The 144,179-nt window shown below is 40.0% G+C and overlaps 2 protein-coding genes across 5 annotated transcripts; one reads left to right on the top strand and one right to left on the bottom strand.

Annotated features, from left to right (window-relative positions):
- The first annotated feature begins 39,859 nt into the window (after positions 1-39,859).
- OPRM1 (opioid receptor mu 1) lies at positions 39,860-63,552 on the top strand. The gene is made up of 4 exons (XM_039707603.1): positions 39,860-40,295; positions 54,254-54,606; positions 55,564-56,084; positions 61,175-63,552. The coding sequence occupies exons 1-4, from the start codon at positions 39,976-39,978 to the stop codon at positions 61,211-61,213; spliced, it is 1,233 nt and encodes a 410-aa protein (XP_039563537.1). The 5' UTR covers positions 39,860-39,975; the 3' UTR covers positions 61,214-63,552.
- An 8,610-nt stretch (positions 63,553-72,162) lies between these two features.
- Positions 72,163-117,773, bottom strand: IPCEF1 (interaction protein for cytohesin exchange factors 1). Of its 4 annotated transcripts, none has more exons than XM_039707147.1 (10): positions 117,722-117,773; positions 112,057-112,093; positions 111,220-111,389; positions 103,329-103,402; positions 102,108-102,179; positions 99,144-99,205; positions 95,436-95,524; positions 89,147-89,516; positions 81,264-81,457; positions 72,163-77,716 (listed from the first exon to the last, which is right to left on the bottom strand). In XM_039707147.1, the coding sequence occupies exons 1-10, from the start codon at positions 117,743-117,745 to the stop codon at positions 77,516-77,518; spliced, it is 1,293 nt and encodes a 430-aa protein (XP_039563081.1). In that variant the 5' UTR covers positions 117,746-117,773; the 3' UTR covers positions 72,163-77,515. The 4 variants fall into 4 exon arrangements, with proteins under 4 accessions (XP_039563081.1, XP_039563082.1, XP_039563084.1 ...); XM_039707148.1 differs by having other exon boundaries at positions 89,147-89,513; XM_039707150.1 differs by lacking the exon at positions 117,722-117,773 and having other exon boundaries at positions 112,057-112,161.
- Positions 117,774-144,179: the final 26,406 nt, after the last annotated feature.

Raw genomic sequence — 144,179 nt, 5'->3', positions numbered from 1 at the left:
GGATCCCTCTAGATGAATGTGAGGTATTAAAATAGGGAAATTCTGAGGTGTTAAAGAGGGCCTTGAATTAAGATTATGCTGGGATGCAACATTGCATCTCTCATAACTTAATCTAGAAAATTTATAGCAACAGTTTTTCTCAGTTCTTCTTAACTTTTTCTGCATCAACAAAAAAGCACAACTTTTGTCCCTACAGACATAATACATATAATTTGACAGTCAGCATGTCCATTTACAATTGACAATTAAAGTACCTCTTCTGTACTCCTTTTTAATAAAGGGCCATTTCAAACCTTCTGATTAGTCATATCTTTTTCATTCCTTTCTTGTTTACTCTGAAAGGCCTTTAATCTGATTCCATGTTCAAGAATTTGTGAAAGGAAAGTTTTAAAAGTGATTTCAGGATGCTACACTGCAGAGTGATATTGCAGCTAAAGACATAATTAGTAGTGGAGTAGTGGGGCTAATGTTTGCCTGTGTCTGTAAACTGGATAAATGAATTATTGAGTTTGCCTGGCTGAACAGTAACTTTGGTAACTTGGTAACTTTACAGATAAACATTTGTTAGCAAAATCAGTGATTTTCCAGTTAATGACTATGAAGGAAACCTTACAGACTACTAAAGGAAAACAAGCTCTAAGATGTCTACATGTTAGGTTTGTCTTTCAACAAGCCAAGTAATTAAAATAAATGGTTTATTTTAATGTTACTTTATGAGTCTAACTAATAATAACAAGTAGCACAGCTTAGATGGTGAATATCAAGGATCAAAATATGTTATTTGGGAATGATCTACTAAGAAAAATTTATACATATATATTTTTAAGTAGTCTGCAGAGACTATACTTAATTTGGGGAATAATTCACCTAACAAAATTTCTGAAAATGTTTTGGCCATTCAAGTCCATCAAAGTGTTAATTGAAGTAAGCAGCCTAGCTTGAGAACCATGCTTTTAGTTCTGTGGTTCTATTTTTTATATACATTAGTGTTTTATTTTACTCAAGCTTTATGTACAGAGAACAGCTGTGATGGTCCAACATTTACATACTGCCTCTTGGCCCAACAGATCCATAAATAATTTACATCCTAAATTCTACACCTGTCCTGTGAGCACAGCTTCCAGTGAAGTCCATAAAAAAAGTAGCCAATGAATCAAACTCCAAGCAGTCCCAAGCTCTCTTCATCAATCAGAGAAAGACTGCAAGCACAACCTGTATACCCATACAGCTTACTGATGTTATTCAGTCGATAAACCATGCAAGTGAGAGCACAGAACTTCAGCCAAAACTTTGAAATTTGGTCTTTCCAGCAAAAAATACAAGTGCTTCTGCAACTGCAAGTGGTTATGGCCTTCCTTTTAATAGCCATAGTGAGACCACAAATATCCTCTATAACAAGCAAATCCACTTGGCATGAATAGAGATTCATGCAGTGCTATCGCCTACTTTTATATAGCCTTGCTGTTCTATCCCAATAACTGGGAAGCAGGGATGAAAGCTCACCACTCCCTTCTGCTGAGGAGTATATGCTGCAGTGTTTAATGGTGTTTGCAGAAAGCTTTCACCAGCAGATGTTCAATGTATGCTTATCATGTTCTGCAAATTTCATCTTATAACTTGCATCAAGCTGTCCACCTCAGAATCACCTCTTTGCAAACCCAAAGAGTTTGAAATAATAAAAATTTAAAGCTTAATAAAACCAGGATTGCCACACTTTGGAAAGACTTTTTCACTCATCTAATAGGCTCTCTAGGGAGAGACATGCTGTTTGAGACCTATTTTCTTTAACAAAAATTATTGATTTGCTGAGAGATATTTGAGGGACCAATCTGCAGAAAATCTCAAAGAAAGTGTTAGTCTGAGTCCTAGTGTGTTCTTCTGAAATAAGATAGTCTATCACCACTAGGAACTTTTGCTGAATTTTACTATTACGCTCATATAATGTTCATTTTTAAGACAAGACAACTTAAAATTGCCAAAACTGAGTGCTTGTAGAAAGCTCATATCAAAGTAGATAGAGCAATTATAGCCACTTGAGATTCAGAGTCCCTCTTCTACTCCTTTCAGGGCACTCATGCATAAGTGATGATGTCGAGTTGTTCCTAATAATTATTTCCTAACCCAAGTGATATATTTCGATTTCCATGTTAATTAAATTCCGGTAACAAGACTTACTTATCTGAGTGAAGCTGAAGACCTGAAGAAAAAAACATTTCAGGAATTATGAGAGTTCATTCGTCTTCCCAGTAATGTAAATTGTGATTAACTCGTATGTGCAATTTCCTTCTCCCTACAGCGATCCCTGCTACGTGCTACATAAACACTCCTGGAAACTGGGCTTATACGGGCAAACTGCACCAGGATAATCTTTATATCTGATGTGTGGGTAATTCCACTTCTCCTCCTTCAGCTCTAAGCACAGGCTTACTGTAGGACAGGTTACTCAATCAAATCATTAGGATTTCTCCTTTCATCGTGCCAAAGAAATCCACGCCATGCACACAGACAAGCCAGAAGTCCAGCAAAAAATCCATGGCGATTTAAGAGCCTCATATTCTTCCCCACTTTCAGGACATAAGAGATTTTGTAACATTTATCCAAGAGCTTCAACATAGCCCTGAGGTCCCCGCTTTGCTGTCTTTCACCTCAAATTACCTGGTACAGATAATAGAAATACATTTGTTCTGGGAGGCATTTGGCATGATGCTACTTCCTCTTCTACTATACCTTCTATCTAAACTTTTAATTTCATTTATTCCCATAAATTATAACTAGCTGTATTTTTTGAAAATGGGAATGAAAAGTAGACAAGGAAGAAAAATACAGGTGTATGTCCTTCCATAAAAAGTGCAGCTAGATATCCTGCACTCTCACCCAGAGGGAGAGGAACCCGTGCAGCTTAATTCACATAGGTGAGTGTGATGTGTGAATAAGCTCCAAGCAATGGGGTCCATGGAATGTATTTGTGCTTGCAAATTCAGGCCTTGCTGGCAGGACGGTAAGGGAAGTACTTTCCTGCTAGGAGATTTTATATGAGACACTGCTCATAAGTCAGACATCACATCCTCAGGGGTGGCACCACAACTTGCATGGGGTGCCAGTGGTGTCAAGCTCAGGTGATGCTAGAAGGGCCCCAGACAGCTAAAAAAAAAAAAATAGCACAAACATGACCCAGATAAGAAATTGGTTTTGAGAAACGAAAGTCAGCTGGGTATAATTGCACTGCCAAGATATGAGGCTTGAAGTTTTCCATAGAACAGACAGTGTGTATCCTTGCTTATCTTGCCCTCTTTATTCTAAAAATCATATTGGGTCCATCACAAATGCAATCTTTCTTTCTCAAGATTCCAGTCTCAAAAAGTTGGGTATGCTGATAAACAAATTTATTCCTCCAAGACAGAAAAGGAAAGGGCTCAGATTAGTTTTGGGTATTCAACCAGGAAAGTGCTAGGTTTATTATACAGAGCATCAAAGAAAGACAGAAATAATTTCCAAAACATTTTAAATATTAGAAGCATGACAAATTCTGTGAAAAGAAATAACATCCCTTTTTCTACCAACTGTCATTGTTGAAAAAGAAAACAATTGTGGAAGGTAGAAGCTCTATTTCAGAAATGAATGAGAAGCAGAGAACTTTAAATATAAATACAAGAGCAAAGTTCTGTATTTAACATGATAATTTTTAAATTATGTACAATCTTGCACAAAACATGGTTTATATTTTAAGGGTAGAAGAGGGTGCTGAGAAGGGAGAGGTAATAAAGCCACCCTCTCTAATGGAAAATAGAGGAACAGACACTTATCTAGTTCATCTGTAAAGACAGCCTTTCCTTGCATTTCTTGTTTTAATCTCTTTGCTTCACAATATAATATAAGAGAGAGTTCAGTGGGTTTTTTGGGAACTGGCTCATGGGCGAAAAGATAATAAATAGTATGTTTTTTTCTGTTTTATTTTTTTATTTTTCAGCTAATTGGATTTTAATTCCACTCAGAAATTATTTTTTTTAAAATATATAAATGCAAAACATACTTTTCCTTTCAGCTTCTGTGTGGCTAATACAGTTTTTAAAGCATCATACTGCTTTGCACAACATGTTATTATTTCTCCTCCAGATTGAAACACTGTTTTTCAAACACTTTTGTTCAAAAGGTCAGCTTATGCAAAAGCTGTTAAAGCAAATCTTACTGACACAAATACTCTTCAAGCCACATGAGGAATTATTACTGTTTTGTTTGGGAGGCACAATATCCATCCACAGCTGTGGAGGCCAATATTGCTTTGACTTCAGGTTATCATATTGCATAACAAAGGAGTTTAATAATAGTTTTATTACATATGGCTACCTAAATAGGTTTAACCAAACAAAATTTAAAACAGAAGCAGCAATTTAAATGGAATATACATTTAAATTTAATTTAAATGCCTAAACCATCTTGCATTAAAAAATAAGAACACTTAATTTCGTTGCATATGACACTGAATGATTCTGCTTTCTCTGGAAATGACCAAATTTAGATGTCTTAGAGGTGCTCTCAGGCGCACACACACACAGTCCTTTGGTAAACAAGGGTGTGAAATGGCAGCACAGCTGCTGGAGCTTGCCTGCCCTTGTGCAGTGGCATGGGGCAGCTGTGTGCTGGCCCTGCCCTTGGTCGCAGCAGGTCAGCAAAAGCCGCGAGCGCGGACAGGGGCAGTCACTCGTCACACCCGAGAACGCCGGGCACTGGCAGCCTGAGCTGCTTCTTTCAACATCTTCCCATGTACTTGCTCTTCCTTAATGGAATGCAGGCCTTAACCACCCCCTAATAACGTGAATTGGAACTCTATTGGTTTTCTAGCATATAAAGGAAAAGCCACACAACTCCCCCAAAACAATTTGTCCTACGCACCTGAGCTCTGATCATTTTTCCCAGTAATATAAAACTGTGTAGTGTTGTGTATCTGTATTTCATCTGTAGTCAACATGACAATATAATTTTATCCTCCAACATGCCTTTCACAGCTTTTTGGAAAAATCTGTGTTAACAAGACGACTCCTGTAGTTATGTAATGAGCTCTTACAAGTAAGGGCACGTCAGGGTTCTGTCAGCTCTCCTCAGACCACATGGAGGAAAAGGAAGACATTGGTCCACCAAGAGTCCTTGCTGGTGCCTTCCAAACAATTTACCTTGCACTGAAATGGGCTAGAGGTGGGTGTGTAAGAAAATGCACAGCCAAAATACACCTTGGGCATGAAGGAGGGCAGTGGTGCCAGCTGAGCTCAAGATTCTACGTAGGAATCTAATCCATGTTCTTTCCTACACAAATTTAGTCAAAGGAAAAGGATATATTTTCAGATTTAGAAAAGCAGGCAAGTTAGTAAGGCTGATGACAGCTACATTAGAAAGAGTCCCAAGTGTGAGAGCTGATATTCTGCACTGACAAAAGGTCAGAGACACAATCAACAGGATAAGCAGTGGAGAAAACACTCATCAGGGAAGATTTGACAAGTGACATAGATGTCAACAAACAACTCAAAGGTTTGCCCACCAGCGCAGTACAAAATTTCTGCAAAGTAATGAAATTTTTAAAAAACAGAGAGACAGGTGACACCGTCCATTATTACTTTGTCTGTGGCATATTCCAACTTCTGTTGGACATTGAAAATAGTGGATTTATGGAGGTCACGTACTTCAGAAATTCTCAGAATAGGCTTTTAATTCATACTCTAAGATAGCTGGAAGGTCTTTCTAACTATTACTTAGATGCAATGGATCACCAAATATATTAATTCATATAAATTTTTCCTCCATAATAACGTGAGTGAATCATGAACTATTTATCTGTTGCCAAGTACTATGCCTGTCAAGGAATGCAAACTTGGATTTAAAAGGTGTCTAAATTTATCTGGCAAAGTAGGAAATTATTTGGATTACTCATTAGCATCAAAGAGCTTTCTACATTGTGCCCACAAAACACAACCCTCCAGGCCACAATTACCCCCTCCTAACTTGCTATTTGTGTGTACATGGTGTGCAGGACAAAATACACAACAGAAAGAGTGTGATCAAATCAGGCACTTCATTATCATGTTTTCCACTCATCTGTCCAATTATGATTCATTTTGCTAGGTGAAGTAAATGGTTCGGCACTGACATGCATACTGATCTCTGCTCTTCTAGACACTGTGAGTAGATCCAATATTTCCCAATTTAAGGTTCCCCTGATGCAGATCTTTGCGTTAGAATGGGTCTTATTTTAATTCCGTTTCTGTATTTTTAACAAGTAATGTGCATGGACAAGGGGTTGGTGGAAGAAGATTTTAAGGCTCCTCAAAGCTTTTCAATCCTTTTTAATGCTCCACAGAGCTTTAATAATGCTGTTTTCTCAAAAGCAACATGGATGTGGAATAGGCTTTCCCTCAGTCAAAATATTCATGGATAGAAAGTGTAGGAAGCAGATTCATTTCCATTATATGAACCCTGCCATATTAATTAGGAAAATTATTCTCAAAGACTTTCATTGACAAAGGCCACTTTAAGTAAAACAAACAGCACTCTTCATTAACTAAAAGGTTAAAAACTATTTTCTGCTTTTGTGTTACTTATTTTTACTAACCTGTTTATGAATACTGGTCAATTCTTCACCAGTAATTAAGAACAGATACATAATCTGGCGGGGGAGGGGTCCCCAATTTCTGTCTTTTTGCTTGCCCCTTCACTAAACTCAAGATCATGTATTAATGACAGCACTATCTGCCCACTGAGTTCATAAAGAGTATATCGTAGCACTCAAGATTTACTGAATCAATGTTTCTGTCTTCTATTCCCAAGAACATGTACAAACACCAGCATTGGAATATCAGCAGCACCAAACCAAAGAGTGCTCAGTAGGAACAATCCACAAAAAATCTTTGTTAGAATGGGAGAGAAGCCCCTGTTTGTTGCTGTATCAGCTGTTGACATCTGAGGTCATTACATTTTGTGCTGATAGGTCCACCACTCCTAAGAAATCCTAATCCCACATACCCATCCCATTGTTGAATGGCTTCCATAAATAGCAGGAAACTGCCCACATTTTTCAAATTAAATATCCTGGAGGTGAGAGTGAGAAAAAACTTCCTTTACTTCTGACTGCAGTGATACTCAACATTTCCTGATAGTCCTGTTTGACTCTATGACTCAATAGCAGTCCAGATCCTTTGGTCAGGGAAAACTGCCCTCGTGGTCCAAAAGTCAAAGCGTCTGAGCACTTGATATAGGAGCATGCTTCCACAAGACCAACATCCCAAGCCAAAGGATGGCAGGAGATGGAAAAGGAAAAAAATTTGATGTTGTACTGAAGGAAAGAAAAAGAACCCCACAAACCTGGAAACTCTGCTCATAGGGAGGTCCTCTCCACAGGAAAAGGAAGGTAAACTGAAGAAGAAAGCATGACTCCAAACTTTGAGATTTAAATCTAATAAATCTTTTTAATTTAACAAAAGTATTACTCCTGTAGTCTGGTAAAAAGGTCAAAAGGAATTGATGCTTTAGTAAGACATGGAAAAAAAAAAAAGTGAATTTGTGGAAAGAAATTGGGATGCACCAGCCTTGTACATTGTGCTTAGGTAATATCTACACCATGGGACTGAGCAGCAAGCCAAGGCTCTGTCAGGACTAAACTTAGATACAAACATTCTCCCTGTGCACTGCTTTCCATGGCAAGTTGGCTATCACACAGGCCAAGGCATCCTGGCCCACTCAGGATAATCCCTTATCTGGACAGACAGGGAACCATTTCTCCAGGTTTTTATGCCTGTCCCTGCAGGATGGACATCCTGGAGCCAATCAGAGCCACCAATGAAGAGCTCAGTGGGGACAAGAACTTTCTGATCTATTGGAACACTCTCCAGCTGCACCCAGCATGTCCATGTTTCTGGTGAACAAGATGAACATCCTAGGTCCAGCATCAGAAGGGCTTGACCCAGCTGCTGGCAGCAGTAAACACAGAATAAAAACTGAAAAAAACCAGAGTGTGAACAGGACTTTTCAACTGGTTTTGTTTGTTCCTTGTATTGACATGCTGGTTATACTTCAATAAATCAGAAAAATTATTATAGATAAAAAACATCATGGAAGAGCTGGAAAAGACTAGTATACATGACAAAGCAGGCTAATTCTCCAGCATCATCTCAGAAACTCTTAGAGATCCTTACCCCAGTGAACCCTGGCACTGACTACAATAGGATTGGTTTTGGATAAGAACCCACCACAAAGGACAGGGTTCCAGTGTTTGACTTTCACTTACAGTGCAACTCATCATGTGGTGTAAGTGCCTCACTACTGCATACACTTTCATACTGGAATAAAGGACAGAGATTAAATAAGAGAGCAATTATGAGAAGACAGCCAGAAATTAGCTGCAACTCATAGGTGCTACTAGTAAATTGAGTTTATTTCTATTTCTACTACCTATCTGATAAAGCTAGACGAATTCACTTCCAGAAGATTACCTTTATTTAACTGAATAATAAAATATCACCAAATACAAAAAACAGAAAAATCTTCTTCCCTGTGTTACATCTTCCCAACCATTTTCTCATTTTCTTAAATAATTATATTTGCTGCTGTTTTCCTAACTATTAAAAGCAGGGTGCTTTTCTCTAATTTCAAATTCACTCAAAGTCATAACTCATGGCAGCTGAGTATAGCTATGATTAATGTCCCAAATCACTTCTGTTCAACTTGCCACTGCATTTCACTCTGCAATATCCGAGCACTCAGCACCATCTCTGGCCAACTGTGCTAAGTACAAGCTAAAACTCAAAAAACCAGAAATCTCCAGTACCAAATTCACAGGACTCAGGACAGATGAGGCTGACATGAAGATTTTGTAGACAAAAAGACCTTTGCTCATCTGGAACATAAGGTGCCCCCACAAGTGAAAAATGTGAAATTTTATTCAGATCTTTCTATAAAACTCTATAACATTTCTATAAATTTCTGTATTATGATTTACAATTTGTTGTTTTGTTTCCCCTTTATCTAAGAAGCATTAAACTCCTGTTTCCTTTTGCAGGATGGCAATGTTTTCTACCTTGAGTTAATCTCACTATTTAATAGCTGCAGAACGATATGGAGAAGCTGTGAGGATGAAATCCCTGTGAGGATGGGAATCCATATTTCACACTTTTGTCCCTTACCACAAAGGGACACAAATGAACCAAACCTAAATATCAAATCAAAAGACTCATTATTGTTATTACAGAGGAAAATACTGAATTTGAGTTTACATATCTGAACTAAGAAAAATGCTCTCCCCAACCTTCATACCATATATTGAAGCCTGCATTTTTCCTTCATATTTAAACTGTATATATACCTAAAGGACAAAGATAATCTAATTCGCACATCACTTTTCCTTTCAAATCTTGCAAAAAAAATCAGCTTTAACTTATTTGGTTGCATTAATCCTTTTTCAGGGTTGCAGGTTGAACAATATATGAAAAATATGAAATTACTGTAGTTGAAAAATTATTTCCTCAAGCTACATAAGCTGTAACAGGAATACACTCTCCCTTCCCCAAACATCCATAAATACATGTATGGAAAAACTACAGTTTTGAGGCTGTGTGGGTTAGATCAAGGCTTAGTCTCTGCAAGTGGTTTCACTAACGTTTGTTTTTCTTCCCCTGGTCTCACATGCATACTTAGCAATGTCCAAGAGGAGAACAAGATCTTCAACTGCATTTGCATTGTACATAGAACAAAGACAGTGATCTCTTGCTTTATGAGTCTGTGTAAAGTGCAAGAGTATATTTCAATTACACATTAAATTCTGATCCATGACCCAAAATAACTCAGAAATTCACATTGAAGTAAATATAACATAAGTCTTCCTTTCTATTTTCATTCTGTGGTCTCACATTCTACAGCATGTGAATTCCTTCTTCATTCTAAAAACTGATAATCACCTCATTTATTTAAATTATTTATCAGAATGAGGGTTGACTCATAGGAGAAATCTCAGACTTCAATTCTACAAAAGCCTAAATGACAACTTAAAATAGAAGTACTACGATAACCTATCATAGAAAAGGCTGCATCTATTTCTCATCTACTTAAGTTTAAACATATATCATTGGTATTGTAAGTAGCGAGGCATGAAATAGCAATGAATCATCCCACTGCACTTTCTCAGATATCCCAAAGACATTAAAAAATAAGTCTAAGTTTTCTTCCCATTTTTTTCACTAGTCATGACAAGTATGAAAAAGCTTTACCCAAGAACCACAAGCAGAATGTCTGCTCACCAAGCATAAAAATGTCTGCTCACTGAGCATTTGCTCAGACTTTCATGCTGATTGACTTCCTGTGTTTTCTCATTTCTTGCATGTTCTCTTCCTGTTTAGGTGAAAAGCAGCTGACTTTTAACAGCATAATGTGGTTGTGGAAAAGACACTTAGGTACACTCTTTTGAATACTTCATGGATTTAAAACACAGTGTTCAAAGGAACTACTTGGAAACTTGATTATAATCAGTTAGCCTCCTTCATGCCATCTGGAACCTCAGTAGTCAGATGTCACTTGTGTCCCAGTCCTAGAAAATCACACCCATTGCAGCTTCTAAAAGTTGTGCTAGTGTTGCATAAGCAGGGCTCACTACTTTCCTTCATTTTATTCCTTCAGCTCCCTGTGTGCCATCTGACCCCTGTCCTCTGCCTCTTCTCATCCAAGGGCTTCCCTCTTCACCCTCTTCTCAAAGAGCTCATCTTCAGCTCTGTCACACCACATTTCCATTTGCCATATTGCCATGCAAAAGGTCCCCCCTACCCTATTTAATTCTGACCTCTTTTCTGATGCCAGGATTTCTGTGTAGCCAGTTCTTCACATGCCACACTTTTTTTTATATCTTCTTGCTAGGTATAAGTTTTCTCCATGTATTTGTGCCTTCCTATTGCCTCTTCCTCTTACAACTCCTTTGAAGCTGCCCACAGACATAATGCACCTCCCCTGAAACAGTAGGGAACAGTGGGGATGGTGAAAACAACTTTTGGACAACACTTGAGCCTTGCTTCACTGAGAAAATAATACCAGGGGAAAGAGAGAAAACAGGAAAAATGAAGCTTAAGAAAATCTGTAATGGGTGTCATTAAATGCTAGTTAGGTTTCTCCTATAAAACAAACAGTAAGGGGAAAAAAAAAAGGAGGGAAAACTGTCTTCAGTTTCTCTCCATACCCCTTTTTAATCATGCTTTCCTCTCAGTTCAGTAGGGTTCTCTCTGCCACTGCCAAGAACCTCACCTGGAATTTTCATTCATGAGATGCAATTTTCAAAAGTACATGTTGCAGAGAAACGGTCTAATACACCATGAAGTAAATGCACAATCTTGACTGAGCCGCATGAACTCCACAGAGCTGATTTCAGTGGTGGGCCCCAGATTAAAACTAAATGTTCAGCAGTTAGTACAGCTAAGAAAATGGCCATTTTTGAAAGTATACTGTAAAGAGCAAAAGAGCTTTATTAAAATAGCCAGTTATTACAGCTAGTTTTCCAGCTCAAGGAGAAAGAGCCTAAGAAAATGTGAAATAATTCAATTTGAGGGGCAAAGAAACTGTTAATAGAGTGTATGGCATGTTTTCATTCAGCTGGGGTTCTGTAAAATTTTTCATTTATTGCAGGTATCATGGTCTCAAGCCCTATATGACTGGGATTGATAGGCTACCTACAGTACTTTTCTGAAGTGTTGTTCCAAATTGCATAGAAATTTGCTAGAAAGAAAATAAGTTAGAAAATAATTCAGTGGTCAGCCTGAATTGCAAGCCTATATTAGGGGGGAAGGGCATGGCTATGCATGCAGAAATCTCAGAAGAATGTCTGTTTCCTTTTAAAAGGGACAGCAGCACCTATAAGGACAACAAACAAGCTGGATCCTGAGGTTTGTGCCTTGTATGACAATTCTTCAAAGCAATATACTGTCTCCTAAGATCCCAACAGGGCTATGGTTCAGTTATAACTTTATGGGAAATGTGACATCCAAAGCATCAGCATCACTTAGGGATGGTATGTCATTCCCTCAGAGTATCCTCAATTACAAGCAACGTAACACCTCAAGGAAATGGCACGGTACATGGAGTTCTCATCAGCTTCTCAGAACAGCTTAGATGAAACAGTGCCACACATGACTTAATTCTTACAACTGGGATTCACTGACAGCTATTTAGATGTTGTTTACTGTCATAAGTCCAGTGACAGTTTGTCCTACATCCCCTTACAACTGGGTTCTTTTAATGAGCTTGGGATGTTTTGTAACAGGAAGCTTTTCTAAGCTTTCCTCTTAGAAACACATCTTTGAATATGGAAATGATTGCTGATGATGGGACAAACTTTTCCTTAATTAAAAAATTGGTACAAGCCCAGACTAAATTTTGCTTTGTATCTCAGCCATTTGCAAATGCTTGCAGATGAGACTGGTCCTCGGCTGTTGCACAAAACTGTAAGCCAAATAAACAGAAATATTGCCTCTTATATTGCAAAAATTCAGAATTACTTTTTGGCATTCCCAGTTTTTATCTTCTCTTCGCAGTTGTTGGATAAATATCAGAGTAAATACCAGAAAAACAGACTTAAAATACTTACACTAATCCTGAAGTCATGTGTAGCATTTACTAATGCCTTTTACTTCTGTCACACAGGATAGAGACAGACACCACTGGTGTCTGACTAAAGTAAATGTGTGCCAGGGCTGCAGTCTTAGAGAGATTGACCAGCTTTGCACTTGCTATAAATCATTAAAGCTCCAGTGGGTTTCATGCCTTGCAACTGAACAAAGATGGCTTACAGCTTCAGAGAAGACAATCTGCAGCTGTTCTTCATAACATCTTTGTATAAAACCTTGCCACCAAATCATAAAACAGTGGCAAGACACTAACTACAAGGCAGCAAAAGGAAGATTTGAAAGGATAGTGTGACAAAGAAGAGACAAATATGTACAACAGATGTAAATGCCTCAGAGCTAAAAAGCAAGTGCTACTCCCTTGACATTTCTTTTCTGTCAAAATATAATGAAAGAACAGCAAAAAAGTGTCTCAGTAATGCACATAATTATGACTCTAGCTGTAGACATATTTGCTTGAAGTGATAATAATAAAGGCATTCCCAGGTGCTAATGGTGACTAATCAATCTTCTCCTAACAGGTAACACACCTTTAACTGAAAGAAACAAAAAGCACATTTTCCCAAATCAGTCCCAAGAAGTCAATCAAGAAAGAAGAAGTACTAGTTATGTACCACAGGCCCTGAATTAATGTGAATTATCAGAATTCAAAAATTGCTTCTATCCAAAAAGTTAATATTCCCCCAGTCCCTGCAAAGAAGTTAATATTGTTGATCACATTTCTTGAAAATTGAATTTCAATTCAAATTTCTTGAATTGAACTTCGTCATATTATTCTTCAGTAAAGAGGGAGAAATCACAAACCTCGACATGTAGAACTGTTTCCTCATTCTTCTCTGGAGAAAGAAAAGTAAAATTTGCAGGTGTTCCCTGCCTGCCTGCTCCTTTCCAAAACTCATATTTTTTCAAATCTGTAAAAACTCCAGAGAGTTCAGTGGAGGGAAAATGTGTTTTCATCTAAGCTTCCTGATGATGTGCTGTTACATAGATTCACACAAACCTATGCACACCTGCCCTTAACCTTGACAGGCCTTTAGCATGGCCTTCCTCACCTCTAACTCTAAGAACTCATTAAAGAACAGGGAATGGGAAAAAGAATTTCAAATACAAGAATGAGTAAGTAAAAATCATGGCAGAGCCTAGTCCACCATTCATAGTGGTGACTTGCTCAGATGTTGCTTAGTCCTTGCTTTGCAAGAACTGAGGAAATGCAGAAGGCTCCACTATAGCCCTTTAGAGCAATTCCCACTTCTATGTCTTCCACCTTTTTCAAACCTGGATCTGAAACAATATCTAGGGCCCTCAGAGAGACCATGCAAAAACCAGTGCCAATTGAGAAGAGCCTGGCAAGCCTACTTCCTGCTCTCAGGATCATTTCTGATTTATGGCTTACCATTGGGAAGCAAGTAAGGAGCTGATCAGAGTCCTCCACCTTGTAATTCCCATCAACCCTGCTCTGGAAATGCTGCAACACAGTCAGCACTGACGAACTCCAGGTGAGAAGAGGAGTTAGCTCAAGTTAGCTCAAGTTTTGTTTGCATTAGGGTGAAAACTATGACCACAGTACAGGGTCCGTCTACACCCTGCTTTAATTATCATCATTCTTTTCTAGATGCTGCTTCTTTCTTTCTCTCTCTTTAGAAATCCTGCACCTAGGCAGCAGGCATGAAAATCCCCAGTTATATTGCTGGCATTATTGCATTCTTCCTCTGCCTCACATGTTTCTGTCTGCTTCCACAATGGCTCCATGGCAGCAGTTTCCTCATTTATTGTAAACCTAATGCAATGGTACTATCAAAACATCAGTCTGGCTTGTGGATCACCCAAGCAGTCCTCGACAATTTTCCAAGGAGAAAATATTGATGAAGGAACAAAAAGTGCACAAAAGTCTATTTCTTTTTTAAATAATGAAAAGTAGGTAAATTAGCAGGGTTTAAAAACTCAGGGTTTGTAAACATCACTAATTTCTCTTGAGGTATTTCATTAGCTCCATTTTTAATTCATGTACAGGTAAAGGGTCACATTTGTGAAACATTGTTTTTATTAGCTGTGAAAATATTATGATTCACTGTTATTCTCAAAATAAATGTAATGTTCAGGGAGTCCTTTATATAGATCCAGTTCAGGAAAGCTCTTAAACAAATGTTTACACTTCAGTAATGCAGTATGTACAAAACAACATCATACATTTCTTGATTTTCCAAGATGGTTATTGGAATGCCTACTTTGACAGAAACATTTCCTACAAACATACGCCCACCACACACACACACATAAAATTAATAAAGGAATTGTTGGGTTTTCTTTTTAACAATAAATAACTTAGCAATGAACAATCACATCGGCAAGCAAACTAATTGTAAGTTCCTAGGTAAAAACACCTCCCGCGTCTGTGTGGAAGAAGTCACATTTAAATCCTGCTTACAGCTGGGACTCCACAATGCTATTGTACTTAATAGCAATAATAATAATAATAGTGCTAACAGCAGTCTGGTCCTTGCTCTCAAAGATATCTCCTTCCACACACAGTGACTGCTGTGGTACTCTGCCTTCACCAGGGTGATGCTTCTTGTACCACAGTGGATCAGGAAAATAAAGGAAATGCATTTACTCAGCAATGCACCTGAGTCCTGCTCTGCCCACCCAAACCCACAGGCACATAAAGACTTCCAGTACCCCCCAGCACATTCATTCCCTGGGCTTCACGAGGAATGCACTCTGCATCCTGCAAATGACATCTTAATGATTTTAGCCATAGCAAATGTTCTGGAAAATGCAGAAATGGACAGAAAGCATTGAATTGACCTTCTACATGTTTTCAGTTAATTGAAAAACATCTTGCTACATTTTTAAAGGAAAAAAATTAATGCCTTTGTGTTTCTTTGCTGTATTTAATTTTTAAAAAAATTTGTTTTGGTCAGATAGCCAACTAAAGTAATTCAACTGTATGAACTTTTCTTAGCAAGTAAGAAAAGCACAAACAATTATGAAAAGAAATGTCCATTAGGGATTTTTATGTTAAGCCACTGTACACTCTTGGAAAATAAAAGAAGGTAGAGAAGTAGAAATGCAGGGTAGCTTGTTTTCCCATGAGTCAAAGGCATCAGCTCTTGTCTTTCCATGTCATTTTGCTATCAATAAACTGTTGCTAGGAGGTGAATGTTTCCATGGCAATGCATGAACTCTTAGTTTCACTAACAGCACTGTTATCCACACACACTCTCTTTCATTTTCTGAGATTATTTATTTTTTCATACCTCGGGAACAAATATGGAAATGAAAACAGAACAAGACGGGCAAACCCCGCATCAGACTAAAACCTAGAAAGGTCTGAGGACTTCAGCGTGACTCCAGGTAAATGTCTCTGAGACAGCATCATGGCTTTCGCCATGGTTTACAGCTGCTGACTTCCACTTCAGGTTTCTGGCATGGAGCAGGAAATTTTCTGAGACCTGAAAGGCGGCAGCTTGTGCAGAGGAAGCTGCACGTTCAGCTGGATGTGCAGCGTTTCAGCGGGCAGAGCCCTCCGTGCGTGTGCTCGGTGGAGGCGGGGAGCGCAGCCGGGCGGCGATTGCCACCTGTTGGGTCTGGAATGGCAACTGCAGGGCCGGAATGGCACCCGGGGGCCGGAATGGAGCCCCCGGCCCGTCCGGCTCCTGCCGCGCTCCGTGGGGAGGCAGCGGCGGCTCCTCCGCCCCGCAGCGCCCGGAGTCACTCGCGCCTCAGCCCCGCTCTCAGACACCGACTTCTTCTCGACAAACTGTTCAAGTAAGCAAACATTAAACAGGTATTTACAAGTCGGGTGAGAAAATCAAGCAGTGCGGCTGCTTTTCCTCTCCTCCTCTCTGGCTTTTACAGGAGGAGAAACACCTTGGAACGAAATTTGTTGTCTGCATCTGTTGTCTCCCTCTTTAGGCAAAGGAGACAACAGTGATAAGGCCATAGCACCTCTGTCGCTCCTTTTGTGATTTCTTTTACAACCGAAACAGAGACAAGGAGTTAAATGGCAGAGGGAGAAACAGAAGTGGCCCTTCTCACCTTGCTGCTCCACGTCCAAAACATGCCGGGAGCTGCTGGCATCACCGTGAGATGGGTTTAAATACTGACATCACGCTCCTGCTGCTAAGAAACTCTTGACTGGCTCACCCAGCTGCTCCTTTCAGAAGACTTGGCAGCTCATCCTACTGCTCAGTCATTACCATGAGCCTGACTAGACACCTCAGGCTCAAGTCAGATATTTCTGAAGCTAGAGGGCAAAGCCACAAGGAAGAAGAAGGTAGTAAGTTAAAGAAAAGTCATACACAAACAGGGAGGAATCTCGGGAGAGATTCTGATTCAGCACACAGAAAGTTGTAGATAAGGCAATAAAAGAAATCCTAACCTGTAATTTCTTCTTTGCCTCCATTTATTAGATGGCTTTCTAGGAAAAAAAAAATGTGTGACAGTAAATCCCAACAAGTATAGCCCATGAGGAGGTGAAGTTTGAGGGCAATGGAGATGATTTGCCATGCTAGAAATAAGACCCAGAAACTCATAAAATTCTTTAAAAGAACTTTGTTTTAGAGTGGACCTCATCAACCAAAAATGAGAGGCACATTTATTCTGTTCTTAATTACAGGGAAATACAAGTTCAGAGCCCAATTTATATTTTGTAAATGCTCTTTACATTCCACCCCTTCTGCCTCACAAAACTTATGTGGCAACTTGTGTTAGACTCTCAAGTATACACAGCATGACTTTTTTTTCTCCTTAGCAATAACACATAAATATCTCTGGCATTAATTATTTTGTGTTGTTTTTTGCCAAGTGATTTTGACAGGGCTCCTTGATCACGGGACAACAATTTTCTTTAAAGTACTCAATTTTCTAGACAGCCACCTTAAGCAGACAGTTTTCTACAGCCAAAATGAAGAATATTTATGGAACTCCATTGTTACATATTGATCTGTTACTGCTTTTCATCATTTGGGTGGTCCCCTGCTCTCCACAGTCTAAAACCCCATACAGTTAGAATCTCACCAGAGTCACATATTCAGAGGGGTAGTCAGGCTCTTCAGAAACAATTAATTTAGCTCTCAGCAACCATTGCCTTCCCTTACTTTGACATATCCACCCTTTCACTGAGCGTATTTTCCAGTGCCACATTGAAAGTTTAAGCGTTTTTCAGTGCTTCCTTCTGAGAGGCCAATGAATCAAAAATAGATCAGCCTCTGACCATTATACCTGTTTGAAGCATTTTTAACCCTAAAAGTATTGTTCCTTACATTCCAAAATTAATGTAGGGCCTGTGACCTGTAACTAGCAACAGTGATCTTACTGATTCACATGACATTGGTTGATTTCTCCTCACTACTACCTTAACAGCTGTCATAAAACTGTCCTTTTAACCAATATTACCTGAACATGCTAAGCTGTGACAGCTGGGGATCAAACATTACAAACTCTGCGGCTCACAATGAACCAGTCATTGCAGAGTTAAGTAATAAGATGCACGTTTGGCTTAATCATGTTACTCAAAAGCTGGAATGGGGGACTGTCACCAGCTCAAACAACTCATGAAGGTGCAAGATAAAAAGTACAACACTGTCATGATTGCCATTAGCTGTGCTAAATTCATTGAGAATGTCAAATGCATCCAGATACTTTTTTATTTTAATGTTGTCATTTATCCATTTTCAAAACACTTTATTTGAATGAATAGTGTGTCAGCTTGAAACATGGCATAACTTATGCTCATCTTTGACTATATCTAATGCAGTTGAAGATAAATTTTATGCTGGAATATGGTCCCAAACCCACATTGACCAGTGGAATTTTGCAGTGGAATTCAGTGGGCTTTGGGATTACAACAAAATGAGACATCCTGAAGGTAAGAAGCAGCATTGACAGAAGATAACATTTCAAAATGCCTGCATTAAGTTCCTAAGCACCATCTCCACAGGAAACCCAAAGGAAAAATACCAGCCTGTCTCTCAGCATTCTTTTCTGCCATGTAAATTATTTTCAAGGGGTACCAGCTATCTTCCCACTACAAGACAATAATGTGAAAGCCCCTCTGGATTCTCAGGAAACTTCAGGTGCTGCTGTGGGAATAGTGCTGGGAAGATCACTGGCAGGACCCAAGACTGTCCTCCCAGGCCAGAGGTAAGAAGGAAACAGCACAGTAATTGTCCTGCACTGCTCCCATGGCTGCAGCACTCTTGCACCCAAGCAAACTTGTTTAAAGGAAGCATGATGCAGCCCTTTCCTCTGGCACCCCACAGGTATAAACACACTTCTGCTTTCCATCATTACTGACAGTTCTCATCCTTCCTGCTTTGAATACAGAGCTAAAACTCTTCTTTGCAAACTGGGAGAATGAGTTCACAAAATTAGTTGGGGCTATAAACCCCAACTTCTCCAATCATCTTCCCCAGAACCCTACCAACATTTCTTGCCTTCTCTTATAGCAAGACCTTCAAGGAGTGGAAGATAAAACAGTATGAGATTTAAAAATTAGTACAGTGCAAATTGATTTAGACCAACAGATTTTAAAGTTACCCAAATGCAGTCTTGTAGGTTTTGCACATTGTCACTATGAGGAAAGTGAAGGTTTCTTCCAAAGAAGGTAATTTCATCAGTAATGAATGAAGAAAAATTGAAGGCAACCTCTGAAGTACTTAGTGAACAGGATTGCAGCCTTTAAACCAGGTAAGAATTTGGAAAGGTTCTAAAACAGAATATTACAATTCCTAGCTCATCCAAAGACATTTTTTATACATTATAATTTCTAGATTAATTTATCTAATAATACATTCTCTCAAATTTTTATTTCTGGTTTCAGATTAGTTAATTACAATAGCCTGCAAATATATTTAAACATATTACAACTAAAACTATTTAGCTATGTTTCCAACCTGAGCTCTACTTAAATTAAATTTTTGCCTGTGTATGAATCAAAAGAGCGTGAACCTGTTCCAAGTACTCTTATTTGGTGATAGAGTTTGATGCAAACTGAGGTACGACTTTGTAAAGAGAAATTGAATATTACAAAGTAAATCTACACTAAATACATTATATTACATGATTTTCAGCATTTACCAGTCTTTCTTTAACATTTTACTTTCTTCAGTTCTGCTTGTTTATGCAAGATAAAATTAATGTTTTCTTAATACCAAGGAACCTGATGTTTTCTGTCTGTTTATCATTCATCTGTTTCAGTTTCTTGATCTAAGGTTGTCATTGCATAAAAACTGTCCTTTTATCTGCATTCATCAAGTTTTACATCTTGCATACTCTCAAGACAGCATGCTTTTCATTCTTGTTAGTGCTAATAAAACTAACATTCTTTGACAGTTTTATTCTGAAAACATCTTTATTTCACCCCTGAGAAATGTAAGACAATGTCTAATTTGGAGATGTGGCATATCAGGACATCTGTATTGCAGTTTAAGTTGAACTAGCATCTAGAATGATTAGACATCTGCTAAAAACCCTCAGATTTCAGCCCTAACAGAGCTATGCTGATTTTCCTCACATTTTGAAAGTCATGGGATGGAGGGGAGAAATGTGGGGGCATAATTTCTAGAGGAATCAATCTAACATTATTTTGGCAGCACTTGAGAGGCAGCCATATGCTATCAGGACTTGGTATGGCCCATGGAGAAAAAAAAAAGGTATGGGGACTTTCTGGTGGCACCAAGCCGTCAGGACAGGTGGGTCAGCAAGGTGGGGACACTCTTCCTGCTCTGATGGTGATTGCTTACAAGCAGGAAGCAATGGCTCAGCAGACGTGATGTCAGGACTTCCCTAAAGCAGCAGGGTAGCAAGCAATGCTCATAAGCTGGATTCCTCCTTTGCCCATGCCAGGCTCCTGGAATGTCAGCTTGGCTACTGCAGTGAGGGAGTGGGACAGTTTTTGGGGATTGAGGAAGCTGGAGTCACACTCATGCTTTTGTTCAATCCCACATGCAAGAAGCCTTTCTGCCCTAGACAATGGCTCCATCCCCTCCCTGTCTCTCTTCTAGTCTGTGTTTCTCCCTGTATTCCTGTATTCTCCCAGTCTGTTTTCCTCCCTGTACTCCTGTCAAAGGGCAGGAGGAGCTAAGACTGAGCCCAGGTGTGTTGCCCGATGATTTGCATTGCAACATCTTACTTAAACCTACTCTGCAAACAAATTTACAGTTAGCTAGAGTTTTGGCCTTTGTGAACCAGAATAAAGTGAAATATTCTTCCTGGCAGAATACCTAACTTCTTCTATGAATATAGAGCAGATACAGACTTTTTTCCAGATATCAGGTCATCTTCTCCTAGTACCGGCTGTTATACCACAGATCCCTTTTACAGACCTGGCCAAGTTTGGTCAGGCTCTAATCCTGACACTATTTATCATTTCAATCCTTTTACTGCTCTAAGAAAATGTTTCCAGAAATGGGTTGTTTGGAGCAGAAACCTCCTCCCAGTATTGAGGGAACATACAAACATTTGCCATAAGTGTACTTTGCATATTTAGTTCTGTCTTAGGACTGGGGAAAAACTAAGTATGTTCCCAAGGCTCCTTCCAGCCTTAAAACTCTGTGATATAAATTTATTTCCCATCTCTCACTCTTCTTTTTTTTCTTGTTTTGGTTTTTTTCTTCATCTCTCACTCTTTATAGACCCTAATTAGTCTCTTTGCCTTTGGCTTTCAATAGCCAGCCACTATTGCTAGCTTTATGTTGGCACAGTGTCTTAAACACAGACCTTTGTGAGGCATTTAGACCAAAGTATAAGAGAAAGCACTTCATCATCCCAACAGTATTAACATATTTTCTACAGTTAACATATAGTTAAGCAAACGTAAGGTTAGCAAAAAAAAATTTTTCCATAGACTACAGTACAATACTGTATGTAATAATACAGCATTTCAGCAAGGCTGCAGTTTTGATTCTCTTTGATGTATCACAGGTATGAGCTTGTCTACAGTTACTTGTGTGGTAATTGTGTTCCTCTCAGAACACCTCAATAAAAGAACTCATTGTATGGTGGAAATTCTCACTTTGAAAGTGATCTTATCTAGATAGTATTCACGAGTCTGGGTCTTTTTTATTGTTTGCTGTTATTACTCTGGAAGGCAGCTTTTGCCTTTTTATCTGATTTGCGGTTGTTTACGAATTGCTTAGTGAGTGTAACCTCTGAGAAAAGAATATTAACGATGAATTGGCAGCCAAAATAGAATATTAGCAAACATGGCTTCACAGTTTAGTTGTGTGAGCACTCAGATTAAAGTGAGGAGACTCCGGTTCCCATCCTGGTTTACAGACCATTTGTGTGCTCTAGTCAAACACTGCTTGATATAAGTGATTGTTTAAACAGGGGTCCCATGGTATTTATCTCCCAAGTGAACAGCCAAAACATATAGCTAGAGACGAGACATTTTTTTTTACACCTTTTTTCACAGCTACTCTGAACTCCTATGAGCAATGCCACAATTGTAACAACAACAACAAAGGTAAAATCTTTCGAGAAGGAAAATACTGATCCTTTTTTCAGAGGGAAATGGAAAGTGATGTCAGGAGAGGCAGAACTTTACATATGTGTTGTAACCAGGGAGCTCTTGCTTAGCAAGAAGGCACCTACCTGGAAAGAAAGCAGTGTCACCTGCAATCTGGGCATCATGCTCTGAAATTGCTCACAAGATCAAACTCCTCAATCTAGACAGGTGGAGGAGCACCTTCAGTGATATCTCATATGGTTTCCTTTATTTTACCAGAAAAATGGGAATGCCACACTGTCAGATAGAGTGCCTCGGATGTGAGAAAAGCTGCTAGCAGCTCATAGATGACAACTGGATAGAAATTGTTTTATTTAATAGTCTCAGGCAGGTGTCTATAGCTGTCTGTAGCATTTCTGTAACACATATACCTCCATACTGTATTATCTCTCAGTCATGCACAACAGCTAGCTATAGTGGAGTGCAAGTCTCCTTTTCCCATTTTCAATATTTCACAACCATCAATAAAACTGTGCAGAAATCAAGCATAAGATGAACTTATTTTGCTCTTCAATTTATGGTATATTAAGCACAATGTAAATGTTGAATTTACAACACTCTGCTTGTCACAAACTTCAGGTTTCTTTGCACCTGTTTGGGATTTAGCATTTCATTCTCCTTTTAGAATTATTTTGCCAAAACATGGCAAAAAATTATATCCACAGAAAGCCTAATAGCCCTTGAATAATCTATTAGTGGTCACTACCCACATACAATTAGTCTGCAGAGAGCTTTTTATCTCCAAGGGACTTACTTGCACATAAGTAAAACATTGATTCATTTCTTATGTTTGTTTAAACACTGTCAGATGTATGACATATATAGTTAGCTCATTGTTTAAAATTTCATAAGGGATGGGGGCATACTATGAGCACTTTTCTGTCCTGCACCAGTGAGGAGGTTGCAGGTGTCACCATGTTCAGTTGAACTGAAATTCAGATTTCGTCCCATGTGGCAATTCCTTCCTCAGGTATTAGAACCAGGTCCATCTTGTTCTCAAAAAAACCTTGGCCTGAAATCTTTGGAAGGACTGAACTGTCAGCAGCAAAAGTCTGCCTATTGAGTCTTCTTTTTCTTTTCCTTCTCATGGTGTGACTCTTGGGGTAGTTCTGTCCAGGAGTTGGACTTTGGGGATCCTTGTGGGTCCCTTCCACCTTCAGATGTTCTATCACTCTGTGAAATTTTTTTCCTAAGATCAGAAAAAAGTTTGAAAGTTTCTGGGAAACTTTGTATTCTTTTATTATGTTCTTCACTAATATAAAATCATCTTCATGTACAATAGGCAATTGAATACCATTTTAGCAAAATAAGATAAAATATAAGTAGACTGCAGCCTTTGCAGTCAAGCCAATTCCACTGTCTTTCTTTCCAGAGGAAATCCCTAGCTCACCTCATTTTCTCATGTCAGTTTTCCAGTCATCTGATTTTCAACTTAACTAGAGCTGTGCTGACACAAACCACTTGAAACAGTTACTCATAAATGCTGCAGTGCTACTTACATCTTATTCTGTCCCCAGTGGTTATCATGTATTATTTCCTACATTATCTGACAGTAACTGCCACAGGCTTGCTGGAAGAGTTGGATTAAATGCATAAAGAATAAAGCTACATAAAGAACTGCGTATGTTGGGTGTTTATAGGTCTAGTCCTGATTTAATTAACCTAAAGCATGTAATTTAAATAGGAGGTGAACGCATGAATACTTCTGTGGCTGAATTGCAAATCAGGAATTCATAAACTAAGGTCACAGCTTGCTTAACATTCACAAAACATGCCCACAGATTCGATTTTTCCTCCAATCCAGGGAGCAATTCAAATAACACTAAAAATTAATCCATCACTGGGTTTTTGCTCATGCAGTAAACAGCACTCTCTTCCTGAGGAGAAACCAAACTAGGTAAGACCAGCAGTTCAAACACAGTTTTCCTTAACCTGTGAGACAGGGAAAAAAGAAAAAGAAAAAGAAAAAGAAAAAGAAAAAGAAAAAGAAAAAGAAAAAGAAAAAGAAAAAGAAAAAGAAAAAGAAAAAGAAAAAGAAAAAGAAAAAGAAAAAGAAAAAAAAAAGAGAAAGAAAGGAAGTGAAAGTCTTCTTTAAAAAAAAGAAAACAGAAAAGGAGAGCTTGCTTTTCTGTTTTTGCAGACTGTTTTCTTTGACAAAAATATTTTTACAACCCCAAATCTCTCTGGCTTTTCATGCCTTTTCCCAGGAGTTCTCCTAATGCAACAGTAGATGAGGACATGCTGAGCAAATTCACTCAGCTTTGACATGGTAAAGGACAATGCTGAGCAAAGAGTAGCTGCATCTTTAGCAAACCAATGTAACTACTTCCCTTACTGCAGAAATTATGAACAGGAAAAATGTATTTCCTTTGAAGAAACTATTCACACAGATAGTTTTAGATGTATGTGTAGTGTATGCTGAGGCAAACTAGATTATGGGTGTGCTTGTTTACATGCCAGCAGTCAGGAAACTTAGATTAATCAGAAAACAAATTAGAGATCAGCAAGTCACTGTTAGAAGTGCATATGTAGTGGATGGGAAACAGTGGCCAAAAACAGCAGACAATCATACAAGAAGGAATATGAATCATTGTAGAAAATATATGCATACTTTATATTATAGTGCCAAATCTTTGGAAAGAATTGAACTCTATCCTGAACTGCATTGCCTACTGGCAGTCAGGATGCATGGGTAGGGGAAGAGACACTGACATTTGAAAATATTACATTAAGTACAGATGGGTGTTAATGTTTTTCAGGCAAGACAGGGCTAAATGCAAAATGCCTTCAATTCAATTTTGTTGTTATTTACAGCTGACAGTGGATTTCTGATGAACATGTAAGGGTAAAGGTAGGTGTAGGTGGTTCTCAGACAGTAGAACATAGCATTAACATAGCATACTTGTCTATGAAAAAACCCAAGGTTACAAATAGATGCCAGGGAAGGCTCACTGACAGTTCCTCATGCATTATTATAGCTCATTATTGTGGTATTCATAACAAAAACCTCTTCCATGTAGGGGAAGGGAAGGGAAGGGAAGGGAAGGGAAGGGAAGGGAAGGGAAGGGAAGGGAAGGGAAAGTAATATCTTAGCAAATGCAAGGATATCCTCGGTCTTGAGAAGACCCTAAGTGAAAACTTATGGAAACCAGAAGAAAATCTACTACATGCTGGTCCTGCTACTATTGTGTTACACACAGCACCTGCTACTGATGACTAAGAAGTCAGGATTTAGGCTGACATCTTTGTATTCTTACTTGGCATGTGGTTCTGTGAATCATAAGTAGTATTCAGGCTTTTCCAAGTAGACACAGTCCTGCAGTGGTCTGAGTTCTGCAGAAACATGTCACTAGGTGGTATCTTAACTTCAGCATCTGCTTAACACTGAGTTCAGTGAAACTGCTGCTGTGATTCACTTTAAATACACCCAAAGGACAGAATTCTCGTACTGTCTAAGGACACCATGTGGCAGCAATGACACAAGACTGAAGACGCAACAGGAGACAAGATGAACACCTTAAAGGATATCTTTAATGGCAATGGAGTCTATGTTCAAGGAACTGAACTCCACCCTGTTTGAATTTTCCACTGAGAAAGCCCATATCAAGACTGATGCCTCTAATTCCAATTCACTGGCACACATTTTGCAAAGCTTTTTTCTTCTTGTTATGTTTTATTTTTTTTAGCTGTTAACGCACATTTAAATATTCTGCTGCTTTGGGACACAGAGAAGGTACTAATGTCTAAAAGCCAGAGGATAAGATATGCCCTGGGACTTGCACTGGAGAAGGTCAGAACTTGAATATTTATTTCATTTTGTTGATTAATGTCATTCCAACCCTTTGAATATAACAGCAAGTCCCAATACAATGACAGTGAGTTAGAAGATCATTCCATGCAGAGAAGAACACAGGGAATTTCATGGTAGGAAAGGACAGAAAGACACAAAAGGTCTTGGTATTGGAACTGGTGGTTCTGGATTACTAAAACATTTCACAGAGCACCATGACTGTGCTGAAAGCTAATTTTGATTCAACTTTTCATTTTAACATTTCCATTAGAGCAGATGAAACTAATAAAAATAAATCCTAGATGAAAAAAAAAAAGGCATTTTTAAAGTAAAACTTTGCTCCATGTGAAAGTATTTTTTTCTGGATATTCTTTCTTGGCAAATTTTAAAATATCAGGTTACATATATAGCTGAAATTAAAGTAATTTTTTAAAACTGTAAGCTTCTCTGAGAGAATGAATTTTACTCTGTGTGTCTCAGAGATTCTGTGTGGGCTTGAGAAATGTAGCCTGGAACAAGAAATTTTTGAGGGAGACAGAAAAAGATATGTGTAAAAGTAAATTATTGAAATTTTCGCTATTAAGCAATTTTAAAGTTACTTGCTCCTTAGCTGCTGGACTTCTAAACTACATCCAAACTTTGCTACAACATAAGGACAAGGTGTTCTAAATTAAAGTAGTGTTATGGCCAGACTGAGAAGGCAGAGAAGGCAACCTGTACTCTCCTTTTGTGGAGTTGTTAGAGACATAAGCTAGTTATATCAGGTTGGGTCACATATTTTTTGGTGCCCCCAAAGTTTCAATTTGGAATATAGACTTCTGACTGCATTTACAGTGTCCTTATAGAGAGACATTTCTGAGGAAATGTCTCTCTAGAGACATTCTTCTGAGGAAGGAAAGGGAGTTGGTCTTTTCTTGCATCTGGAGGACCATACAAAGGAACACACACGCTGTATACACACGTCTCTCCACAGGTAGTGTGTTTTCTCTTTTCCCCTCCCTTCTTTCCCCTTTCTTCCACTCTTAATGCTAGAAATAAGTCTCAAAGTTTGTGGTCTTTGTAAGAGGTGGTATTTAAGGCTGAAATAGAAATGGAGATCCATCTTTTTATTAAAGATCACATAAAGTGAACATTGATAATACCCATACCTGTACATCCTTAAACACCATTCTGGGATTACAAATGAGCCTCTTTTTAATAAAGGGGAAAAGCTTCCAGCCTTCAGGGCACAAATATGTTCATCAAGATGACTGGAAACATCTGGTAATCATCTCTCATTGCCTCTGACATGCAAATATTTATTAGATGGAAAAAGCAACACTTTAAATAGAAGATAGTGGGTATTTTTAAAAGCATGTTGGGACAAGATTAGCCATTCACTACATTAAAAATTAAAGTCTCTGCTGTTGCATAAAGCTACTCTACTCATATTTTTCTATACTACTAAAGAAAAGTTCAAATCAATAGCTAAAAATAGAAAAATATTTATGGTGAGAAGACACGTTATCCACTAATACCTGACAACAGATATGGTGATTGATACACCTTGGTTTATTTGCTAGCGTTGTTTACAGAACACCACAATGAAGTAGTCAGGAACATTTACAAGTAACAAGTAACATTTGTAACAAGTAAGGAGCACCTGGCACCTCTAAAGTGCCCCTGCCAGAACAGGCAGGTGCTTTTGTGGACACTTAATGCAGTAAGGGCATGGTTTGGGATCTGAATTCATGCTGACAGGCCCACGAGCAAGGAGCTGTCTGACAAGGCACCAGACAGGGAATGTGCCCAGCCCCAGTTCAGGATTCCTTACCTTTCTGCATGCAATGTAGTCTGAAAGCAACTTACATCAATTTACACCCAACAGAGAAAAGAAATATTCCTTACTGTTACAACACCATAAAAGGAAACAAAGAGATACAGATAAACTGATGGATAAACTCCATGGCTTTAGTCAACAAAAATGTCTGCTTATCCCAGGGCATAGGTCATTACATGTTCTCACAGGCAAGTTATTCCCTGGAAATTTATGAAATTGAAGACTAGACTCATTTTACTTGGACACTTAACAGAGGCACCTGTGTCAGGGATTTTCGAGGTCCAGCATAGACACAGGAAACAGAAAGATAGAGCCTTCCTCAGGAGGGAGAAATGCCTCTTACACGATTCCACGCACTTCCCACTCTACCACAAATTCTTCTCACTGTAGCTCTACAGTACATCCTACAGAACTGGAACTCTTTCTTCAGTTCCTGGAAGAAAGGGAATTTCAATATGGATGGGCTGGAATAACAGCAGCTGCCATAAGAAAATTGTTACTGGAAGTTGCTGCACTCTTACAATACTCATGAACAAAGGAAAGTTTTCCTAGGAGGACCTGGAAGGGAAGAAATAAACTCACCAGCTTGCTGAATTATTTGTTAGAGACAGACTCTCATCTGCAAATGCATCTTCTGTATTACAGCTGAAGGACCCTATGCATTTTCTTGCATTTTGTTTTGTGCTTGTGCCCTAACCCCATTCAGCATTTGATGGCCCAAAGCTCTCTCAATGCACTTGCGTTTAGGGAGCCTCATCCAAAGGGCTTCCTGACTGAGCAAGTGTGCTATTGGAAAGCATGAATCGTGGGGTGCTCTGAAACCAGTTTCACAATACCTGAATATGAAGAACATTTATTCATTCAAAGAGGGCAGTCTGACTTCAGCCTTTCTGCTGTGCAAATGATTCATTCCAGGACTAATGAAATGTCAAGGTTTTGGCAACCCATACTCCCACAGTCTGCCATATCCAGGCACAAACTTACAAGGACAATCTGAACTCTGAATTCATGTTCTAATTACACTGCATACTCGACACTCAACCTTAGAAGTTGTGAGAGGACTGCAAAGGTAATCATTGTCTGGCAGGTGAAACATTCACAATAGCATTGTGGATCCTGGTTCCTGCCTCCTAGACTTCCTTTCCTTTGTGCTTATTTTCACAATGACTTCATAGGTCCTTACAACATGTGGGACTGAGAATTGTTAAGATTTTTATATAAATGAAGTCTTGAACAACGATTTGTCACTCTCCCTTCAATTGTAAGTGATTTCAGTGAGCTGCAAAATCTCACACCCCTAATGCTATATTTGGCCAGTACTGCTGCACAAGTTCAAGTGGTCTTCTAACCAAGAAGAGAACACTTCTACCCAGGAGTAACTTGATGAAAGATAGATACACTGCAAAAATCATGCATTTAATGGATAATAATCATTTTGTATGCTTGCACTGTACATGTCATCTGAGGATTGCAGAACACTTCTCAAATGTTAATTGAACTTTGTAATACCCTTCTGAGACACATAAAAGATGTAATGAAGGCTTCAGCTCCTCAGTAAACTGTACTAGCTTCCAAGAGAGAATCAAGAAATTATCTGACAGTATATAAACACTTCAGCAGGAAGTGAGAAATGTCAGCATATTGCTTTGAAATAAAGCAAAGGGAATTCAGTAGCAGTTTATTCCAGAAGGCTAAAACTTCCTTTTGCTTCAGATTCACTGAAACATTAATGAAAATACAAGTCAGGAATTTACTATTCTCTCTTATTAGCACAGCTATTTAGTAATACTAGTGCCCCAAGCTCTTTTTGAAGTACTGCTGCAGTAAATTCTGCCAAAAAGCAACATCCATTGCTTCTCTTCTCCACTTCCTGCATCATTTGCTCTCTGTGTATGGCAGCTTTACCATCAACTGTGGCTATTGTACAGCCTCCTACTATGGGTCATGATATGGATGCAGCATGAAGTGGTGTGGCCCCGGGCAAAGCAATTCTGTGAGGCCAAGGCTCTGGAAACATAGAATCATAGAATCATGAGGGTTGGAAGGCACCTTAAAGATCATCTAGGTCCAGCCCCCTCACCATGGGCAGGGACGCCTTTCACTAGACCAGTTTATTCAATTTTCCCTCCAGCCTAGCCTTAAAAACTTGCAGGGATGAGGCATCCACAACTTCTCAGGACAACCTGTTCCAGTGCCTTTACCTTATGGTAAAGAATTTCTTCCTAGTATTTAGCCTAAACCAACTCTCCTTCAGCTACAGGCCATTGCCCCTTGTCCTGTCACAACATGCTCTTGTGCAATGTCCTTTCCATCTCTCTTATAGGTCCCCTTTAAGTACTGGAAGGTTGTTACAAGGTCTCATCAAAGCCTTTTTTTCTCTAAGTTGAACAACCTCTCGACCTTTCTTTATAGGAGAGCTACTCCAGCCCTCTGATCGTTTTCATGGTCCTCCTCCAAACTCATTCCAACAGGTCAAGGTCTTTCTTGTGTTGGGCACCTCAGAGCTGGATGCAGCACTCAGGTGGGCACTCTTTCACAAGGGCAGAGTAGAGGAGGAGAATCACCTCCCTCACCCTGCTGGCCATTCTGCTTTAGAAGCAGTGCAGGACGTGGCTGGCTTTCTGGGCTGCGAGTGCATGTTGAGTTTTTTGTTCATAAACCTCCTCAAGTCCTTGTCCCCAGTCTTGATCCTTTCTACACCCAGTCTATACTTTGCTTGGGATTGCTCTGACCCAGGTGCAGGACCTCACACTTCACCTTGTTGAACTTCATGAAGATTGCACAGACACACCTTTCAAACATGTCAAGGTCCCTCCATATGTCATCCCTTGCTTCCAGCATGATGACCACACCATGTAGTTCCATGTCATTGGCAAACCTGCCATGAGTGCATTCGATCCCACTGTCCATGTTACTGACAAAGACGTTAAAAAGTGCTGGTTCCAATACCAACCCCTGAGGAATGCCATGTGTCACTGCCTTCCACTTGGACATTGAGTCTTGGACTGCCACTCTCTGGCTGTGACCATCCAGCCAATTTCTTACCCACCAAATAGCTCATCTATCAAATCCATGTCTCTCCAGTTTAGAGACAAGGATATTAAGCATCAAATGCTTTGCACAAGTGCAGGTAGGTGAGTTCAGTTAAACCTTTCTCATCTACGCCTGCTGTACCTCCACAGTAGAAGGCCACCAAATTTTCCAGGCATGATTCACATTTAGAGAAGCCATGTTTGCTGTCACAAATTACCTCCTTATTTTTCATGTGACTCCTTTGCCATGGCTGTTTTCCCTGGCCCTCTACCACTCTACACATTTACAGCAAAAGGAAGATCTTTTCACCTCCTAGAACTTGCATTCTAAGTAAATCAAGAGAGCAGACAGTTCCCCTGGGTAACAAAACCAAGTCTTTCCTCAAGTTCCTGTTGCCCTGTGAAGCTCCACTGGTTTCATCAGAAGTATACCTTACTTACTCTAGTAATACCAGACAAATTAGTCCCATCATTTTCTTTGTGGCTAAATGATTTATGGTACAAAAAGATAATGGCATTCAGAAAGGAGAAGTTTTGAATGTGATGCTAAGGGTGGCATATCCAAACCAGAAAAGAATAAGGCTACCATGGATACTACTACTCTACCATTTCAAGCACTTCAAATACATAAAACATTGTAAGATAATTTTGCAACTACAATATCCATGTTTACAGTCATCCATCACACAACTTTCCACTACATGCCCCATATGTGCTCCCATTTACCTCAGGCAAAAAATGCACATGCCTCTTCACTTTGTTTATTCTTGCAGGCAAAGACAACAAAGCCACACATCCAAGGTTACAAGAGATCTTAACCTGAAAGACTACAGATGTTTCATAGAAGGGACAAATCAAAGAGAGAAAAGGTATTCTGAATTAGTTTGAAATCAAATAAATTCCAATAAACAATAATTTCCACAATCTAATGGGGTGGGTGTGCAAGGACTATTTTTTCCCATCACTTCAAATGTCATTGTACCCCAACAGGGCACCTTTCTATTGCCAGTGGCTGTAAGCATTCAGAATCTTAGTGGCAAATTAAAGGTCATTTTCCTATATGCCATATCCTACTGCAAATCAGTTTTTGCAATCACTAATTGATGAGAAACTGGAAGTGCTTATTATACAGATAAGTGTGAAATCTTCAAGTTGATTTCTTTCTCCTATTGTGGTTGTTTGGAAATGAATCATCTCCTGTGCTCTCTTTTTAGTAACTGCAGACTACTTGCAACTCAAAAGAAAATAGAAAAGGAAGAAAAAGAGAATGTAAATCAAAAAATCAGAAATAAAAGTTTACTTCAAATTTTAGATTTTATGTTTCTTAAAAATACATAGATAAATACGGGACATACTTGTGACCTTTCATCCTGTCATAAGTAGTACTATTATCCCTCCTATGCAAATGTGAAAACTATGACTCAGACATCTAATTTGTGTAGCTTGCTGATTCTGTTATGCATTTGATAAAGAGGCTTAATAACTCACTGAGCAGAGTCTCTGCATGCTTGCACATATTCACAATACAAATACTGCATTCGGAATACAACAACACATCACCATGTTGCAGTGAAATCCTATGCCATGTGACAGCAAGATTATTACCTGTTCTTATGTTGTCTCCTGTACTTGCTGCAAAGAAATAAGCTGGGCAGATATACTTCTCCAAGAAAAATTAACCAGGAAAACTCTTTGCCCTCCTTCAATGTCCCCCCTCACCAGGCCCATTGCTCAAAATGGACTTGTGTGGTAACAAGGCTACAGTACTTCATGAGCCTTTTCTTGGCTCATGAACTGGCAAGCCACATTGAAAAAAGCATTATACCAAGAGAGTTCTGCTTTCTGAGTGTCATGGTTTAACCCCAGCTGGCAACTAAGTACCACAGAGCCACCCACTCACTCCCTACCCCTGCTAGAATGGACAGATAACTGGAAAAAAGTATAAGTTTTTGGGTCAAGATAAGAACAGTTTGATAACTGAAATAAACTGAAAAATAGCAATAATAATAATAATAATAATAATAATAATAAAGGAGAAAGAGAGAGAGGAACACAACACAGGAAAATGAAGTGATGAACAATATAAGTGCTCACCACTCACTCATCAATGCTCAGCCCATCTCCAAGAAGTAATTATCCCCTCCCAACCAACTCCTCCCAGTTCATATACAAGAAATTATGTTCTATGTCCATTTAGACCATTTGGACTGTGCTCCCTCCCTGCTTCTTATGCACCCCCTCACTGTCAGAGCATGAGACACTGAGAAGTCTCTGATTTAGGGTAAGCACTACCTAGCAACAAACAAACAAAATGTCAGTGTATTGTCAACAGTATCCTTGTACTAAATCCAAAACACAAGACTGTGCCAGCTACTAAGAAGAAAATTAATTCTATCCCAGCTAAAACCAGGACACTTAGGAAAAAATAAGTGGAGAAGCGTAAGTGCCTTTCTTTTGTGTTTTATATAGATGCAATACTTTTAAGATGCAAACTCAAACATTTGTCAAACATATGACAAGGACAAATGCAAGTAAACAACCTGAGAAGGAGTAGTGCCATGCTTTCTGTCATAAATCTAAGCTGAGATTACACCAGCACTCTGCTTAAGACACTCTATTTAGACAGTGTCATTATCTCGCAACAGTCTTCTTGAGAGCACTGTGTGGGTTGAGTTCAAACCCCAAGGTTTCTTTAAAGCAGGCATTTGCAAGTGTTAAAGTGAATTTGAGCACAAAAATCAGAATTTATCCTTTGGACATAAGGTCCCTTACCCAGTACCTGAGGAAGATGCCTTCCTGAATTTGAAATCGCAGACACAAGTCCTTCCACTGCTGGGTGTCCACCTCCATGTCACTTCATCAGTCACTGATGTTGCCGCTCCTATGCCTTCTCTCTCATATGTCCTCATATGCACCCCAAGAACAAGACACCCTGCAAAGATGGAACACCTGAGCTCTCATCTCTCCTGAGATCAAAAGGACCTATGCACAATTTTTAGCAGAGTGCTTAAACAGCAGATGATGGTTCAGGGGAGACTGGGAGAAAAAAGGACGTGAAAGATCTTTCTTTTTGGAAGCTGCTCCATTTAGTTGTGGATAATTAACCATTTACTTGGCCAGAGCAAAGTGAAATTGAAATGAAAATTCCCAGTTCAGCAATGAAGAAGCTTTGCTTCCTGAGGTGAACTTTAACACCAATACCTATTCCAGTGAACATTGTAAATACAAAATATTTAGCATCTAGTGACACATGGCAGCCAAATAAAAGTATGCAACTTTAAACTTTGGAAAGAAGTGATTCTGTGACCAAATATATAAACCTTTTCGTCAAACTGGCCTTTTGTGGCTAAACTGATGACTTGAACTCGAAGAACTCATGTTACATCTCAAGGTGATTTCTCCTACTATTCAATAACACGAATTGAGGTTCAGCCTCCATCTCTATTTGCAGGGATTTTTCTATGACTGCACCTGGTGCTATGAGAAGCCAGATTAACATCAGACTATATGGAATTCAAGTTTTCCAGTGTGCTTTTTCCTTTCCTGTTGCTTGTCTTTGCTTAGCCTCTAGCCCTACTTATGTCTTACATCTGCTGTGTGCAAGGTTTAAAGTGTAGTGCTGTCTTTACAAAAACAGGCACCCTTCCATTCTGAAAGAAGCAAGGCATGCTGCACACAGCAAGAATGTGCACAAAGGCTTCAAGAGCATTTTGAGTATCAATTGTCAGAGCAGACAAATCAAGCAAGAAGCAACAATTATGAGCTGGAAGACAGAGGACCTTATTTTACACTAATTGATACTTACTGGGAAGACAAAAGAGAGATTAATTCACTTTGCAGTATCACTTACTGTGGAAAGGTTTGAAAAACCAAAGCCCATGGCACGCCTGTAGGTAATTGCTCTCAGTTGGGTGTGTTCCCGGTGCCTTTGCAAGCATTGTTTGTGAGGACACTGCTTCCACGATTTATATGAGCCTCTAAAATTATCTCCCTACAAATTACTGCAGATATGGTGGTAAAGTGGGCTTCCTCTGCATGTAGAAGAACAGAGAGATAAAGGCCAGGAGGAGGTGTGCTGAATTTTTATCTTGGCTCATTTCAGTGGTGCCTCAGCTCCGGCTTATGCTTTCATGAGGGGAAAAACAGGATATTTGAAGGGCACATCATTTTTAACATTTGCATGCAAGAATAATTAGAAGTAAAACCATCCATTTGTTCAAAAATCCCCATTATTTCACATTAAGAGTATTCATATGGGAACATTAATGATGGCAATTATATCAGCAGGGTTACACTGGACAGATTTCCCTATGATAGATCAAATCTATGTTTTATAATTTCTTTTTAGGGCTGCAAAGGAAATAATAAACAAGTAAGGATTTAAAAGGGAATAGGACATGAATTTGAAGGACAGAATAAATAACGCAGTCCTAAAAACAAATCCATGTAGGATGCCCACAAAAAAGTTTTGGAAATGTAAGCAGGTAGAGGCAATGAAATGTTTAATTTGATAAATATGTCAGGAAACAAAATCCTGCAGTTGGGTTTATGGAAAGAATCATAAGTTCACACTTCACGCAGGAGGAAATTGAGACTATTTCCTCATTTGAAAATAAGTAGAGCTTGTCAGATTTTAAATTCTGTAACTTTTAATCATTTCTTAAATTAACCAAAACGCACATTGGAAAATTCTCAAAATCAAAATCCCTCATTTTCCCTCTCCTTTTTGTTTTGAAAATAATTTATTTCTCAAAATAAAATCACATGGATAAATCAAAAAGCCAGATATCACAATGTCCATTCTGTAGAGATTTTGCTAGTGTCCTTCCCTTCCAAGAATCAAAGTCAGCTCTTTATTCTGCCACACTGTATTATTTAATTTCATTAATCACGTAATGGGTGGCAATTACTTAGTGTCACATAATGCTCTACTTTTAGTGCTACCAAAGTGGCATTACACTGTAGTTTAGAAGTTATATTTGTCAGAGGGCAATTTGTAATGCCTCAGAGTTTTCCAATTATTTCTGAATGCCTTGTGGAACCTGTGAGGCCAATAACAAATATTTTATTAGTGCATTCTGAGGATTTCCTAGAAGTATAGAACTGTATTTATTATCTATTTGAATCTCCTCCCTTCAGCAAAAGCCTATTTTATGGCCACATAAATATTTTTCCCTACATTACCATCTGTGAATGGGCAGAGCAGTCAGTCTCTGTGGACAGCATTTCTCCAACAGGTGCATCCTTTATGTATGCCTAATGCTGCCTTTGGCATATTTGAAGAATTGGTATTTAGCAGTGAGATTGCCAGAGATCACTCTTAAGTTATGTGATCTGTATCTGCACACATGCAGGGAGAGACAGAGACACCAGCAGGTGGGGAAACCTAAATAATTCTCTGCCATGGCTACTCCAGGAGGCACCAGAGAAACCATCCCAAAAAAGATCCATCTCCTCACACAGGAAGGAGCCCCAGGACACAAGGGCAGGAACACCGATAATGCCATCAGGGAAATGAGATCTCTCCCTAGACTGTCCCCAGGCTGTCACAGGGGAGCCTCAGCCCCATGGGCCAAGCACTATAACCAACACCACAGGGGAGCAGCTGCCTGGAGCACCTCCCAGTCTGTAGGGTGTCACTGCTAGGCATATGGGACACAATATGGGATGCAGGAGAAGAGTATCTTGGGATTGCACAAAAATGTGTCACGAGGTGCTTAAGGGAGGAGGAGACACAGGCAGGAAAAGGGAGGGATACAGGCTGGGTACACTAAGTCTGAGGATGGCTCCTGGGGGGCCTTAGTGTCTCTCCCCCATGTGTGTGTTGGGTGTCTGAACGTGAGTCCATATCACAGCCTGAGTGGTGCTGCAGCCTCAGGGCTCCTGTGTCCATGTGCAAACAGCTGGGAGGCAGGGAGCAGCTACAGGGCAGACTGAGTGCCTGATCCAGGTGCTCACAGAGGAGAGCCATAGGTGTACAGGTACACACATATATTCCCACTAGCAGATTTTCACCCTGGACAGCCAGAGGGGAGCGGGGTGAGGCTGTTGGCACATTTGTGTTTCTGTTAGTGCTGCTTGTGTCTGTGCTGGCCTGTGGGGGCAGCTGTGTGTATATGTTTATGTGTGGGTTCTGTAAAGGTGTTTGCAGGCGTGACTATTGGGAATACAAGCCCAGTCTGGCTATTAGTTGGACCTAAGGGCACAGAGCTGCAGCAAGCTCCCCTCTGTTGAGCTGCTGGATTTGGAAAGCCTAACCAATGACCAAGAATTGAACTTGCAAAGTCAAAATACCTAAGAGCTAGAAAATCTAAGATTGTATGAACTGAACTATTGGATTAAATTATATCCCACACTAACTTCCTCCAGACCCTTATACCATTAACTACACTGGTAGTTTTTTGGAACATCTTTAACTCTTCTCATTCAATATGTAGCTCCAACTCAGCAAAAGGAAAACTATTAGTTTGTCAAGGATAGTTGAGAACATAGCTAACTATAAAGGACAGCTAATACAGTCCTTAACAAACTGTCATTAATCTGCTTTGTAGCCTTGCCAGAAAAGGAAATTGAAGACTATATCAGACTATATCACAGAATCACAAATTGGTCAAGGTTGGAAGAGACCTTAAAGATCATCTAGTCCAACCATCAATGTGGTCCAGCTGACACCCTTCAGAGTTGTTATGCAAACACAAAAGCTATCACTCATAGCTACATTTATTAAACTTTGAAGAGACATTTTATCTTCTACAAGGGCAGAACTCAGATATTATGAAAATTAAAGTACTTATTTTCAACTAATAGATATAATATTTGCCACTCTGCAGATTGTCCTTATCTGCAGAGTCACTGTCACAATCTAGAAAGGAGACACAGGTGATCTATGAACACAGAAATAATGCAAATGACTGAGACTGTTTCTGTCCTCCAAAGAAGGAAAAATCTGAACTACTACCAACAAGAAAGAATTATCGGTCTTCAACTTCACAAACACCCTTTCACCAGAATCTTGGCTACACAGTCCTATATTATCTGCAATTATTTGAAGAAAGGCTCTCACACATTATTACACCCAAAATGATCTTTAACCTCTGAAAGCATTATTCTAAACATTTATTTCACATTGCCTATGCCCTTGTGAAATAACACTTATAATAACTTTGCAAAGAGGTGCATTTAACTATCATTCCCCTACCCTGAAATTTTGTTTAATGAGGCCTGTCCTAAAAAGGCTCAACTCCCAGGGCTTTTTGCCAGCCCTCTCTGCATCCTAAGTTTTCATCTGCACCTGCCAAAGGGTTGATTTATTTGGGCATAATAATTTTTTTGTGTGTAATCACTTTTCTGTAAGCAGTCATAAAGGCTTGTATATAGCACTCAATTTACCTTGGCATCTGTTTTTAAGGGGTTTTTTTAAGACATTTTAATGTAATTTTTATGTCATTTTTATTGCACAAAAGGACCTTCTGATACATAGGATGGTACAAATCTGGCTATGACACAAGATATGGAGTGGATCTCCTGGCAGCCTTGATTTTTGCTCCCCATCTTCCCCATCCCTTCCACAGAAGGGCACAGTTGTGTTCAAAGGGCTAAATAGTAATTGTGTACTTGTGGCTTACCTTTAAACTCTTCTGATGGCTTTGGTGCAACAAAGGGCAAGCACAGAGAGAGGCTCCCACACTCTGTGCACATACCCAGAGATGAAAGTCTCTGAGAAAAGGCCAGTTTTAAAGCCTTGTTCCTCCTGCTCTGTGTATGACTATACTGCTACACTTCAGCAGGGGATAAAGAGGCAGTGTCTTTGACCACGTAAAATCTCTGAGTTCTTGCTTTCATTTCCCCTAGTCCACAGCTTTTTCCAGAGACAAAAATAACTCCTATTCTAAAGCTCATCTTACATGCAATGCTAAATGGGCTCTCTTCTATCCAATGAACAATGCTGAAAATACTCTCTCTGGCCATGAGAGTATCTACTGAAAGTGCCCATTAATAGCTTACTTGTTCTTCTCCTTCCACTTCACTTTAGAATGAAAAAAGGAATACAAATTCTCCATATCTGTATCCCTCTCAAAGTCCAGTGACACCCCTTTCCCATTCCCTCATCTTCCTCCCCACAAATTATCAGATATACTTCGAAAGAGTGTGTGTGAATTCTGCTACTGTTACCTGCCCTGAGCAGCACTGGTTCCCACTGCCTGTGGCACAAGAACATAGGTAAGCCTTATACTGAGATGCCCGGGACTCTGCATCTTTCTCTTAGGTTGCAACTTGTTTCCTCTCCTCTTTTGTCATTACCACTCCTGAAATAGCGGGAGGTGCTCTGCACAGGGTGAGCAGAATAAGTGTGCATCCATGATGAGGCAGCGGGAGCAATCACTGCTACTCTGTCACCTTCCTGTTCACCAGGAGGTTTTTTTTTTTCTCCCTTACCAGGGATCTCTTCTGATTTCATTAGTGAGACAGTAAATGAGCTCAGTCCTAATAATCAGCCATCAGGCAGTCCTGCACCTCTGTACTCATTTGGAACAACTGATCAGGGAAAGGTGCTGGTGAAAACAAGCAGTGTGCGAACTAAGCACCCAGTAACAATGAGTGTACGGCTCGAGAACGATTTTGATGTCGTTCTTATCTGTGTTATCACACCCGCTAACAATCACACCAACATCCAGGGGACAACATCCTTGGAGCTCTGAACAGAAGGTCCGCCGAAAATCCTGAGGACCCATGAGATCCGAGTCATTTCTAAAGGATAATTCTGTTCATAACCAACCCTCCCAAAATGTTGCCGTAAAGTTTGTTACATTTTATTACAATGCTCTATTATGTCTATAATCACTGAGGGCATCTTTTTGCCATGATCCCTGTCTCACTACGATAATCAGTCGCGCATTGATCTCCTCTCTGCACCGGCATTTATCTCGCCAAGCGAGCCTCCCCCGGTTCTCTCTTTCCGATGTTTGTCACCGATGCCTGTGGCGCTGGGGAAAGGAACATTTTAAGCGCTTTGCCTTCAAGTGCCACCCGCAGGGGAGGCGAGCACTGCCGGCGCTGCCCCCCGCAGGTGCGCCCCGCTCGCCGCTGGGGGCGGCCGCCGCCGCGTCCCGCCGGCCTGGGAGGAGCGGCGNNNNGGGCGTCCCTGGGCGCGGGGAGCGGGGGCCGCGCTGAGGCCGCTGCGCGCCATGGCTGTCGCCTACCTGCTGGGCAACGCGTCCGCGCCGCTCCTCGCCGGAGCGCTGGAGGTCCCGTTCGCCGCCAACGCCTCCGCCTGCCGCCCGCCCGGGCCGCCCTGCCCGGCCTGGGGCAACGCCTCGGCGGCGGCGGGCTGGAACCGCTCCGAGCCCTGCGGCGGCGGCAATGGCAGCGCGGGCGGCGGCGGGCCCTGCGCGCCCGCGGGCGGCGGCCCCTCCGTGGTCACCGCCATCGCCATCATGGCCCTCTACTCCGTGGTCTGCGTCGTGGGGCTCTTCGGCAACTTCTTGGTCATGTATGTCATCGTCAGGTGAGTGCCGCCCTGCCCCGCCCCGCAGCCCACGGCCGCTGCCGTCGGGGCGGAACGCCGCCGCCCGGAGCCGGGATGCGGGACGGGGTCCCGGCGGGGATGTGCGGTCCCCTCCGCCGGGCAGCGCGCAAAGGGGCGCACTGACGGGTGCGGACGGGCGCCGGCCCCCGCGGGAAAGGGAAGGAGGGTTTTGATAAAAAGCCGGAGCGGGTGACGGTGGAAGAGAAACTTGCGGTGGAGCAGTGAGGGGCGGCCGGTCCGTCAGAAACCGCTGCGCGTCCGAGCAGGACCCTCCGAGCTGCCCACCTCTGCGAGCGGCTCTGGCAAACGGGGCCTGAATCCCGGACTTGTTCCCTAAGGAGCGAGGGTTTAAAGGGACTGTAGCCACTGCCTGTGAGCGTGTACGGGTACGGGGTGGTACACGGACAGCCGGTAGGCATCCACCTGTCTCTCCAGCCACCTCTCCCAAATGCACGAACAAAATGTAGATGGCACCGCGGCTAAACGCTTCTCTGTGGCCGTGTTTGGAGATCCTCTGCCTCATCTAAATGTGTGTATTGAAATTCATTTATATATGGTTATAGACATACACGTGTATAAATAGGTATGCCGTGATCGCGACCGCTTTCTGTAATCCCGGTGTTCCGGGATTACCGCTTTCTGTAATCCCTGCTCCGGCACTTCGCAACTTTCTCGCTCGCAAGAGAAAAAGCCCCCAGTGGGGCTGTCAGAGATCAGATCACGCGCGATAAATCCATCGCCCGTAAATGAGCGGAAAACGTGCGAGGGGGAGATGAGAGAGGCTCCCTTGCCGGCCTGGCAGCGGAGCTGGGCAGGTGGCTTCCGTGGGGGAACACTGCCACCTCCCGGGAGCGACGGCCCGGCAGCGGGACGGCGGGGCGCGACAGGACGGGGCCGACAGGGCTCATCTCCCTTGGTGGCTGCTCGTCCATTGAGCCCTGGAGGGCCCAGCGGCCGCTTTTAAATGGGGAGATAGGGGTGGTCCAGGGGCGCGCTCCGTTCCTATTGAGGCAGCCCCAGCACTTCCATTCCCCTCCCATCTGGAGCGTCCGTTCTCCCTTTGAGCTCTGCGCTCCCCGAGGAGCCGGGGCTGCAAGAGCCGGGGCTGTCTCTTGGCACCGCTGGCGAACCCGCGGCCGCGGGCGGCTTTGCGGTGCGCGGGTTTGCGGTGCGCGGGTTTGCGGTGCGCAGTGGCAGCTGTGGAAAGCCGGGGGTGAGGGTCGCGGTCGCGGTGGGGTGTTGCAGCAGGAGGGAGGATGCGGCACGTGTTAGGGATGTCACTGCAAAGCCTGTGCATCTGGTAGACCTAGCGGGAACAGGAGTGATATCCGTCAGTGGTTCAGACTGGAGCAGTTCAGAAGCCTTGTGGGTTTAGCTGTGCTTTAGAGGCTCCATGTACAGAGCTGGGGAGATTGTCTTCTGTCTTGTGGTTTTGGTCAGTCTGAAACTCAAGCTGTCTGTGTGAGGATACATCTGCAGAAAGGCTGCTGAGTGGGGGCATGACTGCAATCACCATAGCAGTGTTGAATGCATTCCTCTGGGAGGAAAAGCAGATGCACAGTGTAACAGAGACGGGATAGCTGTCAGCAGAGAAATATGCCGCAGCTTGTCCCTGAAATTATGTATTTATTATCCTGGGCATAACCCTTACTAGGTTCATATTTCTTACAGTAATTAATTGAATTACACTTGCACCACAAAGCCAAATCTAATGAGGCACTTGTGTTTAGATTCCTATCTAAAGAAAGCATCTTTCCCTGAGATGGCAGCTTACAAACAAAAGCCAGAAGCAATCAGAGAAAGCAAAAATGTATTTTTGTTTTACAGAAGAAAACACAAATTAAGTGGCTTGTCCAAAAACATCAGGAATTTTATGGCAAACCCCACATCTCCTGTGCAAGAACAGCTTTTGGTGTGACAGAATTCCTTCCCAATTAACACCACAGCTGTTTAGCAATCGGTATGACAAGAAATTTACATGCTAATGGCTGACTCGGATCTGTGGCTTAAGCAACATAAAAACACATTCCCTTTCTGTGCTTCTCTGCACGTGTAGTGTATCTGTTCAGCAATAGGGAACTTAGTGATTTAGTTCCTGCTGGAAACTATACTAGCTTGAAGTGTTTCAAATCATACAATATGATGAAATGTGCTCACATTCATGCCTCCTTGCATCCAACTACACGTAAGAGGCCAAAGTTTCACTGGATTGAATTTGCCATCATATAAAACTCCCCTTCATTATTTGCCTTTCCCATCACGCCTGCTCAGGAAGAACAAAACATTGAACTTCAAATTAATTGTGAGAGGAATTGAGGCTACTAAAAATTAGGAATTTTGAGTAGTATTGGTACCTAGTTTGTCTTGAAAATACTAGGAGCTGGGAGGTAGGTGCATAGATGTATGAAAATGTCCTACTCACCTTCCAGAGTCCAGCCCCAGCGAAAGCAACAGTGACTTCAGATCGAATGTACTGCATGCTAACATCTCATGCTTGGTTTCTTTGGAAATAGTTTTAAAATAATTATATCATTCTTATAAACATTATTACTCTTAAAATTTTTTCACATGAGGCAAATCCAGGGGTTTGGAGCCAGAGCTGTGCAAGTGCTGGCCTGACAGGGAACTATCACTCAACAATGCCACCCTGCTATCTCTGCTGGGGCAAACAGAGGTCAGAAAGCAGATACGTGCAAGGAGGAGTTAGAAATGTATTGTGATTATCAATGTGAAAAGAAGGCTCCTTGTGCAAAGCATATTGACCATAGGCATTCCAAGATTTCCAATTTATACACATTACGTTATAATTAATGTATTCTCATCCCTCATTGTTCCAGATGGTTCCTTTTCAGCTGAATGCTTTCATCCTTGAATTAATATTTACATGTTTTATATGTAGTGTGCGAGGCTTAACCTCATGTTACTAACACTGAAGTGTTTCCCTTCTCAAGTACCAAAAAATGCCTTCAAGTGACAGCAGTAGTAGTTTAATAGGTTTTACTGCTAGCCATGAATTCCCTGTAACCTGAAAAAATCTATAGATAATTTTTCGTTATCTGTTTTCCTCATGTTCTTTGTGTAAGTGGAAATTACTAATATGAATACAATGTCATTATGGCTATATCAACAGCAAATGCTATTTCTGCCTCCTGTGGAGTACAAGAAGATGGTATAAAATTAGTACCATGTGGCATTGAATTAATTTACACAGTAATCCAGAGGCTTTTCCATCTTTCTCATCGAGTTGGTGGGATATTAGTCTCACAGTTAGAGTGGAAATAAGAATATGCCTTGTGATTAAGGCAATATGCTAGAAAGCTGCAATAGATCCTAGATGAACATTTTAAGCATCGCAGGTCTGGAAGAGAGGGAGCAGCTGAATAGCTCACAGAGGCTCCAGTCCTCCACAATCCAAATGCTTCAGGAGAGCTGTAATTCCACCAACAGCCGCTGCAGTCACTCAAGTTCAGAGTGATTTCTCATTTGTTTTGCTATAATTTTTCACATACCATAAACAAAGAGGTCTCAGGTTCTCTGCAATCCTTTGTAGAGGAAGGAAATGTCTTGTTTCACTGAGTAAATGATTACACTGCTTTAAAAAAAAAAAGACAAAGAGGGAAAGAAGTCAAAGAAATCTTCTCTCTGAAATCAAGAGAAATCATTCTGCTCAAAACAGCCTCTTAATAGTGTTTTGAAAAAAAAGGGCTGTGGCTGAAGCATCATCTAATCTGGAAAGGCTGTGCAACACTGAAAACTCTGGTTCAGCTGAGTTCACTCACAATTCAGAAAAACTGTTTTATCAAGTAGAACAGACTTAGAGTTGAAATTTCAGTTGTAGAAATAATTGATATCCCCAGAAGAATAAATATTCTCACACACGTGCACACAATTGTGGAGCCTTTTTAGAGAAAAAAGAAATCTGGAAATTATCTCAAGCTTGAAAGTGGGTGAAGCAAAACAAGTGTTTCTAAAAAACAGGTTCTTTGGAAGGTGACATGGTGTTATGGATGTTGTATGTAAGGTGACCTTCAGCATCTTTTGTAGCAGCACAGATCAGGGAGCTTAGAAACCAAGAAATGCATAAAATTCCTGCTTTTCTTTCCTGTCCACAGCCTCATGAACCTCTCTGCATTTGCACAGCATTGCTTGTGTGTGTGTCCTGCCTCTTCCACTGACTGCAAAGAATCCGCCCCCGTGCTAAGAGCTGAAAGCCTCAGCAGCCTTATCCAGTCATGTCAATTATGAATTAATACAGCTCACAGCACCAGCCAGAGAGGACCTGGGGACAGGACTGAGGGAGCACTCTTGGGCAGGAGCAGCAGAGGAGCTGAATTAAATCAGCAGCATAGCAAGGGGGTGACCCTCAGCATCCTGCCTTACAGAAAGGCAGGTGTCCCTGTTTGCATACTGTTTGTGACAGCGTTTACCAACCTTTGCTAGTGGGTAAATGTTTAACTAGCAAGCAGCTCCCCTCCCTCCGCCAAGATGAAGGAAAGAAGACAGATAAAATGGAATGTATACCTTTATATTCTTTTTTTTTTAATTATGTTTTTACAGACATGATGAAAATTTGACCAAAAATACATGAGGCTGCAACCTGGCGGTAGCACCCATCCCACTGAGGAAGCACCTGAGGGATGAGTGAGAGCTCTGCAGCCCCAGACTCATCTCCAGAGCCTGTGCCTGGCCCCAGTCCCAGTGAACTCCTGCACACAGGACAGCGTGCCAGGCCCAGGTGCACAGACCCTCTGGCTCTGCTAGTGCCTACCACCAGGCAGTTCTGGGCAGCAAACAACCCTTCTCACTCAATTTGCCTGTAAAAAGCTGTTTGATCCCACTGTAGTTTTCCTGGAGTGACATTATGGTAATGGCCCCCATGATAAAATAGTGTTAAACACTTTCTTGTTGTTTTTTATTTTTAATTTCTTTATAAAAATAATCAAAAGTTACCAACTTTTCAAGGCTTCAGTAAGGGTAGAAAATACTGTAGGCACATATTGCTTACATTACATAATTACTAATAAGCTAATGACTAATGAGCTATTTAGCTAACATAATCCTGAAGTACTGCTTTATTTCATTTTAATTTATAATGTTTTCACAAACCATTGAGCATAACTTTTGCTGAACATTGTGGATATCTTTTATAACTTTTCTAGATCAAAAGGTGACATATTTACAAAAATCTCAAACATTTGGTGACAGTCCAAATGTCACAGAATCATAATGTAGCTTATTAGTCTCTTTTCTAGCCATAGCCAGCAGCTGGTATTTAGTCACAGAGAGGAAAAAAATAGGGGCAAAACTGTGTGAGTATCCTTCTAATAGACTTTTAGACTGCAGAGAGTTTCTGAGCTGCAGTTTGCATCAGCATTTATTCAGTAGCTTTTTGTGGATGTTTCTAATATGCAGCACTCCCCCAAAAAATGAGGATCAAAAATAAGATTGGAAGAAGAAGGTCACAAAGATTGCCACTACTAAACAAAGTTGCTTCAAAACAAACGTGAAGCATTTTTATGGATTCCAATTTGGTTATTTTTAAGCTTAGGTATTTATAAGATGGTTGTTGTAGAGATCTTCATTAACTGACATTTTCAAAAAATGATTTATTTTCATTATGATTCCAAGTGAAAACAATATTTCAATGCTTGATAAGTCTCTTCAAAATACAAATCCACTCTTGTAACTATATTTTTAAAAAATACAAAAGCAACTATTTTCTGAATTGTTGTACTTAAGCTGATCTCAAAGAAAGCTCTTTTTATAACCATCTGTGTCTTCTTTGGTTTATATCACGAAGTTTGGGTTTATGGTATTGAAAGTGGGAATATTATAATTATCTTTCAAAGACCTCTAGTCCTTTTTGGAAGCGGGCTTTTAATGATGTTCACTATCAAGGAGTTCCACAGCTTAAACAAGTTGTGATAAGCATTCTCATTCATCCATTTAATGTTAAACACTTCTAAATTTTATTTATATTTCCCTTTGAATTTACGTGATGAAAAAAGGTAGGGATGACGCACCATAGCTAATCAAATAACTGTGAAGGACATGAAATAGATTTTTTCCACCTTCTTGCTGAGAAGTGTTCAATTATCAGCTATAAGATCTTGTATCTCAGATCAAGAATTAAACTTCAGAACAAAAATGTTTGTGTAAAATGGAACATCTCCTCGTCGTGTTGTGTGGACCAGTTCCAACTGAGTGAAGTCTCTTTTTTAAGGGGGAACAGGGAGCAGCAGTTGTCACAGTGCTAATCTTCAGCCCTGGGATGTGCTGCCCCTATAGAAAAATCATCTAAGGTGCCAATTACCCAAATCACTCTCATAAGATTGTGGTCTTAGTAACTCCCTCAGAGTCTCAGACACAATCTCATCCTTGTCATGTAGAGACTGAGTCCATGATTTCCAGTACTTTTGATTTGGTCTTCTCACATAGCACATAGCTGTGCTCCTTCTTTCTCTCCTGACAGCTTCCACCATTGCTTGCTTTCCCCTTATCCCCACATCATAGCAAGCCTTCATCCACATTTATTCTCTCTAGTTCCTTTGTCTCACCTCTGTCACTCCTTTTCAGGTCACACTCAACAGCTTCACCAGAAGATCCCAATCTCCTGCATGCTAGAGGCCAGACCTTGTACACCTGGTGTTACTTTGGTCTGTACAGTCTGTGTATGGCCTGGCCTCCAGCACCACAGCACCTCCCTGCTACCCTCTGACCAGGGACATTGATTACCTGCTGTTCCCTACCACACCTTTAGGGATCTCACATCTGCTGGCGTTAAAATTGTCTTCAAAGGCTTCCCTGCTGACCAGGGATATTTCATGTACGGTCCTTATCTCAGGTGATCAGTCTGCAGATCAGGAGGAGGGTACCAGCGCCTGGAAACCAGACAAACTAGCTGATAACTTGTCCCCTGTAGGAAAATGTCACCACATTATCTGTTATCAGAGGTGTAGTCAGCAGTTTTACTCTCAGTCACACTTCTCTGAAGGCAGAGGGGAAAAAGTCAAACTGAATATACTGACAGTTTTCCTTTATATGTCTTCCTAGCAAAGCAAAACCTTCAACAATAAGCACCTGCTGCTGGATAATGGAAATACATTGAAGTTAGCCTTTTAGCACCATTGATTTATTTCAGAGAGATATGTTACACAATAACCATGAAAGGAATGACCTTTATTGGAGACCCATGTATGCTTCAGCCCCAGGCAAACAGAGACTCAAATAAAAGTGGTTTGACAAACAGGCCAGATTAAGTTCTGAAATAATTGGCAGGTAATTTTCCCCCTGTTCAACTAGGCTGCAAAGGAAGGAACTGTACCAGCAGATGACTGTTTGGGCACTGAAGCACACTTATTACTGTCATTTGTTTTTTATCATTAAGTAGCTTTTTATGATGTCTGGGAAAAGCTTGTTTTATTTTCTCTGTGTGGGGACTAAACTAACTGGCTTAAACTAAATAGCACAAAGAAAACTTCTATATTATGCCTTTCAGTAGCCAAAAAAATAAAATCAGGAAGAGCCACAAAGACAGCAGCAAGTCATTTTTAGTCCAAAGTCCATCACAGGAAAACAGGATGAGTCAGATACCCTCACAAGGCCACATAATTTCCCAAAAGACTGGCACTGAAGACTAAAGGTGACTCTGCCTAAAAGGCTTTTGTTTAGCTCACTCTCTCCCAAAGCTGAGGTATGAGATAAATTCTTCATGGGTTCTGAGCACAAGAAAAATGGTCCTGACCTGGTGCTGCTTCCCAGGAGGTGATGTGCTCTGCTTGCTTCTCCTGCATCCTGTAAGCAAATACTGCTGGATGTGCATGTGCCTTGGCACTGTCCTGATGAGAGGAAGGGATAAGCTGGGAAGTCAAAGAAGCTAACAAGGTAACTCAAGGGAAGTAAACTTTGGTGACATTCTGGCCAAACCTCATTTGTACCGTGGAGGAGAATAAAGTGACAAAGCAGTGGGAAAACAAATTGTTAGGGAGAAAAGAGGTAGCAACTGAAGCAAGTACAGTCCAGCAGTTCCCTGCCCTGTGCTCAGGCCCACACTGACCACATACAGGCTCAGACTCCTGCAGAAAATGGACAGCCAGTGAGTGAAGAAAGGAGAGAAAGCTGCTCCAGAACAATGTATGTGAAGTATGACCGAGTTTATCAAATAACTGAGTTATTTGATCTTAGATCTAATGCACTCCCTCAATATGTCATGCCTTGACACCTAAGTGATGGCTAATATTTTTCATCTTCTCTAATTGAATCACAGCAGTGACTGGGTAGTGCTGGGAGTCAGGATGCAAGACTTTAACAGGAGGGAGCAGCAACTGCTTCTGTCTTTCTTGAAGTCATCAAAAGCTTCCTCACTCCCCCATTTCAGCTTTTACCCTCAAACTCGATGGGTGCAGGAAGTAAGTGAATGTGATGCAAATTGCACAATTTCATTGCAACCAAGTGTGAATGCTTTCAGCTTTATACCTGCTTAAGGTTTTGTATAGTTTTTCAATTTGTTGTTGGTTTGGTTCACTCAGGGCTTACTGTGTTTAAATTACAGCCTTGTATAAGATCTCTTTAGTAGAATATACATCAAGAGGATGCAGAAGTTGTTAACCATAAGATGGCACCTCTAATCTGGGTGGCCTTACTGCCTAATAACCTATCAGCGTTGTGCACAATTTTATGGTGCTAGTAGTCAGAGATGAAATTAAATGGCTTAAGGAAAAAGCATTCAGAAGTACCCATTAATAGAAAAATCAAAGGCTTACATTTTCAAGGTAATTAAATCATGTGTTCACAGACAGGAAGGTTAGACCTGTCTAGAATATATGACTTCAAAACTTTTAATAGGTTACAGCCTGCCACAGCACACGTCACAGCTGTGGCTGAGATGCACTATGGGTCTTTCACTCTATGGACACCTTGGGAAAAAAAGGATAATAAAATAGATGGATGTCAATAAAGTCCATCATTTGAGACCCTTTAGCTCAAAGGTACTTCCCAGGATGTGGCTTGAGAGACTTCATTTCAGTGTTAAATATTAAAACTGGATTGGCAGACAGAAAAATTTTTCAGGGTTTTACAGACCACCTTGAGTAGGTCATGACTTTGTTCAAAGCTTTAAGGGCTCAAGAAAAATTGGAAGTACCTGATATCTCAAGAAAACATGCCAAAAAATCCATTTTTCCTACTGTTTTTGAGTTATATATACAAGGTGCACCAGAACAGTCATGGGGAAAAAAAAATTAAATTGATTCAACTTGGCATACTTCACATGGTTTTAATCTTCCCACCCAAGGCAACCTCAACTAATCTAATGTATGCACATAATGATTCTTCATTTGTTTAACAAGTCATTTATGCAAGAAGAACATGAATTTGAAATGCTAACCTAATCTCCAGCATCAAGAAGAGTTATGTCAGGTTGTCTGCATGCAAGACCTAACTGTTGGCTGTTGTTTCTTTCAGCAGCCAAACCATTTTTGAGAGTGACTCTTTCTGCAGTGAATCTCCAGTGATTTTGTCCAGTTTTTCATGTATTTTGCACTGAACTTAAACACGAATCTTGAAGTAGTCTTCGTCTCCAAATTAGCATTCTGTAGACAAAACCTTGCATGCCTTTGTGTGCTGAAAGTAATTATTACCAGTCTGTCATCGACCAGCCCATTTCCTAAGTGCAAAAGACTTTCTGCTTTCCTCCTTATTGATGTTATTCAGTGAGGAAATTTTTCAAATTAGTTCGTAATGTTATGTATTATTCTGAGCTGCATCATTATCATTATTAATAATTACTATAATATAATAATATAGTGATTTATCATGATTATTATTGATTTTGTTGTTATTATTATTGTTGTTGTTGTTATTATTATTAGGGACATGACTACATGAATTGTATAGACTACAATAGCTGTATAAAAACTCTGTGAGTTTTTGTGATAAATAAGGTATGATGCAAACTTAAGATTTCATTAAATTTCAAGAACCTTAAAAGAAGAGACTCTTAAAAATATTTGAAGGTAGTAATTAAGCTGTTGGAGTGGACAGGCCAGAAACAGGCCCGTGGCAGATGTCTTTGCAGAGTCATGAACATGCTCACATGTCTCCTGTTGCATGAGAAGTGGAAGGGAAGGCGCTCCTGGCTCCCTTGGGAGCTGGAGTGTCTCTGAGGTTAATCTGGTGAAAGTTCTGTTTGGTTTACAAACTCTGAGTGGCCCGTGGGCAGACAGTTGAGGGGTCCATTTCAAGACTTTCTGTTAATCCTTGAATGCTAGCAATATGGTGAGTATGTGAGTCTTTTATTCGTGGGGTTTCCAGATAAAGGAAGAAATTATCAATCTGACTCCATGTTCTTATAAGGCTAATTTATTATTTTATTATCTGTATTATATTAAAGAATACTAAACTATACTAAAGAGTACAGAAAGGATACAGACAGAAGGCTAAAAGAATAATTAAGAAACACTTGTGACTCTCCAGAGCCCCGACACAGCTTGACCCTGATTGGCCATTAAGTCAAAACAATTCACATAAAACCAATGAAACAACCACCTGTTGGACAAACAATCGCCAGCCGCATTCCAAAGCAGCAAAACACAGGAGAAGCAAATGAGATAATACTGTTTTCCTTTTTCTCTGAGGCTTCTCAGCTTCCCAGGAGAAGAATCCTGGGCAAGGGGGTTTTTCCAGAAAATACGACTGCCACAATCTGAGCTGAATTCTCACTCTTTTGTCCATTTCTTTTTCTTATTCCAAGCAAATCTCAGTTTAGTGGACCTGTACAGCTCAGGTCTTCAAACTTGAAGTCTACTTTAGAGCTTTGTAGGATTGAAGATAAAGACAAGGCTGAACTTTCCCTAAAAAATTAGGCAGACATAAAGTGTATTCTTACTGTTGTAAACCTGATTTATCATCCACTATTACCAGCAAAACAACAGTTTGTGAGCAGATATTTTATGATATAAAACCTGCATTGAGGAATTAGCAGGGCTATACTAGTAGGTGCCAGTATTATAATGAGCATAATTAATTTGGATATATACTAAGAGCAGTATTGCACTAAATATTCAAAAAAGGCCCCTGATTCATCACATTTTAATAGTCTTTTCATTGCAGAGTTGTAGAATAAAAGTAAGGCCACCCAAAGCCAACTTCTGTCTTCACTTGCAACCTTGCTCTTTGTTGTGCAGAATTTAATACTCTTGATGTTTTAGACGCTGAAATTTCAATGTAAACTAAATACCAGTATTCAGATATTCATGAGTTTGCAATTAAGATTTTTTTCAAATATCTGTTAAGTTTTAGATTCTCTAGCAAGTTTGAATGAAAGTGTGAAAGCAGCACACTTAAATGACTGCATTTATAAATTTTGGTATTGCATTATAAATTTTGGTATTACTGAGTCCCTCTCAACTGTAGAAATTGCATCACTTATACATCTGTGTCTGGATAATGGAAATGTTTGTTCTGCTTATTCAAATAGGTAGACTTAGCAAAAAGTATAATAGCAGCTAAGATCAAGTCTTTGAAAAGCTTCATTATGATTGACTGTTACTTTCCATGCTGTTAAAATTATGTTTAATCAATTGCTTTGGTATTTATTTGTTCATGCTGAAAAATAATCCTGGGGACACTAATAATCTACTTATTTGGAAAAATACATGTTTTGCAAAATGTACCTTCCAGAAATAAACCCCTTATAAAATCTTTAAATATTTCGTACAGAGAAATGCCCATAGAATTCACTGAAAAGAATATTGTGAATTTCAATAGGCTTTTGTTGATTAGGCAGCAGGTGGAGGTAAATACTTTCTATCACCGTAAGAGTTCTGCTTCTATTCATTGTAAGAACAGCATGATTAGAAGTACAAAGATTACAGAGTACATCAAGCAAAACCCTTCACTAATGGTCTACAGAGGCCGTTACACAAAGCAAGTCCAAGAACTTTTAAACTTAAACTGGCAATGAAAATTAGATGGCAAAACTGAAAAAATATGCAGCATTTAAGTGGGATAAGGCCCATGGCCAGTGAAGAAACTTTATTCTTTTTATTCAGAGTATTTTTGTGTCCGTCCTTTGTCATGCTATCCTGAAAGTCATTTACGTATTGGTTGATGGTTTGGGCTTTATTGCTGCGTCAAGCATTCCTTTTAAATCATAATGCCTTTAATTACTGCTAACAAAGCATTGTCGTTATTATCAGACAGTGCAGTCTCCAGACAGACCTCTCCTAGAATCACATGTGATGGCACCAGCACTGAGCAGCATTCCCAAATGTGCTTGCTTGTCCATCTGTGAAGAAGGCAAGCAGTCATCTAAGGTCTGAGCAGGGATCAGCAGCCTGGGTGAGGGCACAGAATCCTTGTCACTCTTGAGAGCCACTGCCCCTCTGTCGCTGTCCTAGCCTGAGCAGATCAGGTGGGAGCAAGCTGGATATGTCTGCTCACAACACGATCAAACCTTCAGGTCAGCTCTGGAGAAACCTTCAGCTGCTCCTGCATATCTCAGGCCTTTGGAGAGATATTCATTTTGATAAACTACAGGGCTTAGTACCGGATAATACTAAAATCAGAATATAAATGTTGCTGCTTTTATTCTCATCTGGAAGATTGTCCAGCAAATTGTCCAAGAAATGTTTTCTTTTCCTTCCAAAGAGCTTTTAGAGCCGTAGCTTTTATTGTGTACCTCTCTCATACTGCAATCCTGTACATTTTCCCCAATTTCCAGAGGAGAGACTTGTAGATGTTTGCAGCATCTACCTCCTTCTGTGTTAGTTACAAACTTGTTATTTAAATGGAGTAAGGAAAGTTTTTACAGGACTTTCACAATATGGAGTTTATTTATTACTTGAAAGTATCATATTCAGATCATACTTTCTCAAGGTATCAATCAAGATAGTGTTTGAATCTACTTGAAAATCTGTTTTTAAAAACCACCCTAAACTGAAATTAGGATTGTTAGTGTCTTCTCATGCACAGTGCTAAAAATGAGAGAACAGATCCAGTACCAATGACTTAAAATGTTCATCATAAAAGCTTTCTAGGTCCATTCAACATAAAGTCTGCATTTCTGCACACCCTACCAAAGAAAAGTTCCAAATGTGCATTCCCTACACAATCCTTTCATTGGGATTTTTTTGCAACTGACTCATGTTTTAAAGAAATCTAACTCAGCGATAAAACCCACAAAATTATGTATTTTATGTTTTGTTTTCCCTAGCGGGTTGCCTGACAGGTCTTTTGAAATGAGCTATTCCTCTTGAAAAGCACTCCATAAATTGTAAAATATTTGATCAAACACTCTTCTTATTATTTTTGCAGAAATGGAAGGAAGTTTCATCAAAAGAGCAAGCCATCTGACCCCCCAAAATTCAAGCAGCCACAGGGCCCAGCAATCTCAGCAGCAATGAGGGCATGTCCAGGAACATTACTTAAATTGAAACTTCTTTTGTACCACTGAAAAAGTACAGCATCCACATAAAAAATGGGTCTCAAGTGCTGCTCATTTGGAATGACACCATTACTACTTCACAACTTAGTAACAAATTTTCTATTTCTACAAAACATAGTTATGATATTTGGCATGACATCAGCAGGTATAGAAAATCTCTCCATGTAGTACAGTATCTGATCTGTAAACGTACAATTTTTTTATCTTCTCAATTCATTAGCATCAATAATATTGTTTCTTCTATGTATATCTTTTTCTTCTGCACAAGTTAAATTAATCTTTTCTTCCTTACACCCTTTAGCTGATGTCTCACTGAACTGCTAACATGGAGGTGAATCATAGCATGGTCATTTCTTTAAAAGCAGGAAATGTGATCTTTGACAGTATCTGGCACATTATTTTACAGAAGCTTTTTATAGATGCACAAATTCAGTTTTATTTAACAATGTCAGTTGTGGTCATTCACATGCTCTGCCAATTTTTTTTTTTCTAGGTACACGAAAATGAAGACTGCCACCAACATCTATATTTTCAATCTTGCATTGGCAGATGCCCTAGCAACAAGTACTCTGCCATTCCAGAGTGTGAATTACTTGATGGGAACCTGGCCATTCGGTACCATCCTCTGTAAAATTGTTATATCCATAGATTATTACAATATGTTCACTAGTATCTTCACACTCTGCACCATGAGTGTGGATCGCTACGTGGCTGTTTGCCACCCAGTTAAGGCGCTTGATTTCCGAACCCCCCGGAATGCCAAAATTGTCAATGTCTGCAACTGGATTCTTTCCTCTGCCATTGGCCTGCCAGTCATGTTCATGGCAACTACTAAATACAGGCATGGTAAGTCTGGCTTTCATTCCTAAATTGAGTGCTCTACATTTAAACTCCCTTCTGCATTGTTTCACTGTAGTGTAGAGGCATTGAATTAACTTCTGACCTCTAACCTGTGTAAAGCAAGTATCAGTGCAAATGAGCCCCTTCAACAATTTTACATCTGGCTGTAGTTGACTGGACAAGCCGTGCATGTGATCTGTGTTTTACAACAAGCAGCTCCAGCTCCTTCAGTGGATCCATGCAAGTCTTGATGTCCCACTTGGTTGTCCCACTGTCCCACTGTAGTGTTTGAAAAAGCCAATCTCCGCCTGCCTGCCTTCTGCTGGGGGGTCAGTTCTGCTGAGCTTCAGCACAGGAGCCTGTGCTTTACCCAGGATACTCCCACTGGGAAGCTGGCAGTTATGTTACTCCCTGTCTGGCAGAACATGATACAGAGCAGATAGCGTGTTCTGGACCACTGGTGCTCCAAGACCTTCCATAAAGGGACAGTGGCAGCATGTCAGCATAAGTTCAGACCCTCCACAGTGCATAGTTACCAAGTGTCTTGTTCTTTTCCCTGTTGCCCTGAAATGCTCAAACTCTCAGCATATATGGTGGCTTAACAATCTTTCTTTTCACCATGTTTTATACTGAAAGTGAGTATCAGTCAGTTTAAGCATATATGACAATTCAACTCTTTTCCTTGTTTAGTATACATTAAATTCCAAGCCATAATATGCAAAAGAGAACATGTTAATTTGGTTTTGTTTTCCTAACTTAACGCTTCATGCATGTTTTGCAGCACTCTGTCCTACCAATGTTTGTGCAAATGACAGGTCACAGATTGCTTCATTTTCCATGTTTACTTAGGTGTAAAGTCTTCATATATTTGCTTCCTGTGATACTTAATTAAAGAAAGGATTAAAGAAAAGCAAATAAAAAACTGACCTGACTGTTCTTCTCTGCTGTTTTCCTTTTCCTCAGGCTCAATTGACTGCACCCTTACATTCTCCCATCCTGCTTGGTACTGGGAGAACCTCCTGAAAATCTGTGTGTTCATCTTTGCCTTCATCATGCCAGTCCTGATCATTACGGTGTGTTACGGGCTGATGATTTTACGCCTGAAGAGCGTTCGCATGTTATCCGGCTCCAAAGAGAAGGACAGGAACCTGCGGAGAATCACAAGGATGGTTCTTGTAGTGGTGGCAGTGTTTATTGTCTGCTGGACTCCCATCCACATTTATGTTATCATTAAAGCCCTGGTCAACATCCCAGAAACTACTTTCCAGACTGTCTCCTGGCACTTCTGTATTGCTCTAGGGTATACAAATAGCTGCCTTAATCCAGTCCTTTATGCATTTCTAGATGAGAATTTCAAAAGGTGTTTCAGAGAGTTCTGCATCCCCACTTCCTCAACCATTGAGCAGCAAAACTCCACCCGAGTCCGACAAAACACTCGTGACCATGCTTCCACTGCCAACACTGTGGATAGGACTAACCACCAGGTATGACTAGCAGTGGAGATGTCATCTCTGGATCCAGGCCACCCGCTTGGAGATGACATGTGCTCTGAAGTTACCACTTACACTGATTTGTAGCTTTTGCAAGGTCTGAACACTTTCAAGGTTATATTTGAAACTGGTGTATGCATACACAGAGACCCCAGTCCTGCATGGTGCTGAGTTGTTCTCTGCCTTGCTTGATGCTCAGAAGCCAAGGGTTCTAAAGAGAACCTTGAGTGACTGGGTCCAGCGTGCATGCATGTACAAAGCACATTAAAAAAACAGTGTTTCACTTGCAGGATGTTTGCAACAGGTTAAAAAACACAGATATCCCTGTTCATACTCCTTGTCTGCTGATGGAGACAGGAGTGGGACAGAATACAGATCTCTCATCTTCTCTTATTGCAACAGAGAATAAAAAGATAAAAAACTCTGCTTGTTCATTTTGATTGATGTACAAAGAAGGCCTACCTAGCCTTGTTTGTCCTGAAAGTCATGCAAGAGATAGACCAAGGCTTGTCTACATGCAGTTCTTGTGTCAGATAATTATGGGTGAATAAGGTGGGGTTAGATATGTATATATATGTATATATAGATATGAAAATATATACACACGTTGAATATTAATGTGCCATTTTGCCATTTCAGGTATACCAAGAAAATACCTTTTCCATGTAGAAAAGTCTTTAAGAAGTAGGGATTTTATGGCACATCAGATAACAAGGGTTCTTTGTGGTTTTTTTTATTTAGCCTATTTTTGCATCGTTTTTGCAAAGAAGCTGTTTTGTGCATGTTGAGCTTCATCTCTCAGCAAAACAGGAAAGCAAATCTTAACATTCATGAAAGTAATTCAAGCACATTGCAATTGCTAAAAGAAGTTTGAGTTGTCTCTGTAATTCCTTAGAAATAAGAACAAAAGGCATAAGTCTGGTTCATTCCTTGCCGTGTCACCTTTCAGCAATATACTCAGGTTGCTCATGCAACAGTTTCTCACTGCTGCCACTTCAGCCACAAGCTGGCTGCCTCCTCGAGGTGCAAACTCAGTGGCTTCTTGTGAAAGCAGCTACCTGACACTCAGCTGCTACCAGATAGCCCAAATAAGAGTATTCCTGTCTCCAAGGAGACTAAACAGTAATTGCACCACAAAAGGGGAGTGAGTCTAAAGTCTAAAGAGAGAAGGGCTAAAGCGAGAAGCTTTATTGAGCATCAACAGTTGGTGGTGTTCACCTGTGTCTGACTCATACATGCCAAACTGTGGCCTGTGAAATCAGCACCTGCTCAGTCTGGTGGGGAAGCAGGACTGCCAAACTTGGCATAGGTGCACATATATATGTATGTATGTATGTATTGTAGTATTTACTAGGTGTAGCAAATTACTACATTCATCTGTTAATAACACATTTGTAATCCTCAGTGGCGTCAATTTTGTGCATGTGTCTGACAGCAAGATTGTATTTCTGTCTAGTACAATTCCAGCTTTTTAGAGTGCAGTGTGTATGCACCCATTTTCTACATTTAGTTGTATCTCTTTATATTACTTCTAGGAGAGCTGTAGCCTTCTAAACTTCTACCTATAGAAAAGATTAATGTGTACTAGGTACTGCCTAGAGGCTGAGTGGAATAAAATCTGTTTCCCTGAGCACTGAGCAAGCACAGAATAGAAGATGATGTTTCCCAAAGAGATGTTTCACCCTATAGCAGCAGGAGAGACAGCCTGCTGGGGCAGGGATGGAGCAGGCAGGTGAAGTGATCTTGAGCAGGCAGGTGAAGTGATCTTGGCAATAAGGAGGAAGCTAGTCCTATAGTTGGGAGTGGCAATAAGGAGGAAGCTAGTCCTATAGTTGGGTTCTTTGCTGGTTAGAGTTTTTTTTTCCTTCAGGGAATAGTGATGAAATAAATTAGTTATGAAGAAATCATGCATATGTAAAGAGCAGGGAAGGGAAGGACACTGAAGGGAAGGGGAGGTGAGAGGAAGAATGCTGAGGAGAGAGGGAAACATAAGGAATGAGATTCAAGTGAGGCAGTAAGGATGGAAACTGAAGCAAAGAGCCAATCTGCATGAAACAAAAAAGGTGTATGCAGAGCTGGAACAAATTGTCTAACTGCTTTGGTAGCTCTTCCTAGCAAGTAGCCATCAGTTTTCCCCAGAGCCAGGGAGAAGAAGCCAGCACTTGGTAGCTCAGGTCCTCATAGGTGGGTGGGTAGGACTTTGCATGTTCAGGTGTTTGAAAGACCCTGGGGTGGCCTACTCCCTATCCCTCACCAACATCCCTGCAGTCCTGGCTTTGGCAGCTGCTGATGCCAGATGTGCCCCCTGAATGCTGACATGGGCCTTCTCCCTGGAGTTCAGCTCAGCAGCTATTTGGTACAATCTTTCTCACTCTCCACAATGTCTATGGAATACATTCACAGCAAGCCATGTTCACAGCTTAATATTAAAGTTAATTTATCTTTTTTCTCCTGCAAACATTGCTGTAAGAGACATTTTTTGATGTCTGCTTTTATCAGAATGAGACACAAGATTGTTGAACTAATCTACACTAAAAAGGTTCTCTGGGATAGTAACTAAAAATTTAATACCTAATATTTTTATATTATTATTTTAAACACAAAAGGCCCTAGAGTGAATGCAGCTTTAGCTTTCAGAAAATAAAAGAAGAAAATAAACCCCCAGACAAACCAATATTTGCTCAGACAGTGAGATTCTGTAAATTCTGTAGACGGGGTATTCTTTTTACAGGTAAGTGCTTTCTGTAAAAGAAAGTCTAGCTTGTGTATCTATTGATTGAGGTAGACTGACAAGCTCTTTCTTGTATAGACAAGGCCTTGGAGAGCATTTTGTATGAATTCTAATTGCAAGGCTGTGTAGTACTTGGCACACTTCTTACAATTTTCTAAGAAACAGGTGTTCTGCAAGTTGCTTTTTTGCCAAGTGAGAATTCTTTTCTTCTGCTAAATGAGAACTGCAAGTCTCAATCACATAAGGCCTAATACTTAAAGCATTTAAAAGCATTTAGAATTGACACTCTTAAGTATTTAAATTGTTGGAAGGAACAACAGTGTCTTCTACCAGTTTAAAAGCACCAACAGGAAACATCATAAATATTCATATTATTCTGAGTTAATATAGTGGCCTTGGGCCTACTCTGTGGCTCCTTAGCATTATCAAAAAGGTCTAGATTAAGTGCTTATAATTTTCAGGAGGGTTTATGCAATCTTACAAGTGCATTTGCATGGAGAAGGAGTGATGTAATCTTGGGGGAAAAAATGCTTGAAAAGCAAAACTGCTTTCTTTGAACTTTTCTCTATGACCAAGTGTTGGCAGGGGAGGGGGATGAAGGACCAAATAGTAGCTTTTGCAAATGGCTGGAGGTTTTTGACGTTGTTGACATTAACTGATTTGTATCAAAATCTTGGCAAGTATATTGAAATGGCTTTTACTTCAGATGCTCAGAGACTCTCTGTATCAATATATCTCTGAGATTAAAAGGTTTATTTTTTTTAATTTAAAATAAATTGATAGTTATTTTTCTGTGAAAAGTGAGTTTTTGCTAGTATCTATGTGTTAATAACTAAAAATCCTAAATAATTAGGGAACTGGATTATTAATAATTATAGAAATCTGAGAAATTTAATTTGTTTCAGTGGATTAGTTTCTTTTTGACCCATTTTTTATAGCTGCTTTTATAGCAGCTTCACCTGAATATATCCAAGCAACTAAGGAAATTATGTATAGGCACATCTTCGGGATGATTTAGTGTGTAACTCTTCTTTTCAATTTTAGCTTCTTATGCTTTTTTGTCAACTACTGAAATGTCTAAATGCCCTAATGGAAACTGTAAATCCTCCCCATATGCTGAAAATGAGACCTCAGATATGTTCAATAACAAAAGACTCAGCCCTGAAAGCTTTGCCTTTACAGCCTGTATTGGCAACCACATGTAGACATGATATTGGATTCAAGAGAAAGTTTTTTGAGTTAAAACAAGGAAAAATTGAAAGCTAGTTTCATTTTGATTAAATGAATGAAGAAAGTGTTTTCTTACTGCTTCATTTTCCTTGTGCTATACGACCCACTGTGAAAAAATGTGTGGAATGCTGGCGATTCCTGTTGCAGAAACATGAAAAAAAATTGGGCAGCTTCTTGGCAGATTCACATCTACCTGTATTAACAGAGAATGGCCTTCCTATGTATTTTTAGGAAATTAATATTTCTCCTTTGTGAATTATACTGTATTTCAATAATAATTTTAAAGTACTGATTTCTTAAAAAGCCCATTTCTGGCGAGATAGTGACATCTATAAAACATTTGTAATAGATCCTTAAAACTGGGCTTTCTTTTGTAGCTGATATGCGTTGACACGGGCTCTTTGAGAATCTCCAGGCTCCATCTGTGTCTGTGCCATTCCATAAACCTTTGATTTGCATTGTCTCCCACCCAGCTCTCAACAGGATCTGGTACAAAATTTGCCGAGCAAAAAGGGGTAGCAACCTCTCAGGATGTGCCATGCAGCAAGCAGGCTTCCTTGATGAAAACATCTCTAGTGCTGCCATGCCTGCTTGCAAGTAGGGCTCAGCCTGGAGACTGTGGACACGCAGGGATGAGGGACTGATGGGTTTGTTTGCTGATAGAAGTCCACCTCACACAGAATTTAAACTAGACTATAACAGAAAATCCAAAAGTTAGACACTGCTCTGATATGGAAACAGAATGTATTCAACTAAAGCACAATTCCCCTATAACTGCTACAGAAAGAATACAGAGAGGGAGTGAATTTTTTCCATGCTCATGAAATTCATAGAGAGATCCACCCTAGAAAGAGAACAACTGGCTTGATATGTAGTATATTCTAATTCTAATTCAAATTTCAGACCTACTAATGTTTCCTTGTGATCATTTCCTCTGTTGCTTCAGACAAAAGCTTAGTCTTGCCTTCTCTGGGCTATGTGCTCAGCGTTATACATCAGAACAGTAGCTGCAAATGAGAAATAAATTTCTCCTAAAAAAAACACACACACACACACACACTTACTAGTGGGTGGGACAATATGAAGCAATTGTTCATTGTATTTGCAATTTCTTTCCTTTCAGTTGGAACTTCAAGAAGCTGAAACTACTCCACTGCCGTGACAGGGTCTCCTGCTGCATGGCTCTCAGAGCAGTTGCCACTGCCACAGTGTGCTAGTGGGAACATGTAGGATATGCTTTCCCTCAAAAAAATACCACAGAGGGAAGTGCCTGCTTTTCCAGTCTGTCAAAAATTGCTTCTGCAGCACACCTGCATTGCACTTAACAGAAACATGAAATGTAACAGCGAGCAGAGCCAGGAGATATGGGGGCCTTCCAGGCTCCAGTGTTCAAAGCAGTCCTGTGTACCAGGAGAACATTCATTAGTCTAAAACAAAGCTACTGTGCCTGTAGCAACCTGACACGCTCTTGGTAAGTTACAGTGATGTTAAAACACATTGGCGACAAAAATTCAAAGGCTAGACAACTATAGTTGGAAAAATAAGGTGAGCTTTTGAGAATGGAAAATGATGGGATGTGAAGTTGTAATACTGTTGGGTACACTATTTACTCTTAAAATTTATTTGTAGGGGTGTTTTCTGTGCAGGTTATTTACATGCTGAAGTCTCATGAGGTCATGTAGAACAACACATTTGTAGTTCAAGAGGTCTTCTCTTGCAAGGGTTGCATGTTCTGCAGTTTCAAAGGAAAATTTTTTTTCAGTGATCCCTTAAAAAAAAATAAAAATAAAAAAAAGCAAAACAAAACACAACAAAACCCCTCCCAAAAAAGTCTCCAAGCTTCGTCTTCTGCTCCTATTTCACATAAATTTAAAAAATACTTTAAAATTAAAACAATGACCTATCGCTTTTTCTAAAAGAGATGAGTAAATGAAAGTATTCTACATTGTTATTGATTGCCAAATGATCCCCAAAATAGCATAGATTAACATAAATTTCTTTGTGAATAAAAATGTAGCTATAAGCCTGTCACAGCTTGCACAGGCTGATGATGTCTTCTCTTTCTAGTAGTTTCTCAAATTTCAGCTGCTATGTCAGCAGCATTTTCAATTTGTAAGTAAACAAAAGCCCTTATGTGAAGTACTTGGAGCAGTTAATGCATTAGATCTTTTTAAAAAGGAAATTTTAAAAAACAATTTGCTAGACATCTACTATTTCGTAACCAAACCCATAGTATGCTTGCTTTTCTAATTAATGTGATACAGTCTGCATCTGCATTTTGTATTAGCTGCTAGAACACATTAAGATTTCAGGAAGAAACAATGTGCTGCAGCAAATGCCTTCTTAGCTGTTTTCTAGTATGAAGATTAGAAATATCCATGTAGATAATTTGTGGTTCAGTGGTATTTTCTAGACATTGTTTGTTACTTGCTCTGTAAATAAATTATCAGTAGTTAACTGGAGGAAAATTGTACTTTGATGAATTTAAGTGTATTCTGAAATACAACTATATGGAACAGGGTTTTTTTTGTTTTGTTTTGTTTTGTTTTTCTTTCTGCAGTCAAAATATATTTCTTATTTTCATTGTTAAAGTCTGTGTAACAATAAGGTTATAATGTGAAATTGTTTGTTTCTGCCATAGACTGCATAATAAAGATTGAAGACCAAATCCTTTCAAGTTGTAAATTAAAGGATTATTTGAGTTTCACCACTGTGTTGCAGCTAAATATGTAGCCTCTATACAGCAGAATATGAAGCTAGATATAACAGAAGTGCCTTAATTTTTTTCTCTTTCTGTTGAAAATTCGACTGTGTGGTCATATGAATTTATGTTTAATTTTGTGCTAGTTTAGCTGTATCACTTCTTAGCCATCATTAAAGTTTAAACCAGAGTCATCACCATTCTAAGAGGTTTTTGCATCTAATTTTTAAATAGCATAAGATAGACACTCGGAAGAAGTTGATACCTTGTTTTGCACCACACAGTAGTATTATTTAAATAACAAAACCAACATAGAATACACTAGATTTAAATGGAATAACATCCTCTGACATGATTACTACCTGATGGATTCAGAGTAGTCTGACATGATCACAACCAAAAAATTTTAAAATATTGAATGAATATTTGGAAAGTCTTAACTGACAGACCAAAAACATTTTAAAGTAAACTTAAGATCATTGTTTTGTGAGTAGTCAAAAGTTCAGCTTTCACAAAATTTACGTAATTAATTGAAGCCATTATTTCTTCTTTACTTTGCAATGAAGCACACAGGCGAAATACTGTGACTTGCCAGCAGACAGCCAAATATTTTTAAGGACATTTTCTGTTTCTGCAGTCCAACAATTGAGAAACCTGACTGTAAATATGTTTAGCAGTAATAATATTGTAGCCTTTATGGCTTAAGGATATGAGGAAGTAAATTTTATTAGCAGAGCCCTAGGAAAAAGTAAGACAAATGTCTTTTTTTCCATAAGGCTTGAATGTTCATTGGTAGTGCTTTGCAGTAAGTAGCATATTATTACACAACTTCTGTATCTGCATTGTAAACTTTTAATAAAAATGTCTCTGTTTCTTGTGGATTTGCATTCAACCCCATTGTCCATGTTTGTGATGAAAACATTAAATAGCACTGATCCCAAACAGACCCCTGAGGGAGACCATATGTCCATCTGGCACTGAGCCTTAGACCACTACTCTTTGGGTGTAGCTGTCCAAGCAGTTTCTCATCTATTGAGAGAGAAGGACATTGTGGGAGATATGTCAAAAGTCTTACCTATTGTCCAGATCGATGACACCCAAGGCCCCTCTCTAATCCATACTGACGTAGTCACTCCATCATAGAAGGCCACAGGATTGGTCAGGCAGGATTTGCCCTTGGTGATGCCATACAGGCTGACCCAAATCACCTCCCTGTCCCCTGTGTGCCTTGACATAACTTCTAGGAGCTCCATGATGTTCCCAGACACAGAGATGAGGCTGATATGTTGGTTCTCAGAAGCCTCCTTTCTCCCAAATCACCTCCCTGTCCCCTCTGTGCCTTGATATAACTTCTAGGAGTTCCCAGACACAGAGATGAGGCTGATATGTTGGTTCTCAGGAGCCTCCTTTCTAGCCATTTTAAAGACACGTGCACTGTGTCCCTTTTTCCAGTCACCTATGACTACACCTGATTGCCATGACTTTTCAAATGTGATCAAGAACATCTTAGCAATTACATCAGCCAATTCCCTGTTTACTTGAAGGAGTGTCTATAGAAGGGAAGGGGAAAATTGAGTTGACATTTTCCACTGCAGAGATAGACTCCATGAACCCAAGTCTCTTTGTGTGGGTTTGTCTCTCTTGAGGCTGGAATGAAGCTGAGTGTAATTGCAGATGCTCTAGAAGAAATATGCAGCTGAGTTGGCTTTGAGCTGACTTCTGCTGGTTCACTCAGCTAAAAAAGGGAAGGGAGAGCTCAACAGCTGAACATCCCATCCTTTTGGCTTTATTGTTGATAAAGTGAAAGCAGCATGAGTAGGATTACCTGTGCTACAGGCATCTGGCTCTCATTTTGAATAATGGGAAGAAACCTTAGAAATCAACATCATGCCCTTCCATATCTCCCAATTAATAAAAAAATTAGGGCACTTAGATTGTGTCATGGGCAAAACAGTCTCAACTAATCCTTGCTAATTAACCATAAGGATTCAGATAATCAGGAAAAACTCTGGAAATCAACTGTGTGCCACTGCAGTGGTAAAAATACTACTTTGGTGGCCTCCACTGGGTCCCTGCCCCAGTGTGTGTTGCCAGCAGACACAGTCATCTGGGGGGCATCCCTGTCCTTGCTACTTACTTTTCACAGGTTTTGGTGTGTTTGGATCTTTTTGATCAAAGCAGTTTTCGATATTAGGTCAGTGTTTTGCCAAATTTATTTAAAAAAACAGTTTAGCTCTAATTTTCCAAAGACCACTCAATAATTTTATTTTTTTTTAAAGTGACCTACTTCAGTGTTACTTGATGTCCTCAGAACTATATTTTTAAGATCATGTTCTCTTGAAAGCTTTTTTGTACAAACAAACTGAAAGACGTTCTTTCAGTTTTTGCTTTGCATCAAACATTTTCTTCAAGGTGTAGGATCAAAGTGATGACTTTTGTGTCAGAACTGTTAACTGCCTGGAAAATAAATCATCTGGGAATTGCCAGTACTGAAATCTCCAAACCAGGTGATAAGATCAGCACTCTACTTTCTACTGGTATCCAGTTCCTAATTTGACCAGCTGCAGTTTCTCCTGAACTTTTAAAATTTTCTCTTGATTAGTGATTCCATGTACTACATTTTGTCAAATAACGTGAAAGTAAAAGTGTTTAACTTTGGCTGAACTTTTTACCTGACAGCTGATCATATTCTTCTCTTTTCTTTTCCCCCCACAGATTTCCAATAACAAGTTATTTTCTTTTGAACTTTTCAAAGAAGCCAGATATTTGTGAATAAGATGCAGTTTAGCTCAGGATCATCTGAATTCTCTCTCACTTCTTACCAATTCTGCAAATGTACATATTCAAACCTCTTACATTAAATGTTTGCTTGGTTTACTCAATAGTGCAGAGATGATACAGGCTGTTCAAATTTAATTGCTTTTTTTGTATTCCTTCACAGTGATATTTTATTGTATCTGATGTTCCAGAGAAGAGAAGACAAAAGAACAGGGAACAGGCAGGCTCCAGGCATACACTGTTCACATGTAAATGATGCATCACGTTGTTTCTGCACATCAATTTACTGTCTCAGTCTCTTTGTGTAAATATCTATTTTATTTTTCCCTTGTAATGCTGTCAGTAGGCAGCATCAGAAGAGCTCATTCTTCCCAAAAGTCCTGTACATTGAGTCAGAAGGATAAATACAACCTGTTAGATCCAAATGTGATAAGGAGTCTGATGATGAAGGCAGACAAAGCTTCCTGCTCTGAAAGATTTGCAAATCAAGATAATGCAATTAGATAAAAACAGAGAATGGCAGCATCATAACACTAACACAAAAGTTATTATACAATGTTTATGAGACTTTTATTTTCAAAAGAGGATCAGACCATATCATAGTATCCACTTACGATGGATCAAATTTTCATGCTTTGACATTAATTCTCGGTAATGGGGAAGATGAATATCATCCCCAGATGAACTCTGAACAGGGGGCCTTCCACTGGTGTTGCTAATAACTATAGCCTCCCTCTGTGCTGATGGTCTCTGGCTTAATGCAGTCCATTACAGAGTAATAGAAAATTAATTTTTTTTAAATGTTTGCTAGATCATGGCCTTTTATACTGCCATCATCATCTCCGTAATTTGGAAGTTGAATATGTGATAATTGGAAGAAAACCTTTCTTCTCTCCCATGAAAAGCATGCACTAGATGTGCAGGGAAACCCCACATTAATTGTGTGAAAGTAGAAGTAGCAGTGGAATTACACGTGCTTGGAACTGTACTACCTGTGCTTCTGCCTATTGGATGAACTGAAGTAGAATCACAGAATTATAGAATCACTTAGGTGGGAAAAGAGCTCTAAGATCATCAAGTCAAGCCATTAACACAGCACTGCCCACTAAACCACATCCCCAAGGGCTGTATTTACACATCTTTTAAATACCTGCAGGGATCAGAACTCAATCACTTCCTTGGGCAGCCTGTTCCAATGCTTGACAAGCCTTTGCATAAAGTTTTCCTAATATCCAATCTAAACCACAACTTGAGGCCATTTCCTCTCATCCCATCATTTGTTACTTGGGAGAAGAGACCAACCCTCACGTGGCTACAACCTCCTTTCAGGCAGTCACAGAGAGCAATAAGATCTCCTGTGAGCTTCCTTTTCTCCAGGCTAAACACCCACAAGCTCCTTCAGCAATTTCTCCTAAGACCTGTGCTCCAGACCCTTCACCAGCTGGAAGTTTTAGTCTCTTTAATAGCAGGGGGTCTTTAAACAGTCAGAAAAAGCATTGCAATCAGTAGGAAGTGAAGCAATGGCCAGTTCAGGTGGCTCCCCTGTACACATGTCTACTAGAGACATTTTAGACAGAAATATCATGAAGGTATAACAGGATTTTAACTTATTGGACCAAGAATACCCTCTGTCCACACTTTTCTTAAAGCAAAACATGTGTTGGGATCATTTGGACTTGGTAAAAGAGTAGACAGCCTTTGTAGACAGTCTGAACAGAAGGTTATAGCATTTGGGTTTGGCTTTCAAATTCCTGGACTGGTGAATTTGCCTGTTAGGGATGAGCAAAACACCATCTAAATAAATCCTCACAATGTTTTGGTTTAACATTAATAATACAGGTCACTAGTTGCAGTAGATTCTAGGTAATGATGGCAAAACTTCAGCAAATCTCTTTCAGGCCCTAAACTAGCACATGTCAACAATAAAGTACAGTCTAGAAGTGAGTGAGAAGAAGACAGCAAACAGCATAAGTAAATTTATATTTCAGGAAAATTCAGTGAAATCAGTATTACTTATAATGGAGTAAAACTTAGGGCAAATTTTAAATGTCATATAGGTGGTTATCTCCACAGGCTGTCTTACTAGGGTTTCCCCTTTCCACTCCTCCACCCCTTTTCCTTTAACGTTACTGCCTCTACTTTGGAGTTGCTATTTTACTTCCTGTCTGGTGTAAGTTCAGTGGAACTACTGCTGCCTCTTCTCCAACACAGCACCAATCCTCTTTCTTGTCCTATTCTTTTGTAGAAATGATTCTTCCTTCTAAATGCATATTTTCTAATAGTGTATTTGATGGGTGCTGCTGGGCTTTCAGCATAGGTATCAATAAGAGAGCTAGAAGAAGTGTCACTTTTTTTTAAAGTTTATGATTGTGGTGGTTTTCTTGGGAGGAAACTGTTTCAAAGAACAGTGAAATAAACTGTTATGTAAAAAGTGCTATGAAGAAAAAAAGTATTGTGAGTGTTCAATATTGGACAGACTTTCTTCAAGCTCAACGTGTTTTGTTGCAACAAATACCAGCACCTTCATCTGTGAATCTGTGGATATGTGCTGCAGAAAAGGCTGCTGCTGGATTTGAAAGGAGTAATTGGAGCAATACAGAATAAATGTCTCTCTTTCATCTTGATCTGTGCTACTTTTATAATCCTCACTAATGTAGCACTTAAGAATTTAGCCTGATACTACAGCTACAAATTATTCCAAAACTTTCAATGAATCAAAGAAAAAACTAAATCTCTTTCTTCAAAAAATGAAATGCCAAAGGTGAGCTTGGTGCAGTGGAATTAATTGGCTGCTACATTAAGAACTGAATACAGGTATGTGTATAGTTCTTTTTTTGCTGTTAATTGTAAATTTTAACAGAAAAAGTAGGAGTATGAAATTGTTTCAAAGATCCTCATCCAAAGTCATTTTACTGTGAAACTCTGGGAGGCTGCAGGTGGCATAAGATCCCAGAGATAGCTATGTCTTTCTTGAACTGTAAACAGAATTTATCACTGTATCCTATCCAGGAGGTAGATAGCATATCAGGGAAGGTGTAAACCCACACAGTAGAATTTCATATCTTCCAAAGCAACAAAATCACTGGAAGACTGAAGGCTGAAGAAAATGAATTGTGAACATTGTTAAAAGTGGCATCATGGTTCAGACCACACTCCAAAGCTCAGGCCCAGGGCGCTGACCTATTGCAGCTGCCTCGTGCGTGCAAATATGTCTTTGGGAACTGAACTTACTGTGGTTTTCCTCGTGTCACCTTCCCATCCTTGACATCAAGACATGGTTCACCATGGTCTTGATGCTCTGCTTACCTTGCCAGGTGGTGTCTATGGAACAAATGCAACTTGGGAACTAAGGCAGTTTTGCAACCTGTTTTTTCTCTCCATGAGATCCTCTTGCCTTGTGTCATTAAGCTAGTTCCAGATGTCAGCTGATGTGTTGTCCAGTCCTGCTCAGGCTGTGGTTCAACCAGGTCACACTACAATCCTCCAAAGCAGCTGTGCTCCTACACCTGTCCACAACTTCCTGCATCTTTATTCCCACAGTTTACTCCACACACTGATTTTTTGTGTGAACAGTGCTGTCACACAAACTCTGCCTTCATCATTTCTCTGATTCCTTATGGGATATGCTTCCTTTCTCTCTTTAATGAGTGAAATTCCCACAACCACTTTTGAGGATGTCATTTGTGCCACTGTCTCCAAAGTGCTGAGCTTTGTTTGCTGCCTCAGTCCTGAGGCTCTCATCTGTTTCTTCCAAATAATACCAGCATCATAAGTCATTCTTTTTCTTCTGTTAGAAAACACATTTCAGAAACAAAACAGCTGCCTGAGTTGCCTCATGTCATGAGCAGCAAGATGAACAGAAAAAATTGTTTCACAAAAAACAGATTATGCTCATGATGAAGTATCACATCATCTGGGAAGGTGATATGTGTATTTTACAACAGTATAAAATCTGATTTGGAGCTCCTCCTGACATTTGTAGAGAAAAATTTCCAAATTTCAAGGCAAATGACACCACTAGCAGAGTCATCTTCATAGCTGCTGTAACATATGAATTTAAATGCTAGCCAAGGTGAACTGAATTTATTGTCTGTAAAAAAAAAATATTTAGGAAAATGCACCTTAGAAGCAAAGATTCTACTTCAGCAACAGGACTGCAAGAGCACAGGCAGGCATGTCAATTACCAGGACATGCAAGGGTTGAAGACATTGGAAACGCCTCTGACTTTTCAGCTGTTTTCTTGTGACACACCATGACAGTGGCTTTGGGGTTTCACCAGGCATGCACAGAACATTTCACAAGGGACATAAATGTGGTCCTTAAGTGCATTTTACACCAAAGAAAATCTCTGACATCTGAACCCTCAAGTTTTAGGGTGCTCTACAAAACAGCTTCAATAAATTACTGGATGAGATACATGGATATTAAATAACCAGATATTAAAAATCATCCCCATCCATTGTACGGCCAGTTGAGGTGTTCCAGTAATCCCATGCCATCTATTTTCATCAGAAAATAATTACCCCTTTCCCACATCCCCTAATTTACCAGCTCTTTTTAATTTGTGTTTGCCTTTGCTCTTTCTCATAGACCATCTCTATCTCCAGACTGACCTCGGTTTCATTTTACTGCTTCTGTTTCAGCTCTGGAGAGGGTCAGTGTCCCAGACAGCACCTCCCATTTCCACACTTGCTGTAAATGCTGTCACCTCTCTGCAAAACTTCCTCAAATGTGGGCTGAGACCATCACAAACTTCTGTGGGTGCGGAAGAGGGGAAGGCAAAAACCAAAACCTTGTGCTGAGGATTCTGAAGCCAAAAAATCATGGTCCTGCAGCAAACCCTCTTCTTTTTTGTTTCCCCTCTTACATACGAACCTGTGGTTTCCCCCCTTGCTTGTCGTGCTGCCGGCAGCCAGCAGGCTGTGCTGAGGGATCAGTTTTCTCCTTCAGGAACACGCTGAGAGCCGCTTGCAGAAGTTTTCTCACCGGCAATACAAGAACTTGTTTGTCTGCCCAAGACTGAAAGCACTTTGCCAAGAAGTGGAAAGGGGAAAGATACAGTTCCCCCACCAAAATAACAGAGAAGTTTGTCACTGTACACTGTATCCCATGTACTGCCAAGGCTTCTGTTAGACAATTTGAAACATCCCCTACTGATAACGAGGATATTTCTTGAGAACAGGAAGATAATACAGGAACTTTCTCACTGACTCTAGGCACTTTCTTCCAGCAATAAGAAAAAGCCACAGTAATAAGAAGAATGATGACTGAGCCTTTCCAAAATAAGTAGTGATGAAATAGGGTCAGATGCAGGGATGGAACATTTGCCCTCTGTGTTGCCAGTGATCATGCTCGTCCCAAGCTCACAGAAGGCAAGCCAAATGAAGCTCAACAGGGTTTTTTAACCAGGCAAAAGAAAAATGTCCAAATCATAATGAGCAACTCAACGATACCTTTATAAAACGTTGGAACAGCTGATGTTTTGTACTACCACAAGAGGGTGCAAAGCAAAAGCAAGAGCCAAACAAGAGGCAGCCCAAGCCAGTGAGGTGAGGTGTTACAGCAGGCATAAGGGTAGACATATGGTGCCCCAGCGCCTTTCCTGTCAGCATTCCCACAGCAAGCATGCCAGGAAGGATCCTAAAGAAAGGTGTCATTGGATGTCTTTTTGTAGAGTTTTGTTTTCAGGCCCAGAAACCAAATGTTTGACTGTGCATTAGGCACTGAAAGCAAGAGCACAGGCTGAGATCACATGAAAACTGTTTCTTCAGATTGTCTTCACCACTCCCTGTCTAGCAGGGGAAAAATGAGAAATCATTGCTTGATAGAAACAAAGGTATAACTTTGTGGGAACCTGAGCCAAGCTAATGCTTTAATTCTGAAAGGAAAGAGTCTCTCCCTTCCCACTCACACAGCTCTTTTCCCACTTCCTTCTGCCTACAGAATGCAGCTGCATCCCTTCTGAGGACTCTGCCAGGCACTGCACCTCTCCATAAGGCAATTGCAGTTACCATCACTGTAGATGAATATCCAGCTTGCTGTGTCTGTTCCCTGCTGCCTGACTTGGCTGAGCTGACAGAGGTGCCAAATGATGAGCTGATTAGCCCAAGGCAAGCAGTGGGAGCATGGAGGAGGCAGGGGGAAGAGAGGGGACAGAGACAGGGACATTCTTTTTTCAGCTGAGCCCTTAGGACAAGCTCATTTCCTAGGAAACACTTTCACCATTCTGCTACCTGGCTGGCCTATCCAGCTAAACTGAAACAAAACCTTTTGACAAAAATACTTATCTTCTTTTAACTGAAGCAAGCTGGTCTGCAAGCTTAAAAGAACCTAGTAATGTTCCATATCTGTCAGAAGAGACTGGTCTTCCTAAAGGGTGCCTAAAATAACTAATTAAGAGTTAGAGTTAACTAATTTAAAGGCAGTGTCAAATATCACATTGCAAACCAGTAGAAGGCATTCTCCAGTCAAACTATTCATTGTCTCTTCTTGGTTTCACATTATACAACTTAGTAATAATATTAGTCCCACAGGGAAATTGCTTGCTTAAAGAACCAGCAAAAATTTATTTCTTTTTACAGCAGAAAAATCTGCAGTGAAAATAAGACGAAAAAAAAGGCTGAGCAAAATATTCTCTCATTTCAGTGTTTAATTGACAAGTGCAAACATAAGGCTCTCATTCTGCAAGATGTGTGTATCATTCCATGAAAATCAACTCACACGTGTAGGCAACAAGCAGTAAAAAGGCAGCGCTGAGTGCAACATTGTGCTGTGAGTTTTAAACTAGTGAAGAATAATTAAAGAAAAAAAGACTGAGCAGATAAAATACTGAATTTGAATCCCATGTGCTTTCGTGGTGCTGCAGGCCCTGGCACTGCCTGAGAGAAGTCCTTGTAAATCTTCTTCTGTGCATGACTTTTCCTCTCTACACAGAGCGCAGTGGGATAGACACATCCATTCTTCCTTTGGGCCAGTCCTCAGCACTGAAAGCTTGGCACAAGAGCACTGCTATTTGTATGCACAAATGGCTTTTCACCAGGTGACTTATTTTGGTAAACACTCCTAAATAAGGTACTTACTTTAATTTCTGCCAGACTAGTGCTAGTTTGTTTTTTTTTTTCCATGTAGGAGTGGGAGATGTGCTTTCATATCCTCTTTTTATTTTTAGTTGGGAGAAGACAATACTGCCATAAGCAGCTTCAAGAGTCCGAATAACCTGGGCAGGTCTTAAGGCTTCTAGGACACAGGGAGTGGTTCCTAAGCTATGGTGTGATGACACAAACTATTTGCCCTATTTAAAGGCCATTCACTTACATCTTCAAAATGGACCTCATGTGGACCAGATGGGGTGCATAAGCCTCAGACACTGGTAGCTACAATGATTTCCCAAAGAAATGGATTTTACAGGCTGAGTGTTACAAGCTGAGTCAACTAAAGTCAACCAGTTCCAGATCATATATCAAGGTTGTTGAGCTATCAGTGAATTCCATGCATCTTTCATCTTTAACTTGCAGCCATCTTATAAACCACTCCCTCTGGATTTTTATCAGGAGGAAATAAATTAGGAAAATAGTCATTTTTCCCGAGCAGACAGGTCTTGGAACTTCTCCCATAGCAAATTTCAAGGAATGTACTACTCTTTTCAACACCTTACAATTTTTTTTCGATGTTGAAATGCTTAGCTTTTGGCAAGCTCAGCTCCTACTACCCTATGCAGAGATGTGAATTTCAGCATGATTTTAGCTCCAAGCTTTTTTCTGTTCTATTTTCCTTTTTCCACCTCAAATTTTGTTTCAGTTCAGAATGAAGGCAGTTTTTTTGAAATGCAATAATGTTGAAGCTTGAAGTAAACCAAAATGGGATGAATCTCCAAGCATCAAGGAAATGCTCACTGACATCTTAAAATGTCTGCTGCTTTGAATGCTCCACACAAAACAGGAAATTCCACTTGGGCTGTACTACTACAAGAAAACCACTTTGGCTTCCTGTTAGCAGAAAGACACATCTCATATACGTGAAGTAAACTCAGGCCCTCACTTGGGTACAATTGGTTACAATTGGCTACTTTTGTATGACCAAACAAGCAAAACAGTGAAAAAAGGGCCAAAGCCCAAAACCCAATCACAGTACATGGAGTTCCCCTCATAAAAGCATGCTTTCATGGCCTCCTTTGCTACTTGAAAAGTTTAAAAATGCAGGTTTTTCATATTAAATCTGTAAGAGACATGTAAGCTTATAGGCTCTCATAATAGATGTAACACACCCATAATTTTTCAAATTTAGAAATAATTTTAAATTCTGAATTTCCACAGAGTTTTAAATGCCATACCGAGTAAATAAACTGAGGGGAGCTACATGTGAGGGGGGCCTGATCTGGGTTTGGGAAGAGGGGTCTGGGAGGTCAATGAGTGTGAGCAATTGCATTGTATGTCATTTGCTTTGGTTTCTTTCCTTTTTATCATTATCATTATTTACCATTACTGTTGTATTTTACTTTATTTTAAATTATAAAACCTTTCTTGTCTCTGCCTACAATTTTTATTTCAATTCTACTCCCCACTACATAGGGATGGGGAAGGAAAAGAGAGAGGGACTGAGCAAGCAACTGCATGGTGTTTCATCTCCAGCTGCACTTAAAACCATGACAAGGTGAAACCCTAGTGTTGATTGAATCATCAGAGCTAGATGTAAAAATATTCACAATTCCCACGTGAAATCTCTTCCATCATAGGAAAGGAAATGTGATCCCACCTCATTCTGGTATCTCATGAGATGTACACTAGCAGAACAGAGAGATTCAATTTCCAGAAAATCTGCAGAAACAGTTGAAATTAGATTGTTATCAGGAATTCCAAAATCTCCATTGCTGGACTTTCTGCACCAGCTGGCTTTACTGACAGAATAAAAACTGTGCATGTGCACATATTCCACACACACATACTTTCTCCCAAAAATGTATATAAAACATGTCCCTTGAGGCAGATGGCTGAAGACTTCTTGACATTCACACACTAGGGATGCACAGCTCCCTGTGCTATGAGTCAATAGTGCAGGTCTTCCAAATCCGGGCCAAGAAATACCAGTTACTCCAAGCATCACTGAGCAGAGCACAGACTTGTCCAAATGTCTCCTGTTGAGGAGGTTCCCCGCTGTAGCTGTCACAGCTTGTGCGTAATTCTGTCTCTGATTATGGCTTTCATGCTGCTGGGCAGCCCCTTGTGATAAACCCAGGCAAAAACTGTCACAGTAATTAGCAATGCCAGAAAATTAATCCTGTTTCACTGCAATTTTCACTTTGCATTTTCCATGCTTTCCATTATTTTGAGTCCAAGTAGTAGCTGAAGAGAGTGGAGTTAGTCTTCCTGCACAGTACTTGCATAAACCCATACATTTGTTTTCCTGAACAAAGAAATTTGTTAAAGTTATAACTGGAATTAAAGTAACCCCATTCAAGAACTTTTTGTTCTTTTCTAAGTGGTGATAGGACCCATGATCAGTAGGTCTCCAAAACTACTGACCATCTGAAAGAGAGTAATTTAAAAGCAATTTCAGGCTATATAATCTGTCAAAACCAATAGCAGAGTTTGGGCAGTCCAAAGGCATCTCTTTGTCTCTAGATTTGGGAAAGCTGTTTTTTCTATGCTTACACAAGTGCAGTGTGAAAAGAGTCAACTCAGCATGTGCAGGCCACATAGGCTTTTCTTTGATTTCAGCAAATCTAATTCAGCAAATGGAGTTGACTCAGGCTTTGCTCAGAACTGCAAGGCACTGACTTGTCTGGCCCAGCTCAACAGGCCATTTAAGCATATGCTGCTTTTCAGCATCTAAGTGAAGATGATTTTGAAGGAAAATGGTGTTTTCCTGCTTTGTTTCATGAGAAACTCACCTGTGTGATAGAAAATCTACACACAATTTGTCCTCCAATATTTATCCATTACTTAGCACCAGGTAGTTAAAAATTAAATGGGCCAAGCAGATTAATCCCTACACTCCTAATCTTTAGGATACTCTCAGCAGTTAATTGACAGCATTTCAATGGGAATGGTGGAAGAATCATAAAAAAAAAAAAAAGAAAAAAAAACCACAAAAAGAAGAACAAACGAACCAACCTAAAAATGGGCTCCATTTTTCAGATGCAATTACTCCAAACCAAATTGTACCAGGTATTTATCTTGCTTAACTTCTAGATAGAATTAGTAAAGTGATAAAATCACCGTTCATATGATTATTTCCTGAAAAGAATAGCTTTTTAACCATCCAGGGTTTGGTGTCTGCTTCCCCATTTAGTAATTTTAATCTATTTCCTTGCCTCTATTTTAAAAGAAAAGCTGCTAAGTATTAAAAATGCAGTATCAACAGTCAAATAAATCACTACACAGGTGGAAAAGATTTCATATTTCCCACTAACACCATTATCTTGTGTTTTCTCAATCAAGCTATGATAAAAGATAAAATGTATAAAGAGAGATTAATGTGGCTGCATCTCTATGGTGTATTTTGCTTTAAAAGATATACTGTATTGAAAAATAATAACATGGAATATTTTTATGAAATAGCAACACAAGTGCAGATTGTCACAGTTCCTATAGTGACATTAATTTGGGAATGGTGGACTGTCTTGCTTTTCAAAATTCAGCACTCTGCAAAATTATTTATCCTGCAAAAGAGAGGAAGGCAAAAGACCAAAATTTTGTACTGAGGAAAATGAAGCCAAAAAATCATGATCCTGCAGCAAAACCTCTTATTTTCTTCCCCCAAAGGGAAATCTTGAAACTCTCTAGAAAACTTCTTTCAGGCCCTAAGTTGTACAGATTTTCTTCATCTAAAACTCAAAGCTAGAAAAGCAGAAGAAAAAGTCACAGCATATGCCTCAGGGTAGTCTCAGCTGCAGAGACATTACTGTGATCTATAATGGAACACAAAATAAAGAGGCATTTCAAGTCAATCTGTAAGCACTCACAGCTGGGTGGGCTTGGTCCACATGTGCCTATTTATATTAGGAAATTCAGCATATATAAATATATAAATAAAACGTCTATACAGTACATAGTCACATTCATGTAAGTCATATAATTACATATATTTACAAAAATATTTGCAGCTTTGTTTTACACTTCCAGGTCCACATTAGGAGTTGAGTCATTTAGCTTCTGGCTTGTGAATATGATCATCTTCCTTAAGTTGGACTCTGGGATGAACTTGTACCTTATATACACCCAATTGTCAAAAATAAGAAAGAAGAACATAATCTTCCAAGGAATTCTGAAAAGCCCATAAGAAAAGTTGAATCTTGTTCCCCTGAAGAGTAAATTACATGTTAGCAAAAACTTAGAGACCTCTTCTTCATGTAGAAAGACAGTACCTTCTTGGTCTGGACCATAAATAAATTTGAAACTCATAAAATATCAGGCAGAGCCCAAACTGGGTGCCTGGCAGCTGTCTATAGTATCAACTCTTTCATAATTACTTTTCCATTTGTCTCTGTTTAAACTGGTTGAGTGGTGAAAGTAAATGGGTACAGAGATGAAAATGTATACATCAGGTTACCTTAGAGGGTGAAAAGGTAGAGTAGACTACATCCTGTTGGGATCAGTTTAGCTTCATTTCATGGTAAGTTGTATGGTTAAAAAAATCCCAAGGATCTCATATTTATACAGTACATATTACATAGTTCTGTGTCCTCCAGAAGCTGGACACTTATAATTTTTTTCTCCAAAAACTGAAAAACGTTTCTTTGCTGCTTTGTTAAAAATTCTTCTTATGTATGCAGGCCACATTCAGGCGTGCGTTTTAGGGCAACTTGGGCAAGTTTGGGGAACTTGCTCATTTGACATTAAATGAGTTCTGCAGGAGCATTTAACACTTTGGAGAATGGGTTGTTTTCCTTTTGAAGCACACTCACGAAAAACAATCCTCAATATACAGCAGCTTAAATTGCATGTATGTGAAGACCCGTGGAGAAAAATCTTGCCATGTGCCATTGATCAAATAGCACTTTCAGTGACTGGCCGTGGAATCATTTCTTGCTCTTCACTATTCTCTGTGGACATGTCCTGGACCTCCTGCTGCTGATAAATATCTTGGACCAGCATGATGTTTGTGCTCCTCCACTCTCTGTACTTCACCGCTGTCAACTGTGGGTCCTCTAGCAACTGGTTAATTGTGGCCAGGTCATGTTCCTTACACTAGGAAGAGAACAAGTGGTTATTTCCACAGAAAATGTCAAGACCATTGTCCCTAACAAAAACATTCTGGGAACATTAGATTCATGTCACAAGGAGATGGCCATCCTCCTGGCAGCTTGTTCCCATTTTTAGAGCATGTAGGTCATCAAAGATATGTCTACAGTAAAAATTCTTCCCAGTTAAAGGCAAGTTATGATTTCATCAAGATTTTTTATAGGCTTCTTAACAAAACTTGATGGGAGAAGATTCATGTGAAAATTACACATTGTTATTTTGTCTCTCAACAAGACAGTACTTGCATGAAATGAGACACAACAGCATTTATTTCTGTAATTCACAGCAGCTCAAACTTTCTCAAAAAACACTTATTCCCTGTAATAAATGTCTCTTCTCTGGGAGCTGGACTGAACACAATTTTGGGTATAATTTGTGCACTGTCAGTAGAGTGGCTACAGTACCTGAGTCTGCCATCTACCACCAGCTACTGCTAATAAATCTAGTATCTACTTTTAGGCAAGAGCACTTCAGTCCATACATTGCCCTGGTTCACTTGTAAGATGTGAGCAGTGACTGATGCAGGGACAGCAAGACTTTGTGTGTCACAGAACTACGGAATGGTTGAGCTTGGAAGGGACCTCTGGGAGTCATTTGGTGCAAAACCCTTCCTCAAGCAGAGCCACCTACTGCAGGCTGCCAAGGACTGTGTGCAGATGAGTCTTGAATATCTCCAAGGACAGAGACTCAACAGCTTCCCTGGACAACCTGTGCTTGGTCTCCCTCACAGTGTTTCTTGCTATCCAGGGGAAATCTTCTGTGTTTCAGTTTGAAGCCACCACTTCTGGTCCTGTCACTGGGCACCACTGAAAATAGCCTGGCTCTGTCTTCATTGCACCCTCCTTCCACACACTGATGTTCTTTGATGTCCTCACATGTTGTGGCATAACAAACCACTTTGCTTTTCCAGCCCATATTGCCTATCCATGGACCACAAGATAGAGAAGCCCCAGTGAGCAGGCATAATTTATTAACAGAGGCACCACGCTGCACTAACAACACTTAGCTACTTTTGCTGGGCTCCCTCGCTGCAGTCCGTGTGTGAAAGCAATGGAATAGTTCTAACCATCTTCTCATGCTGCCACCCATTCATCATACCCAAGGACACCTGTGCTGGGGGCTGCCTTGAAAACACTTTAAAGTACTCCCACACATTCATTTCACCTTCTGATAGCAGCAATCAGCTGTTTCTACATCCATATCCCACTGCTACTCTGATGAACCTTCAACTGCTCTGATTTCTGTCATGCCTTAGCTGCTTTCTAAACCCAAAAGCCCTTCAACTGTATTTTACACGTCCTACCCTCAAGACCCACTGCCAGCTCTTTAAAGATTTCTGGCATTGATGCAGGGATATGTTCAGGTAGCTTAAGAGAAGAAGAGAGGAGACAGGGAGGTGGAAGGAAGAGGAGTATTTCAACTGGACAAACTTGGCAGCAAAAATTCATGCTATGGAATTTCTCTTGTAGCACTAAAACTATTTCCCACATTCACTAAGACTATGATGCATTTGCACACAGCTTTCCTCTCTTCCAAAGTATTCAAAGCATGTTTTGTTAATGATATATTGTGGCAGCAACATTAATCTGTTGTTAAATACATGGAGTCAAAAGTCTAAAATTAAAATTGCATTGAGACTTGCATAAATCACTTCTCAAACTAACAGGGAACTAACAGGGTTTTAATTAAAGCAGAGTACATATGGATCTAAAAAATCCTGATTTTTAAATTTCCAGTAGATCATTTCCAATTATCTTATGCCTTACATTAAGAAAATTGAATCTAATAGCACATAATGCCACTGATGTAATTAATATGGCACTTTCCCACTGCAGGCACTTGACTTTCAGACAGGCTAACTTAAATACTGCTGTGTGGAGAGCTCTATTTGTGTCTATGAGAAAGTGTCTGTGCTTTTTTATTTGTCTTGTCAATATTCCAGGTTCTTATTTTGAAGAAAGCAAAAAAAAAACCCCAAGACCCAAAAAGATCAACATATTTTATATGTTATGAACACTCCAAATCTTATTTTTCCATATTAAATACAAGTGTTAAACAAGCCTAAGTTAATCACAACTTATATAATACTCCCATGCTAAATCAATGCACCATTGTCCTCCTTGCTCATGTCTGACATTAGTGCTTCCATTCAGCTCCATACCAATGAAAATGACTGTCCCACAAAATGCAACTCTATTTTGCACTACCTGGTTCTTAGATTTATTAGTGAGGGTCCTGTCAGGGAAAACCTTGCAGAATGTTTCTGTATGTAGCTTCTTATCGCAGGAAGTAGGTGTACTTTTTAAACCAACTTTCTGCTATGTGTGGGGCTCACTTTACTGCTAGTGCAAATGAATACTTCTGTAGTCACTGCCACATCTCTGAAAACTCTTTAATACTAAGGAAAGACTTCACCAGGTCTCATACAGAGCCAAGAAGGATGCCTCTCTTCCCAGTTCCCTTTACTTTTCAGGAATTTCAATACAGGCTGAGGTGCCAAACCCAAGCAATCCATTGCAACGAATAATCAAACCAATGATTGTACTGGCAGGGTAAATTTTTAGAATAATAGAATTGCTAAGGTTGGAAAAGACCTCTAAGATTATCAAGTCCAACCATTTTACATGCATTTCTCCAGCTGTGGAGAAATGACCTCTAAGATCATCAAGTACAACCATTTTACAGTGCCTGAAGCCAAATACATCCATTTGAAACAAGATACTCAATTCCTGCTTCTAACGCATACGAAAAAAAAAAAGTGAATCCCCAAGTTTCCATTTATTCTGTCTTCTCCTTACAATATAAATGCTATGGTTAAGCTTTTTTGTTTCCCTCAGTACCATTCAGAAGCAGGCTTTGAAATCCCGTGACACTTGATGCTGGCAAGTAAACCGCTACATAAATTCCCATATTCCAGACAGATTTACCGGCCCTTTCATGGAATGTCTCCTGAACCCATGTACCCCTCCAGTTCGTGATATATTTCGAACATAAAAGCAGGATGCTTTTGTTATTAGAAATATTTTAGTTACAGGAGGTCTTTACAATAGCTTTGGCACATCCTGTACATTCTCTGATAATCACATAAGGAAAACTTTTTTTGGCTCGGGGTCATTTTCATGTGCTTTATCATCAACATACTTTGTCTGCTCTTCCTTTTTTAAGGCTCCCCTGTTTAGTGCATTTAGCTGAGCTTGCAAATTTTCCAGTTAACTAAGAGTTTTCTTTATTAAATTTTCCAAATGGGCTGGAACTTCTGCAAGAAGAGTCCCTCCTGAGCTATTGCCTCTGCTTCCACTTCAAGCTGAACAACATAACACAGATCAGTGTTCACAATGAAGCAGAAAAAAAAGAATTCAAAATCTCAACAGAATTCTCTGGGGCTTTCAGTAAATATGTAATTAGAGTTTGGCTGAAGTCTATACTGCTTTTTTTTTTTTAGCCAAACTGTTTTTTCCCTCAGGCTTTTCCTTGGCAAGATCTACAAACTCACCTTTAATGTACTGTTTAGCATTCGAATTTTGTGGAGTTTCTCATTAATGGAGGGGTTTTTGCTGCGCTTGATAAATGACTTCCTAAGCTCCTTCTTAGTTGACAGTCGACGATCACCAATGGGAGACAGGCTTGCTTGCTCCAATGACTTGTAAAGTCGCTCCATCTCATCATCATCATCACACTTTTCCTGGTCTGCAAAGAAAAGAATAAATTGGGTACGAGAACATGAATGTGGCAGCTGATAACAGAAAAGTGATGTTTAGCCATCAGGAAGGCTCTCAACCAACTCAAAAAATAATTGTATTAGAGTTAAAACTAAAGGCAATTAGGGTAATTTCTAGGGTAATAATGCCTATGAGAAAGACATACTTCCAAACTCACATGTTGTTAAGAATCAGGTAATGATGCAAACAGATGTGAGCCTGTATCTCCACTAATAGAGTGCTGCTTTAATGCTCTGAATAGATCACAGAATTTGAAGGACTAGCAGTAGCTCTATGTTGAATGAAACAACTCTGACAGCATCTACACCCATTCACCCCTCCCTGCATGCTACACACAGTGAATTATGCTTCTACGTGGCAACTCAGGGGGCAAATTCTCTTTGGTGTGCTGATTCATCACCAGGTTTTGTAATCATTGAAAACAGAGTTTAAAACAATGATCAATTAAAAGAAACATAGAAACATTTCAGGGGCCACAAGAGAAAGTCCCTAGAAAACAGATAAAGCAAGAACCCTTGGGGTATCCAATGTCTTGCCCCTGAGTTTCACAGATTGCAGCAAAGAATTTCCTTGTAATGCCTCACAACAAAGTCTTGATTATCTCCACCTTAATAATTCTGTTGGCTCCCAAGCTGCAGGACCATCTTCCAAGACAGAGAGTACACAAAAGGAAAAGTGAGTAACAACTGAGAATAGCATAAAATAAAATGAAAATCGAAGCAAAGGCATTTCTCAGAATAAAACAACTTAAAAATGAACAGACGGAAACTAAAAATGTGTCAGGCATATGTAGGGGTATTTTAGCAGAAGGCCATTTTTAGCAACAGACTGCGCAACTCACTTGTCCTTCAGTCCACACAGCTTCCGCCATCTCTAAAGGAAAATCTTACAGCTATTGCTCTTTTCAGAGTGCTAATGAATCCCTCAAGATCCACTTTGGATAACACTTGGTTTTATATCACTGGGGGTAGTGGTTTTGGTGCTTCTCAGCTGCAGTCCTTCCTATTCCCATCAAACTGGCTTGGCACTTTTTTCTTTTAAAGTTAAACATTTACTTTTCTAAATCATCTACAGTCAGCAAATATATCCTGAACAAAAGGAACAAGTCCTTCTGCTCACTCATGCTGCTGTGAAAAGAATTCTGCAATATGTCAGCATGCTAAGGAGGCTGCTTCTTATCTTTCCCATGTTTTATAAAGTACAGCATCCTCCTACATCTCTGTTCTTTCTAAATATTTAGGTTACGAGAAAGGTTTATGATATGCTGCAAATATTTGCCTTCACTGTGTTTCTGGCCTATTCTTCACTACTGTGTGATTATAAAAAGCCTACTGTAATTTACAAAAACTAAATATAACTTCTAACATTGGTACATTGCTGAGGGAGGAAAAGGAGAACTGTTGTATATTTAACTAGATGCAGGAAACAGAAAAAAAAAATGGAAGTGTAAGGCATAATACACAGCAATAGTATTTCCTGAAAGCTGTTGGTACATGCCATGGGGCTTGCAATAACTAGTTTCCTGCCTACTTTCTTGGGATGAAGCAGCTGTTTGTTTCATTAGCCAGCTTCTGCACAGGTCTGTCTCAACTCTGCTGTAGACATCACCCACCAGGACTGTGCACAGTAATACTTTGAGAGACAAATTGATTTTTATCAGCTATCCAAGAAAGGCTGTGTAAAAAAGGAAAAAAAGTTGCTTCAATCCTGCTCAGCAACTTTTACACAAAGTCAACCCAGAGGGGACTTAAGGTCCCTGCTCCAGACACCTTTTGAGGTTAACTCATGAACTTCCTCAGTATCCTAAGAGGGTTACAAACCAACAAGCCTGAGAAAACACCCTCACTGATCATGCTTCTTTCATGCTAAATAATCTGATATCTTCCATGCACTTGTGGGAAACTGTAAGCGCACAGTAACATTCAGCACAGAGAAAGATGGAGCCAAAGTCAACAAAACCCAGGAGAAGGCTCCCAGATGATGCACTTGTCCAGCAAAATGTACTCAACTCCTGCAGACTTTCAAGACTTCTACCTGAAACTCCTTTTCTATTTCTTATTCTTTCACCGTTCTCATCCTCCAAGGGATTAATCAGGATCAGGTAATTTCAAAGGGAAAGGAAAGATTCTTCATATCAGGTGGATAAAGGACTAAATGGAATTTCAGCAAACTACTGAAAAACAAGGGTGAGTGGAACTTACAGGTTGTATAGAGCCAGGTATGAGTTCCACAGCACTTTTGTCTCCATCTTTGATGAATTTCAACTACAGTTAAAAAATAAGAGAGCATCCTAATATTGTATGTTTGTGTAGAACACTGTTGGTGTTGACAAAGGATATGTCTGCCAATAAACTTCTATGAACTGAGGCCAGACTATCTGTTACCTATCTGGAATTTTACCTTCAGCATCCTGAGTATCCCAGAGCCAACTTCAGAAAGAAAAGCCCACATTTGGCAGGCTTGAAGCTGCCACTGAATGCATTAGATTGATGCTGTAAATCTGAAAGGGGGAGAGTTAATAGAGGAACTGAAAAATTCTGATTTAGGGGAACTAAAAACACAATTCTGAGGCTTGATGCCATTTATCTGGATTTTCCCTCTAACAGGAGGTATCACAGACAAGAACAACCTCCCAGAGGTTCAACATGTCTATTCTTCACCTCCTCAATTTCCAGCTTCCGCTCCCCTGTCAGCCAACTTGCCAGAGGCTGGAGACATTTTGAGACTCCCCATCCTGGAGCAGTACAGGAGCCTGTCTGAAATCTCAACTTTAATGTTCTTTAGGCCTACATAAGTGAAATTATCCAGAACTTTCAAAAAGCATCTGTGAAAAATAAAGCTGATTGTTTCCCTGTAGTAAAGATAAAGAAATTGGAAATGTTTGGCAGAAAGAGCATTTTGCATTGAAAACCACCTCCAACAGAACGTATCTGACTAAATTTATCTGAAATGTAAATATTTGTTCTCCCATTTTGTAACTGAGATCTCACAGGCCCCCAGTTGTGTATTAATCCCAGGGAAAAAACTCTGCTTCTTCCTCCTGTTCTTGCTACTCTTATGAGCATCTTGTAGCTTTGCCAGCACCTCTGTTTCTGATTCCGCTAAAATTTTTTACACCAGTCGAGAGAACACATACACCCAAGGCTGAAAAGAGCAGAGGGTAAAAAGTCATAGACAATTTTTGCCCCTACCTACCTATCCACCCCCTAGCCCTTCTCCACAGTGGTACCAGACTTTTCGATGGGAATATGAAGTCACCTCAGGGAAATCACATTTCCCACATAATTATGGAACAGAAAAGACAGAAAAAAATTCAATTAGGTGAACATAACTCAGGCAAACTTCTCACTGGCAAATGCAGAACAAAGAGAGGAAAGATTGGAAAAAAATAATAGGAAAACTATACCACAATTAGATGCTGTTGTCTGACAGTATAGTGGACTCAGCAGTGAGGGATGGAATTTTAATAAACATAAATAACAACATAAATAACCTTCTTTTTCAGAAGGTTCAGAAAATCATAGCACCATAGTTTTCACTTTCTAAAGCTTTTTTGATGAGAAACAAAATAATTATTCAAGTTGTTTCTCTACATAGTTGTTCCCATCATAAGCACATTTCTCATCTAGTCTCAGCCATGATCTAGCTATTTTCTATAACTTTTGCAGAAGGAACAAAGGGGCCAGCGCACACCAGAGGATCTGTTCTGGCTATTACTGGCACAGGCAGACTCCAGAGAGGAAGAGGATGTCAGTCGTGAGAACAGAAGGAATTGAATGAATCCAGCTCCTATTTAACCAGCTCCTTTCCACAAAACCAACCCAGATAAAATCTAAGAGGTATTTGAAAAGCTGTCCAGGTTCAAAAATATCACCACACACCAGATCTTCCACAGCTACTGTGAGCTAAGGTAAAATAAACCAGAAGTGATAAAATAGGAATGCCTTGCCAATGTACATTAAGTTAATACAATCATGAAACCCTCAGAAAATGCAGGGAAGAAGGATCTTACTGCTATAAATCCCTAAATAAATAGGAAGACACATTCCTAGTTTCTTGTAGAACCTCTTAGTTCCTGTGGCTTCCTTTAGCTGTTGAGGTTTTTGATCGTAATGGTGGTGTGTCAGGGTCATATACTTTTTCTTCCAGTGGTTGCCAGAAGAAATACAAAGGATGGAGTTTGGCTGGAGAGCATGTCTAGCCATCCTGGAGGGGCCAAGGCCAGCTTCTAGATACAGTGCACGTAGTCAGACAGCTGCTTGTATTCTCAGCTGTTTCTTGTTTACCTTTCAGTTTCTTTGCATCACAAGCAGTTTAGAATCCTTTGTTACTCTGCGTGTAGCAAAGTCTCAAATATTCCCAAAAAGTAAATTAATGCATAATGTTGGTCTCCTTTCAAAAGAGAAAAATTATTAACTCCCCTCTTTGTATCACTCTCTGGTATGTAACATCTCCCCAGTAACTGGTGCAGAGAGTTAATGCTGACAAAGTTCATAACGCTGCTAAGAGTGGTTGGAAAGATTGTTAAAATATCATGTGTTATGGCTCCTTGCACCAGACACTCACAGTTGCTTAGTGGAGTTCATTAAATAATTTCTGTAGAAAAAATAATCCATCATCATTTAGTTGAATCTGTAGCTTTTCTTATGGAGATTCATTTATTTATTTCTGAAAAAATATTTCTTCCATTGTTTAACTCATCACTAAGGTTTCTTCACTGTTTTTGTACTTTTTCATGGTAAGCTCTTCCCACAAAACCACAACTACTCTTTCTTCCTTTTAGGTACCAACTTTTCTCACATTGGTCTCCATTTCTAGACTTTGTCCAGCAAAAGTGCTCTTCAGTTCTAGAAAATTTTCACCTCAACTCTAGGCTCTTATCAGCTACAACCAAAAATTCAACTTGTGGTTTTACCTTGAAGAATTACCTTGAAGAATGTGGCCAGAAAACAGTGTGGCAGGGGTTTTTTATCCTCCCCAGGAGAAAGAGGGAGCACAGACACACCCGTAGGTTCTGTGGGGGACTGGGATTAAAGGCTATCAAAGATCATAGCTATTCTGATGACAGCACGGCCATCTTTACACACAGGAAACATGTGCTTTCAGGACACTTGTGGGCAAAAGACAGACTTGCCTCCTCCTGGATGCAGTCTCATAACTCTGAAACATGTCAGAAACACACTATTCAGAAGCACTGTAAAGCAAATAATACCCACTGCACTGAGGTATGCCTTCTTGTTTTGCATCAGATTATAAGGGTGTTCTTACCAGCTATTGCAAATCAGGAGAATTTGCAGATGGATTTTATTCAACAACTTGAATTCATCTTACAGTATTTCTGTGAGTGCTTATCAATTAGCTGGAGAGAGAAATTCTTGGGGGATGAGCCACAGAGCCAGAATTGCATCCTTTTTGATAATTTTCATTTGAAGCTGAAATGTTATTTTACATTAATCCTTCTTTTTCTACTTCATGCTAAAATTGAAGTAGCTTAATCTCCTTGCAAAATATTTCCTTAATGTTTCAGTGACCACTGCAGGGGAGGGCCCCACACAGCAGCACTCTCCACACCCAGCCCATAAATATGCAGACTGATAAAGGAGAGACAGACCTGAGTCTGGTCTAAGTTTACTTGGTCAGCAATGGGTTATGATGCTGACAAGAATGTGAGGGTATACAGTTTCCATAGTGACTGTCTTGGTGGAATGATCTATTTGCGGAATTCTGTCAGTGATCACCACTGTGGCTTGGACAGAAGTGTTCTGTGTTCTGCCATCAGGCTTGCCCATCAGCTAAGCAGTGAGCAACAGAAGAATTCATTTCCCCAGAAATAATCTTATCAAAATTAAACCATCTGGTACACTGCAGGAGCATACCAAAATGTGCCTTGATTTACATTTGGTTAGTGTGATTTAGCCTATCAAACTTATTTAAGTGATTATGAAAGTGATTATGATCATGCATATTCTATGACATCCATAAAAGTATTTGTCACCCTTACATTACAATGGAAAGCAATAACTTACACATTATTGCAGAATTTCTGACAATATCAGAGGAATATATTCTAAGCAAAAGTTTAGATTTCTGAAGAGCAACCACTGAATCTTTGTCAACAGGATCTATAAGCCACTATGCCATTTATGTCCTACATTCCAACAATCCATTTGAATATCCCTAATAATGTTTTCCAAAGAGATTACTTTATCAAATTTAACTCAGAAGGTAAAATTACAGAAAGCAATATATTTAATATGTCTTTGTGACTTTTTCATTAGGGACTCCATTACTGCCAGCTCCAGCCTTTTCACAACTTGAAAAGCCAGAATTAGGGGAATTAGATTACACAGTAACTCAAAGCACAGCACTCTTTTTCAATACATAGAAACAGCACATATGCTCACTCTGGATTTTAATTCTTTCTGCTCTTCATTGTTGCTGAATTTTCTAGCAGAAAAGCCTACTAAGTGGATAAGGTAGGTGAGCATAAAACATGGAGTTAATTTCACTTTTGATGAAAACTTTACTTTTCTTAATGTCTTTTTTTTCATGTAAAATCAGAAAAGGTATGACAACATGAAGGGGTGTCAGCTAAGGGTCAATATTTGTAAAACAGGGGACTGACCAAGTAACTAATGTGACTCATAGTATCATCTTTCAGTATCAAGTTCACCTACAGAGAAATGTCCTGATTTCCCAACAACTCCAATGTTGTTTCTTTCCACCACTGCATTACTTTCAGTCTAAGCTCTTAGATGCACCTTTCTTTTGCATTGTGCTGAGACAACCCTTCTCTTTCAGCAACAAAGTACTCACTGCATATCTTTACAAGGATTTGGAATCATGGGAAGAGCTGAGGCACTGGAATGTTGCTGTTCCCTTATGTACTACCTCTCTACTCAGAACTGTATACCAGGAACAACTCTTAGGCTTTAACTGCTTTTAATTCAGAAAGAAGACGCTTTGCTCAAAAGGCAGGAGATATTTCCTGGCTGCACAGGAGAGTTACAAACAGTAACAATGACCAAATTCTGGAACCATGCCACCTTTTTCAATTAGCAGTAAATTTCAGTAGGAGGATACTGTGCAGACCCCTATTTGCTTAAACAAAATCCAGTCTTAATAGACTTTCTGATTCAGGATTTCAGTTGTTTTCTCTTGATTACAATGAAGCTTAATGAAGCAAATAGGGAGTACGTACTTTGAATAAATGCAATAGCACAGATTTGTATAATTGGACTGACTTAACCCTATGTTCACTGTTCCTAAGTTCACTGTTCCCTACATATTACAGTTTTGTTACAGTGTCCATTCTGTGACACGTTTTGTTAACATTTGATTCAATCCTGACTAATAAAAGATATCCATTGACATAAAGACTGTTAATAAAATTATGTCTATGCTAAATTTATACACAGAGGTTATGGTCTAACATATAGACACAATTTGAGAAAAGTTGTAAAGGTACCTACAAATCAAATACTAGGTTATATATTTAATGTGCAATAATTTAAATGTTATAAATGATGTGTCAGTGTGGAAAACTCTTCAGTAAAGAATATGAAGGAAGGAAGGAAGGGGGGAAGGAAGTCAAGGAAACCCGTAACTCTTCTATTGTATAACTCTGCAGCAAAAGTCTCCTTTCTCATTAGCTCACCTCTGGCTAGTGATCGCTGTCCAGTTGCATCTGGCACAGCCAGACAATGTGTATCTGCACTTAAGTAAGAGGTTTGGGATCCACCGTTGGGTTCGGAAAGCCGGACTTCCTGGCTTTCTGCTGCATCTGCACAGACCACTTCTGGCGCCTCGTCGGAATGAATCTGTACGCAGAACGTTAAAGGCTGGTCACCCTCTTCCGTGGCAGAGCTGTTCACCAGGTCAAGCCAGGACTGCCTCTCGGAACAAACCACTTTGGATGTCAAGGAAGATGACGATTCTTGGGAATTGAAAGTGCTTTCAGGAGAGGAGAGAGAACAAGATGCTTCACTTGACAGAGTTGAGGTGAATGATGACTTCTGCTGATCCTGCTTTCCAGAAACAAAAGAAAAACAAAAATTATTTACAAATTACTCCTATTTCTAGATTCTACATGATGTATATCTATACATGATGCATAGATATGCAGCTCAAATGCTGAATGACCAAAAATTGATGTAATCTGGTTATTTATTCAACCAAACAAGCCTGTGGTATGGCAATCAATCTCCTACAGAGCAGTAACTTCAGAAACCAAGCCACCAGGAAACCAAAGGAGAAAGAGATATGAACCTGACAATGCCCAGAAACAAAGACCAAGGAAAACTATTATGCTGAATGTAGTCTTCTGTGGTAGGTCTCACACACACCTTCTTTTTTTAATTTGTCTTAACTTTATTGGCCTAATCAAGAGTGAAGAAGAAAAACTCCAAATTAACCATTGAACATGAAGCACTCAACAGTTCCATCAATGCAAAAAACAGGGATAGACAGAAGGGGTCCCAAACATGGAGTACAGTAAAGAAGTATTTTTCCTAGTCCATTCAAGGGATAACCGTTCATCAGGGCAAGAAGGCTTAGCAGGAACTACCAGAAATTGTGATGAGACCATCATGATATGAAAGCCAGATTTGCTGCTGCAGAAATTTACTCCTTCTGCATATCATCTCCTACTGGCTAATGCCAGAATTGGAATACCAGACTCAATGGATCACCATTCTGGCAAGTTTCTGTCCTCAATATTTATGTAGAATAGATTTGACTAAGGACTAAAGCAGATGATAACTAGACTGAAAATATTGAAACTTACTGAAAAGGTGTTGCTAGGGAAATCTGAAAAAGCTGAAAACACAGTAAAGGGGCTAGCCTGGAATATCTATTTATAAAGTAAACCAGAAATAAGTTTTATTCAAATAAATCAAACGAAGAGTAACAATTTTTTTATTATGATTTTTAAACTCTGCAATTCAGTGTTGTATACTGTAATGAATACTACTTCCTTCTCATATTAAAAACAGCAAAGCCTTTCTGTGCTTCTAATACACCTGCATCACGCAACAAGGAGTCAATTCAGAGGATGACGAAGACCTATATCAGACTGTGAGCACAATTTCTTTATGGAAGCTTCTTCACTTTTGTAAATTTTTGAAGTCATTTATAGAATCATAGAATTGTCTAGGTTGGAAAAGACTCTCAAGTGCATCCAGTCCAGCCAAGCACCCAGCACTTCCACTGCAACCCCTAAACCACATCATCCAGCACTGGATTTGGATCCCTCTCAAACACTTCCAGGGATGGCGACTTCACCACCTCCCTTGGTGACCTATTCCAGTCCCTGACCAACCTAATGGTGAAAAAGCCTTGTCATATATCTAATCTGAATCTGCCCTGTCCCAGCTTAAGGCCACTTCCTCCAGTCCTGTCACTGTAGGCACAGCCCCCACCTGGCTACAACCTCCTTTCAGGGAATTGTAGAGGGCAGTGAGGTCTCTCCTGAGCCCCCTCTTCTTGAGACTGAACAAAGGCAGCTCTCTCAGCCATTCCTCATAAGATATGCTCTCTGATCCTCTCATGATTCCCATAAGACCGTGCCAAAGATTGCAGGACCCAGACATTTATATTCCCCGATGAAAATTACAGCACTGTGTTTCAGGTGTGTTTTTATTTCTAAAATAGAAACCTTCACATATGCATCTTCAAGCAAAGGAGACGCTGTAGTAAACTAGGAGTGCTAAAAATGCCCTTGGGAACACAGGTGATATGAAGCATTTCATCTAAGAGCTCCTATCACAAAGACAAATTGTCAAAGCTTTCATAAGTCAAGCACAGCAACTAAACAGTAAGAGCTCTTGCCCACATGTTGTAGATGTTCTAATTTCAGTTGTTCAAAGCTGGAACAGGAGGATATTAGATCTCACCTCTATTTTTCTGGCATTTGTCTATACTAAAAAAAAAAAAAAGTGTTATTGAAATGAAGGCTGTGCCTCACTGAGGGGAATATGTTTTTATTTTCATTTCCATTGTGTGTTAATTAAAAAATATGAGTGAGAATAAATATGACTGCCAGAAGGTGTTTCTTTTTCTCTGCATATGTGTTGTGTTTTGTTTTTTCTTTGGCATGACAATTGTTTACCTAACTTATTTGAGTGACTCCTCTGGAAGTATTGCAATCATCCATATAATAAATTTCCATTTGGGGATGTTTTAAAAAGCAGATCATAAGAATTTCACTGGAGATTAATGAGTCTCTAGATATTTTGACCATGAAATTATGACCATGAAACTCTTCAACTCCTTTTTTGGCCGCTGCTGCAATATATTGTCTTAACACATCTGCTGATTTTTTAACTGTGTATCCATTCACACATGGACAAATTAATGCAGGTGGTCAGTTTAACTTTTGTCCTACAGATGTTACATTTTACTTGTTCCTCTCTTACTTTTTTCCTTCACAGTACACAAACTCGCACATACACATGGAACCTCATGATCACTACTTTTTTCTTCTGCAAATTTCAAAATGGTTTGAGCCAGCAGAGAATAGAACAGCAAGTACAAACTTGGTGCTAGAAGTACAACAAAGTGTTTGCTGCTCTAAAATGTAACAGAGCCTACACCTGGGATTCTATTAGTATCCAAAATAATAGGTTTTGGTTTGGAGTTGATGTCAAGAAGTTTGGAGGCCTTTCTGCTTAAAATAATAAAAATAAATTGTGGAAACCCAGGGCACTGAGAATGTTTCTCTGCTTGCTCTGGGGTGCCTTAACCCCCCGGGGAGCACTGACTTTGACCCTCATTCATGGAGAAAGTTTTTCCTAGACTTCAAGATAAACTGGAATCCACAGAAGTGTGAAATAGATTATAGAGAGTAGTGTAGGTTTATCACTTGGTGAGAAATTTAGGTTTTGGGATTTTTAGTATGTTGTGGATGGAAGCAAGATGTAGGGCACAGGGTGTCATCCTGATTTTCTTCTTCATGCTTCTTCTTCCTCCTTCCTGGGTTTGGGTGGCATTTTGTAATTGGGCAGAAATTCCATATTGTGGGCTCCTTGGGATCAGTTATTGGGTTAAAAGGGAGAATAATCTAGGTGTCAGTTCTTAATTGGAGAGTTTAGTCTTAAAAGACCTTGTAACAAGAGATTATTAGCCATGTTGTGCCTTCTAATGAAAACTGCCAAACTCACAGTAGTGAGACAGTTTTACTGATAAGAAATAATAAACACCTGAGTCCTAACATGAACTACTGTCTCAAGTGCCTTCAATCCAGACCCAGAGAAACCAACAACTGGAACCCCCACAAGAAATGAACTCCAGTCAGTGCCTGTGGCATCCCTGACACTGAGCTGAGTTGACAGGATAAGTGTCACTTCCAGTAGCAATCTGAGAAAATTGAAGTAGGCGAAGTGCTGCACCCACATATGAACCCAAATCCACCACATTTTTGAGACTTCACAGCTTGGTTCAAGAATTCTGCAACAAATAAACAGGCAGAGAGCAGTGTTTAACCAGCCTTCCCTGAGAAAACCGCACCTGCAAACCTAGAATTTTTAGTAGAAGTTGCACTTTCCCAATCCTTCCAGTGTTTTTCTTGTTTCAGCACTTGTCCAGAAGTGAAAGAGTTATTAAATATGGTATTTAAAAAAAGACTCTGACTTGCAGTCAAACAAAGCTGATCCTACTCACTATATAAGCAAGCTGAGCATGGGCAGACCCACTGCAAATGGAGTGGCCAGCTCCAGTGGCCAATTCTGGGGTGAAAAGATGACACCTTTGTTCAGGAGGCACTAACCTCTGTCCACAAAAGAAGGGATTTTAAGGGATAGGAAGAATTGGGAAATCAGCTAACAAAGGTAAAGGCTGAAGGGAAGATCCTTTTTAAAGGAAAAGCTTGAGAAAACAGGATCCCTCAGCATCTGCACCACTGCCTGCCTCCCATGTGTTCCCTGCCAAAACGTGGAGGCCAGCACTCCAGAGGAGCATATGGGAAGGAGACAACCGGAGATGGCCTCTGCAGCAACAGACCAACAGACAGCAGGAAACCAGAAAAAACAGAAAACCAAAGCCAGCACCTGTTTAAAACTCATCATCTGGAAAAACCCAGGCATTCACTCAGAGGTGAGCAGACGGAAAACACATCTACATCTCCTAAAGGCAAGCCACTGAGGTATAAAATTAAAGACGCTTCATTAACTGACCCACGGCCCTGAATAGCTGCAGGAGACACATTGCCAAAGTTCTTCTCTCCTCTGATATTTATAGCCACTCAGTCCCATTTCATTTCCAGTTAATACAGGCAATAAAGAACTACGTTCTACAGCAGTGAGCGCCACACACCCCCGTGTGCCAGGCAGATTGATCTGGTGATAAATGTCACACTTTTCAGGAGAGGAAGTGAAGACTGACTTATCTGACTGAAAATGAGGGAGGCAAGTGGGTGACTGTGTGACATGTGCTCCCAGCTTTATGTAATCTAATTAGAGATGGCCAGACAGGCAACTCTGTCCACAACATCTCCTTTTATCAATGCCTGTGATTGCACAAGCTTCTCTAGCTCATCTGTATAGTTCAGATTTTCTCCTGCTTTGCTGCTTCTGTGCCCACCCCAACTCTGTGTGTGTGCCACAGAGGAACTTGTACCACAACAGTGAGAAAGCAGACACTTCCCATCCATGAAATGCCATGAGAATATTTAGTACTAAGTACATTACTGCATACCTCTCAGTGTTAACTTTCAGGTAGTAAAGGGAAAGGCTTGGAATCAGGATTCCTTATTACCAACCCAAACCAGATCACTCATTTCTAAAAACAGAATTAAGTAAATTTGACTTTCCATTTTAAGGGGAAAAATTAAAAAAATTAAAAATGCAGTGACAAAAGGCTCTCACAAGGCTGCTCTATAGTTTCCAAAGTATTATATGAACAATCTGTTTACTCCAAAATTGCAGCCAAAGCCCCAATGCCTGTTGCTAGCTCCGGGAAAACTTACTGGTTACAAACATCAAGGGATTGCCTGTGCTACTTGCAACAGTTCTGCCTGACTTCTACTACAAATTAAACTTTTCTTTTAAAGGCCGCAAAGAGAGGGGAAAAACCCACCCTAAACCTACTAGTGAAGCTACCTGTCATAGCAAATTAACAACTTTTTTTTATTTTAAAAAAAAAAAAAAAAGGAAAAAAATTGCTTAAATTAGAAGATTTTTTTTAAAAATCCATTTAAATCACATATAAGGGCAATGAGATCACTGGGAAAAACAATTATATAGAAACAAGATTAATAGGGCAAGAAGTAGATAATAATTAGGCAAGCCAATTTGATTAGACTCATGAGGGTTCAGAGTGCTTATTTTAATTTATGAAATGAAGTGAGACAGGAAGGAATATTCTGGGACAATATGCTACATAGATTTTGGAAGCATGCCTATTATCTTTTTTCATAGTCTGTTTTTCAGAGGTAGAAGGAAAAAAACAGATTTTTATTTCTGTGTGAAGAGGCCTCTTTCCCTTCACTGCCACAAAAGCAGCTTCAAATTCAGCACTCTCAAAAACAGCCCACTCAAACAAATAAATATGAAGCTGTTAAATATGCTACCAAGGTCACAAAAAGAGAGAGGCTTCAGGATGGATTTTTAAAAAAAGAGAAAAAAGAGTAGAAAAAACAGCTGTTAGCAGTGTATTAAAAATCTTGTAAAGAAAGTACAGATTTTTTGTATGAGGTAGAACGATACCTTCTTTTTTCCAGCAAGATAAATAGGAAGGAGCTGATCGTGTACAGTGCAAAGCTCCCTGTGGGGCAGGATGTGCCAGCTGTGTGCTCTGCCACGGGGAGGGCAGACTGTCTTCCTGTTTCACAGGAACACAGCATGGACATTTCCAGAAAATGTTTCAGGTTATTCCTAGAGGTCCACCACCTCAGGAGGGTTTTGTTTCAACCCGCTTGCAACAAGAAACAAGGTAATAACTGGAACACTTACCGAAGGAGGAGGTGGGGTCTGGACTGTGTAGGGAGGAGGTGGCGTGTCTGTGATGTCTGGATCATCATGTTCACTTTCACTGTAGCATTCTGAGGAAGACATGGAAAATGTGCAAAAATAAAGAGTTAGAACAACATATTATTCTTTGCAGCACTGTGGCAACCAAAGATCACCAAGTAGGGTGTTCTGGATTTAGGACTACACTTTAACGAGTCAGTGTCTCCTAATTCACTTGTGGCAATGCTGGAGAGCTGTCGCAAGTAGCAGAGGCAATCCCTTAATTCTGTAACCAATAAATTTTCCTGGAGCTAGCAACAGGCACTGGGGCTTTGGCTGCAATTTGGTATCTCATATAGACACATCATACAGCATATGAAGTACATATGAAGTAAAACCAAAAGTAAACACAGTACTCTAGGAATACCCTAACCCTACTTGTCTCTTTTCTTTTCTTTTTTTAACAAACTCATAGGAGTTTGAACTCATTGATGTGTGGCAGAGGCAGTCATCTTGTTATTTCTTTCAACTATCTGTGCAGCAAGAGAAAACATTTCCCACAACTTTGTTTAAAGATGGATTACATGAAATGACAATCACTGATAAAATTAGACACAGAAAAAGGGAGGCAGAGTGTTGCTGGTTCTTATGCCCAGGTCCTGGCAATAGTAAACATTGGACAAGGTCATAGAATAGTTTGGTTTGGGAGGGACCTTAAAAGGTCATATAGTCCAACCTCTCTGTAATGAGCAGGCACACCTTCAACTAGACGAGCTGCTTGGAGCCTTGTCCAGCCTGACCCTGAATGTTTCCAGGGATGGAACTGCTGCCCCATCTCTGTGCCACCAGTTTCAGTATTTTGCCAATCTCATGGTAAAAAAAAATCACATCTTTTTATCTAGTCTAATCTGGACCTTTCTTAGTGTAAAACCATTACCCCTTGTTCAGTATACCCTGCTAAAATGTTTGCCCCCATCTTTCTTACACATCCTCTTTGTGCACTTAAAGAGCACAAAGATCAGTTTTGCTAAATCTCCGAACACAAATGTAACATTTACAGGAGCAAGTGCCTGCATCCTGCCCTGCACCACCTGTGCAGGGTGACAGCACTCACCTCCACCCCACTGAACTGGGGACATGGAAGTTTGCACAGACAAAGTCAGAGCCTGACGAGGACAACTCGAGTGCCAAGGGTCACAGAACAGAGGCTGCCCCTATGGTGTGCATGGGATTCAGCTCTGCCCTTTGCTGGCCACAAGCACTCAGCAGCCTGTGCTGTCCAAGAGCTTCTGTCCAGCTCTGCCCCAGAGAGCAGGGGCTGTTCAAGTCCAGTTCTGATTCCTCATCAGAGCTGGACTTCAGGGGCTCACACCACTAGAAAGCAGTTGGTTAGCATGGTCTCTGGACAGTCACCTGAGATTATTTCATTTTAAATTAACTCATTTAATACCCACATGCTTTATATTTTCTGCATGTCATTGTGGGGGGAGAGTGGGGGTTAATAAGCACAGAGTGAGGGGAATAACATTGTAAGAGAAGAATTTTGTGCATGAGCTAGAATTTTCTAACATGTTAACAAAGGGAAACTTGAAGAGGTTCATTATTGTTTCCCCCTGTACTCCTTGCAGAACCATAGGGTTTTGAGTAGCATAGATGCTGTTCTGTTTACTGGAAATATCTGCTGGCACATCTAAGCATAAAGAACTGAAACTGGCTGCAATAAAACCTATATAAATTTCTAAGACTCTGTTAATGCCTTTTTGAGTAACTCAGTAAAAAGCTTTTGCTTTCTACAGCTCCCCTTTTAGGCACACAGAAGAACTGAAAAAGATTCAACAGCTGTTTCTGATACTCTAAACAGGAAAATGGAGATGAGGGGGTGAGTTAAAATGCACAGAAAGTATCTGAATACACAAGAAATGCCATAAAAAGAGCAAATACTTCTGAAGAATTATGGTGTGTGATACAGAGAGCAGGAACTGGTCAGCAGGAGCAGAAGTGACTGTGGGTAGTGACAGTGTTTTTAAGAAACATAGCATTGCTTCTATAAGGATGTGTTCACCCAGGCATCAGTGGGTGCTGCACCCACACTGAAGGCAGCTGCTGGATCACCTGTGACAAAATGCAAGAAAAGACAAGGGGATACCAGAATCAGAAGTTCTTTTTCTAAGGGGGGAAGCAGGTGGCTGCCCTTAAAAGCTGAAGAAATATTGGCTATGTTATGTTATTGCAAAGTTGTTAGATAACCTGTTGCAGAGGTTATTGAGCATATCATTTTAGATCTTATGGACTTCTGGTTTTTTAGATTAAGATTGGTGGAATAACTCATTTTTCATTGCTTCATAATTATTGATTCAACCAATACAACCAGTATCATGTTTTGTTGAGGTTTTAAAAAATTGGTTTAACGTAAAAAATTTTGGCCATTCCCATTTTCCATTAAACTCTTCTGTTCGTGAAAAGATGGACAATAGATTTGCACACTTCCTCCCTGAGTACAAATATCTTGCAGTTCTTGCTACACAACCTAATATTCAATATAGCCCTTTATCCTAAAGTGTTTTGATAAAGTTGGCTTCAAACAGGATACGGGCAGGAAGAATTAGATGGTGTGGAAGTTAACAAGTTTCCTGACAAGAAACAAATGTGAACTGAAAACAAAGAAACTGATGAGACTTGCTGAATTCTCCAGGAATCAGTAGCATCTGTTTTTACCAACCCCAAAGCTGCTTTTTATGGTAGAGCATAAATGGAGCCAGATCAAATTAATCAATAATGTAATTACATGTCCCGAGACTGAACATAAACTACAATCTTGAATTTTTTTTAAAGCAGAAGGGATGCAGAGAGGAACACTTCATTGCTTAGACAAAACAGGCTGCATCACCTAAGTGTTCATACAACTGCAAATACCAGTTTCTCTTCATAATGACAGCTCCTTCACAAATTCAGCAATTCCAGAAAGGACACTGGGTACCAATACTCTAAAAATGAAAACTTAAAAGCCCAGATGATGACACAGATTCCTCAGGTTAGAGTCTATTCCTGGTCTGGTAACACAATATTACTCAGAGCACATTTCATTCTAAACCACATCTCTGCCCAGATTTGTGATTTGAGTACTGGTATCCTCCCACCAAAAAGTGTCAGTGTGCAAATTAAGATAAATAAATAAATTGTTTGTGAATTTTAAAGTTTTTCATCCCATAATGAACTAGGGCTTGGCTCTGAAAAAAATTGTAGGCTCCAGAATAGCAGTACCACCCACTCATCCCCCAGCCCCGCAGTTGTTGAAACGCCCAGGACTGGAGGACACAGTAGGGATGGGTCTGCAGAGCACAAGGTGCTCCTAGGCCTGCAAGCTGCCATGCTGCAGCACAACTCCTGTAATATAACTCACCAGCTCAAAACCCAGAGCAGCCCAGCTGTTCCTCTTCACACTAGGTGGGCTTAGCAAGCCAGCAAACTGCCAGAAAGTAGTTACACACCTCTCACAAGATCACCTAGTATCTCTCACTAACACTGTTTCTCACCATTTTTTCTTTTCCTGTGGTTACTCTGTACCGTGACAATGTGGTTTCTCTGAGCTCAGGCAGCAGACAGACCCAAGACGACAGTTCGAAAGAAAGAAAACAGCTGACAAAAATTTGGCCAAGCAAAAACTGTGAAGAACACAATGTAGTTACACACTGAAACCAGTTAGGAGCATACCTTCCTCATTCTTCCTGTTTGGTGCCTGAGGGTCTACAGCCATTCCCAGCTTACTTAGCCACCTGTGTTTGAAACAGAGGGAACACAGAGTCAGGGACACTCACATGCTCTTCAGACTGAGTTTTGCTCCTTTCAGCTGTTTCCTACATCACCACATCTGTTTTCATTAGCCTGACGACTAAATGTCAAAGTTTCTATTTCTTCGATCATCTTCTAGAAAGGCACCAGTTTACTCTGTTTTAATATTCCCTGTAGTGAACAGAATTAGTTGCCTGGGACATTTTTACTTGATACTGAAAGAAAGGTACTACTGATGACCCAGGAGTCGCATTTGTGCAAGCTAAAGAACAAGTCTTTGTGCTGTAACACCATGTCGGTGAATTCGTCCAGCTGTTGAGGTGTCGTCTTTCACCTGAGATGAAGAAACAGGCATGGGAGCCTCAGAAGATGATGTCAGCTGCCCTGGCCAAAACTATTGCAGCACAGTCTGCACCACTTGAAACCAAAGTTTTTGATCATAACATATCACATTTTTCAACTTGCCATGTACTTTTGGTTTTAGTAAGTCTCACTTCCTGTGTTGGTTTATGCTATAACTGGGGTGTTTTTCACTTATCTGCCTCGGTGGCTGCACTCTTCTGGTGCTAGAAACATTCCCAAGTCATAATTTTGTATATTGTGTTTGCCTGTAGTTCACTCAGATCTATCCACATTTTAAGTAACTAACAACTGAAAAGGCTCAAGCTTTTAAGATTAAAATGCAAGGCGTACATAGAGAAAGTATGAAGGGCAGGAATTCATTACCGGGAAAAAAAAAACATTTTGTTTGATTTTGGTTCTACTAAAGCAACAGGGAATTTGACAGTAAGATCAGCATCAAAGTAACTGCACTTTTAGACTGCAATATGAGAAATAGAGTTACCAACAAATCAGAAAAACAAAGTTTCATTTCTGTAAGAGAAATCCTAACAATGATTTTTTAAATGAAAATCCACCTTAACAAGGAAAAGATTTGCTAAAAATTTTCTAGAACTTCATTAATGACGAGGGCAGACAAGTCACTAATAACTATGTACAACTGGCCAGCTAAATGCATGGTTTTACTTTTCATGTGTGCATGACAATAGCAAATACATGATAAATTAGTGAAGCAAATGACTTTGTTAATAAATCCACTGTTGATTTACTAGAGATATATGTGCAGGTATATGCGTATGTTGATATACGGATGAAGAGTTACAAAAGGTCATGATCCATCAAGCATTTATGCACACTAGTAATTTGACACACACAAATGCTCCAGTGAGTTCAGTGGAACCATTCACATGTGCATTTGCAGGACTGGAGCCAAGAGAACAGATGTCTTTTAGTCTGTTTCGACATATGCGTGAGTATGCGTGTACTTTATGTATTAAATGCATGTATTTTGTACTTTGCCAAGGAAAACATCATCAGTTACAACAGTGGGGGGTTAGTACAGCATAGTGCAGGCTGCTCTAACATTAGGCTACCTAGCTTTAAGCCAAAATGAAATTTAATCAAGAAGTGGAGTTTGAACAAAATCATTCCAGGGGCAAAAGAGCTGAGACACCTGCTTAGATTTCAATCACTGACTCACAGGAGACCAAGTATTTTTCACATGAGAATTTCCAGCTGGGCTCCAAACTGGCTGTTAGCACTTACTAATATCCTCCATTAGCTCTAATTTCCTTCTCAATAAGTTCTTCCATCTCTTCTCTCTTAACCAGGGTTACCCTCACTACTGAAATATTCCTGTCCAGCTGTCCCTCATTCTCAGTCATCCTCATCCAATCTGCCTCAGGATCTTGTCACTCCATTCAGGAGCACTGGTGGGAAATGCAGGAACACTGAAATGGATGGTTATCTCCCCACCAGAATGCTCCATGCTGCTCCAACTTGCAAACGGCAATAGATTTTTTTTTTAATCTGTATTTGCTGTAGGCATCCGTACAGGTTTATTAATACATACCTATGTACATACACTACTGTAATATTGTACATTTCTGTATCTATGCATCTTTCAGAAGGTCACACACATTCTCTCAACCTCTCCCTTTTCCTGTTGTGGTAAATATATATGAGGTCTCTCATTTATAGAGGGAATGACTAGTCATTGCCCTGTGAAAAATCACACAAAGATCACCAGTAGAGCCATGATTAAAATCCTGACCCGACTATTATAGGAGCTCTCTTCCCATTTAAATTGTACTGCTTTGTACCCAGTATTTGGCCATTTAATGCAATAGCACAGAGAACAGACTGTGACCTGAAGTAAAAAGGGCAAAGACATGAGATATATCTAAATCAGTCAAATTTGGATCAGTAGAAAATAATATCTTTCTGATAGCTAAGCGGTTTCTAAAATGGCAGCATTCGTATCCATTTTTACTTCTTCCATTGAGAACTATTTGGTTGTTAATCTTCTGGACATTTGTGGAAAGAAAGTATCTGACTTGCCATGAGGATCATTCAGCTACAGCACAGTTTGATGCTGAAGTTAATGCTAATTTACATAAAGGAAACAGACCTTTCTATCCCTCTAACCCTCCTTGTTAGCTGATACAATACTCTGAAATCATAAACTGTTATATTCTAGTCCTAGATCACTTCTGGGACTTTTCCCTCTCTGTCCTTTCTCCTCTCACTTCTTCCCAGGCACTGTACTTGCTATCAAATCTTAGCACCACTCTAACAGAAATGGAGTTATACCAGCAAATGCTGGGAAGATTAGCACCAAAATTGGGCTAACTATGCTATTCTGATTTCAATCATAATTAGTGAACAAAGTGCAATAGTTTTCTTCCATTTAGCGACCAGAAAAATTAGCCTCAGTAATTCCCCAAATAACTTCGTCAACGACTGCTTGACAGTGAAAGAATGAACTTTCAAAGGGTGTTCTCAGGCATGAGACAGGATGAAACATGACCAGTCGCTCCTACTTACGTGTTCATTTCCAGAACATTTTCTGCCGCAAAATAAAAAGTCTTGATCTGTGGGTGGCTGATCTTAATAGCACTTTAGGAAAAGGAAAAAAAAAAAAAAAAAAAAAGAGATGTGAAGAAAAATAGTTTCCATAAGAAAGAAAAAATAATAGCTGAATGAATTATTTAAAATATTTATTCACTCCACTGTATTAATCCAGATTAGCTTGTCCATCAATACAGCTCTTTCTTTAAAACTCTGGTCTATTTTTAGCTCATTTCCTAGGCCACACACTATTCAGAGAGTATAAACTACAGGAACTAAAAGGGAAGGAATAAAGAATAAAACAAAGTCTTCCATTATTTCATTATATAATTCTGTTGCCTTCTCATACCCCAAATATTATGTGCAGTTTTGCTTCCTCCAACTCTAAGATGTAAAGCAAATTTGAAAAATGCTGGAAGAAAGCACCAGTAGTGACACAAGACATGGAATAACTTCCATGTGCTGTGGTCAATCAGGCTAAGACCCCAAAGCATGGAAAACTGATGGCTGAGGGAAGGGACATGTGACACAGTAAAATCACAAGCAGCACACAGTGGGTGAACAGTGACTGACTCTTGTGACTTCTCCATGAGAAGATCTTGAGGGACATGATTAAAACCAAGCTGCACTTTATAACTGAGTAACAGCAACACCCTTCCAAACCTTTAAAGTGTACTCAGAAGCAGCTGGAAGTCAGTTCTGCATATGGAGTTTGGAGAGAATATTTTTAAATGTGCACCCTGCTAAAGAACGTATTTATTCCTGCACAACCAAAGGCCCCAAGTACAGCCCAAGCTCAGCTGCACCACAGCAGCCTAAAGAATAGTCCAGGCTTGGAGGGATGCAGCATTACTCGCACCACTGCTGACCTCCTCAACTAAGAGGGGCCATCTGAGAACTACAGTCTACTCATAACCAGCAAATGGAAAAAAAAAAAAAAGAAGAAGAAGAAAAAGAAAGCATTTGGAACACTCATCTGTTTTGGTTTTTTTGTTTGTGGTTTTAGCAAAGCACATCTGGTAGAGATTTTTCAAAAATACTTTTGCAATACGGTTTTCTTTCAGTAGCTCAATTAATATCTCATTATTTATACAACACAAAAGAACTCCCCACAGCTTCACTGTCAAAGACTACTGAGACTCATTCCTTACAGTGTTGTAAAAATCATGCAAAACTGGGAACAAGAGATAAACTTACTGCTTTTTTTTGCATTCAATTGCTCGATCCACACTGAAGTCTGGAAGTCTTATGAATCCTTCTGCTTTTTCAGCCTTCCATAAAAGAAAAAAAATAAAATATCACCACATATAAAATATCACCACACCAACTGGTAAACTAGTAGATTCCAATGCTGAATAACATTTAACATGCAAGTGGTTGTTTTTGACAGCTTTTTATACTGTGAAAATATATGCTTATCACCATGGGGACAGATTAACGCCTGATGAAATATTTCTATACCAGCTATATTTGTGCAAATCCAGGATGCTGGAAAGCCATCACTCCTCTTGGTGTAAGTGGCAAAGTGTAAGCATAGATTTTGTTGAGTAGTAAGGATGAAAAAGTGTTATATCATCTGTTCAGGTCTGGATGGCACCTACAATCTCAAAGGTGTGTTTGTGCCATGATACAGCATGTGTGTATCTTACACAGACATATAGCAGCAACATATAAAATGACTTATGTATAGCTGAAAAATACAATTCAGAAGTGCCCCAAGATGATTCTAAGTAGAAATGGAGGAGGGTGTCCCCTGTGTAATTGCAGCATGGAGCATTTTGCAGGGTCACCTGTACACAAGCGAGGCAGAGGCAATGCCGGCTGCTCCCATCCCACGAGGTGCAAGGGGATCGTCCCACGCAGCTGAGTTCTGTGATTCTGTGATTAAACACTGCTGACCTGCCTCAGAGGGCTTTGGTCACCCAGCTATCACTACCCCCAGAAACTTGCAGGCATGGTACAAGAGGTAGCAATATCCAGGCAGACATTCACATTTACAGTACCCTGTTTATATCCAGTCAGCCCTTTCTGCATGCAAGGAGCTTTACTGAGCATTGACGTCTCTGCTCTCAGTCAGCAGGACTCTGAGTCAGAGATGAAAAACTGAAGTGACAAGCTTCAAATCCCTGTTTGTGCTGCCTGAAACGTCTGAGGCAGAAACATCTTCTTTACTACATCTATCTCCATACACCTGGCCATCTGCAATAAGATTAGGAGTCCTCCTAAGATGAGATGAATATATAAAGTCTGTAGGATGTAATGTCAGGAAAAAAAGGTACTTTCCAAAACACAGAGTGCTCATTTCTGAATTACATTTTTGCTGCTCCCAGCCATTGCTAGTAGACACATTAAAATTCTGAAAATGTACACTGAGTTAAAGCAAATAAAATACACACAACAAATACAAAGGCAGAGGATAAATGAAGATGACTGACAGTATCTCAAGTCTCATTATGCATGAATATGATCAGACTGTAAAAAGATGTTCATCAAGACAAGTCTTTGAGTTTTAATGCTTGGAAGTATGAATCTCCAAGAACTGAAATATTGATACAGAATGGTTACCTCAGTGGGTGGCTTCCCCTCATATCTGTATATCTTGGCATACAATAAATCATGACCTAACCATCATTCCTGTCATTTACATGTATTAAACATTCATGTGAGAAGTTTATATTTTACATCATCACCAATAAACGGTTTTGCTGCTGCAAGACACAGACACAGCATCAGTGGAAGGGGTTTTTCTTGGTTTCTTTCAGTACAGGGGAAAAAATTATTTTTTTACATCGGGGCTGAAAAAGTTTCGTTTTGTAATATTTGTATGAAAAAGTTCTTATTTGCTACTGTGGGCTTTTAACACTCTCTGATTGTATTTGTATCTGTAAAACTTGTTTAGTGACTAGCTTGGAGAGCTTTTGTTTCCATTCTACAGGTTGGAATTTCATAAGCTTAAAGTCATTGTGATAAAATGACAACTAACTAGTATTACCATCCCAGATGCACAGTATATTAAATACATAGGGATGAGCAAATAAATACTGGTGAGTAATGAAGGAGCACGATTTTTGGGCTGCACTGTACCATAGCTAAAGATTGTATTATCCAGCATTTCTGTTCCAAAAAGGTGATCACTTACTGGATCTGAACACCACAATTCCTGTTTCATTCCCAAGACCAGTCTGAGAATACCATGAACCAAAATCAAAAAAGTTTTCCATGAGGTACAACAATCACTTTTGCACACACTGCTGGATGAGAAATGCATACAATTCCAGTTGCTTCTCTGTAGTAAGAATCCATACTCCCAGTTTAAGAAAAAGTTATCCACGAGACCCTGGGTGAAGGAATATACCCAGATACCCACGCAGCAATAAATCTGTGGCCTGAGCTGGGTAAGCCATCAGGTGGGTGAGTGGGTGACTTGGGTCTGGGACAGGTTTGGCCTTTCTTCCATGTTTTGACTGCGGTTACAGCTCAGCCAATTCTGTCTATCAGTGCAGTGACCAATGGTCTAGACTGCACCCTATAAACAGTCTAGAGTGCTGCAAAAGCACTCCTGAGGGGATTAAGTGCATGAAATGCCATTAGATAAGTCACTGTCTCTACTGTCAATGTACAAAAGTATTTAAGTATTTGGATTTTGCATTGGACTAATGAATTACCAGCACCCCATAAGTCAGTGGGGAGACACTCAGCTGGAACACTCCCACCCAGCAATGGAACTCGGACTTGAACCACTGACTTAATCCATCAGTAATTTAGATTAGATTAAAATAGATTCCTCTATCTAAAATGGGGGAGCACCCTCTAAATTACTATTGACTATAGGTCTGTAAGCCTTGATTTCAGTACTTTAATTTTAACAATTGTACAACAGAAAAACCCCCTATTTCTTATGCAGTATTTGGCCTGTTGCAGTCGGTAAATGATTGTGTTCTCACATACACATTCTCCCTCAATGCATTCAGATTTTGTACTAATTCTGTCTGTGATTTCATACTTGGTCATTTAAAGAAAAAATTATGTTTCATTTTATGTATGAGTGAAATACACTATTTGTTCACATCTAAAATGTGCCATCTCTGTAACAGAAAAGAGGGGTTTGATGGGTATGTATCTTCATAATTATCAGGAAAAAAAGAAAGGAAAAAAGAAAAAGGAGTCACTAAAAAATCTTAAAGATGTTATTTCAGTCAGCAAATAGAATTCCAAATAAATCCTAGGAACAGAACATGTGGAAGTCATCTTTTCAGTCATTCTTGGGATAAAAATTACATTTTAAAACATTAAAAGCATATAGAAATCCTAAGTGCTTTCTTTCTTCCAAAATGCTATCCCTAACATGACTTTAGCATGCTATTATTTAACTCACACGTTTCATGCAAGATTCCTTCAGATTTTGATGTGAAGCTATAAAATAGCCCTAAAAAACTCAGATACAAAGAACCTTGACCTGTTTTCTACTTAATCAGCATGTTTAAAAGAATAAGCTCTTATCTCCTGTGGGTTTTATGGAGGTTAGCCTAACATAAATCTGTGCTTTTGCTATTCCAAGTTATAGAAAAATAACTTTATTAATAACAACAGTTTCTGCAAATTCTTGTGGAAAAAAATGAAAGTAGCAATTATTCACAGGAAAAGCTTTGCACTAAAAAAAAAAAAGAAAGAAATTATTTATGAAACACAATGCGAGAATCCAATGAAAGAGGCTGATGTCCTTTTCAGCTTGCCTCAATATGTTATCTAAATGTTGTGGCTTTAGGAGATTTAGTAATTCATTTAAAGTGAGTGTAATGTTGCACCAAGATTTTAAAAAACAGTGCTAGAAAAATGAAATATCTTGTTATTGTGGAAGAGCTCCAGTCTGCAAATCAGGGCAGTCCTCAAGGCTTCATCAGTTTTTCAGCACTGCCCCCAAAAGATGCTATGGATGGTGGAGGAGCAGTTCAGCATTTTAATCTTTTTTTTCTTATTTTTTTGTAAGTACACCAATGAGGCATCCTATAGAACTGTGAATAATTTGTGTAAGATATTGGGCCATAGGTCCCCAAGCCTCTCAGCTCAATCAGCTGACATCAATGGCTTTTTCTCATCCACATAAGCAGCTATTACAACTCAAAGGTAAAACATTTTTCTTTTAAAAGACCATAATTATACAGCTTCCAGCAAAGCTGTTGGAGTGAGGACTAATTCAAATGCAGTGAATGAGGAAAAAAAAAGTACAAAGACAAATAGTGACAGTAGATCACAGACAGCATCTCTTTAATTTTATATTTATATTTCTTTTCAGCCTGAATCCCCATGACAACCACTGTAAAGACATTCTACAAGATCTATTTCAACTCTATTTGGAAAACCAGTCAAGCTACCCTAAAGACCCACCAGACAGAGGCATTTAGTCCTTTGTCCCATTCCAGCCAACACTATCCAACAGAGTCGAAACAAGCACAAAGAGCCAGGAGCCTGCGATTACACATGACAATCCTCCCCCACCACCCCTCTTCCTATGCAGGAGTACTAATTCCCTCTGGGGTTTCAGTATGAGAATTGAAACAGCTAAAGGGTCAGGCAAGATCACAAACTGTACTATTTAAACACTTGTCTTCATGGCAGCTGCCTACAGAGAATGGTACTAAAAAAAAAAAAAAAAAAAGAATAAAAGCCCCACCTAACACTAATGAAGAGCAGTTGTCCAAGGAGTCTGGTGATCTTGAATGCACCCAGAAATTCTGACTACCCAGATACATTTTCTGACATGTCCTGTGTTTCATTGCAAAACCAGCCCTTCCGTGCTTCCTCCTAGTCCAAACAGCTTCCCCTCCCCAGACTGGGAGTGCTTCCGTGCTGCAAAGAGAAGTTTACTTGCCTCACGTTTTATAGAAAGAAGAAGGTTGTGTGGGAAGAGGTGACCCATTTATTTTTTTCACTCATTTGAGCCGCGGCATTCACAGAATATTTTTTGTTAAATTGGAGGAAATATCAGCTGCAAATGTCACAAGAAGTGATTGTGTGGGAAGAGGTTCCAGGGCAGCCTATCCAAGCCTGCTCAAATCACTCATCAAAAATTTATTCATATTTGCTTGTGTTCTCTGGCTTTCCTTCAGTGAAGGAGAAGTTTAACTCTTAGGGTGTCTGATCTGCTATTGCTGACCCATTTATTTTCTTCACTCATTTGAGCCGCGGCATTCACAGAATATTTTTTGTTAAATTGGAGGAAATATCAGCTGCAAATGTCACAAGAAGTGTCCTGTATCATGTATCCAAATCTGCCTCTCATGAGAGACCCAGAACCAGAGTGGCTTGAAGAAAAATTAAGCCAGAATGACAGAAACATCCAGAGCTCCAGAGGCAGATGAAGACAACTTGACCAAGAAGATGATATGCAGATGAGGTTATCTACCCAAATCCAGGATAATACATGTTCCCACACAAATTCCACCCACTCTCTATTTTCTCCATCTCCATTAGAAAAAAGGTCCAGCACCCTGTTGCTATGCTACAGTTGCCAGTGTCTGGTTTTTACACAGCCACAAACAAACCAAGCTCATTTCTCACCAGAGCCAAACTGGTCAAGCAGAGCTACAGGAATTCAGTGTGCCCCAGTCCCTTTCCCATCAGCCCCACTCTTTCATCAGCACCTTTGGCATCAGCCCCTGTAAGGGCTGGTCACACGAAGCCTCAGGCACGTGAGAAGCAACAGAACTTGAGACTGTCATCTTGCACACCCCCTTGGGACCAAGGATTAACTTTACTGAAGACAGTGGAAGTGCAGGCAGTCCCAATGCCAGGCCAGAGACTTGTCAAGCAAGCAAGCGAATGTGTCACTGCTATTTCTCCTTCGTCAATCTTGAAGTGAGAATATCTGGGCCTAATTGATCCCACATACAATTCTGAGCATGCCTCTGGTCTCGAGAATTTAAGAGAGCAGGCCTTAGCAAAAAACACCTCTCCTCCTTTACAAACCCCACAGTTACTGACATTCTGCAAACACTGATTGAATCTATAATTAAATAAATTGGATTGTAATTATATATTATAATATATATATATATTATTTATATAGATATAATGATATTACAATTAAATAGATTAAATAAATAGGCTGCACTTTAAGCTGCCCAAAGAAACCTTGAGTTTTTAACATAAAATATGTGTGAGATTTGGCAGAAGTTGAAAGCAAAGGGGTGCTACTGGCTAGCATGCTTAAAGCACAGCTGTGATAAGTGAGAACTCAGGGCTGACACAAGACAACAATGTTTTGAAGCCACATTAGACCTTCAGAGGACATAAAATAAACTGGAATGAGGCTGACACTTATTTTTCAGCCTTGTTCTTTTGGGGGCCGTCAGTGACAGTCAGGAAGTAGGCATGGACTAAAAGGGTAAGAGCTGTCTAGAAGCACTGGAACGGACATGATCATGGTTTCTCTGGATCTCGGGACTGGAATTTAACCAGACCAGAACAACTGAAGGAAGTGGAGGAATTTGCACCTCTCCCCCACCACTCTTCTCTTCCCAGGGGCAAACTTTTCCTAATCTTGCCTTTTTTATTTCCCCTTTTCTTGATTACTCCTTGGGATTATTCCTTTCTGATATTTTCTGTGTTTAAAAAGTCATGTAAGCCAGCCAGCTCACCTTTCTTAAAACTGCTTGGCCAGAAGCACACTGCAAACACAGATTTAAAAAAGCCCATAAGGTTTTGCAAGGTATTAATGCTGCTTATTGGTATTACTGCCTCAACATGTCTTTCAAGCAGAGATATTGTAAGCATAAGGATAAAAGTGCTTTTTCAAAACTTTTTTCCCCAATATGTTTATTTATTTTCTTTCAAGTATGCATGTATTTGACAATCTTGAAAGGAATCTATATCAGACTATCACAACATCATAAAAAACAACAGCCCAAGACTAGCAAACTTGCTTTTCTTTACCCTAAGAAGAAATAGTTAATATTATCTTGACGTACCAAAGTTTTTATTTGGATTTTTAAAAAGCAAACAAAAAAAATGTCTCTCACACACACACAAGCAAACAAACATCTCACAAAAAACCACTAACATTAACACTCACAACTGAAGGGAGAATGTGAAATAGTCTACATGAGTAAAGCTTTGTTTAGGGTACAAGGATTTTTTAATGGCTTAAACTATTGCATCTATTGTATTTTTTCCCTGAAACAGTTAGCAAAAATTTTAATGGGGATTACTGCAGTGGAAATAAACAAGTGGAAATCATCCAGATTTCCCTTGATATTTTTAAAAATTCTCTAAGAATTAATAAGGGTTCCTTTAATCTTTCATCCTTTGCTGTGCTTGTGACATGCTGATTTCCAGAGCTGCTGCTTTGCATTTAAGGAACCTCATGCCCATCCACCATTCAAACTGAAGCTGCTGAGTTTCAAACTATGTTTTTGCTGGCATACCCTAATTCTCTTCACACCCTAATTCTTAGATCTGTCAGTCCATCATTTGAATGTGATAAGAGCTTTTTAGAGGTAGCACTGCCAGACAGCAAAGTGAAGGAAATAACTATATAACTGTATCTGAATCTTCCTACGATGGGCAAGACAACGTCTCTGCCCAATCAAACAAGCCCAAAGTAAAGCCAGCTGACTTCTACTATTTGGAGGGAAAAAAATAAAGAAGAAAAAAAAGAAAGCAAACAGAGTAATATCAGTGTGGAAAGGGATGGAAAGAGAAATAGGAGAGACATTACTGAAAATTAAATTAAATTAACAATAAGTGAAGAAACATTCCTGTTTTGAGTTTTGACAATAAGTGTTTGCAAACTGTCTATACCCAGGAAAACATTTCTCAAAATCAAATGCCACCAGAGCCTTTAAAGAACAGCTCTTTACAGGACGAAACAGACAGCAAGTACCTGCTGAACTAGAAAACACACCGTTTTCTGCATATTTCAAATTCATACAGACACTTCCCAGCTCACAAGAAGTGTCAGCATTGAGAATTAAACCCAGTTATTTGTACTCCTCCAGGGTGCCCCTAAATTGTGACCCTAGGCTCCCTTCTCTCAGTCCCAGCAGATGCAGTTTGTCTGGCACCAGAGCTGCCTGTACTCTGTACTCACCAGCTGACTGCTGTACCAATACAGCGATGACTCCTTTAGCACACACCAGAACTTTTTCCATTTGTTGCCAATGAAAGCTCCTTTTTCCTTCTTTTTGTAGAGCCATCCTTGGCAATCGGCTTGCCCCAGCTCTTTGCACGATATCCTCCGTCGGCTCATTATAAAGAACCCTGTGCCATTAAAAATACAGTGTTGGGCTTGCTTAAAACTGCATTACCAGGAAAGATGTTGCTGCCAGTTAAGGATATCATCCTTACTTAGGAACATCAGCAAGTCATCCAAGCACATCTTAAAATATACCTAGAAGTAATTCAGTTTTATAATGGCTGTGACAGTAACACACATTCATTTGAAAGGCTTGCTGATGTTCAGAAATTAAACAGTAAGCTATAGATAATGCAGATGCTAATTAATGCTAAGATAACCACACACGAGTTTTTGTAAATTAAAAATACAGCCTTTGATCTTTTTAAGAGAAGCATGCATGTATTTTCCCTCACACAGCTGCACTGAAAAGGATACATCTATTTAAGTCAGCTAGAGAAAACTATTATGCCCAGTACATGAAAACCACTAATGTGTATATCTGTGCAGGCAGCTGATTCTACCTCACTGATTTCCAGCTTTGATTCAATTAACATACCACAAGGATTTAGTCCAAAGGAACAGCCCGTTGTCATTTTTCTCAGAATCGGTGTAAGAATCAGTGGAGTTAAAAAGCAGCTTTTCACCAGATGAGTAGCAGTACAAAACCCTCACCCTCCCAAGAATAAGACATACTAAGAAAATAACAAAAGAGGAATCCAGGAGAGAAAAGAAAAAACAATCTCTCATTACCTTGGCTTTTCTTTTTTGCCTTCTGACGCAAAGGAACCTGTAAGAAATGCAGGAAGGAAAGAAAAGAGGAAATTTCAGATTGTGTTGCAACATTTGTGTAGAAAGGGGAGGGGGAAGCTAGAGAAGGACGTGGTGGTGATGCTGGTGGTATATGCAGGATGGAAACACATAACCCACTCACTGCTGAAGGGACGTTAGCAGCTGAAGCAAAAAACGTGTTAATTAAAATTGATGTATATCTAGTTGAGCAAGAGCAAACACAGCCCTATTACACGTGTCTATCTACTACTGCTTCCTGTTTCACATCCACAGACAGCTTCTACTTTGCTGTGTTTGCCCAAATCGTATTCTGTGTTTTGAAGTTAAAAAATAGAAGTTAAAACTCCAGTATTTTAATGCTTCATTAGGCTCCACAAGGAGGATTTACAAACATTGAGAGATTAAATTACATGCCAGATGACTGATAGTCATTTAGCTCATTCTAAGAAATCCTGAAAAATAAAAAAAAACATAACTTCACCTTTGCCTTTTTTATTTAATGCAGAACATGTATTTTTTCCCTATTAAATAGTTTCATAATATTTCTTACAGAAAAAAAAAATCACACAAAATATATGGGCATTTTTGTCACTGCAAAAATAGCACAATTGAATTTATTTATGCATTTTCAGTCTATATATTTAATCCTGCATAAACACATAGAAAACAAAACTAAAAGAAAAGACCACAGAACTAAAAAGGAGGTAATTGAAAATGGAAGGTATGGCTTTTGGAGTAAATTCTCCCCAGACAGAGTGGTTGGTTGTGTGATTGCGGACAAAGTACTTGACTTCTCTTTGCCTCAACCTTTCCTTCTCTAGCGTGGGAACTAAAGCATTCACTTTTTTCTATTTATAGGAAGGGTTTGAAGCCCCCAGATGACAAATGCAGCATAAAGTGAAGTATGATTTAATATGCTGGCCACAATGTTGCTATGCAAAGCCGCTAGCTACCTGATCCGCTGCAGAGCTACGCTATGAACATCCCTAATGCAGCCCCTCCACCTCACCAGGCAGCTTCTCAGGAAAACAAAACCCCATTTCATATCCCTCTTGGAAAATGTGATGGCTCTTCTCACAGGCAAATCAAAGGTGAGTAAAGCTAGACCATCTGCAAGTTGATAGAAGAGCCCACTGTCACCAGTATTTACAAGAGCGACAACTCTCTGAAGCAGGGATCTCTGCAGCGCGTAGCGCAGAGCACAGAGCCGTGCCTCGCAGTCCTGTGCCTATCCAGTGCCTGCCTGACATGACCTGAACAACACTCCTGTGGGAGGTTTTACCAGGCATGAATAATCCCTGACTCCTGCCTAATCACTGAGTATTCTTTTTTTCTTTTTTCCCTTATTGTTTTTTGGTTGTTTTTTTTCTAATTCTACCACTGCCTCTCTCTCAGACTATTCTCCATGACAACACACAAAGAAAAGCAATAAGAAAACACATCAGCTCTATTAGAGATTCTGCTATTTCCCCATCCTTTTCATGTCTTCATTCCAAAGAAACTTACACCCTATTTAGGACACATGGAAATAATGTATGGCCTCAGGGAATCAATGGGTCACACAAACTAATTGCTTTCCTTCAGAGCTATCCAAAATGATATTAAGGAAAACAAACATGAATCGGGCCTCCTGGCCCAAAAACTATGTAGTAAAGCAACATCACAACTTTGCCATGGCACTATATTGGGGTCATTTCATCTCCAGCCAATAAAAGGCACAAAAAAGAAGAGCAATACTGAGACAGGATGTGGCTCTCTCTACACAACTGAGGAGGAAGCAATCTTTCCACCAACCTTGTTGATGATGTAAAAAAAAAATAAAAATAGCATGGTCTATTGCTCATGTGTCAGGAAACAGTTAATACCCATGTTATGTAAGACATTCGTTTGGGGCCCACTTTGTATCAGACTGAGGCAAAAACTGATCACCTAGTAAGAGCCTGGGCTAGCTAACATAATTTACAAATTTATGTGTATTATTCTGCAGCAATAATGGTATCCTGCTGCAAGTTCATAGGTGTGATGAACCAACCCTCTTTTCTTCATATATTGTGGGAGGAGCTGGGAAATTACTGGTGGAAGGAAGAACAGTTTGTCTACAGCCAGACCTGTATTTAGTCTGCCTGGATAAAATCAGTGGTAAATCTCTAACAAAATAACTGATGAATGATTTGGTTTTTTTTAATTAAGATACATTTCTCATTATCTTTCCAAGTGTTCCTGAAAATTGAGTAAATTTTCAACAAATTAGCACTAAGCCTGGAATTCTGCAACTTACAGTTATGTTTTAATGCTGTTCAGAAACCCAGCTTCATCCTATAAAAAAATATGTGTTCTGCTCCATATAACAGAAAGCTCTTATCCCCAAATGTAGCAATAAAATGCAGCATGATTCACAAAATTGCCTTCTCAAATTTTGTTGATCTATAAACAAATAAAAACAACCTCTTTCTCCAAAGCACAGTCTTTGGAGTCAGATAGATACTTTATGAAATAAACAAACATTTTCAGTAAAACTGTTTTCATCTCAAACCAATAGAAAACTTATATTTAAATGAATTTACCACAAAATTCATAAAATGCCTCACCAGCACAGATTGGATTCAATTTTCCATGCGAATACAACACATCAGCAAGTCTCCAGTGGCAAACCTTTTTTTCAAGAAGTGAATTAAAGTTTCCTTCACTGAAAACTCTTTTATAAAAAAGTCAATAATCTTTTATGTCAGTGGACCTGGGTGAACATTGATTAAAAGATACTTTTAAGTTTCACTCTTCTAGAGCTTCTTACCAGCACAGAGCAAAGAGAAAAGTGTGAAAGGCAGAATTGTTACCAATAAAACAAGGGGTATAACAGGAGTTCCAGATGTGAATATACTGTAACTAGCAGCCATAGCCATTGAACAACCTGAAACTAAACCAAATGTCATGATTTTACTTTTAACAATGCTGGATATTTTTCTATAATTTTCAATTTCCTAATGGGAAGTGATTTATTTCATTATCACAGGTCCAACTGAAAAACAAACCAAGAACATCAGATGCATTTCTAATTCTTCTTACCAAGAGAAATCTGAGAGGAATAGCTCTCAGAAAGCTCTGGGATAACTGCATAACGTACACTTTTGTACAAGACTGGTAACAGAGAGTAGGTTTTAATTATTTTGGTAGTCATTGGTTTGCTAAGGACTGAACAGCATGGGCTAGTGATCCTGCAGAACAACACAGACTTCAAATTTGCTATGTGTTACTCCTGCACTTGGCAAACACATCATGAGTGAGTTGTAAAGGAACCTGTACAACTGTGCGTTGTTCATTGCCACTTCTGTGCCAGGAAGGCTTCAGTGATGAGAGAAATGTATGAGAGAAGTGACAACTTCAGCAGAGGCTTCTGTCTATCCAGGTGTCCTTTTTTTCCACAGAATCACAGTATGATTAAGACTGAAGGAACTTCAGGAGGTCATCTAAATCCACTCTCCACCTACAACTGGTTTTCCAGGACCATTTCCAAGTGGCTTTTGCATTTCACCAAGAGTGGAGACACCCCACTCTGTCTGGGCAACCTGTGACAGTGCCCAGTCATCCTCACAGTAAAAAAAGGTTTCCTGATGTTCACAGGGAACCTCCTATGTTTTGGTTTGTGTGCATCGCTTCTAGTCCTGTCATTGGGCATCACTGAAAAGAATCACAGAATCATTAAGGTTGGAAAAGACCTTTAAAATCATCAAGTCCAACCATCAACTTAGCACCACCACCATATTGGCCATTAAACCATGTTTGCATCCCCACTACTGGTATTTATGCACATGGGTAAGAGCCCCCCTGAGCCTGTTTTCCAAGCTAAACAGTCTCAGTTCACTTAGTCTTTCTTCGTATATTAAATGCTACAGTCCCTTAATTATTCTTCTGACCCTTCATTGGGCCTCTTCAGTATATCATGTGTCTCTTATATTGAGACATCATTCCTCAGCAGCACTGAATAAATTATGACCTCCCTTGACCTGCTGGCAATACTTTGTCTGATGTAGCCAAAGTTACCATTTACCTTCTTTGCAGTGTGGGCACATTGTTGGCTGATAGTGTCCACCAATATTCCCAGGTCCTTCTCTGTAAAGCTGCTTTCCAGCTCTATGGCCCCCAGCACATACTGATTTCCCCTAGCAGTGTCATTTGTGCTCAAATGGAATAACAACAGGCGATAGAAGTCAGAAGGCTGGGCGGGCTTTGGCAGTCTCTGCACAACATCCTGGATCCTGACCCCTCCCAGGCAGCAAACATCTCTGGATGGTTGGTCAGGCTACAGATGGGTCCTTTGTTCTTGCAGCAGGGAGTAACACACTGCAGAGTCTCAACTTTTCTTCCTGGTAGACCTGCATGGTTTACAGTCAAGTGAGCCACATCATTTTCTAGGGGTCACATTTGGCTCTTCTTCAATTATGAGGGCAGCCAACCTGCTCTTAGATGAGGTGGGAGGTTCCCCTTTGTACAAGAAGTCATCAATTTCCATCCTTCCAACTCTCCAGAGGTTTTTCTTACTTTGATAGAGGGCACAGACACCGTCTGCTTCTCTATTGCAGGTGGGGACTGATGGTCTTCATGCTGTTTTTTCTCAGAGAAGACCCTATATCTCTCCCTTCCACTTTCTCTGATGCTGCACAGTTTGCACGCTTCCTCTCGAACCTCCTCCACCTCCCAGCACAGCTCCTCCAAGATGGCCTGCAGGGCCAAGAGACATTGCCCTTGGCCTCAGGGAGAGGTTCCTGACACCTCCTGAAGTCTGGGACTTGGAGAGCTGCAGCCACTCTCTGTGGAAACCTCTGCCCTAGCAGGGACAGCTGTTCCCACACCTTCTGGGGAAACTGCCCTGTTATCACCATGTCTAAGACTGCTACAGCCTCACAGGTTCAACGGAGGCCCCCTTATTTCCTTATTTCACTCCTTCTTCACACCCAGCTTCACAAATTCTTGGCTGCTCTCAGGGCAGGTCCCTCCCAAACACCAGTTAAAGGACTCTTGACCCTTCCTAGTCAGAGGAAGCTGCATCAAAGGCTCCCGGAGTCCTGGGTCAGGGGCAGTCTGCGAACTCCCCAGAAACAAAAATGGGGTGAAATAGGTATATGAGGCTGTTTAGGGGAGAGGAAAAAAAAAGTCTACATGGAAAAGCAGGGGCTTTGGGCTAATACTAAAAAACAGGCTTCATGTCTCATGAAATTTGACTCACAATGTGTAAGTCTGAGAAGGCACCAAAGGCAGCTATGATCAACAGTTATATTCTACAGAGCTGTATTTTCTTTAAACTTCCCAAGCATTAGACTGTGTGGCTAAGAAAATCCTTTGCTAAGCTCATGTATCTTAGGTTACAGTTGTCTCATCCATTGAGGGCTAGGATTTGAAAATGAGGGCACTCCTAGCATCAGGCATATGCAGTAGATTTCATTTTATCCTTATAGCAGAACTGGGGCAACCTCTACGCTTAGGCTGGCCCATAAGAAAGATCCTGTTTGGATACTGATGCTGTTGTGCATCTTTTATGCTGTTCATGGTCTTTGTGGCTACAAGGATATAATCCCAACATATGACCTCTTCAGATAATCAATAACTCTATCATAGCTTCAAGTATACTTACAAGATTATTGCCATCAGCTTCCATGAATGGTATCAAAGCTCAATGGAAAAGCTGTTAAAAGAGAAAATTTTGTGTACTTAAGCTCTGTATTATATTTTCACATAACATAAGTCTTGGCAGTACAGTAAAAAAATGCTTTCAAACATTTTGTCTTTCTAACTCTACCCTCCGACTTCTCCCAACCCCTAAAAAGAATTTTTCCAAAGACAATCCTATGTTATGTGAACTGATTTTACTGATTTAGAAGTCAACAAGCAGTAAGTAACATTAACCCAAAAGTATCCAAGGTTATTTTTATGAAATAAACAGAACAAAGCTCATTGATTTGGCCAGAGGGTTGCTTTTTGCTTGGTTGTGATAGGTTTTGGAGTTGGGTGGGAATGAAGGTCTTTGGGGTTTTAGGAAGAAATTCAAGAGACAGAATAAATAAATAAAATTGGGAGTGAATTTTTTGGTTCATTTGGTCTTTAGTCTGAAAGAAATCTATAGGACTTGAATTCCTGCTTTGGTTAAGTAATTCCTAATATTTTCTGGAAATAAAAATAAGTAACCTTCTGGTTCTCCTGAATGGGATGAGATCTCATACTGGACTACTCATTTTATAATGGGTTGAAACTTTCCTTTCTGGAGACCAAAATCTGTGCAGTCCAACACAGACACTGGATTCTATTTTCCAAAGACACCAGGTTAGTAGGTATCCGTTTAGGTGGCAGATGAGGTGATTTCATCTGGTTAACACAAGCACTTGTCAGCTCACTGTGTGATTTTCCTTTGGTTGGTAGAATGGGCAGATGATGAATTGGTGCAGTACAAGATGAATGAAAACATACCAATGTTTTCGTGCCAGCAAAGTTCCTATAAAACTCTGCATGTGAAAGAATCACGGAGGAAAATGAGAGAGGATACAAAACTCCACTCAAACAATCAAGAAAATATTTCCAGAAATAGAGCCACACTTCAGAAGAATTTCTAACAAGAACATTTTCCTGTTACTAGAACCAGTTATTTAAGATATGTGCCACTCCTCATACATAATATTTGTCTTAGTTTGAAAATAAAATCTGAAAAAAGAAAATAAAAACCCACCTACTGGCTTCCAGCAATTTCAAACCAAAAATAGAAAGGCAAACAAATGCATATTTTTCTGGCTGCCAGCCATTTCTGTTCAAAAGTAGAAAGAAGCACTTTCTATAAGTAGCTCAAGTTGAAGTAATATCATGATGAGGAGAGATGTTATGGCCAATAATTTCAAGGATGTTTAGAAATCATAGCTAGTACAAACAAGCAGAGGAAACACCTTGAGTTATACAAGTAAATTAACATTGAGCCTCAAATACAGAGCAAGAAAGAAAGGGAATAACAGACCATATCACAGTAATTATTGTGACGTGGCCTTTTTCCTGTCATTTCTTAATTTCATGTGTACCTTGGGTTTGGGGAGGAACTGCACAGCTTTGAATCACACAGCACCAGGAGCAAGGGGAGAAGCATTAGTTAACTGGCAAGGCAATATTTCCTCCTGTGTGCTTTGTGCCAATGGAGCTGAAACAGATTTCAGCTAACCCTTCTCTGTAACTTTAACTCAAACATTTGTTTAGTTTCCACAGACTGGATAAGCAGTTTTGAGCCAGCACCCAGTGTTCAAAAGCAACATTTACTTCTGTCCCATTCTAGTTAAAGAATATAATTTATTGTTCCCTGTGTAATGAAAGATACTTAAAAAATCACACAGTCACTGCAGAAATAACTCTTAGACACTTAATCTGAGTTTGTTTCTCCTAAGAAAGCCCAGCATGAGTGAGAGTAGTTACTCTGTGAAAAGGCATTCAGATTTTTTATATTCACTCAAGTGTACTCAACTGTTTCAAAACTAACATTCCAGAAGGGCATAACCTGCTTATCTCTGCACTAGAACAAAATAAGTGATTCTTTTCAGTTTTGTGCAGGTTTATTGTGGGAAAACTATCCTTTCTAAACTGTCAGGTGAATTAGGAGGAGGAGTTGGATCAATGTGGCCACTCAAGTAGGGCCAATCAATGTCCCACCATGACTCTGCAGGGGCTGTCTCTGGGAAGCACAGCCTCCTGCCCCTCCATAAGCCCCTCACACAGGCTGCAGCTGGGATCTCATGATGGATGGGCAGTGCCCTCAGTTTCCCTCTGTGTGCTGGCAGTGGTCACACCACGGCAGCCCAGGGGCGTGTTCAGGGCTGGCAGCTTGGCCAACAGAAAGGCTCCGAGGCCAGGAAAGCTACACCTGAGCTCAGCAGCTTTGCAAGCCAGCAAGAGGTTAGTAAGAGACAAACCTTCAGTTCACATCATCAGGAAGGTGTCCTGACTCCTAGCTGGAGTAGCTGCAGCAGAAGACTCGGCCCATTTCACAGCACTCACAGTGCTGTGTTACAGCTGAAGACCTGTGTGCATCCTTGTCCAGACTTAGGTGGACATGGAATTTGACAAAGGATGTCAACCCAAAAGGTGGGTGTGGGATTCTAGCCCTCTTCCTAAAACTCTCCACTTGCAACAAGATAAATTCTAGGAACAGAAGGAGAGGAAAACCCTCCAGCCTACGGATTAAGGTACCCACATGGAAGACTTACAACAGGATTGCAGTCTGCTATAATGGATGCTCAATCTGCTAAAATTAAAATGTGGAATAAATCAAAGAGAGAAAACTAAACACGGTAAACTCTCTCCCCCTTCAGATGGCTTCAGAAATAGTAAAACAAACTTGAATCTCTCATTTTCTGGAGGCTAAACTGCAATGGATGTAATCAATAAAAGCAAAGGGGATGGATTTATATCATCAGTTTGTACGCCATATCTATATTTATTTGGCTTTTCTAGGAGCTATCTGAACCACCTGATTTTATTTTAGTCTGAATTGAATACAGTGTCAAATGTGGCTTCAGTTAAAAGATTTCCAAATCAAGTTCTTGAGGGCTTTTTAAATTTTGATTTAACAACTGAGCATTAAGTATCAGTATGCCTAGTTTTATTAGTCTCACTTCATCCTTGCGTTTTCAAGAAGAGTAATAAACAAGTAGGTATGTGAGCAATAAGCTGATGCAACAAACATGGAAACATGACAGGTGTCTTATCAGAAATATCTTGCAATAATAGATAGAGCCAGTCTGTTTGACTCATCATCTCTCCTAAAATATATAGAAATATCTCTATTGAAAGATCAAATTTCATTTGAAAGGGTGGAAAAATGAAAAAAAAAAAAAATAGAAGAGAACGTTGATGTTCCAATGACTGTAATTGCAAAAATCAATCTTAATTCATTAGTAATACTCCTCTTGGGAAAATCAAAATCCACAAGGCCTTGTGCTGTCTCTTGCCAATTAGAAGCTACAGCGAGTATGTCAATCTGCAATGATCAGGGCATAAGCCTGCCAGACATGCCTTCCAGGCATCTGTCAGATGACATTCAGAGTGGACATATGCCTTCCTGCTTCTGAGCAAAATATTTGATATATGCAAGATGACTCAGACTATTTGTGTCAGAGGCACCCAAAATGTGCATAGCTAAGCTCCTGTTCAGGTGGCATCGACACAGATTACTCCAAAAGAAAATTTTTTTTTACCAAGCACCAAGCCAGTGCTGTAGACAACCTGAAAATAAGCTCTGGGCCTTCTGTTTACATTTCTCACACTGGTCACCAGCTTTACCCCCTGTGCTTGTTTTCTGTTCATCTGGCTGCCTGCAACAATCTGCGCTTCAATGGGCAATGAATTGACAGCAGATATGAAACTAGTCAGAGGGCTACAAAAGTTTCCCCCCCCAAAAATCAATGATTACTTAATCACATATTTCACCAGACATTAGGAATAACATTGCCCCAATTTACAGCAGCGCTTGAAGCACTGTCCTGTGGCAAGGAGAGAGCCTTACATAATAGTCCTAAATTATCACCTTACCTCTAACTGGGGTTCTTGCAACAATGCAGGGGAAAAATTATCATAGCGATTGCAAGCTCTTAATTGTCCTTAGGCTTACTAGAGATCAACTTAATCTGACAGAACCTTACCATTAACCACTAATTAGTCAGCTCTAGTCAGGTACTTAACTGGTTAATCAGCTATCTAAATTGAATGTCTAACTTGTACTAGGAGTTTCTTGGCCTGCAGATTTTCTCTCATACACAGGCTCACCAGGGAAGATGGATATTAAGGTGGTACTTTGCCTTGGGGCAAAGACAAATAGACACTAAGGTAATTTTCACAAAAGTTCATGGACCAATTCCCTTCCTGGATAAGGTTACCCCACCTACTTTAGTCCCCATGACCTCATGTTTCTAATTGCAGATGAAACTTACAGATTCACGACTGGCATCAGAAAGAGCAAGTCTATGAAGATACAGTCATAAGACATAATTGTCAGAGTATACATTCAGCTTTGGCCACAATGGATAACTTTAACCTTTTGAATTAGCGTTACACTTTGAAAAGACCAAAGGGCTTTTTTCACAGGCAAGAAACTGCATTTTTCATATCTAATATGTTTATATTTTATAATACCATTGGTTATAACATTGTTTTCAAGTGCATTTGGAATTACTCCATCCCCCATGTGAAAGCAATTCAACAAGATGACTTCTGACTCTGTTTGGGAGAAGGCCAGGAAAAACTGGAACAAAGTTCACTGCTCCTGTGTTGGAGACAGAAAGGATCTGGAGACATGGCCCTGATTGGATCATGGCCAGGTCCTGTCAGCCCGGCTGGGAAGCCCAAGGGCAGCAGGTTATATGTGCTGACAGCTCCGAGCAAGCAGTTGCAGGAGTCAGTGCTCTCAGCCTTCAGGAGAAGAAGGGCTGGAAAGAAAGAGGAAGTTCAGCAAAAGGAAGACATGCTCCAGCTGCCTCTATAGCCTCACAGACTGAAATGAGAAAACAAAATGGCATGCTTAATGAAATCTGTCTGCCTCACATTCCTTGTAGTGTTGAACTGACTCCTAGTGCTCCTATGCTTGAAGGCCAAGGACGAGTTTGCAGAAATGTTGAGTGCAATGCTCCAATTCCTACTGCTTTCTAGTTGGCTTTTTTTTTTTTGCTGTGGCAGGCAATGAAAGCGGGCAAAGTTAAGCTCTCTGCAAAACTGGATGAAGAGTCAGTGTACTGAAAGGGTAAGGAAACACTCCTATAAAGCAGCACTTCCCTGATATTCTGCTCTCCTCCAAAGTTGCACAGGTTTTTTCTAGAAGATGAAACACAGAAGGGAGGAAGAGGAAATAAAATAAAAAGCCTATAGACCCTCCTGAGACAACAATCAAAGGGGTTTCTCCCGAAGCAAGTCCCTTGTGAAAAGATAGGGATGAAGGGAGAGGAACCATCATTCCCTCCTCTATATTTTCTGATCAGTTTTTCAGCGAAGACATTTTGAGGGAACAATGCAAGGTCCAGTACATAAAGAGAGAACAAGGGCATGACTCACCCTAGCACAGAGGTACAGAACTGTTGCACTACTTGCAAATTTGGATTATTGCAGTGACAAGTACCTGAGACATCCTCACTGGAAGGCAGTTCTGAATAATCTTTGCTGTCATGGCCTTGCAGGAGGTTTATACATCCAGTGGAAGGTAAAAATTGCAGGAGCATGCTTTCAACTCCTGCATCTGAGAACAAGAGACCAGCAAAATTTTTACTCTTTGCACTCTGTGAAACTTGAAGGTAAATCTTGTTTCTTCCTCCAAGGAAGCATTCACTGCATCAACAGCACTACACAAAAGGCCAGCATTCACACTTCCAGGGAAATCTCAAGAAAACAGATTTTAAAATCAAAGCAAAATCATTATGTTGATGATTATGAGGATGAAATAGGTAAGAAATATCTGGGGGACTTGTTGCTTCTTCCATCAAAGAATTCCACTCCACATTCATAAAGTTCTCAGGAAACTGAAGTCTCAAGAGTCCTGTCTGGTTCTTCATTAAAAGAGCAGGAGCAATGAAGAGTTTATCTTCCTCCCACACATCAGAGCACAGCAAATACATGTGCTGCACTCAAACATCACCTCTGCAATAAGGCAATCCCAGTGGGGAGAGGCAGAGCAAGGATAAACTGCCCTGGCAGGTTTCAGCAAAGGAGGGTGGAACTGCTTCTGCTCACAGTGTCATCTGCTGAGCCATACAGATTTGCAAGTGGCCTTCTTCTTCCTGTGTCTGAAAGGCATTTCCCTAGGAATAAGAGGGTGGGAAAACTGGACTGCTGACATCATAGCCTCTCCAGAGAAATTTAGCCAGAACCCATTCCTTCATTCAGCATCCATGTGCTAATGTATGGCATAGGATTTCTCCAAGGCCTAGGACAGGCAGGCCAATGAGCTGGGCAGGCCACTGGGAGCCAAGTGCTGTTCTCAGCATGTCTGAGCTAGACCAGATATTGACTACTGAGAGGCAGAAAAAATCATGTCCAGGATGAAAGCTCAAAGATATGATGAGAAGGTACTCTTAGAAATATTTTTCCCTGAAATCCAATTTAATTATCAAGTAGCTTGCCTGTTTCTAGACTGTTTCAGCAGTAGATTCGTGTTTCATTAATTCTCATCTTCAGTAGCTACCAGCCATATTTACTTTGACTTACATTTGCAAAAAGGAAGAGAAAAAAGCCTCTTCACCACACAAAAACAGCATAGTAACATCTGCTAGAATACAGACCCTCACCAGTGTGAAAAGTGAGTCTTGTCTAAGGTGGGTAGCATAACAAGCTGGTTGGTCCTGAGAGCAGCAATAAAACTTTAAAAAATCCCTATGACTGGTTGCAAATGATGGTTGCATGCAAATGATGGTTGCAGTACTTTTCTTCAGCCTCCAGCACCTATAGGCATTCAGGATTTACTGATTCTTGTTTTTCAAACACCATAGCCTTTGCCAGAACATCTGCACAAAGAAATAAATCATTAGAGATAACTATTTGCTGCTCCTGCAAATGCAGATCTGGCTACATCAGACACTTACTTCTTGAATCTTAAAGAAATGAACAATTTTCTGTACTCCTTTCCTCTAGTGTTGCCCTCACTGTAGTAAAATCTGAAATGAAAACAGGGAGCCTTTTCCTAAAGGAGAAACCCGAATGTTAAAATTACTTACATAGAACTAAGAACTGAACTTCTTTCACAAAAACAATTTCAAAGTTTTCCCAGAAGTTTTGGATTTTCTTTTATGTCATAACCTGTATTTCACCAAATTTGTGTACTTATGTTCCACCATCTTATGGTTGTTCTCACAAAAGTCTACACAAAGTTAATCTGTGTATCTTATTTTTCTTCTAAGGAGATACTTCCTGTCTTCTCTGTTTTTTTTTTTCTAAAATGTTCCCAGCTCTTGATGTCCTTTTATATTTAAAAGAGTGTATTTCAATATAGAGCACTTCCATTTTTTCATAATTCTTATTATACACATATTTTGAAGCTTTATAGAGGAAAAGCAAAGATGAAAATAAATTCTTAACTTCTCAGTCAAAAAAAAATAATCAAGACAATATAAGATTAATATTATCACCTATTTGTACATCTCACAGTAATTGCAGCCTCAATAATTACTCTTATTTCTATGATCCTCTTTAAATAATTAATTTAAGTTTTTACTTCACTTTTTCCTCTCACTGGCAACAGTACCTCCATGGTAGTAAAAGTAATAAATGAGAGGTAAAAGCTTGAAGAAAAGCAACCCCACATTTGGTATTTCCCATTGCGGCAGAGCTCTAATTTATAGCAATAATAATATGACTTCTGAAGTTAAGCATGTTCTGCTTGAAACAACTTATTTTTCAAATTATATTACTGCCCTTAAATTTCAATTTTATAACTTATGTACAATTAAGTAATAATATAAAATTCATCCAAATTCATAAGGAGGCTGACACAAGAAACCTACTTCTCATAAACTGGACAAACTTTTAACCAGCAATCTGTGATTTACTGAGATTAATGAAGATGAAAAAAATGCAAGCTATTCCAAATCACTTCGGAGGACTCACTTTCAATATGCTTGTGTTTGTTTTTTTTTTAATTAAACATCTGCCACTCCAGAATTTAAGCCTCAGTTCAAAGCAGGAAAAGAAAACCTGGCCATAGGGATAGGATGAAAGAATGCTGAAAATTTTGAATTCAAGGTAGCCAAGGCTAAAACTCCACAGAGTCAGGTCAGAAGGTTGAACAGCTGTTCAAACTGGATGTCAGTCAGGATTTCAGTACATTTCATAATGTGTTGTATTGCAACAAATATGTTCCTACTTTGTCACATCCTTAAAAGCAAAAGAAGAGGAAGCAGCAGCAGAGGAAAGCTGTGGACTCCAACTGAGCACCTACTATCCTTGCTCATGCACAGGCAGCAGTACAGAACCCAAATATAATATCATCTTATATTATCACCCAAAATTAGGAGCAACCTCTCTCCACCTGCTAAGCAGCTGTCTCTGAAGCTGTACCAAGGTTTCCATCAGGAGAAAAACAGACCAGAACACAACCACTGCCTGGAAGTCTATCTGATCAGAAATCACTGAAGTGGAGGAACTGGAAAAAGCCCTATGGACTCAGCAATTAATCAGTACAAGACCAAGTCTTTTCTATGGGTTAGAAACCCAAGACCACAGTTAAATTGCTCTGATTCACTCTGTTTCTAGGGTTTTATCTTCACAATGCATCTTTGCATTTCATTTGGAAGTGAAGTGTATGCCAGGTACAGACAGCACATCCAGAACTGCAGGAGGGTCTTGCTTAACCCTGCAATGGGGTGCACTACATGGCAATTTAGAATAGATTCAATCTTCATCTCAGCATTGCTTCAAGTATGCTGGTAGCACTTGGGCAAAACCTGCAAGACCCCAGGCAGAGACACAATACAAAAACCACAACTGGGGAAAAAAAATCCAGTTAATGAATTTCCTAGCAAAAACAATAAATAAATAGTGATAATTTCTGGTTCTACATTTCAGCTCTCTTCCCTCCTAAAATTTCCTATTTTGCCCATATCTGTAGAGACATTAAACAACCAATTTGTGAAATACTGCATCTTACTAAATACAAACATCTTCACACTTTTGCTTTGTGAGAAAATTTGACAATTTGACGTCATCTCCTTTCTCATTGCACTTTGTAAGATCCACACAAATCATTTAGAGACTCTATTAGAGGGAGCTGCAGAAAGCTCAGACAATAAGCAAATTACTGTGTATTAGTTGAGACACATTAACTACGAAGGAGCTTTAAGGCAAACTGAATTGCCAGCAGTTGTCTTTGCTTGAGATTAAGAGAAAATAAGCACAATTAATATGACTCAGCTGATATGGTATTTAGATGGTGCTTGTACCTAGAAGCTGCTCCCAGAAGAACCTGGTAGACCTGGATGCACCACAGAATAAAGCAAGAGCTCTCTTGAGACCTTGCAAGAAGGAACAAGGATAACAAAACAGCTACACAATACAAAAAAAGCAGAGAAATATGTCAAGTGATTCACAACATCACCACACAAAATATTTTTGAAGAAACTTCTCTGAAGTGTTAGCAACTTCAGAGTATGCTAAGTAGGCTTGCTTCCATTACAATGGACTGTGTGTACTGTGGGAACAGGGAAGAAAAGGCAACTGCTCTTGGCAGGCTCAAAACAAGGTACAGCAGGAGGATACAGGCAGGAATCAGACAGACTCCAAGACAACAGCAGGACAACAACAACCCGGATCATATTTTGGGTCTCAGTAAGCCTGAGGACAGGCAATGTCAAAAGTTTGTGTTAGCACCAGAGCAAGGGCTTTGAAAAATAATGAGATGGTATACCTTCAAATGCTTGTAAAACTAAGAGAGGGATCCCAGGGAGTTCAAAATCAGAGTTCAGGCTCGGTATGTTTAATGCTGCTCAGAAGTATAAATAAATAAGATAGGAGATTCATTGATGAACCAAAGTAGGAAAACTATCTTTGCAGTGAGTTTCTGAACTGATATGAGGTGAGGAAATTACTTTTGTCAAGGCCAGATAATAGGAGATTTCAGTAAAAGTGACATTAGATAATGACACTTGGATAAGAGTATACGGAGAGTGAAGGCATTTGAAAGTTTATGTGAAATTTAAACAATAGCTTGGAAATGAGAACAAAGAACTAAAGGAAGTCCTTAGACTATGATAGCATTATCAGTGTGATATCATTGCCAGCAATGAGCAGATATGACATAGGAAAGGTAGAAGCTGATCATGCTGGCTGGGTTCAACAGAGCCATGACATACCAGAAATACAGGCCAAACACTACATTTGGTCAAAAAAAAAAAAAAAAGGACAAAACAGAACAAAAAAACCCCAAACAAACAGCAAAACAACTCCGTGTTTAAGATTACCTCTGTCCTTCATAGGAGGATGTTTGTGAATAAAATCACTTGGGCAAAATGTGCAGAGGAATGGATCAGAGTACAGTAGAGATTAGATCATAAGCAACATGTTGAGGTATATTAGGACCTTCTGAATGACATTTTCCACATGTTTTCAGAAAACACTGGCTGATAGAATCACAGGTGGAAAGTTTCAATAAGAGATTTTCAGATAAAATTAAGGTAAATGCCAGGATAAAATGAAGGCAGAGTGGACAGGAATTGATTGTAGTCAACAGAAGAAATAACAACATGCTAGCTGAGAAAGAGAGAAAGACTAGAGGAGGTTTTGGAGAAAAGCAAGGTAGAGAAGTCAAAGGAAGATGAGATCTGCCCTGATGAGGAAGGCATATCTGCAGAAGAAGCAGTTAAAGAAGTAGAAGGTGAGTCAAGGCCATGTCATTATATTGATTTTTTTCTTCCCCCCTAGAGGCAACCCACAAGAGCTGTTTGGAGAGAAAGGACAGAAGAATATGGGGACAACTGAAAGCACAAGCACAGGGAAAGCATGACTCAGCTAAGCCAGAGGCAGGGGATAGAGCTGGAGGAGGACAGACATAGCCTATTCACAAGATTTATGCCAGAGATGCCCCCAGCAAAAGCAAAAGAAACAGACACTGGAGGACAGCCAGACTGTAACTTGATGATAGGAAAGAGAAGTGAGCAATTAAAGAGTAGAGGAGGCTGCAAAAGGGAAATATTTTTAGAAAGGCATGTCGCTAAGGCACAAACGCAGTGCACTCACTTTGATGAGCTGTCTGTAACTGCATATACTGCTTTCCAGAGAAATTCTTAAGAGAAAAAAAATGTGGCTCTCCTTCAGGCAAGAAGGAACTGAGATGCAGAAAAGGGTAATAGGTATAGTTTCACATGCAACATTACCTCTGTGCCCATCTCCCTGTCTAGTGGTGGTGCAACACTCCATATGATTTTATCAGCATTAAGTGACGCATCAGGAAGGACACCTTCTCCAGACATGAAACCAGTACTGGCTACACTGGTCTGTAAACAGCCCTCATGAGTTAACAGGGAGTTGAGTGATTCCTTGAAGAGAGTTCTGTGCACAAAACAGTGAAACTATTCAGAATGTCATGCAGCGACAGCCCTTTCCTTGGTTACTGCTCCTATCACAGGATCCAACAGCGACTGAGAATCTCCTAGCATCCCCCCACGACAAGCTGGTGAGCAGCAGGCTGCAAATCCATGCCGTTTAATCAACTGAGTGCACAAAACTCTTGTCTCTACAGTGCCCTGCAGCTGTGTCTTTATCCAGAGCAGACCTTGCCCCACTAACCCACAAGCAAGTCAGCATTACTTTAGGGAGATCATGGGGGAGTGTGTAAGGGATGGATTTGTGGGGCAAGGGGAAACATCTGAAGTCAACAAGGACAAAACAGAGAATCTTAAAAAATGAGGAAGCCCTTCAGCCTGTACTGGCTTGATGCTTTCCCCCACCACCTTGCACAGGGCTGGTGGAGAGCCTGCCATTCCAAGCAGGCAGCACCCAGCTGCTGCACCAACAAGGAAATACACTCCCAGAGGTGAGAAGGAAATGTTGTGTTCTGGCAACTAGACAGCACTGCAAGAAATCAGGTCTCCCAGCATGCATGTAGCAAAGAGCTAGAACCCACAGTTCACATGAACATTAGCAGCCTGGCATTTATAGCTCTTGCCATTTACAAGGTGAAACAGAGCTTTCCACCACTCTGTGATGGAAAAGGGACAGCAGGGAGACAGCATGCTGGACAAAGTGAAGGTGATGCAGCATTTGAAAGCAGACAGCTTCAGCATGCCTGACCTGAGGCACACAGCTTCCACGTGCCACAGGACTCACACCTGGTCACATTGTGTGCAGCTCTGCCACCAGAGTCAACACCAAGAGAGGGGCACTGTGGGAATCTCCTCTCCACAGAGGCAGTTCTTGCATCTACAAAGTTTCATCACAGGGGAGGGTACAGAAAGGCCATTCCATAAGTCACAAAACTATTTCTCTCTCTTTTTTGAATTGTCACAAACCATTGAATATTGGCATAACTGGCAGATGGAAAAATCCTGTCAAACTGAACTGAGCCCTACACTTCAAAAGAACTTGTTGAAAGTAAGTGGGTAAGTGAATAATTAAACTGGATGCTAATCTCCACTTTCTCCAGAGGCACATTTTGTTGAGGAAAACTCGAATCCAGAGATAAAGACAGGGGTTTGGGTTTTCTGTTTCAGCACAAAGGACAGGAGATTCTAATTCCAGCTGTCCTTTTATATGGGTAAGCCCATTCACACAGTACTTCAGCCATGTCTTTACTCATTCAATTTAATGTGCATGAGAGAAACATTAAAACTAATGGACTCTAAAATTCTTTTCACATTGAAAACAGAAATAATTCTGCTCAGTGCTGTCACTACAGCATAATAAAATCTACTGCCATATTGCACCCTAAATTCCCTGTGCAACACTGTATTTGCATGTTTTTCTCTAGGAACCCAAAATCAATAAGGGAATTGTTTCAATTTCCATATTACACATTTGTCTTCCCAAATATCAGATATACATGAACAGCCATGAATAGATGGTCACAGTGTCCCTTGATGGATCTTAAAACTTAACTGAAACAAAGTTGTCCAGAAGAGAGTAATTCATATACATGTTGTCCCTTGTCCTCACTCAACAAATATTTTTTTCGAATTATTTCATTATTTTTTAGTGATCCATTTGCATTTTTAACCAAAGTAGAAAGGAGGATGGGAGAACATGAGATCTTTTACACAGGCCTTTAAAAACAGGCAGCTACTTGCTCCTGTGTACTTCCTTTATTGTACCAAGTGAACATTGTTTCTTACCAGCTAAAACTATACTGTCTTCAAAAAAGAAAAAGAAAATAGATGTGACTAGACAGAAATAACTAACATTTGTCACTTAAGAAAAAAAAAAAATTAGTCACAACCTTACCAGCAAGGAATTCTGACGAATAGTCACGCTTGTCCTGCCAGCTCCATACACCTTGCAAAGCAGAGAGGAAACTCTTACAGAAATCAGTTGCAATGCTGAAATTGCCCAAGAGGAAACTCATGTCTCTTTTACAAGCCATGACTACACAAACCACAAGTCAGACATCAAAGCAAGTGCTAAAAGCCTTGCCTGCCAGAAGTGTTAATGCTAGAACCCAGACGTGGAAATGGGATAGGAGATACAAATAAAATATTAAAATATTTCCAGATAACTAATTTTTAATTATTTTTTGTTTGTTTCCCAAATATAAATTGGTTTTAAAAATGTACTCTCATACATTCCTGAGCAGTCTTGTGGGAGACAGAAGAAATTACGCAACAGTCCCCATGACAAATGGCACTCTCAAAGCCTCAGCACAGCCTCTCTTGCTGACACATTCCTCAGAGCACTTCTCCAGTCCCAGTCTCCTGGGGGCCCCAGCGTTCACTCCCGAACCCCAAGGTGTGGTAGAGCCTGAACCCAGTCACTCCAAGGCCAGGGAGCCCTTGGGACAAAAGGAAAGATGGGGCATGAAGTGCCGTCGGTTTGGTTTTTCTGGGTCATCTGCAAGGTGTGTCCCAGGAAACCGCAACCAAGCAGGGATGACAGCAAGATCTGCAGACAAGCACATGGATCTGATAGTTTCAGATCAACCTTCTTTAGTCACCACATTTCCTTTAGAACTAACTGACAGAGTGGTAAGACAAAATTAATAACCCGGTTATTAAAAATATGAGACAGATGCCTTTGTAAGTTACAAATTCACTAGGTTTGTGGAAAAAAGGAAATGAAAATTCAGAACCTTGTATTTTTGGGTACTTTTCTGGCTTATGTATTCAACAGTTTTAGCCAAAGATATGTGGACTTCAAGAATGAATAAACATCTAGCACAAATATCCAAGTAACTTTTTATTGCTGTATCTACAAAGCTCTTATTTCACATATCACATTAGTCTATAAAGCCAGAGCATGCACTCTGTTAAATTTCACCCTTCTTCAAAGAGACAGGTGTTGCTAAAATAAGGCAGGCCATCACATCCTTTGAAATTATTTTTTCCTTTTTTAACTCACTAGAATATTACAGACCAGTTTCCTCAAAGCAGGATGGAGGGATACTGCTGCTTAGGGATTCTCCTGCATTTTCTCAGATGTCTTTTCCTGTCACAGCAAAATTCCAGAGTCCAGAGTCAGGTAAAGGAGATACACATTGATCTCCATGCTTTACTATTCATGACACTGAAATTACAGTGCCACCTGTAGGACATCCAAAAAAAAAAAAAAAATTTGGGTCTTGTTGGTGCCATGAACGCCAGTTATAATTATAGGGCTTTCTAGTAGTTTTGGCAGAAGTGTAGGAACATAAAAAACAGATGACTCACGTCAGTCTACAGGGAGTTACTTGAAAGCTTTTTCTCATAGAGCAACATGCATCAGCACATCCAGAAGAAGATACTTTGCTACAAAGATGACTCTTTTTTGGGAGGAGGACGTGCCAGCACACTGCATTCACAGTCCATCCATTTCAGAGCTTGTGCCAGTGTAGGCAGGAGGGATCTGCCACATCCTCAACCACTTCCAGCTGAGAGAGACATCACCCTTGAATCTAAGAAAGTTTCCATAGTGGCTGCACACTTTTTGTTTGTTTGTTTTTGACTTTTCCATTCTCAATTTAGTTTTAAACTGGTGACCATGTTAACCCAGTGCATCACATTTCATTGACTGGTATTTGCATTGCATTCATATGTTACTCTGCACCAGCATTGAAAAGCACTCATGTATCCTTCAAAATATACTAATAAACTTATGTTGCTTTCCCTTTTCTTTTTTCCCTCTTTACCAAGAGAGCAATTTTACACTTTTCTAACCCATAGCTAAGGCAATGCCTGTAAAGTCTTCTCTCCAATGCATCATTTCAAGACATAAGGTAAGGCAAGAGTAAGCAGATGCATCTTTGTAGCTAAATTTCCATTAATAATATTTGAAGTGGAAAGCACTCAACTGATTTACTTAATAGCTCTGTTACTGCAAATGAACTTAAAAAGAGGAGGTGTTCAACATGTTCAAGGGCAGTTTATGCTTATTATTCAGCTGTGGTCAGGAGCAGAACAAAATAGTTTGACACATGAGGAAGGGGTTGGTGAATAATAGAACAGATTTAGGAATGCTTTTGTTTGGATCAATGGCAGTTTTGTGTGGAATATTACATAACATAGCCATCACCAACACACAATAAAAAGAATCAGTAAGACTAAAGAGAAAAGAGTGAAAAGAATGGTCAAGAATTGCCAGGGGGAAAAAAGCTCTTGTAGGAAGATGGATTTTAATACAAATATGTATTTTCATACAAACAATGTGTTGTAGTGTGGCTTGACTGATAAGTAATTCAACATAAATTGTTTAGATTATGATTTATATAGGGAAAACACATCTCTTTCTCAGTCATGTAGAACAAAAAGGCAAGGAACAAACAATGAAAGGTGATAAAATGAAGAGAAGGAAGAGGATTCAAGCAAGTGTTTGGACCTTTGGTAAATAATTGAAAATATTGCTCTGTGAAACAGGGCAAATAATGATTCAATATGTGTAGAGAGCAGTAAGCTAAGTAGTTTCCATGAATATTAGGTGAAAATATTCATGGCAAATTTCACAGCATAAAAACATTTTTCTCTCTGTTTTGCTAGGTTCTTATGGCCACAGCAGTGGCAGAGTCAGAGACTGTCACTAACTTTTGAGGTAGATGCACAACACAGGAATAAAGATTGCAGTAGGGTAAGTGATGCAGAGTTAAAAGACATTATCTATATAGTCGTGCCAATACAGGCTGTAGAAATCACTAGGTTTCCACAGAGGTAGTTATGGAAGGCTGGAGCAGAAAAAGGATTTCTGAAGGGACTTCCTGCCAACATGGCTACAAAGACACAGGAAAACTTGCAGAGGGGAACAAAAAATATTTAGGAATTTCCAATTCCTGTTTCTCTGGCAAGCTGTCTGTGAGGAAATAAAGGATTGTTGTAAGCAGAAAAACCAGAATCATATGTACCAGGGCACATAAGAACATGAGGGCAGCCCACAAAGATGAGTGTCGATGGAGAAAGTAGGCAGGTCAAACTACTTTTCCATTGTGCTCCTATGAGATTTCATTGGAGTTGGGAATTGCACAGTAGATACAGATTCGTGTGGTTAAAAATTACAGACATCTGTATTTTTTCCTTGAGCTGAACAACCATTGTCACAGAAAAAGGCGGGGGGAGTCCCCATATTTGCAGTTTCTTTGCAATAAAATCCCATTATATACACTGCATTTTTTATTCAAAATGCTCCATGAGTGTTTGTTTCTCACTAGACAGGAAAGCAAGGTATCATCTGAACTTTCCTTTGCCTACTCAGACGACCAAGTAACCAATGAATGTACCAGAAGGCACGGGAAATCCACTGAAACTTATCACTTACCAGCAAACCTACTGCTTGCATGAGTCCTGTCATGGGCTGCAGAGACCACAAGTGGGATGAGATGAGACTCTGTCAGCCAATATGATTCATATTTGCCAAAAGCACCTGTTACGGGCAAACCAGGTGTTATCTGCACTTTACACTTACGATTTCAAGCTACTGACTTGCACAACCATAAAGTATTCTTTCTAAGCAGTAAAGATGTACCAGTTTCCTCTGTGAGCTTTCTTTTCTATTTTAACTTGTTTCAGTTAATGAAGTGAACTTGAAACAGAGAGAATTAACCAGTCTTTGAATGCTCCAGTGTTGAGAGAACGGTGGGGGTTCATGCACATCACCTTCTCTCTACCCCAGATCAAGTCACCCTTGTGGGAGTATTATTGGCAAAATCAAAGGAGAGGAAATCAACTGTGTATTTGCCTTTACCACTTGGCTAAATCCCAGCATGAGATTTTGAAAATAAAGTGCTGAAGGACAACATGAATCTGAAAGCCCTTGAGCAGGAAATCAGTACTCAGAGGCTCCAGGCCTGATTCTGGCACTGACTTAGCACTTGACTATGAGCCCACTTCTTCCACAGCTTTACCTTCACACTTTTAAAGGAGGTACACAGTAATTACCTGCACTGGAGGAATTTTAGGAAAATTTAGTAATTAATTCCTCTAAAGTGTTTGGAGCTCCCCAGATAAACTGCTTCACAGGCTGGAAGCATTTGAGCTGCCTTTGTAAGGATAGCATTATCAGGAAAGAGAAACACCTTTCTTTGGCCAGAAAACTGCTTAAACATCTTGAAAACAAACAGTTGCCAAAGTTAAGCATTATACCCTGGTTTTATTACAGCACTATACTAAACAAGGACTTTAGCATCTGTACAGAAACTTAAATCCTACTCTTTGCCTCAAAGTCGTTTCTTGCACAACCTTATGCCACTGCTTTCCTTTCATCATTGATAAAAAGCCCTCAGCAGTTCTAGTCACGTTGGCACTACTGCTGCTTGTTGTGGCTCTGCATGTTTAAAATGCCTGCCAGAGAGCCTGCAACGGCTTCCCATAGCAAACGTTGACAGGGACACTTTTATCACTAACCCAGTGACAGAAACTGGGTGCTCCAGATGCACTGGGAATGTGGTGGCCTTGCAAGATGGCCAGCAGGCGGTGGAGATGGAAGCACAGCTGGGAGATGACTATATCCCTCTGCTTGGTTTGAACCACATCTAAATGCTGTATCCAGTTTGGGGCTCACAGCCCACTACACTAGAGATGGTGACAAACTGAAACAAGCTCAGCAGGGAACACTGAGATGGTTGGAGCTGGATGATTGGTTCTGTGTGAAGTTGAGGGACTGTGACACTTCCAGCTTGGAGCAGGGACAACAGCTTCAGGGGCCCTCTGACAGCAGACTATGGAGAAGGCTCTTACTGGTGGTACACAGCAAAAGGCTGAACTTTCAAGCAGTTTCAAGCAGTAGTTGAAACAAGAGATGTACAGACAGAATTTTAAAAAACCCTCCTTCCCTATGAAGACAGTGGGACCAGTCACCCAGAGAAGTTGTGCAGGCTCGGTCCTTGGAAGTTTTAAAGCCCTGATGGGATCAAGCCCTCAGGGAGTTGGTTTGAGCTCCAAGCTGAGCCTGCTGGGAGCTGGAGGTTGGACTGAGGCCACCTGCCTGGGTGGTGCAATGAGCCTGTCATTCTTTGTTAGTTCCAAACCCCCTTCTGAGCAGCAAATAACCCAAAAACCTGTCCAGAAAATATTAAAACATCTTCCCAGAAGAAGACAGACACATATATATTTGAAAAGCAGAATATGTATGAACACAAACACGTTTAGTACAATCTGTGACTTGTACACGTGTAAAATTCTCTGTTAAAATCCAGCCATAAAATATTACTGTTAGGGTTATCATAATGAACAAAGACTATGCAATTTCAAAAAATATGCTCCATTAGAAGTTCTCTTTTCTCATCATGGCAAACATCCTTCTCCTTCATTCATGTATTTCAGCTGTTCTGCCAAGTCATCCAAAGATTTAAATATATTTTTTCACACACAAAAAAAGGGATAAGGCCTTTATCAAACTATTTGGTATTTTAAAAATTATTCAGGGAAAGAGGAGAGTCGTTGGACATTTTGAGAAGAAAAAATGAAAAAGGAAAACTTATGAACAACATGCACTTTTTTTGTATTCTTGCTCAACAATTTCTATTCCAGTTGCAAGGTCATTTAGCAAAAGCAAAAATTAAAAAGGAAAAAAATTACTTTATTTCTTGAAAATGAAAATATTTTGAAGTGCTTGAAAGTCTTCTAAAAACATCCCATATTATTTTTACATATCTTAAATCTATTTTTTTCAAATAGTTCTAGCATTGTGCTCTAGAATTTCTAAGGCTAGCCCATCTACTTTCTTGCAAAGAACCAAGAAAAGGATGTCCCATTCCAGTTGCAAGATATATAAAAATCCATTGCAGCCACTGACTAATGTTATTAAAGTCAACAATCTAGCAGCAATTCATCAATAAATGTTTTTTTACTTTATATATAAGTCATCAGGAGTGCACTGAATTCAATGATACTATAGGATCACAGGGCTTGCACCTAAATTCAAATACTGCCATCTGAAATTCAGAGTCTTCAAAAATTCATGATATGCAGAAGGTCAATTTTTGAGACATTGTTAAGAAAAGCCTATCATACTATGTTTTGGTTGTTCAGGTTTTCTTGCTGTTTGCATTCTTTAGGGAGAGTATGCTTTGAGTCTTCAATGCTATTAAACATGCTGTTTGCATGTCTTTTTATCAAATAGCCTTTTCAAATTACACCACTATTAGGTATATACACATCACCTAAATTCATTTGGGTGAACTGACTTTGCCCAAACAAATTCTCTCCCTTATTTTCCCTACAAGCATTCCTTCTGGGCTGAGCAGACTGCTGAGCTCACACCTCTGAGGGACAAAGGAGTTCACACAGCAACGCCAACACATTCTGCAGGAAGAGCAACAACCTCAGCTGCATGTTGGCCATTTCTCACCAGTATTTTCTGCTGAGGTTGCAAAGCATTTGCAATTGCTGCTTTCTCTTTCTGTCTCTTCCTCCCCCACAGCATTCAACCCAGGCCCAGCAACAAACTTCGCAGGTAAGGACAGTGAAGGCTGCTCTCCAGTCATCCTTTCTGCCCCGCTATCATTTTTTATCACTCCCCCAGCTTATTTGCATTTTTCATGCTCAGTAGTCACAATAATAAGGCAAGAGAAGGGACTAAAAGCATTTTGCAATACATCTTAGTAAACATTTGAATCACTGTGGTCTAGTGGTTAAAAATCTCCATCTGTTTTGAATAGGCTCCTATGTTAACACCTTAGCGCAAGGCTTAAAGAAATACATTTGGGACTCTTTGTTCCTTTTTTACCAAGCCTTTTTTTTTTTTCTCCTAAGTTCACATGTTCCTTAATGGGGAATTTCACCTTGGTAAAATCTCAGGCTTGGAAAGCTCCACATAGCATAAGGAAAACAGCTCAGTGTTAAGTCCACAGTATACATGAGGAATGTGAAAATGTTAGGATTAGATTGCATCCTGACTAAACAAAACCATAAAAGCCTGAGAACTTGTGACACGTCTACCAACACTTCTACATTGCTAATGACAACAATTCTGTGCAAAGGTGCTGAAGCCTCCCATGCAAGCACAGCTCAGGATATCCCATCTGGTTCTCCTTTGTAATAACAGTGACTGCTTAACCAGCTCTCAGAAAGCAGTCCTTGATTAAGAAGACAATATTAAGAAGACAAGATTATCTATGGTATCTATGGTGTTGTCAACTCTAATTTCCAAACTCACCACCACAAGCAATCATTTATTTTCCTTTTATACCAGAACTGACCAGCATTAGGCACCCCTGAAAGCACCTTGGCTAAATAGGGAGCTCTTGGAGGAACTCAGTGAAAGAGAGTTATTGACCTTTGGAAGAAGGGATAGGCAACTCAGGAAGAATACAAAGATGTTGTTAGGTCATGTAGAGAGAAAGGAGGAAGCTCAGCTAGAACTCAGTCTGGCCACTGCTGTGAAAGATAATAAAAAAGGGTTTGGGAAAAATATGAACAATGAAAGGAGGGTCAAGGAAAATATCCCTCCTTTATTTTACGAAGGGGGAACATTGTCACCGAGGATAATGAAAAGCCTGAGGTACTTAATGCCTCTTTGCCTCAGCCTTTAACAGAAAGACCAGTTATCCTCAGGGCAACCAGGCCCCCGAGCTGGTAGACAGACACAGAGAGCAAAAAGTCTGCAATCCAGGAGGAAGTAGATAATGATCAGTGGAGCCACTTAGACACAAGTCTGCAGGGCTGGAGAGGATTCACCCAAGGATACTGGCTGGTAGAAAGACTTGTCCAGCCACTCTCCAACATTCATCCTCAGTCCTGGTTATCAGGAAGGTCCCAGATGACAGGATATCAACAAATGTGATGCTCATCTACAAGAAGGGTTTGAAGGAGGATCTGGGGAACTCAGGCTTGTAAGGGTGACCTTGGTGCAAAGGCAGGTCGTGGGGCAGATAAACCTGAGTGAAAAAACACAGCAAGTACAAGACAAACAGGGGTTCAGGCCCAACCAGAAGTGGTTTAGGAAAGGCATGTCCTGCTTGAACAACCTGATCTCCTTTTATGACCAAGTGTCCCAACTACTGGAAGAGGGAAAGGCTCTGCATATAGCCCACCTAGACTAAAGCCTTTGATACAGTCTCCCACAGAATTCTCCTGGAGGAACTGCCAGCCCATGGCTTGGACAAATGCACTCTTCACTGGGTTAAAAACTGGCTGGATGGCTGGGCCCAGAGAGTGATGGTGAATTGGAGTTGCATACAGCTGTAGGCCAGTCACAGGTGGTGCTACTCTGGGCTCAGTCCTGTTTAATATCTTTATTGACGTTCTGGATGAGGGGATCAAGTGCACCCTTAGTCTGTTCATAGGTGACATTCAGATAGGAGTGCTCATCTGCTGGAGAGTAGGAAGGCTCTCCAGAGAGATCTGGACAGGCTGGATCAATGAGCTGAGGCCAGTGTTATGAGGTTCAACAAGGCCAAGTTCTGCCCTTGGGTCATTACAACCGCAGGCAGTGCTATAGGATGAGAAAGAGTAGCTGGAAAGTGACCCAGGAGAAAAAGACATGGAGGTGCTGGTCAACACTGGCCAAACATGACCCAGCTGTGCCCAGGTGGCCAAGAAGGACAATGGCATCCTGTTCTCTGTCTGTCAGGAAAAGTGTGGCCAGCAGGAGCAGGGCAATGATTGTCCCTTGTACTCAGCACTAGTGAGATCACACCTTGAGTGCTGTGCTGAGTTCTGGGCCCCTCATTTCAAGAAGGACATTGAGGGCTGGAGCATGTCCAGAGGAGGGCAATGAAACTGGTAAAGGGTCTGGAGCACAAATCTCGTGAAGAGCAGCTGAGAGAGCTGGAAGTATATAGCCTGGAGAAAGGCATACTCAACAACTCCCTGAAGGGAGGTTGTAGCCAGATGAGGATTGGTCTCTTCTCTCAGGGAACCAGCAACACAACAAGAGGAGAACCCTCAAGATGCACTGGAAATGTTCAGGTTGGACATTAGAAAGAATTCCTTCACTGAATAGGTGGTTAAACATTGGAATGGGCTGCCCAGGGAGTTACTATCCCCGGAGATACCAAAAAAATGACCGGACACGGCACTTAGTGCTGTGGTCACCTTGACCAACTGTTGTTTGGTCAAAGGTTAGATTCAACAATATTGAAGGTCTTTTCCAACCCTAATGATTTTATTTGGTGAAAGCACCAAGGTTCAAGCCCTAGTCAATGAAGCAGGTAAAGAGCCTTTCCATTGTCCTCCACCCCTGTGGCCAACATGACTCAGTGACATTACCACACATGTCCTTTGACACTTCAAGAAGGGCTCGGAACTCCCCAACCCCACTGCTACTCCTACCCGTTTGTTCCACCAATATAAACAACTTCTGAAACCCAAAAAACTTGCTATGTGAGGCTTAACAGCATTGCAACAACCTCTTCACACTCATGTACTAAAAGTTCCAACAGCTTCCGTTCCAGAGGAATTCCCTGTCTGCTCAAAAAAAAAAAAGATGGAGGGGAACAAAGGTGAATAGTTACAGATAGAGTGAAAAATAATGAGTGAGAAGGCAAGAGAGGTGTGATTAAACAAGCCAGTGGTATGGATTCCCACTTTGCTACACGTTTCTTCCAAGAGCCTGCACCAGTTCTGGGCTGCAAAGGTCAAAGGACGTTTGAAACTTAGGAGAGCACCATATCTCTTGAGGAGCTCTCCATAGATTCCCAGGCAGTGTCTGCTTACAGGACTGCCATCCCCCTGGTCTTACAATTTCAGCTCTCTAAGAAGCTGTACACATTTTCTTCAGTGTCACCACTTAAAAGAAGTTCCCTTGCTGTACTACAGCCTGCTACAACATCTGTAACTTCCCTGGTGCTCCTCAGAGTCAGAAACTACCGATGCCCTTTGGGTGTTCTTACTTGTGTTCTCCTTGGCACAGCACCCCTCTGCCCGCCCTGTGCCACCTCCCTGCTACCAGGGAGCTTTGTCCCAATACCTACATCAACATTGTTCCCAAGACTGACATAGTGCCACCTCCCAGCTACCAGTAAGCTTTGTCCCATACCTACATCAACATTGTTCCCAAGACTGACACAGAAACAGTACGTGCAAGCCACTTCCCAAAGCTGGAAACTACAGCAGGACTGTGCAAGTGAGGTCACAGGTGGTGCACAAGGCTGAGAGGCCCCGTGCAAGCCTTCACAGCACTAGCAGCATCTCCAGAATGAAACCAAGCTCCCTTTGGCACTGCAAAACAATGCAATATTGTTAGAGAATAAGGTTCATGTGCCATTTTCATCCTCAGCTCTTTCTAGAGAGCTTGACCTAAGCTTGCTGCATAAAAAGAAGTATGGATACCCTGGGTGTCCCAAGGGCATACAGAGAGAACATATTTGTATCTTCAAGAACAAGCTGAAGAAATCTGATCTCATGGATTATTACTTTTACTTATTTATATAATTATATGCCAGACTTTGCGAGGAAATAAAAGTGGCATTTTTATGTAGTGCTCAAACTGTGCCAGAATAAAGGCAACGTGGAAATCAACAGAGTACAGGAAAAGAGTCAAGAACAGAAACAATGTCAAGTGAGGTCTCCATGCGGAATTCTGGGGACATTCCACAGTTTGGAGACATCCTGAAGGAAGAGTTGCAGAACTTCTTTGTATTAAGAGTTTCATTTCTCAAGAGCTTGTCCTTCTATAAACTTTTCTCACTGCTTTTTGAACCCATTTATATATTCAGCAAAATGAAATCTACAGTAACTCCCACAATTTAATTTTGCAGTGTGTGAAAAAATACTTCTTTTTTCTTTAAATTTACTGTCAGTTTTGTTGGGGGGGGGTTGAATTTTTTTTGAGGTATTGGTTGTGGCCTTTTGTTCGTGTTGTTTTAATAAATGGTGCATAACAGTTTTCCTGTGGAAAAATGGGTATTCACTGCCACTTTGTAATCACCTCTGTGGCGATCATAACTGACAGACCTGTCAATCCTTTTTTTCAAGCTGAGGATTCCTAATGCACTGAAACACTAGTTCCCCTTTTTCATACCTTGTTTCCAGCCTTTGCCTTCCATCGTTTAATCAGCTGTTAGCCCACAAAAAGATCAGCTGTAGCTGCCTTAGCCATCACGAGCCTTTGGCTATAGCCTTGCCAAAAGGTGTCTGGAAATCCAAGTCTGTTGCAGTGGTACACACATAGGCAAGCTGTTTAATCAGCTGTTAGCCCACAGAAAGAGCTGTAGCTGCCTTAGCCATCACGAGCCTTTGGCTATAGCCTTGCCAAAAGGTGTCTGGAAATCCAAGTCTGTTGCAGTGGTACACACATAGGCAAGCAGTGCAGTAGGCTACCAGCAGTGAATCTATAGAGCAAAGTGTGCTCAGACAAGGATCTGCCATGCACACAAATAAATTAATACCAGTAGTCCAGTCTCGTGGACTGATTAGCAGTGCACTCCTGGAGTACATCTGGTTAATTTTATTCTGAGGATGCTCATTTTGAACAATGCAAGACCTGTCTGCCATGTGAACTACAGTAGGGTGGGTGGTGATAATCTGGAGATTGGCTTCAGAAGTTCATTCCTTATCTGAGTTAACACACCTCTGTCAAAACATCCCCTACCAACTGGATGCACCTTCAACTCAGGTTGGCACATAAAGCCAAAGAATGCTGGAATTATGAACAGCATCATCTTTACCCCAAAAAAATCCCCAAATCAGTATGTCTCCCTTGATACATATGAATCTACCTGTTGTAATTTGTCTCTTCTTTTTCCTCTAGTACTAATCCAGCTAATAAATTACATCCCACAGTGTCTATTTTAGCATTTTTTTTCCAGTTGCTCTAGAATTCGCCATGAACACTGATGGGTGCTCATGAGCTACAACCTTCTTTTACTAATTTGTTTTAAAATTCATTCTTGTAGTAGTTCACTTTGGGACAGCTTCTTAGATTTCTGTCACCACAAAAAGAAAAAAAGCTTTTCTCTAGAAACATCTAGTACTAGCGCATGTAATACTATTTCTTCATCTTATCATCTTTTCCTACTTCTTTTACAATTCAAACAGTATCAGAATCTTTCTCTGGCTTCTTTTCTAATGATCTGAAAGGATTTTGCTGTGACTTCCTCCTCAGTCCATTTTTTATGACTTTAGCGATCAAACCAAAAAGACAAAATATTTACCAGAACTTATGGTCTTTTCCATTCTTATTCTATTAGATATGACTCCCAATTTTGAAAAAAAAAAAAATACACCTTCTTATTTCTAGAAGACTGCTGTAATTTTTTGTTTCCTATACTGTCTTTGTCATATTATTGGTATTTTTTTAAGTCTTCCTTGACATGGATACATATTTATCCTTAGTTTCTACTAATAGCACAATTAAAGAGCCCTGATGCCATTTCAAATAGCTTGTCCTTTTAGCTGTTTCTCTTATTTTTCTCTCAACACACACTGTCACATCATTTAGGTCCACTTTTTAAAATAGCTTGATTTCTTAACTACCAGATTGATGCTGAATTTGAAGTCAGTGTGGTTCCTACATTTGTTTAACTTAATAAAGATGAGATATATAATGCTTTCTTTGTCATTCCCCTTAACCTCTGCCATATGGAATATAAATTTTATCCAGGATGTTTTCTTGGTTTTTTTGATAAGCACTTCCTGCTAAACAATCTTGAACAGGAAAGTTTTTGTTCATCATCAAAAAAAAAAATCCCTACATATTAAAAACTGATGTTAGTTTTCTCAGAAATCCTGAGGTGGAAGATTAACAGTAATAATCAAAGCAACAAAAACAGTTTCACCCCCAAGCCAAGGCAGGAGTCAGGGAGGCTGCAGGAGGCAGCAGGACATTGCTGCCCCACATTGTCCCTGCTGGTGACACCTGGCAGGAGAGCACAGGGGTCAGGCTCTGCTGGGAAGCAGCACCCTGCCCCAGCCATATGCAGAACATCTGCTCATCTCTCCTGCTAGGAAAACCTACTTGTTTAATAAATACTAGGTTGCACGCATACATTAAGCATACATTTGTACAGCAGTGAATTTACAAAAGTCTTCCTTTCCCCACCCCTTGGG

The sequence above is a fragment of the Passer montanus genome, unplaced genomic scaffold (genome assembly GCF_014805655.1).
Source record: "Passer montanus isolate IOZ18808 unplaced genomic scaffold, ASM1480565v1 scaffold2, whole genome shotgun sequence".
NCBI classification, from domain to species: domain Eukaryota; kingdom Metazoa; phylum Chordata; class Aves; order Passeriformes; family Passeridae; genus Passer; species Passer montanus.
The sequence above is the reverse complement of the archived record's forward strand: the minus strand, read 5'-3'. Positions and strand labels throughout refer to the sequence as shown.

Coding starts and splice junctions, on each gene's coding strand:
- IPCEF1 (XM_039707147.1), bottom strand. CDS start 117,745: ATGGAAGCTGATGGCAATAATCTT. Junction 112,094..117,721: donor AAGCTGATGGCAATAATCTT/GTAAGTATACTT, acceptor CATTTCTTACAG/GTTCCTTTGCGTCAGAAGGC. Junction 77,717..81,263: donor TGCTAAACAGTACATTAAAG/GTGAGTTTGTAG, acceptor TTCTCTTCCTAG/TGTAAGGAACATGACCTGGC.
- OPRM1 (XM_039707603.1), top strand. CDS start 39,976: ATGGCTGTCGCCTACCTGCTGGGCAACGCGTCCGCGCCGCTCCTCGCC. Junction 40,296..54,253: donor GTCATGTATGTCATCGTCAG/GTGAGTGCCGCC, acceptor TTTTTTTTCTAG/GTACACGAAAATGAAGACTG. Junction 56,085..61,174: donor TGGATAGGACTAACCACCAG/GTATGACTAGCA, acceptor CTTTCCTTTCAG/TTGGAACTTCAAGAAGCTGA.